General features: G+C 41.4%; 2 protein-coding genes across 2 annotated transcripts; both read right to left on the bottom strand.

Moving 5' to 3' along the window:
• Positions 1–24,137: 24,137 nt before the first annotated feature.
• PGGT1B (protein geranylgeranyltransferase type I subunit beta) lies at positions 24,138–86,314 on the bottom strand. The gene is made up of 9 exons (XM_042982515.1): positions 86,160–86,314; positions 77,333–77,451; positions 60,018–60,085; positions 55,555–55,706; positions 53,589–53,721; positions 47,253–47,298; positions 37,923–38,107; positions 31,229–31,337; positions 24,138–25,094 (listed from the first exon to the last, which is right to left on the bottom strand). The coding sequence occupies exons 1-9, from the start codon at positions 86,297–86,299 to the stop codon at positions 24,913–24,915; spliced, it is 1,134 nt and encodes a 377-aa protein (XP_042838449.1). The 5' UTR covers positions 86,300–86,314; the 3' UTR covers positions 24,138–24,912.
• A 3,882-nt stretch (positions 86,315–90,196) lies between these two features.
• On the bottom strand, positions 90,197–121,053 carry CCDC112 (coiled-coil domain containing 112). Its single transcript, XM_042982527.1, has 10 exons — positions 120,786–121,053; positions 109,634–109,755; positions 104,946–105,067; positions 101,543–101,632; positions 99,060–99,135; positions 98,260–98,650; positions 93,295–93,708; positions 92,481–92,576; positions 90,885–91,003; positions 90,197–90,672 (listed from the first exon to the last, which is right to left on the bottom strand). Exons 1-10 carry the CDS (start codon positions 120,900–120,902, stop codon positions 90,630–90,632), a joined length of 1,590 nt encoding a protein of 529 aa, XP_042838461.1. The 5' UTR covers positions 120,903–121,053; the 3' UTR covers positions 90,197–90,629.
• Positions 121,054–144,179: the final 23,126 nt, after the last annotated feature.

Genomic DNA, 144,179 nt, shown 5'->3' on the forward strand with positions numbered 1-144,179 from the left:
GTGAGACATAGAATCTGAAGCTGGTTCCAGGCTCTGAGCTGTCAGCACAGAGCCTGATGTGGGGCCCGAACCCACGAACGACAAGATCATGACTTGAGCCAAAGTCAGATGCCTAACCAACTGAGCCATCCAGAGGCCCCAAGAAACAAATTCTTAGCCATAAAGAACAAACTGATGGTTACCAGAGGGCAGGCGGGTGGGGAGATGGGTACAATAGGTGATGATGTCGTGATGAGGGTAACACAAGTGATAACAGCCATTCTTGTCTTATTTCTGACTTTAATGGAGACAGTCTTCTGTAGCTGAAGATTTGTTGGCTTAAGGACTTTGGTTTAATATGCTATATTTGGTTAGGAGGGTTTTTTTCTTTTCCTACTGTGCCAAAAAAGTCTTCTGTATGTTGAATTTTATCAAACGTTTTCTGGGACATCTTCTTACATGACTAAAGGGTTTCCATTTTTAATCTAGCAGTAGAGTTCATTGCATTAGTATAGTTTTTCAATATTGAACCTCTCCTGGTGTAGATTCTGCTTGGTTATCATATATAATCCTATTAACACATTACTGAATCTGATATGTTAACGTGTTCTTCAGCATTTTGCTCTAATGTTCACATCCGTCCCATCTGATCACTCTCTGGTGGCCTAAGGCTCTGCCTGTTCCCTGTCTCTGACCTTTCTGAGCCAGTAAAGCATTTGAAGTCATCTCGTTTTCAGGAAGCGGATTTTTTCTGTTAATAAGATTGCATCTGTTTTGCATATTTTAGGGATTCCTTCTAATAATTTCTGGCCTACCCAGTGTATCTGATTCTGTTTTCTAGTACTATAATGAATTAAAAAAAAAAAATCTGCCATTTCCAGGAATTTGGGATGGGAGGGACAGCAGCCTTTGAATAGGCTGTACTTTCCATCTTCTCCCAAATCTAAGATTGATGCTGTTTGTAGGTTCTTGTCGGAACCTGATTATCTCTAGTACTCTCTGGTTGATTTAAATATCACCAGAAAACTAGGCACACCTACTTAATATTTTCTTCTCTTTTAATAATGTGCTTTTTGATTTAATCCCATAAAATCTTGACTGTCAGGAAGAAAGGTAGTAAGTACCTTGACCAAAGTTACCTGTAATGGAGATATGTCACAATCTGCCTTTCTTACATGGCTTTTAATACCCACTTGGGACAAATTCTTAGATTGTCTTCTAATATTTTCTTTCTTTCTTTCTTTCTTTCTTTCTTTTTTTTCCGGAAGTTTACCACACCTCATCTTTGGCCCAAAGAGGGGAGGCAAATTGCCTTGGGATCGTTTAAGGACAAAGCATTGAGCCTTGCCTTAGAGTTGCCCAAATGACAAAGCTTGGAAATGTGTGCACATATCCTCAATTCAGCCTCAATGTGAGATGACAGTAAATAAGACCTTGCCCAAGAGGAAGCCTAGAATGTTCAACCCAGGCTACCTGGGGAGCCAGCGACTCCTTAAGACATGCTGCTGCACACACAGCCTTCATTGCCCAAATCCCAATATACCAACAACATCCACTCACTAACTACAACTGACCACCTACTGTGTGCCTGGAGGTGTTGTGGCCATGCAGATTCAGCATCAAACAAGATAAACATGGTTCTTAAAATATAAATGTCCTCTTAATACCATAATGTCTTCCAACAGCTTCAATTTTGTATTAGGCTTTTGGATACTGAGGTAATGCGATCCTGACAGAGAGGGCAGAACCTTTTTTTCCTGCAGGGTACACTGTGAAACAATATACCATTTCTTTCCTAGGAAATGAGATATGCAAACAGATCATGGGTTTGTTTGTCATTAGATATGGCGGAACCATATTGGATGACCAGCCTTCTCTTAACCAAGGTCCTGACCAGTAACCCACCCCTCACCACCACACTAGGCACATAATGGCATAATTCCTTTGGTAGTGGGGAAGAGGGGGGCAGGTGGGGGGGGGGCGGGTAAGGGGTGCAGGTGGCAGCTTCTGTAGGTAGAGGGAAGTTAAGGTTAAGAGAGAAAACTGCCTCTGATCAATACAGCTGCGGCATCATCATAAATAATTTAAACACATCCTCCATTTTTAGTTCTTTGATCTGCTTCTCTCATCATGTGGTGTTACTGCCACAAAAGTTTACTCTTTGTGAGGCTGAAGAAATGCTCCCGGCACCTCAGTCCTCTTCCGGGGGCAAAGGTCCGCTTTGTTTCCATCCATCTGCCTCATCACTAAGCATCCTGAAGGATCTCAAACGCATTGCTGCCTTTGAGATGTCACAAGCCAGAGATAAAGGAAGTCATTTACTAGTACTGGTAATAAGCTAAATGGAGTGGCTCCAAGAGCCGTCTTCTATTCCTTATTTATTTTATTTTATTTTTTTTAATGTTTATTTTTGAGACAGAGAGAGACAGAGCATGAACAGGGGAGGGTCAGAAAGAGACGGAGACACAGAATCGGAAGCAGGCTCCAGGCTCTGAGCTGTCAGCACAGAGCCCGACGCGGGGCTTGAGCTCACAGACCGTGAGATCATGACCTGAGCCGAAGTCAGACGCTCAACCGACTGAGCCACCCAGGCGCCCCACCTTATTTATTTTAGAAGTTTGTTTTGTGAGTGTTGAAAGAAGGGAGATAGGGGGAGGAAGATGGGGGGACAATTTACAGGATCTCAGATTCAGATCTAGTATTGTTTTTTGGTGGCGGTGAATGAGGAGATAGGGTATATTAAGAGGAATCCATTAGTATAGGATTGGCTGCTAATTATCTAAACAAGGAGCTGGTTGGCTCTGGCAAAAATGATAAACTGTGTCTCGTGTTCTATTTTGCCACCAAGGCATATCTTAAAAATCTCCTTGTTGTGCTGGGGTTCCTCAACAAAGTTCATATCTCCATTAATTTGAAGTTAAGAATATTAATAACACCAATATAGGATACTGATTTATTTATTGATGAAAGTACTTGCTAAGGCTTGAGCTCATTGTTCTCTTATAGGGGAGGAAAACACCCAGGAAGAAATTTGCAGAGTAGAAACAAATGCCAAGAAAGGGATTCTATAAGCATTCTACTATAAAAATAACATTGACTTTGAAAAGCAGGAAGGACAATCTCTTGGCCAGGAGGTAGGCATTTTCACCTGTCCCAGACTACAAGCCAAGGCAAGGAGAGGAGCTATGCTATATATTTAAAATAATAGATCACCTTTTTATGAATAAGACCGAGGGCACAATACGGAAAGCATGTTGAGAATTGTATTTATTAAATTATTCTCTGCCTTTTTGTATCTGCCATATTTGTTCGCTTTCTACAGAACATTCTCCTCCAGAGTCTTGCTATTCTAGCTGCCTCCTTTCTCATTGACTCTAATTTACTTCATCTGCTTCTTATCTGGATCCACAGTTGAGTGGAGGGGGTCTGTGTTTATTGTAATTTGAACTAATTATACTCCATTTCAAGGCCTCAAACCTCTTTTGTGGTGCCTTCCCCCAGGGCTCACACATGTATTAGACGGTCTCTCGCTGGTGTACCAAAGCTTCTAGGTGCTCTGAGGTTCCTCCCCGCAGCCCACTGCTGGCCGTGGGCTGCGTGTTGGCCAACAGAAGGTGAAGAATTTAATGGTTTGAATGGCTTGTCTAGTGTTGGGAGATAGAATTAGTAAGGAACTGAAGACAAACCACACACCCCAGCCATAGCCATAGGCTCTGCCTCTGAACTCATGTCTCTTAATTCACTGTGACATGCACAATTTTGAATTCTATCAGGGGGAACATTTTTATAAATCTTCTATTGTAGAGGAGTCTTCTCCTCTGATTTGCTTCCTAACGTTTCTGGAACACAGTAGTAATATTTATAAATATTTCCTTAGAAAAGCAATATGGATGGCCACATTAACACAAATAAGAAGAATTATTTTCTGCAAATACATGCATTTTAGAGTTACATCAGCTTGCTAGGGGGAAAGCATTGTATTTCCCAGAGGCACTTCACTGCGTGTTGTTTACGCTTAAAAGGGAAAATTATTAATATTTATCTTTCAGCATTCTTACATACAAAAATGCCTAACGTGTTTTGTTATGTGTAATGTGTACTTCGTCGAAATATTTGCACTTCATAATTCCAAAGAAGAGTTTTAAGTTTCTTTTTGCAATGTAGAAATTTGGTTTATCTGTATGAAAAGGCATACTTTTTATTTAACCGTAAAAGTATTCATTGAGTAACAAACTTTAAATAATCAGCTACACATGAGCCCATTATTTTGTTAACAACTAGGTGAAAATGACTATCATATATAGAGCATCCAACACCTATTAAGCCCACTGAAGTATTTATTGAAGGAACGTATGAATATATCTACTTTACAACTGGAGAAACTGAGGTCAGATGAAAGGTTTGGGCCATTATCAAGTATAATATATAACCCAGTTAAGAAATTGTCTAAACAGCTAATTCAAAATTCTTTTCCTTTCTTTCATTAAAAGACAAATGAAAGCTTTGGTATTGGACATTTACTGTTAGGAAGGGAACTCTGAGAGTAATGTCTTGGAAACAAACAAAAGCCTTCAAATTACAATTTGAGAATAAAAATATGGAAGGAAATTGTTTTACCTAAAAACTACTTCTGGGGCCCTCACTGGCTCAGTCAGTGGAGTGTGTGGCTCTTGATCTCAGGGTTGCAGTTTCGAGCCCCACGCTGGGTGTAGGGATTACTTAAAAATAAAATCTTTTGGGGCACCTGGATGGCTTAGTTGGTTCAAGTGTCCGACTCTTGATTTCCTCTCAGGTCATGATCTCACCGTTTGTGAGTTTGAGCCCTGCATCGGGCTCTGTGCTGGCATCACGGAGCCTGCTTGGGATTCTCTCTCTCTCTCTCTCTCTCTCTCTCTCCCTCTTTCTCTGTCCCTTCCCTGCTCTCACTCTCTCTCTCAAATAAATAAATATATAAGTTAACTAATTAATTAATTAAAAACCATAGGTAAACTATTGTAAGTACATCAAAACAAAAGGCTTTGGAACAACAACAACAAAAAAAAAATCAACAAAACAAAGACAACCTACTGAATGGGAGAAGATACTTGCAAATGATATCCAAAGCACTTATACAACTCAACACCAAAAAACAAACAAAAAAACAACCCACAAAAAAATCCAATTAAAAAATGGGCAGAAGACATGAACAGACATTTCTCCAAAGAAGACACCCAGATGCCCAACAGACTCATGAAAAGAATCAACATCGCTCATCATCAGGGAAATACAAATCAAAACCACAGTGAGATACCACCTCACACCTGTCAGCGTGGCTAAAACAAAAAACACATGAAACAAGTGTCAGCAGGGATGCAGAGAAAGGGGAACCCTCCTGTGCTGTCAGTGGGAATGTAAACTGGTGTGGCCGCTCTGAAAACCAGTGTGGAGGTTCCTCAAAAAGTTGACAGTAGAATTATCACATGATCCAGTAATTCCACTGCTGGGTATCTACCCAAAGAATATGAAAACACCAATTCGAAAGGATATCTGCAGCCCTATGTGGATTGCAGCACTATTTACAATAACCAAAATATGGAAGCAACTCAAGCGTCCATCAACAGAAGAATGGATCAAGATGTGGTTTATACCTACAATGGAATATCGCTCATCCATAAACAGAATGAAATCTTGCCATCTGCCGCAACATGGATGGATCTAGGGCGTATAATGCTAAGTGAAATAAGTCAGAGAAAGACACCATATGACTTCACTCACATGTGGGATTTAAGAAACAAAACAAACGAACAAAGCAAAAAAGAGACAAAAAGCAGACCCGTAAATGTAGAGAACAAACTCGTGGTTGCCAGAAGGGGAGGTGGATGGGGCGGCGGGGGGGCAGGGGTGCGGTGGGTGAAATTGGTGAAGGAGATTATGAGCACACTTCTCTCGCCATGAGCTCTGAGTAACATATAGAATTGTTGAATCACACTGCATCATACGCCTGAAATTGTAGAACACTGTGAATTAATCATGTTAACTAACTAATAATGTCAAGTACATTGGCGTTAAAAAAAACTAGAAAATTATATACCATAAATAAATACATGAATGGATAAACGAACAAACAAGCAAACAAATAAATGAATGAATAACTAAAACGCTCTTTACAGATTACACGAAGCACTTTGGGATACCTGAGTTCCTCTAGTCCTTCCCAGGGCTCTGAGACAAAGAGAAGGCTGCAGCTTGTTTGTACTGGCTGGTCATCAGCTTGCCGGCTCAGTGACTGATATCCAAGTTCACTGTTCTGATGAGGGCCAGCTGGCTTGGTTCCATTTCACGGCCCTAGACGGCGCGGCAGACGCAGCCCTGGTGAACTGCTCTCTGAACATAATTCCAAGTTTAAATCAAGTGGGAAAGGACATGAGGAAGTAGAACTTAGCCATGCTCTGGAGAAACCCTAACCCTCTGCCTTCTCCACCTGCCAGCAAGGGCAGGGAGATGGGTTGTAATAAGAGCTTTTTTTTTTTTTTTTTTTTTTTTTTTTTTTTTAGAAAGTAACGTCCTGAATTTTTATCCAGAAATCTGAAAAAAAAAATTTTTTCCCAGCTCATTCATTCAGAAGCCTTCTGGGTTTTGACTTTAGGATGGTTGTCAGATTATTTCCACGCCAATCTTAATTGAATAAGAATGCTCATAGTATGTTTTGAGCACTCACTATGGGTCAGGCACTGTTGTAAGGAATTACTGACAGAAGAAATGTAGCTAAAATGAAATTTCCTTTACAACTTGCAGCCCAGGAACAAGTCCTGGAGACAGGCAGAGTGACATTCCTCGAGAAGTTTCCAACTGCCTTACTGTTAATGCTTTGCTAGGAGGAAAAAAGCAGCCTTAGCTCAGCAAGAGCCAGAGAGAGAGAGAGAGAGAGGGAGAGAGAGAATCCTGAGTAGGCTCCTGACTCTCAGCACAGAACCAGACGCAGGGCTCGATTTCAAGAACCTTGAGATCACGACCTGAGCTAAAACCAAGAGTCGGACACTTAACTGACTGAGCCCCCCAGGGGACCCAGTGCAGCTCTTTCTACCCATAAGTTCTATCCCCGGGCTTTAACAAAAACCCCTTTTTGCACTGAAAATGTCTCAAGAACTCATTCCTTGACCATTTGCTCCCAGCCTCCATATCACATCAATTACACCGTCCCATTTGGTTTCCAAGAGATTCTATAAGGCGGGGGGGGGGGGTACTATTAGACCCACCTTTCAGAGACAGTCATCTTGAGTCACTCACAGTGGAATGACTTGGCTCAAAGGCACTGAGAGAGACAGCAGCAGAGCCAGGAGAGAGCCCAGGCTCTTAGTCACCACTGGGGATCTGTCACAGTCATAAAGCCTCCACTTCGAGCCTCCGGCACTCCCCAGGAGTGGGCATGTTTCTTGGACAAGGCGCCTCCAACCGTAGCCATATTCGTATCACTGGTTCTGCATTCCGGTCTTTCATTGCTCACAGAGGCTTATAAAATCCCTGAGGCAGTGTCCTCTGCCAGGCAGGTCAAACACCAGGTCTGTTTTCCACGCCAGAGGGGTGTTGCCTTTTCGGTCCTTCAGCTAAGCTGACTGTCAAAAGCCCACGAGGGCCTCTGGTCTGTGGCTCTGCGACCACACTGCTCCCCAAACTTTGTTGCTAAGGAGCCATTCCTGCTGGTGATATCCAACAGGATAAGAAGGACTTCCTCTAATACACGCTGGGATAAAGCCTCATTTCCTTGCTCCTGACAGGCACTATCCATCTAATAATAGCTTTTTTGTGTGGGGGGCAGGGCAGGTGGGAGAAAAGATGGCAGGGGCGGGGTGGGGGATTTTTAAAAAGGAAAAGGGCAGGGGCACCTGGGTGGCTCAGTCAGTTAAGCATTCGACTTTGGCTCAGGTCATGATCTCACAGTCCATGAGTTCGAGCCCCGTGTTGGGCTCTGTGCTGACAGCTCAGAGTCTGGAGCCTGCTTGGGATTCTGTGTCTCTCTGCCCCTCCCCTACTCACACTCTGCCTCTCTCAAAAATAGCTATTAAAAAATTTTTTTTAGGGGCGCCTGGGTGGCGCAGTCGGTTAAGCGTCCGACTTCAGCCAGGTCACGATCTCGCGGTCCGTGAGTTCGAGCCCCGCGTCGGGCTCTGGGCTCTGGGCTGATGGCTCGGAGCCTGGAGCCTGTTTCCGATTCTGTGTCTCCCTCTCTCTCTGACCCTCCCCCGTTCATGCTCTGTCTCTCTCTGTCCCAAAAATAAATAAAAAATGTTGAAAAAAAAATTTTTTTTAAAAATTAAAAAAAAATTTTTTTTAAATAAAATAAGAAGGAAAATGGTATAAAAATGCCTGTACTTTATTTCTGTGACCTTCCTCCCCCAAACCCATAATCCATGTAATATGGAGAAAAACATTAGACACATGCCAGTTGAGGGACATTCTACAAGATACCTAATCAGTGATCCTCTAAACTGTCAAAGTCTTCAAGAACAAGGAAAGTCTGGGGCACCTGGGTGGCTTGGTCTGTTAAGCGTCCGACTTCGGCTCAGGTCACGATCTCACGGTCCGTGAGTTCGAGCCCTGCGTCGGGCTCTGTGCTGACAGCTCAGAGCCTGGAGCCTGTTTCAGATTCTGTGTCTCCCTCTCTCTCTGTCCCTCCCCTGTTCACGCTCTGTCTCTCTCTGTCTCAAAAATAAATGTTAAAATAAATAAATTAATTAATTAAAAAAAAAAAAACAATGAAAGTCTGAGAAATTGTCACAGACAAAAGGAGCCATGACAACGAAGCGTAATATGATATCCTGCGTGGGATCCTGGAACAGAAAAAAGGACGCCAGGTAAAACTTAAGGAAATCAAATATAGTTAATAATAATGCATTAATATTGGCTAATTAAGGGGCTCCTGGGTAGCTCAGTCAGTTAAGCATTAGACTCTTGGTTTCAGCTCAGGTCGTGATTTCACAGTTCGTGAGTTTGAGCCCCAAATGAGGCCCTGCGCTGAAAGCGCGGATCCCATTGGGATTTCTCCTCCCTGTCTCTCTGCCCCTCCCTGGCTTGCTCTCTCTCTCTCTCAAAAAATAAATAAATGAGCATGTACCACAACAAAGGTACCACAACAAATGTCACATGTTAATAATAGGAAAAACTGGGGTGCCCGGCTTGCTCAGTCACAGGCCTGTGACTCTTGATCTCGGAGGTTGTAAGTTCAAGCCCCACGGTGGTGTAGAGATTACTTAAAAAATAAAAATCTTTAAAAACAATAGGGGAAACTGGATGGAGACTGTTTGGGAACTCAATACTATCTTTGCAATTTTTCTATAAGTCTAAAACTTCTAAAATAAAAAGTTTATTGAGAAAACAAAACAAATGTGGGCAAGCGTAAAGTTTGGTCCTATCTGGGATTTTACTGGCTAATGTGCTGTCCTCTTACCATAAAATCCCCGACCCAACACTGACTCAGCTGTCAAGAGCTCCCGGCACTCTACAGACAAGGGCACACCGGGTTTATTGCTCCTGTATAAGCAGGTGGTACCTTTTATGATTCCTGTGTTATCCAGTAATGAGATCTGACCTAGGGCAGGGTGTGCTAAAAGTTACCAGTATGAGGGCACCGCTGGGTGGGGAGCCCTGTTTGTTTACCTTTCCCAGTACCAGGGGCCAAAGGCTGTGCAGGGAAACTGCCTTGGATGAACTCATTTCTATTCCGTTCAACAAAAGATAACCAGCACTTACTCTGCATTGGAAGCACTGGAAATCTGAAACCGAGTTCAGATTCAGTTCCCTGCTCAAGGGCCATGTGGGACAGTGGGGGAGGAAACCATGGTATCAGACAGGAAGGCCCAGAGAAACACTTCAGCCAGGGGGCAGGTGAATCCCCGTTAGAGAAAAATGGGTTTATTGGTGGTTTGTTTATGGGTTTATTGAGAGGAGGGACTCTCCCGCATCTGATCTCTTACAGAGTTTCTCTTTGGTGACAGGAGGGCATGTTCTGATGGGGCATAAACCTTATGTTCAGTGGCCCAGTTCTTGTGAGAACGGGAAAGGGCTTTAGTATACAGGAAGAACAAAATCACAGCACACGTAACTTAGCCTACTCCTGTGTCTCTGAGGTCTGAAAGAAGGGAGATTTTCACAGAAGTTTCTGGACTGTAAAATATGGTGGCACTCTGGGAGAGAGGGGCAGGCTTGGATTTTCTGTTCATGCTTTTTAGTCACTGATTGGCTAGTCGGCACAAGGGAGATGAACACTATTTTCTCAGACCCTGTGATAGTTAACACACAGCCACGTCTCCTTCAGGCTGTGAACTGGATTTGGGAGGCACTCCCTGGGTCCCCTGCCTCCCGGAAGGAGCCATGTTTGCTCGCTGGGCCTCTGGGCCTCAGGTCAAAGCTCTGTTCAAGCCCATCTTGCAAACGTGAGAGATTTTTTTCCTTTTTAATAGTAAGTCTCTGCATTACAGAAGCAATTTCCTAAACCGGGGGTTCTAAATCAGTCATCTGTGCTAAGTTTTATTCTATATATTTTGAAATTATTTCCTCCACTTCCATGTTTTCTGAGGGTTGGGGGGCAGCCACCTGTTGGGTCTTCTCTCTGCCTGGAGTCTTCACTGTCACCACCATGTCCCCTTCTGTGTCCTGACATTCTCCCTCTCAAAGATGGATGCCCACATCATCTCCTGAGAGAGGTAACATCCTTCCCTTCCTACCCACTTTCCCAAACTCAGAAGAGGAAAGAAACTCTATCTGCTTGGCTTTCTTCAGCACACACTGTGGTCTCACAGGCTGTAATTCTTTGCTAAATTACACCAATAATTGTCCACCCATTAGGGGGAATTTGGTCTTTTGTAACATCTTCCTTTTATGTATCTTCCGAACAACAGAGGAATGTCCCTCGTATGCAGGGCAAGATTTATTTATTTTTTAATGTTTGTTTATCTTTGAGAGAGAGAGAGAGGGAGAGAGAGAGAGTGGGGGAGGGACACAGAGAGACAAGGAGACACAGCATTCGAAGCAGGCTCTAGGCTCTGAGCTGTCAGGACAGAACTTGACATGGAGCTTGAACCCATGAACCGTGAGATCATGACCTGAGCTGAAATCAGATGCTTAACTGACTGAGCCACTCAGGCACCCCCATATGAAAATTTAAAAACTACTGTGTGGAGAAGGTCAGCTGAGTATGTGTGTGGAGGTAAGTTTATAATTATTGAGGAAGAAAAAGGACATACTATGAGTACATGATTTTTTTTTTTTTGAGAATGTGACTTGTAAAATGGATACAGATCAGCTAGAATAAGGATGTCTTAGTACCTTGAAGAAAGGAGAAACAGTGATCAATATTTAGGCTTACATTTTTAAAAAATAAGCCCTGAACAGTGATTTAGAGTGTAGTCATGTCCAAAGATGTTTTTCTCCTATAATTTATTTACATGTGATTTCTCTCTGCAATAATTTAATTACAATCAAAATGTATTACATCTTGCAAAGATAGACCATAATTTTACATCCAGCTTGAGGGGTAAGAAATGAGTTGACATGTTATTTTGCACCTTATGATAAACTGGCTACAAACCAGAGGAATACACACAGAATTATTTTTAAATGATTTGTACATATCATACACACTATTGCTTTTAGAGGAAATAGGTTTGTGGAAGAAATGGCCCACAAGATTCTCTGATTGATGTATCTAATAAGCATGACTTTCATACCTACCGTGTGCTGCGTGGCCATTTAGGGATTCAAAGACGAGTGAATCCGAGCTGCTGACACCAAGAGCTCACAGTCGGCTTGACAAAATATATAGTAAACATTAGAGAGCACAGAGTGCATTCAGGAGTTATGGACACTTAGCTGTGGCTGGGCTGGGGAGGAGGAAGGACCAAAGATGAAGCCGGGAAGGCCGGTAGGGCCTAGCTCTCCCAGGGCCTTAAATAGCATGCAAGGGAGGCAGACATTCGACATTACCCTGTAGACCAACACTTCTCAAACTTCAATATCCACAAGACACCCTTGGGGAGCTCGCTTAAAATGACAGTCAAGGGGTCTGGGCATCTGGGTAGCTCAGTGGGTTGAGCGTCCGACTCTTGATTTCTGCTCGGGTCATGATCTCAGCCTTCTCTCCTCAAACAGTCAGCCTTTGGAGATTGAAATCTCAACACCAGTTCGCCTCTGCCGGGGGGACTGAGTTCATCCCAGCCCGTGGTGGCTTCTGTCGCAGCCCTGCTCTGGGTCTCAAAGTGACAAGACTCTGTTATGTGGTGGCAGCAAAGGAATGGTGGACTGGAAACACAGAACAAGTTGTGGGACCTCCCAGGTGTGTTTCATTACTATTTTTGTGGGTTTTTTTTAGTTATTTTAAGTCATTTCTTAGTCCATCCTTCAAAACTGAACCAAGGTGATTAAGCTGGCCGTTTCTCCTGCCAGTGATAAACATCCAGCATAGGAAAACGCCAGCCTACAGCAATGAACACCGATGTGAATTTCCGCTGAGGCCGTCGGTCTTTGGGTCACTGTTGTATGAAAGTGTATGAATATAAACATATTCAGGGGCGCCTGGGTGTCTCAGTCGGTTAAGCGTCTGACTCCGGCTCAGGTCATGATCTCTTGGTTTGTGAGTTTGAGCCCTGTGTTGGGCTCTCTGTTATCAGCACGGAGCCTGCTTTGGATTCTCTGTCCTCCTCTCTCTGCCCCTACTCCACTCATCTGTGCGCACATTCTCTCTCTCTCTCTCTGAAAAATAAACATTAAAAAATTATGGGTCGCCTGAGTGGCTCAGTTGAGCATCTGACTTCAGCTCGGGTCATGATCTCGCATTCATTAGTTCGAGCCCCACACCGGGCTCTGCACTGACAGCTTAGAGCCTGGAGCCTGCTTTAGACTCTGTGTCTCCCTCTCTCTCTCTCTCTGCCTCTCCCCCACTCCCACTCTGTCTCTCGATCTCTCTCTCTCTCTGAGAAATAAATAATCATTAAAAAAAAATTGAAAACACTTACGAGCAGTGCTTCCTGAAATTCCTTTGTCTATTTACATAGCAAATAGACTTTACATTTGGACGTTTTTCCTAGTTTTGCATGTTTCATCAATGAGGTATGTAGAAATAGAATACACATGTTTTCTGTCCACAAGTAACATCGAGCCAACACCCATGTTGAAATGTGTTCAATAAAAGCATCTTCCTTTCCCAGGGTTGGACATAACCTAGACCAGCAAGGCCTGAAGTGGAAAATCGAAAGCTGCTGGGCTTCTTTTTTTTTTTTTTTTTTTAATCTTTAGCCTTTTTACTACCGAGACCACTTCCAGGAAAGGGATACTTTTGCTAGAAACTTAGCCTCCTAGGGGCACTTGGGTGGCTCAGTGGGTTGAGCATCTGACTTGGTTTCAGCTCAGGTCATGATCTCACGGTTCATGAATTCAAGCCCTGTATCAGGCTCTGCACTGGCAGTGTGGAGCCTGCTTGGGATTCTCTCTCTCCTTCTCTCTCTCTCTGCCCCTCCCCTACTCATTCTGTCTCTGTCTCTCTCAAGTAAACGAAAGAAAGAAAAACTTAACATCTTCCTAAAGCCCCTGTTCCCAAACACTATGCAAGAGACGATGCATTTATCAGCTTGAAGTTACCTTAAGATAATATATTCTCCCTGTTAGAAGGGGCCTTTTGAATTATTTAATATAGTGATTCCTAAACCTGGCTTCTAATCAAAATGGCCCACACAACTTAAAAAAAAAAAAATTCTTGTCTTTACCATAGTCTTCTGAACTGAGTAAAAAGCTTTGGAAGTGAGTCCCACTATAGCCTTTTAACTTTTTTTAATTATTTTATTTTTAAGGAATTTCCTTACCCACTGGGGGGGCTTAAACTCACACAACCCAGAGATTGAGAGTGGCAGGCACCAGGGAACTGACCTGGGCTACCTGGTCCAGCTTCACACAGCCCTGATGTCCCAAAGTTCTCCAGGTGTCTCTCACAGCGATTCGTGTATTAGTGCCATCACTCAACCAGCGTTATTTGTCATGCGTGCATGCTTCAAGCTTACAGCAGCCAGTTACTGGTGGAGCCACAGTGTGGCTAACGAGGGGTATGCGGGTAAGCCGGACCTAAATCTTCACCTGCTCCCTCTACAGCTACCTGACACAAAGGCTCGGCAAACACAAAAAGTGCAAGCGATTCACAAAGCACCTTCCAGGCAAGTCCTCCAGGCCTCACCTGCTTACTGATGCCCCCCATCCCCCAGGAGAAATTCTGGAGTCGCCACTCAATCTACTCACCTCTTTCCACAGAACAGCCCTTTATAGATCCGAACATGACAACTAGCCATTTTTTCCCTTGCCTCCTTTCCCGCCCTTCCCACCTCTGACCTTCTGCATGTGTGGCACCTTGAATGCACTCTGGTGTCCTGACAGTACAGATCACACTCTGGTCACCACCTCCCCCTCGATCTAGCGACCTGGTCCTCAGCAGTGGGGGAACCGACTTTGGAAAATTTTAATGTGTTGGCCTTGGCGTTTCCTGCTCCTCCGGGGGCACTCATTTGCCTGGAAGGGTTTAGACTGTTTCAGCACGGAGAAAGGGAAAAAAAGAGGAAGGTTTTGAATGTGCAGCAAAACGAGAAGCAGAAAGTCAGCTTTTGTCACGTGGGACAGGGTTTTACAGATTTCTTAAAAGTGCAATGGAAATGTCAGGTCAGTGGTGGAGAGGACTTGGAAGTGAAGAAAGGAAAGGACCCGCCACCAATGAAGGGGGGGTAATTCTGTGGCCCCCAGCCCTGGGGGAGTATGGAAAGGATGAAAGGCACAGGCAGAGGAAGGGAGGTGTGTGGACGCCCAGTAGCACGGTCCAGACAGGCATGAACACAGGCTGACCACCTGCCAGTATTGCCCTTAGATCAAACCCCTGCACTTTAGGGGACCCCAGTCCAAGACACCCCATAAAATGAGGAATTGGTGGGGCCCCCTTCTAGACAATGCTCCTGGTACCAGAGATCCAGGCCCTGTGTGGGCTTCTTCCCTGGGTCCTTTTTGGACTGTGCTGTTTGGGTGTGAACCCCCCAGGTCCAAGGTGTGATGGAAGGAAGCTTCTCAAGGTGTGGGAAGGGCCCTAGAAGGGGGAGATGAGGGCTGGTCATGGCCCGGTAACCCGGAGGAGGCCAAGATTTCTGAATCTGAGCCTGGAAGGCCAGGCTCATGTTCCGCCGAGGCAGGTGAGAGGGTGAGGGGGGTGAGGTAGGAGGCTGGGGGCACGTTGTGAGCAAAGAATGCCTGACTCGGACCGTGTGCCATATCAGACGGAGAGGGTACAGGTGGGCAGAGAGCCGTCCCCACACTCCCTGTTAGAAGAGGAGAAAGCTGGGACACCTGGCTGGCTTAGTCTATAGAGATGCGACTCTTGAACTTGAGACTGTGAGTTCAAGCCTCATGTTAGTCATAAAACCCACTTATAATGAATGAATGGAGGGATGGATAAATAAGAGGAGAAAGTGATGCTTATTCTGTGAATCAATGATTCACAATCATTCCCAATGATTGTAGGAAGCCACGGCTGGCCAACCAGCACACCAGGGAGAAAGCTTTGGATTTCTGTTCTCAAGACCAGCACTGCCACTGCCCAATCATGGCCTAGGGGTGGAAAATGAAGTTAACTATTGATGTGTGTTATTCAGTTACTTGGTATGACCTGTTTTTCCAAATCTGGCATTATATATGTGTGTCAACCAGGAAGATCATATTTCTCTAGTTTGATTTGTAACTCTTTAATATTTAGACATGTGGTAATGGGGTGGCCTTGTGCCCTGCTTCTTTGGGCACAGCCTAGACTGAGAGGCTGTAGTCCTAGGAGTAACACACCTAGTTTACCTCCACATCTGGCACCAAAATGGGAGGGGAGGGAGTTGGATAATACAAAATGGAGGCAGAGATTTGGGCATAAAGATCTAGGACCAGCCTGACAGCCAAGAGGCCGCGTGGTGGGACTCTGCCATCAGAAAGGCCACACTAGACCGGCAGGCACCTCAGGAGATGCCAGCAGAGGGACCCGATCAGAGCAGCAACCTGCAAAAAAGGCCCCATCAACCACCAGGAGGCACATATATCCAAGATGACAAGGAGCCAGGAGCCAGGAGCCAGGAGCCAGGAGCCAGAGAGAACCACCTGAGCAAAGACTGAAGCTAGTTGTTGCCAAATTTAAATGGCCCCACCCCTGGGCCTGCCCTACCCAAAGCAATCGGCAAATGAAGAGCGGGTCCATTTGAGAAACTGAAGGTTTTCTTTGCATATCTGAGCATTAACATTGGCAACCCTGTTACCGCAGACAGAGACAGTATTACCTTTTTTGGGGTGGGCAGGAAGATCACATTGTTGAAACAGACTGCGCTTATTATGGACTAAAACCCCTACCTTTTTAATATTTAAATCTGCAAATACTTGTGGGGTTCTCATTTGCGTCTCCTGCCCAAGCTGCTTTTTCTACATCCGTGACTGGCTCTCAAATTTGACCTTGCATCACAGCCACTGAGAGGGCTTGTTGAAACACAGGTGGCTGGTCCTCCCCACACCCTCACCTCCATTTCTGACTCAGTAGGTAGGTCTCAAGTGGGGCCAGAGAATTTGCATTTCTAAAAGTTCCCAGATGATGTCAATGCTCCAGTCTGCAGACCACACATTTTGAAAACTACTGTCGTAAGCCTACGTTAATGGAGAGACATTATTCTGATTTCACCCTTTCAGACATGAACTGATTAGCATTGACTCATACAGCACCAATCAACAGCCCCACCCCACCCCTAAACCTAGCAAATCTTGTTTTCTACACGTGTTGTTTATCAACAAGGGAACACCAAAAATTTTTTTTTATTTTTTATTTTTTTTAACGTTTATTTATTTTTGAGACAGAGAGAGACAGAGCATGAACGGGGGAGGGTCAGAGACAGAGGGAGACACAGAATCTGAAACAGGCTCCGGGCTCTGAGCTGTCAGCACAGAGCTGGATGCGGGGCTCGAACTCACGGACCTCGAGATCGTGACCTGAGCTGAAGTCGGCTGCTTAACCGACTGAGCCACCCAGGCGCCCCACACCAAAATTTTTTTGTATGCAGAATGGAAAAACTTAAAGGTTGAAAATATCCAGTGCTGCAGAAGATAAGAGAAAGAGGTGCTCCAATACTCTGTTAGCAAGTTATGAATGGCTACCCTGTTTCTGGATGGCAATTTAACAGTAACTACCAATACTTTTTTTTTTCTTTCTTTCTTTCTTTCTTTCTTTCTTTTTTTTTTGGTGCTGATACCAATACTTTTTAAGTATACATCCTTTAATCCAGAAATATCCTGCTAGGAACCCCACAGACATACATATGATGTACAAAGAAGTGCTTGTAAGTTGGAAGTAACCAAATGTCCCTTAATGAGAAATAGTAAAATCAGTACCAAGAGTCATAAAAGCAAAAGGTATTACCTGAACGATTCTTCTTCTCTGCCTATTTCTAGAATTTAACCACTGAATGTTTTTCTACATCATGTTCTGTAGCAGAAAAGAAGGTACTCTGTAGCAGAATATCGCTTGTGGATATTCTAGTGTGGAAGTCAGTTGTTGAAATCCAAATGCAAGATAAAAACCCATTAGCATTTGAGTAAGCTACTTCCGTGCTTTATCAAATTGATTCTTTCAGCGATTATTTTCTTCCAGTCCTCAGGGACTTCACAAAGCTCTACCCAACTCCCTGACTTCCTCATCTAGGATTACATCAGAGGAAAAGTGGCTTGGACTTCCTCCAGTGAATTTTACATGCCTTTCATGTTCCCACAGACACTTTGTAAAAACTTTTTGAAATGTTTAGAGACTCCTAATAGGTTGTGGGCTAAGTATGATGAGGCCCTGTGCACCCATAATGCACGGTCTATGTCAATGACATAGACCTGTGGGGCATTATCAGTTAACTCAAGAAATCCCACATACACTTTTAGTGGCGACCCTTAATTTAGTCAAAGCCTTCAGAGCCTCAGTGAAAAATTATTAGAACTGAAGATCCAGGGGGGCGCTTGGGTGGCTCAATTGGTTAAGTGTCCAACTTCAGCTCAGATCATGATCTCATGGTTTGTGGGTTCGAGCCCCGTGTCGGGCTCTGTGCTAACAGCTTGGAGCCTGGAGCCTGCTTCAGATTCTGTGTCTCCCTCTCTCTCTCTCTCTCTCTCTCTGCCCCTCTCTGGCTCACTCTCTGTCTCCCTCGCTCTCAAAAATAAAATAAATGTTTAAAAAAAAATGCAAGAAAAAAAAAAAACAACAGAACTGAAGATCTAGAAAAAAGTGAAAAGGGGCAAAAAGACGAATATGTTAAAGAAGTGCCATGATCAAAGAAAAGCCCTATCCTGGGGACAGAAAGTGTGCACTGTATTCTGGATACAGAACGACCACAGACTTTTATATTAGAAAACACATTACATCTATCTCTGTCTTGCGTATCTGTATTAATATATACACATGCACGATGTGTTCTAGAGATATGTTCTTATCTAAGAATATAGTACGGGGAGGGGCACTGGGTGGCTCAGTCGGTTGGGCATCTGACTCTTGGTTTTGGCTTAAGTCACAATCTCACGGATCGTGAGTTTGAGCCTCGTTATCAGGCTCCGCGCGGATATCACGGAGCCTGCCTGGGATTCTCTCTCTCACTCTCTGCCCCTCCTCTGCACTCTCAAAAAAAATAAAACTTAAAAAATTAAAAAAAAAAAAGAATACGGCACATACATGACCTTGCGTGAGTTCCTCTGTCTTTGGGCCTCAGATTTATAATTTGTAAAATGAGGGTGAGGGACTAAGTCTCTATGATCTTTTCCAATGCCGCAATTCTGAGTTACAAGATGGTTATTTTATTGTCAGAAGATAATTTTCTGATACTTAAAATCTCAGCTTCAAGGTACGAGTGTGACAATATGGTCTTTGAAAACAATGTCTTTTTTGCAAAAGCCATCAGAATTTAAAATGTGCATAGTCTTTGCCCCAGCCATTCCACATCTTTAAGCTTACAGAGTCACCCCAGGAGAGGGCACCTGGGTGGTCAGTCAGTTAAGGGTCCCACTCTGGATTTTGGCTCAGGTGATGATCTTGTGGTTCGTGGGTTTGAGCCCCATGTCGGGCTCTGAGCCTAGAGCCTGCTTTGGATTCCACGTCGCCCTCTCTCCTGGCCCCTCTCCCACTCGCACTCTCTCTCTCAAAAATGAACATTAAAAAAAATTCAAAAATTAAAATTAAAATTAATCTTCTCTGGGGGGCATGTCTGGCTCAGTCTGTAGAGGGTGCAACCTCTTGACCCTGGGGTTGTGAGTTCAAGCCCCACATTAGGTGTAAAGATTAAAAATAAAATCTTTAAAAAATAAAAATAAAAAAAAATTAAAGTTCATCTTCTCACGGATTTCAGATGCTGCTTTTATTGTATTGCTACCATTGGGTCTATTCTTGGAATTTCTCTTCTGTCCCACTGGACCTCCAATTCCTGGGCTGATACCAAACTTTTAATAAGGGAGGATTTAAAAGTGTGTTTTAATGTCTGGTAGGGCTAGTTCCCTCTCGTTCTTCTTTGTAGTTTCCATAGCTTTTCTTGTATGCTCTCTCAAATAGAAGCAAACATAATTTTCCTTGGGAGAAAAGCATGTTTTCATGTTGAGTCTTCCTATCTAAGGATAGGATACATCTTTTCAACTGTTAAAGTCTAATTTTCTATCAAGTTTATTTTTAAAAAGTTTTCCTTAATGCAGCACCTGATTGGCTTGGTCGGGAGAGCATGCGATCTCAGGGTCGTGAGTTTGAGCCCCGTGTTGGGCTTAGAGAGTCCAAAAAAAAAAAAAAACACACATAATAATAATGAAGTTTACACGTTTTTCTTTTTGTAATTACAAAAGGGATCTTCAAGTACATCTCCTAACTAGTTCAGGTTTGTATATATATGAAATCTTTTATCCTTTTTAGTAAACATTTTTATTGAACTGTAATTATACATACAGAAAAGTGCACAAACCGTAAGTGTACGTATCATAAAGCGAATGCACTTATGTAACCAGCACCATAGAGGCGGCCTCATACTCTTCTAGGCCTCGTTGAGCTGAAGAAGCCAGGTGAAAAATAATGTATACGATTCCACTTCCATAAAGCTTAAAAACAGACAAAACTAATTGATGGTGATTTAAGTCATGATAGTGCTTACCTTTGCAGGGGGAGGTGGTGACTGAAAGGGGGTGCTGATTTTTGACACCCATAAGTTTTGCCTGTTTTGAACTTCATTTAAATGGATCCAGAGTTAGATACTCTTTTGAGTCTGGTGAGCACTTATATATATGCATGAGTTTTGAATGTGTATTTGTATGTAATTGCTACTTTACTAAGTTCTCTTAGAGCATTTCAACAAACTTCTTTCAGTTTTCCAGATATAAATGTGTATCTGCAATTCTTTTCCATGAAATTCACATGGCTTTTGTCAAACTGCACTGGCTAAAATCAACACAATGCTAAGTGGCAGAGAGAGATAGGGGCAGGCACGTCTTGTTCTCAACTTTAAGTGGAAAGCTCCTTTTGTTTTAAGGTTAAGGTGCTGTCTTTTGGGCAGAGGTACAATGTTAACGAATTACTCATCGATTTCTGTTTATTGAGTACATTCAGCATGAATTGAATGCTCAATTCTATCAAATGCCTTTCCTGAAAAATGGAGAAAAAATGATTTTCTTCTTAACTCTTTTAATAACAATGAATAGTAACAGTCTACTATTGAATTATCCTTGCATTCCTGTAATAAACCCAACTTTGTTATGATGTATTATTTCTTGAAAGTGCTTTGGGGTTGTTGGTAATACACTGTTAAAGTTTTTGCATTGATATTTGTTTGTGAGTGGTCTATAATTTTCTCTTTGGTATGGTCTTTGTCAAGTTTTGGAAACAATGCTATTACATTTGCTTTACAAAATGAATTTACAAGTCTTTAAATTTTTTTTTTTTTTTTTTTTTTTTTTTGGCACTTTGAGGCTCAAGATTCTTTTTCTAGCTTCTGGAATTGTATAAACGCCAGGATTATTTCATCTTAAGGTTTGGTAGAAATCCCTTGAAATAATCAAGACCCAACACTTTTTTTGGTAAGGAGTCCTCTATTAGTTTCTTCTATGATAATTGATTTAAATTTCTGTATCTACAAGGTAAACCCTGGCAATTTCAATTTGCATTTTTCTAAGAAAAGTTAGTCTTCTGATTGTATAAAATTATTTAGTCTTAGAATTTTGAAATTTGTTTTATGGTTATTTCTCCCATGTCATTTCAACCTTTTGTTCTTGAATAGGTTAGCTGGTGGTAATTTTCCTCTCTCCCTTTTACAAATTCCTTTCTTCTGTTTTCTTTTGGTTTGCTTTTCTGCTCCAAGTTTTTAAGATTTAATTTTCAGCTTCTTCCATTTTTAATGCTACAGTTCTAACTACTATAAATTTCCTGCCCTAACTGCTTTTTAAAAGAAGTATATTGAAGTGTTCATCAGCCCTGTGGTCATGTCTTTCTGGTGTGCTTGCCCTGTTTATTCTTATTTCGTCTTTGGAGGAGATTCGATTGTAATCCTTCTCACAGTTTTTGTTGTTTGAAGTTTTCCTGTACTTTTTAGGAGAGAGGAGTGCTCTAGGATTTTTCTTAGCTCCTGTCCTAAAGCTTCTTGTTCATTCTGAGAAAGTAATCGACAGGACATCACCAGTGACATTCCTTCTCAACGCTGACCTGGACTTTCTCTTTTCCTTGTCCTCTGATACCTGTCCTGTCCAGCTGAAATCCTACTTTCAGCAGTTTCTCCCTGTGCCAGGCTTTGTGTCATCAGTTCTGAGACATATACAGCCCCGGGGCCCAGCTCACTACGTTGCTGGCACACCCACCGGCGGAGGGAACCTGCAGGAGCCTGGCCAGTCTCTGCTTCTGGTGACAGGCCCCCTGCCAGGCTGCCAAGAAACCGTGCTGTCAGCAAATAGCTGCCTGCTTTTCCCCTTCCCCACAGGCAGACGCCGAAACTATCTGTCGGTCAGTGGTCTGTCCTTCCTTGCTTGCCTCACTCTTGAGGGTCATGGGGACAACTGTCATCTAGTTTTGTAGAACGGGGTCTGGGGCTATCCTGGTTACCCTGTATTCTTATGCTAAGGCTCAGAAAGTACACTATTGCTGTCATCTTCCTGGAGCTTAACCCCTGTGAAAGCTCTATTACAGAAGAGATTTCAGTAACAATCATTTTATGATGGTTGTGACAGAAATTATACTTAGAAATTTACTGGATTTCAGGTGCTATGCCAAATGCTTTATATGCATTATCTCATTTAATCCTTGAATAACCTCAGGAGTTAGTCCCCCCCACTCCCGGGTCCAAGATCATACTGCTGAACTGGCAGATCTGGGATTTAAACCCAACTCATCACACTCCAGAGCACCTCCTTAAACTGACTCTCAAATAGTATCAGGTGCGACCATTTCCAAACTATCTACCACTGTAATCAAAACCTCTATGTGAACTGAAATTAAAGAATAGCTATTTCAAGATCTGATAAATACACACACACACACACACACACACACACACACACACACACACACACACACACACAGTGTAGGTCAAATCTAAAGACACTGCAGATGATGAATAGGTTGAATGGTGTTGTGTGACCTGATGAATCTTGTTCTCCTGCAGATGCTCTAAACAAAGCTTCTACCAACATCTGAAAAATACCATACTCAGGGTAGGGGCAGAACACAGGGAACAGAGTTCTTGTGGACTTCCTCTTTCCCTGCTCATCGTAATAGCACTGCTAAGGAACAAAGCATATACGTGAAATATTAATTATCGCTTAGTTTATACTCTTCTTGTAAATAACTATTTAGAAACAGGAGTAGTTTCTCTGTAGGTTCACTGGGTTGTTTCGGTCGGCACGCCGCTATGGAAGGTAAACACCTCTGGGCCACAAGTTTTCATAAAAAGGCCCCATTCAGAATCATAATGTAATTTATAATCTTATGCTATTAAATTATACAAGGAGCTAGGAGATACTTCTTAATAGTTTTATGAAACACTTTTAAACTTGGACTTCCCTCGCATTTACAAATACAGTTACCATTATTACTAACTTTCTTACCTTCTAACCACTGATGGCAATTCAGAAAAAGCAATCAGGCTTTTTGTAACAGATCTAAAGCCGTATCATATATGCTATTTTAACTCCTAATGTTTAGGAAGTGACTTAATTTGAGATGGGGATGTTTTAATTTGCCAGGATTTAAATAGTAGCAACTGAAAGAACTCATCGAAAGATAACATCTCTTGTTAAGCTTATATTTTCCCCACAATCAGAAAATGGATTTTATTTCTAATTAAAAACATAATAAAGTTGACTTTGGCAAGGTGAGGTTTAAGACTAAACACGCCAACTACAAATGAATCATTTCTCCAAGCATATACCAGATTTCCCTTTGGAAGGACCATTATTTAAGAGTATTTCTCCCTCCAATTTAGGAAATAAATTAAAATTTAAATATTTTAATTCCTAAACAGTAATGCTAGTAATTTAGTTTTTGTACTGATAGTTGCAGAATAATTCAACATTTATAATCCCCACGACTTTAACTTAAACCCAGCTTCTTTAGTGAAGAGATCTTCTCCATTTCGGTACTCGTCTCACATCTTTGAACGTCATTCAACAACAGTGATGGAAGTGATTTATTGATAAACTGGTCACGAATGAAGATGAGTTATTATGCCATTTCCTTTACAATTAGGTAGTTCAAAGAATGAAGAAAACAAAACTGAAAGAACAAAAGCGAAATCCCAGTCCTTAACCCCTAAAGAGAACGTTTCCCTTCCACTTACCTGAAAATATAAAAATATAAATGACCATGTATGGAGCTGCACCATTAAATCTACTTTAGTGGTTCTGGTTTTTTACTGAGATTTTTACTTATTTGCTTTGAAAAAATTAGAAAATTGTCAGTGTGAAATCAGAACCACTAACACACTAGAGGCAACAAACTAAAAAAAAAAAATCTAAATGGCTAAAAATAACTCTGTTATAAAAGTACAAGTATAATTTACAATATCACATATTTCAGAAAAATAAACAAAACCACTAGATGTCTTTCCTTCTAGATGACTGTTTTCTCCCCAGAAAGGAAAAGCAACTAATAATGAACTTAAAATCAAACCTGTTATTCACTCCAGCAACATCTAAATAAGTGACCCACATAGCACAAAACCTTCTCATTCACAATCACATACAGTTAAATTATTTTTTCCTTAGTTACATAATAGTCTTCTTAAATCAATGTCCACTTAGAAAATTACTATATTAGTTAAGCCTATTCATCCTTGCTATGAAGTTAATTTCATTTATATAGGCCACGTACATTTACTGGCACACTTTACTTAATAAGACAAAATAAGTCATTCTTCTTTTTAAAAATTATGGAATCGTCTGTTTTCAAAGAAGAATCCTAAATACTTCATTCATTAAAGCAATTTTTTACCATCAGCTGGCAAGCTTTTCAAATGATCACTAAGTGTTCACCGGCAGATTATCAACGCTCTGTGAACTGTAAACTTGTTCTGAAGATTTGTGTCCATTTTACAGTATGATACAATTCGCACTGAAGAGTTTTTTTTAAAAAGATAACCTACATACATACAGTTAATTTGCCCAAAGAACTTCTTAGAAATACAGTATAAACATTTAAGAACCACAACAGAGTCCACTGTGGTTCAAACTTCAACAAAGATTTTCTTGAAACCCAGTCCAAAGGTTACTGGCTCAAGACCATATTCCAAAGTGACATCAGCACGCAATCTGACTGTGAGACTCTACCTCTTAAGAAAAGAGCACACTTGGTTATACATGGCTTTTAACCTTGAGCTACAGTTATGCTACAAACTCCCTGCCTCCCCCCCACCCCCCAAAGGAAGTCAGTCACGTGGAGATGTGCACATTCTCGGAACACTGTTTAGAGTCCTTGGTTTTCCAGCTCTGATGGAGATCTCGAAGGCGTTCAGAAGTCCGTGTGCTTACATTCAGGGCAGGATGAACTTTGCAAATTCCACTTTCCTCCATTAGTGACAGGCCACAGATCCCAAAGTATGCATGTAAAGCGTCTGAAAACAAAGCATTTTTTTTATTTTAATCACAACAGGCATTCTTATTTGTATATGTTGCAAAGTATTACAGCGACATACCTATGAGCCCATAACAATTAAATTTAGAAAAATGTTAAGTGTAGTTCTTGAAACATTTGCTTTCTCAATCTCTGAAAACACCAGTTAAAAAAAAGATGACCAAAATCAGATATTTTATTCAAGAAAATACCACTAACAAAGGTAAAGAGTTCTCAAATGAGGAGGTGACACTCCCAACATCCTCTGTGATGAAAACACCAAGGAGAGGAGCCGTGCTACAAGACTTCTCACTTAGTGGGTTTTCCCTTTCACTTACTACAGAAAACAGAATCAAGGGGCTTTAACTGTGTATCATAAAAGGAAAAAATTTCCTTAAAAATGAAAATAACCCTGTGACTGTAAGTAGCAATACTCCTCCCTACTACGTTGTACCTCTGACATTTCCTAAACCAGTAAGTACTATCTCAATACTGTGTTCAGTGAAAGAAGCCTAAACAAAATAATCCGTTCTGGAATGCTGTACCATATTTAGTTTTCCTATTTAGGGGAATGTCAGTCATTCAAAAAATGTCTGACCTGACAGTAAAAACAAACTCACATTCTATGTGGTTATAAATACCATAACCTTTCTTTTATACTGGCCTCACTACTGGTGCCCATCTTTCAGGGGGCACTGGCCCTCTTCCATTCACGTGGCCACTGAAATCACATGGCTGTTGCCTGCTGGACAGCCTTATATGGACCCTGAAGAGCCCAGAGCTCTGCAGTTATGGGAATACTACAAAAAACACTTTGTAGCTGTCAAGCCATCATTTATGGCCTCAAGAGCTATGGATGTCCAAAAACACCTTCCCGACTCAAACTTTTGTCAAAAGAATTAAAGAGAATGTTTTACTAACATATCATTTACTTTTCAAAACAGGAATGACAGCTGTGCTCAAAGTTATCAGTGAAAAAGTTATTCTACTAACAGAGGCCCATATCAATCCTCTTTAATGTCTTTTCACAGACTGCTGAGGTTTCTTCTGGCTCGCTTTTCTCTAATTTTCAGACCACAAAAAATAAATCTGATTTCCCCTGTTCTATTTAATTTTCCTTATAGTTACTCTAAAAACTTGTCTAGAAAGGAGGAAACTTTTATGGTCTAAAAATGAGGGAACTTTTCTAGGGAAAAATGCAACTGAAAGAGGAACAAAACCCATCCAGAGTAACATAAAATAGGATCTTCTACTTTCCACGTAATATAAAAATAAAACATTTTTTCTCAAAAAGATTTTTGTAAAAGCCAATGAATCAGCCCTTAATTGTTTCAAACCTCAAAGAGAAAAAATTTTTTAAACTTCCTGATCTGTATGTGTATTAAAGCATGTCAGATGCTGAAGTATATAGTTTCTTCATAATAAAAATTCATCCTTTTCTTCTGTAAATGTATATAAAATTGTTTCGTGTCAAATCTCCTACTAAATCTACTAGAACCAAGAATAAGCTAATTTTAAAGACTTGTTAAAAAGGATTTTCCTAAAGGCTCTGTGAATAGGTCTTCCAGATAAATTCAATTTATTATACAAAGACTTTCTATGCTTTGCAGTGTACAAGTTCTGGAGACATTTTACCACATCTGTACAAAGTATTAAATTTAAGTATTTACACAAATGTTAAAGTTAGCAACTGACTGCTAGAAAAAAGCTTCAAGAATTTTCTTTTAAAAATTTATTGTAAATGCTCAAAATGTATTTCAAATAGGTTTATGTGTGAAATGCTTTCCAGGGGCACCTGGGTGGCTCAGTCAGCTAAGCATCTGACTCTTGATTTCAACTCAGGTCATGATCTCAAGGTTCGTGGGATGGGGTCCCGCACTGGGCTCTGTGCTGACAGTGCAGAGTCTGCTTGGGATTCTCTCTCCCTCGCTCTCTGCCCCTCTCCTGCGTGCGCGTGCTCTCTCTCTCAAAATAAGCAAACATTTAATAGGAAAAAAAAAAAGAAATGCTTTCTAAGATACTGTCATTTCCCTATTCCTACTTGTTAAAATAGTACATTATTTGTCAAAATAGTTCAGGTCCTGATGAAAAATAATGGCATCAATTCTGTTTTCTTAAGGTAATACTGTAACATATTTATAGCTATGGTTAGATACTAAATTATTTAAAGCTTGTTTATTCTGAGAGAGTGAGCATGCACAAACAAGCAGGGGAGGGGCAGAGAGAGAGGGAGAGAGAGAATCCCAAGAAGGATCCACTCAGTGCAGAGCCCACAACCATGAGATCTTGACCTGAGCCAATATCAAGAGTTGGACACTTAACCAACTGAGCCACACAGATGCACCTACAGATACCAAATTTAAAAATATTATTTCCCTTTATAAAAACAAATCAAGAACTCATACAACCCAGCAGAAAAAAAAACCCAAGCAACTCAACTGAAAAATGGGCAAAGGATTTGAATAGTTATTTCTCCAAAGAAGAAACACAAAAGGCCAACCAATGCTCGACATCAGTGGACACAGTGACCGTTAGGGAAATACAAATTAAAACCACAGTGCCATGTGACTCCCGTTATAATAGCCATCATCAAAGAGAGAAAAGATAACAAATGCTGGTGTGCATGTGGAGACAGGGGAGCCCTCCTGCGCTGCTGGTGGGAGTGTAAATCAGTGCAGCCACGAAACAGTATGGAGGATGCTCAAAGGATTAAAAACAGAACTGCCACACCACCCAGTAAGTCCACTCATGAGGGTGTACACAAAGGAAATGAAAACAATAACTTAATGTTGACACCCCAATGTACATGGCTGAATTATTTATAGGAGCCAAGATATGGAAACAACCTAACACTCCATTGACAGATGGATGAAGAACTTGCAGTATATATACAACGAAACCTGATTCAGCCATAAAGAACCAGGGGGAATCCTGCGACAACATCAGTGGACCCTGCAGGTGTAATGCTAAGTGAAATAAGTCAGAAAAAGACAAATACTGTATGACCTCACTTCTATGTGGACTCTAAGGAAAAAAAAAGAAAGACACCAAACTCCTAGAAAAAAAAGACATCAGACCTGTGCTTACCAGAGGTGGGGGCTGGGGCAGGGCATTGGAGGAAGGTGGTCAAAAGGCACAAACATCCAGTAATAAGTAAGTACTGGGGATGTAATGTACAACATGAGGACTACAGCCAAGGCTGCTGTACGATGTACAGGAAATGTGTTAGGGTAGTTAATCCTAACAGTTCTCATCACAAAATAAACTGTTTGCCCTTTATTATTTTCTTCTTTTTTTCTGGCATCTACATGAGAAGCTGGGTGCTAGCTGAACCTATTCTGGTAATCATTTCACATAAATGTAAATCAAACCATAATGCTGTATGCCTTAAACTCACAAAGTGATGCATGTCAATTATTTCTCAATAAAACTGGAAAAAAATATTCTTTTGCTTTAGAAATCAAAAGCACTGTACATTTTTTAAAAAGAAAGCATATTTTGGGGGTGCCTGGGTGGCTCAGTCAGTTGAATGTCTGACTCTTGATTATGGCTCAGGTCATGATCGCAGAGTTCATGAGTTTGGGTCCTGCATCAGTGGTATTGCTTAGGATTTCTTTCTCTCTCTGCCCCTCCCCAGCTCTCTCTCACTCTCTCAAAAATAAACTTAAAAAAAAACAACAAACAAAACATATTTTGCATGAAAATACAGGTAAGTGAGAATGTGAGGAAATATTTCTGCTTGCTTCAGGTACAAAAGTCTGATTTCATGAGCCCCATATTTATTATTTTCATTCAAGTACATATTCTGACTATAGCAGTTTTATTAATGGAGATGAGCTGAAGAGATTCTAAACTAATAATAAAAACCATGGTTCTACTGCAATGCTATAAAAACAATCATTCCTTGTATCTAGTTTCATATATTTATAGCTAATATTTTATTAACTTACTCATCCATAATGCTCTGAATTATTTATAACAAACTTTCAAACTGACTTTTGGGAAGGCTGTCAATAGAGTAATTTTGCTACAGGTGAAAACATAATGGGGAGGGGCAGGCAGGCCTGGAGAATAACGCTAGAGGTGGGAGAGGAGCCAGATCTCAGGAGGGCCCTTGTGGGCCATGCGGAAGAACCCACTCAGGGAGCTAAGAGTCTCTGGATGATTTTAATGGATTTAAGAGTTCAGATTAGATGTTCTCAACCTTTTTTAAAAAAATATATATACTGATGTCTACATTTTTTTTATGTTTATTTTTGAGAGAGAGAGACAGAGCATGGGTGGGGGAGGGGCAGAGAGAGAGAGAGAGAGAGAGAGAGAGAGAGAGAGAAAGAGAGAAAGAAAGAAAGAGAGAGAGGGAGGGAGGGAGGGAGGGAGGGAGGGAGAGAGAGAAAGAGAGAAAGAGGGAGAGAGACACAGAATCCAAGCTGTCAGCACAGAGTCTGGTGCGGGGTGAGATCATGACCTGAGCCGGAAGTTGGACGCTTAACTGACTGAGCCACTGAGCCACCCAGGCGCCCTGTTCTTAACCTTTTTTGCATGAGAGATGCTTTGAGAGTCTGAGGAAAGCTGTGGCCTTTCCCCTGTCATTTAAGCACGTGCACACGCACGCACGCACGCACAGTGTCAACGTGAGGAGGACTAGACCAGAAGCAGGAAGACTATGATACTAAGACTGTTGCAGAACTGTAGGCCTGAACCTGGCCTGGGGCCACTCAAGCTTTGAGGTGGGGTGGGGCACAGAGACCAGGCTCAGTTGGCAGGCTGGGTCTGAGGGGCCTGTAGGTGGCATCTGAGGAGTAACTGAGCAGGCTGTTTTATATCAGAGTATGCAGCTTAGAATGAAATCTGTCTAGGTTTGGGAAATGGCAGAATTATCTACATTTTTTAAAAAAATGTCATTACTAATAAAGATTATTCGTTATTTCTAAAGAACCCATTTGAAAGTACAATCGACCCTTGAACAATGTAGCAGTTATGGCCACTGACACCCCGTGCGGTCAAAACTCTACATAGAAGTTAGACTCTCATAAAAGTTAGCTACGGACAGCCTACTGTTGACAGGAAAGCCTCATAGGTAACACAGTCAGTGAACACATACTCTGTATGTCCTACATATTATGTATTATATTCTTCTAATCAAGGAAGCTCAAGAAAAGGAAATGTTATTAAGAAAATAACAAAAAGGGGAGCACCTAGGTGGCTCAGTTGGTTAGGCGTCCAGCTCAGGTCAGGATCTTGCGGTCATGCAATTGAGCCCCGAGTCGGGCTTCTCACTGAGTGGAACCCACTTGAGATTCCCTCCCTCCCTCTCTCTCTCTGTCTCCCCCACCTCCCCTGCCTGCTCTCGCACATGCACGCTCTCTCAAAATAAACAAGAGTAATAATAAAAAGAAAATACATTTACAATACTGTGCAATATTTATTGAAAAATTCCATTTATAAGTGGACAGGTGCAGTTCAAACCCGTGTGGTTCAAGGATCAACTGTACTTACTAAATACAAGAATCTTTTTGTTCGTTACTTCGTCATTCCTGAGTTTGGAAAACGATAAATATCACATTGTCTGAATCTATGTGGCTCTTGAGTTTTAGACAATGAATGGCAAGAGTTTGAATAGCAAAATATTCTTCTAAAAACAATAACCTGAATCTGCTAAAATTCAGAAAACAGTTTGGACAGTGAGGGACACCTAACTTCAGGATTAGAGATTTTTGATTTAGTGCCTTCTGAACAGAAATAAGAACCGGTTCCCTTATGGATTTAGGCATTTATTCTACTTAGCTCTAGTGGCAGCTAGATTCTGGACGGACCAAATGATCCTCTATTACTGACAGGGCCAATTCAGACCATCTGCCTTACTGCCTCAAACGAAAGAAAAGTTCGGTAAATGAAATGGAAAAAAAGACAAACAATACCAACACATCTTGATAACCCAAACTTTCCTTTATGCCCCTCAACATGATACATTTTCACCCAAACTTAAACAATTTACCTTTTTAAAAACTATTATTTAAGTTTACAACTGTGGCTAAATTTTCTATCTTATGCCCTTTCTGACAATGATGCCTGAAGATCTATCTACTCAAGAAACAAACAAAAGTAAAATTGTTCTAGAGCCCTATACACAATTACCTGGATGACTATCTGGCCACTTGGCAAATCCTCCCACGAGCCGATCTTGAGTTGACAAGATGTAATTTCTATTTTTCTCAAAGTTAGTGTACTGAAAAATTTTCAGAAGCTGAAATGACAGGACAAACATACATTTACTGCATGCAACTTCCATATTGACCTTGGCTCAATTTTCAGATACACATCAATTAAATACACTTTTGTTTAGCTAAGGCTCTTAAAGCAGGCCTCTGGAGACTTGAGCACTTAGAATCAGTTAACCACATTATCATTTTTATCATCTGATCACTACTCTCCTTTCCTTGACCTACTCACAATTTACATTTTCTGAATCACACCCAATTCATCTCTTTGCATCACATTCAGCTAGGTTCAAGTCACAACTTTCCCAATCTGCTCAACTTAATCAGTCATAAAAAAATATTTTTTTCATGTTTATTTTTGAGAGAGGGAGGGAGGGAGGGAAAGGGAGAGAGAGGAAGGGGCAGAGAGACCGGCAGGGCGGGGGTGGGGGTGGGGGTGGGGTGAGGGTAGAGGATCCCAAGCAGGCTCCAGGCTGAGAGCAGCAAGCTAGATGCGGAGCTTGAACCTATGAACCACGAGATTAGGATCCCCACCAAATGTAGATGCTCAACTGACTGAGCCACCCAGGCGCCCCTTAATCAGTCATCTTAAAAAGTGCAATTTTATGTACCCATATTTTAATTCTTATGATAGGCTTTTACAATTCTTATGGTAGGCTCTTTGTTATATACTGGTAGTAACTTAAACCAAAAATATTTCAAAAAAGAGCAACAGAAATTATTAACCAGGTGCTATGGACAGTTTTGAGAGTAGTAAAAAATTAAAGCTCTGTAATCAGGAAGTGTAATTTTAGCATCAAAAAAACTATGTAGCTTGGGGCACCTGGGTGGCTCAGTAGGTTAAGTGTCCCACTTCGGCTCGGGTCATGATCTTGCGGTTCGCAGGTTCGAGTCCCATGACGGGCTCTGCTGACAGCTCAGAGCCTGGGGCCTGCTTCAGATTCTGTGTCTCCGTCTCTCTCTGCCCCTCGCTTCCTCACACTGTCTGTCTCTCTCTCAAAAATAAATAAACGTTAAAAAAAAAAAAACAAAAACAACTATGTAGCTTTAAGTTTTAGGACATGTATTTGTGATCTCTCTCAAGATCCCATTAAATAAAAAAAAAAGAATAAATCAAACCATGAATGGGGTGGGGGTGGAGTAGTAGCAAGGGAGTTCAAAAAACTTCTGTAAGACACAAAGCAGCTGAAAGTATGTTAATAAATCAGAGAGCCATACAAGATATTAGTGATTAAAGCAGCATTATTTCTCAACAAAAGAAAAACAAAGCCTAGAACAATTATGATACAAATAAGAAACATACTTATTCACTCTTTTAACTTAGTTAATACAATGTAAGGAAAGAGACTATACAATCCACCAACTAGGGCTGGGTTGTTCAGCTGGCTGAGTGTCACACTTCAATTCAGCTTATGATCTCATGGTTCTTGAGTTCAAGCTCCACATTGGGCTGGGCTCACTGCTGTCAGCACAGAGCCACTTCGGATCCTCTGTCCTCCCCCCACCCCCCCACCCCCCCGCCACGCTTTCCCCACTTGCGCTTGTATGCGCTCATGCACACGCTCTCTCTCAAAAGTAAACATTAAAAAAGAAATCCACCAGCTAGAAACATTTTCCATCAAGTGGCATATAGGTCATTACATAAAAAGAAGAAACTATATAATCTTAACATTGTACTTGGTTCAGCAATAAACAATATTTACATGGTCACAGTAAGTGCTGATTCTTGGTTTTCTAATTTTATTTTATTTTTTTAAGTTTATTTATTTATTTTGAGAGAGAGGAGAGGGAGAGAGGGAGAGAGAGAGAGAGAGAGAGAGAGAGAGAGAGTCAGTCAGTCAGTCAGAGAGAGAGAGAGAATCCCAAGCAGGCTCCATGCTGTCAAGTGCAAGAGCCCCACATGGGGGCTTGAACCCATGAACCATGAGATCATGAACTGAGCTGAAATCAAAAGTTGGGGACACTGAACAGACTGGGCCATCCCTTTAGTTTTCAAATTTTGTAATCAACCTACAGGCAAAACATAAAATATGTGATTATTGTTGCTGAATAAAATATGTTACTTGACATTATAAAAATAAAGGTACTATGACAGAATTAAAAGGTGCAAAGAGGAAAAGGTTCAGAACTAAAAAATAAATAACCAGTAACAATTTGTTTTAAAAAAGGAAGGCTAAATCTTCATTTTTCATGTGAGGAATCAAAGATAATGTCTAAAGACAAGTCAAGAAATCAGTTAAAGTTAAAGCTGGGGCACCTGGGTGACTCAGTCGGTTAAGCGTCCGACTTTGGCTCAGGTCATGATCTCTCAGTTTGGGGGTTCAAGCCCCACGTCGGGCTCTGTGCTGACAGCTCGGAGCCTGGAGCCTGCTTCAGATTCTGTGTCTCCCTCTCTCTGACCCTCCCCCATTCATGTTCTGTCTCTGTCTCAAAAATAAACAATAAAAAAATTTTTTTTTTAAAAATCAGTTAAAGCTATGGTGATATCCGTAAGAATTAAAAAATTTAAAGATGCTTAAAAATGGTTGCTTTCAGAAAGTTGTCAAAGACTGTACCAAGGTCATATCCAAAAGACTCAGCCAACATGAAGGAGCTTTCAACTGGCTAAAAATGGTACAATCTGAGTGTCAAGAAGAACAATGTATTAGATTAAAACATAAAATATGTTGGGGGGCGTGGGTGGCTCAGTTGGTTGAGCATCCTACTCTTGATTTCGGCTCAGGTCATCATCCCAGGGTTGTGGGATCGAGCACCACATCAGGAATTGTGCTGAGCATTGAGCCTACTTGGGATTCATATTCTCTCTCTTTTTCTGTCTCTCTCTCTCTCTCTCTCCCCCTCCATCTTTTCCTCTCTCTCCCCCTCCCTCCCTCCCTCTCTTTGCCCCTCTCCCCACTTGCGCTCTTGTTAAACATTAACAACATAAAATATGTTAACCCCAATGGCTGTTAAAATGATTCGGTAAAAAAAAAACCAAAAAACTAGGGGCGCCTGGGTGGCTCAGTTGGTTAAGTGTCCAACTTCAGTTCAGTCGTGATCTCACACCTCGTGGGTTCGAGCCCTACATCGGGCTCTGTGCTGACAGCTTAGAGCCTGGAGCCCGCTTCATGTTCTATGTCTCCCTGTCTCTCTGCCCCTCCCCTGCTCATGCTGTCTCTGTCTCTCAAAAATAAATAAACATTAAAAAAAGAAAATTAAAAAAAAATGGTGAGGTTTTTTTATACACCAGCAACAAACAATCCAAAAAGAAATTATGAAATCAATTCTATTTACAATGACATATAAAATAATTCAATATTTGGGACTAAACTGATCAAGGACTACAAAATACTGCTGAAAGAAATGAAAGATCTAAGTAAATGGATGCTCACTAAAGGAGGATTTAACACTGTTAAAAGTCAATACTACCAAAAATGATCTTCAGATTCAATGTAATATTTATCAAAATGTCAATAGCCTTTTTGGTAAGAAACGGAAAAGCCAGTTCTCAAATTCATTACGAGAATGCAAGGTGCCCTGTATTCAGGGCCCAAACAACACTGAAAAAGAATAAAGTTGAAGGACTCATACTTTCTGGCTCTGAATTTTACTACAAAGCTGCAATAATTAAAACAGGAGGAGGGGCGCCTGGGTGGCTCAGTCACGGTCCGTGAGTTCGAGCCCCGAGTCGGGCTCTGTGCTGACAGCTCAGAGCCTGGAGCCTGCTTCAGATTCTGTGTCTCCCTCTCTCTCTGACCCTCCCCTGTTCATGCTCTGTCTCTCTCTGTCTCAAAAATAAACATTAAAAAATTTTAAAAAATAAAAAAATTAAAAAAAAAAAAAACAGGAGGAGACTGGAGTAGGGACACACAGACCAAAGGAACAGAGAACCCACAAAAAAAACAAAAACAAAGCGAAACCAAAAAAACCACATGCATATGCTCAGCTGATTTTCAACAAGGGTCCTAAGGCCATTTAATGGGACAAAGAACAGTCTTTTCAACAAATAGTCCTGGAAAAGCTGGATATCCACCTGTAAAATAATGAAGTTGAGCTCTCATTTTTATACCATATACAAAAATTAACTCAAAATGCATCAGACCTAAAACTCAAGGCTGAAACTATAAAACTCTTGGAAGAAAATACTGGGGAAAATCTTTATGACATTGGCTTTGGCAGTGACTTCATAGATAGGACAACCAAAACCACAGGCAACACAAGAAAAAAACAGATAAACTGGACTTCATCAAAATTAGAAACTTTTATACATCAAAGAACATCAACAAAGTTACAAGCAACCACAGAAGAGGAAAAAAATAGGTGTATATCACAGAACTTGATAAGGCATTAATATCCAGAATACCTGAAGAACCCCTACAACCCATCAACAAAAAACCTAACAACATGATTAAAAAATGGACAAAGTCCCTGAATAAAAATTTTGCCAAAGACACACGAATGGCCCATAAGCACATCAAAAGAGGCTCAGTATCACTAATCATTAGGGAAATGCAAATCAAAACCACAATGAGATGCCACTTCACACCCACTGGTGTGGCCACTATAAAAACCAAAACCAAACAGAAAAATCAAGCGTTATTGATCATATAGAGAAACTGGAACCCTCATATACCGCTAGCAGGAATGTAACATGGTGCACACCCTCACTGTGGGAAACAGTATAGCAGTTCCTCAAAAAGTTAAACATAGAACTATCATAAGATCCAGCAATTCCATTCCTAATATCCAAAAGAAATGAAAGAAGAAAGTCAGTTATTTGTACACCAATGTCCAGAGCTGCCTTATTCACAAGAGCTAAAATGTGGAAATGAGCCATGTCCATCAACAGATGAATGGATAAACTATGGTATAAACATACAACAGCATATTAATCAGCCATACAAAGGATTAAATTTTGATATATGCTACAACATGGATGGATCCTGAGAGCATTATGCTAAGTGAAATAAGCCAGACACAGAAGGGCACATATTGTGTGATGCCACTTATACAATGTCCCAAGAATAGGCAAATTCATAGAAAGTAGAACAGAGGTCACCAGGGGCTAGGGGAAGGAGCGAGTACAGAGTTTATACTGAGGATAACCAAAGTTTTGGGTACAGACAGTGGTGAGGGTTCCATAACACTGTGAATGTATACCTAATACCACCAGATTGTATTCTTACAAATAGTTAAACTGATAAATATTATATTACGTATAGTACGCCACCATAAAAGAAAAAAAAAACGCTGATGGGGAACTTTATGGTGGATAAATCAGGTTTGACGATTCTGGAGCACTTTGATCACAAGGAGATAAACAGAAATTATGTGCCTCTTGACGTGATGATGCAATAGGAAATATACATAATCACTGACTAGTTAATGATTTCATGGAATTGTGGTTGATTTTTAAGATGTGATAATGACACCATAGTTCTGTTTCTTAGAAAGTTATTTCTAGTTAGGAATTACACTGAAAATTTTCCAGATAATATGAAAAATGGTATCTGGAATCTGCCCTAAAATAATACAGTGATGGGGAGGGAAGGGAGCTGGAATATGGATAAGACTGGCTGGCTTTGTGACAAAAGCTGATGAGTCTAGCTGTGGACACGCAGGGGTTCATTACACTGTTCTACTTTTGAATATGTTTGAAATTTTCCCTAATTAAAATCAAAGGAGTACACTTGAGGAATGGCAATAGAAGTGAGGAGAGAGAGGGAGATATACTTAGTTTTATATCATTCCGTTTTCAGGATTTCAGAATTTTAGAAAATAGGATATTACATAAAAGATGAATGGACTTTTGTTAGATTTCAGAGTATCAGAATTAAACTATATATTTTAAAAGTGAAAGGCAACTTCAAGATAGAGAAAACTTGTGGGTACTTAGGGGCTCATAACCTTATGGCATTAGGTACGACAAAAGGTAAGAGATGGAGAAAAATGTCAATCCGTTGGGGTTAGGCAAACAAACTGATAAAAAACTAAAAATCACAAATAGTTTTTAAAGAAATGACCCATGGTTTATCTTTTCAGATTAATAACTTCCCATAAAGCCTTTATTGGGATCACGTTCAGACACAGCCCTACTCTAGAGAGACCACTGGTCATTTATGGTAACCAGTTTCTTACGACCTTATACCTTGTACCTTACACTTCTTTACTACGTTCTAGGCCACTTAAGTTTTATAAGAATGGAAATTTTCAAGAAGCACAACAGGTAACTGAACTCTATGGAAAAACCATACATAGAGTAGCTTTGCCTGAGCAGCAGAAAAAATGAAGCGGCCTGACTGTAGCAGTATTTAAAAAATTTTTTTTTAACATTTATTTATTTTTGAGACAGAGAGAGAGCATGAACGGGGGAGGGTCACAGAGAGAGGGAGACACAGAATCTGGAACAGGCTCCAGGCTCTGAGCTGTCAGCACAGAGCCTTACACGACTCTCGAACTCACGGACCGCGAGATCATGACCTGAGTCAAAGTCGGACACTTAACCGACTGAGCCACCCAGGCGTCCCAGAATGTAGCAGTATTTAATGAACATGACAAAGACCAAACCTTCTAGAGCACAGTTTACATCAACACATAGCACAGGTTTCTCAATTTGACTTTTTTTCTCTTACCTTTAGAGTTGCTCCTACCCAAAAAGAGTAACAGGTGTCTACAGGCTTATTAGGTCTTCCATGATAACCATTTTGTTGCCTCATTATACACCACCTCTTTATCCGGTTCAATTCTTTTTCTGAAAAAACTTCTTCTAGTTTACCCATCAGACACAGTGATGCAATGCCACAAAAAGTCGATCCTCCTGTTAATTGAAACCACACAATACTTCAAACTTCAAACTAGATACCCAGGAAAATAGTATAAAATGGCCAGAGGAAAAAAAAAAATAGTGGTTACAGAATTCTAGAAGACAGTCAGATACGAGTAAATTTAGAAGACAATTAATTACACCTTTAAAATAACCACAAAGCACTGAAGTCTTCAATATTAATTTGAAGAAACAGAAAATAACTGAAAATAATATGTAGCTGTAAGAAATACTCTACTTATGAAAAACAAAAGACTTGGGAGGGTAAGGAACATGTTCAAAATTACACGGTTTAATGGAAGGGCTGAAACTCAAACCTAGGTCAACTCCTCCCTGTCCAGGTCTCTGTCACCCAAGTCTGATTTAATTCCTCTGAAGATGGCCCAATGCTCATGAACCGTGGTGCCACTTGCCTGAGACTACGGACTAATTATGACATGTAGCACAGACAAGCTAGAAGCGGATATGCAGAAAGACCTACTCAGCTTAAAACATTTAAGGAAGGAAAGTCTGAGCGAGGGTGCTGGGGGTGGGGCGAGGAGAAAAGCCTATCAGGAAAGACATGCACAGTGAGTCCCATTCACTGTGGTAGATTGAAGGACGCACCCCAAAGAGAGACACGTCCAGGCCCTGATGCCTGGACCACGTCAATGTTACCTCCTATGGCAAGAAGGACTTTGCAAATGTGATCACAGATCTCTCGTTGGAGGGATTGTCTTGGACTATCTAGGAGGGCCCTAAATGCAACCACAGTGTCCTTATGAAGCGGGGCAGAGGGAGATTAAACTACAGAGGAGGCACTGTGACTATGGACTGACTTGGCAACACATGTGGGGACACCGGCAGCCACCAGAAGCTGGCAGAAGCAAAGGAAGAGATTCTCCCTTGGTGTCTCCAGAAGGAACCAGCCCTGTCAACATCTTGATTTTAGCCCTGTAAAGTGCAGTTCAGACTTGTCTTCCAGAACTGCAAGAGAATACATTTGTGTTGTTTTATACCCCTAATTTTGAGGCAAAAATGTTACAGCAGCAACAGGAAACCAATACACTTGGAAAGGTGATTCCTTTCCTTTGGAATTGAAAGGTCAGTCTTTTTCCACAAAGGAAAAGAAAGAACTTTGCACTGGCACTATCTGCTGTCAAGTCCAAACAATATGAAAATACTTATATTTCCAATTTATCACGACTTCAGCTAGTGATGAATTTCAGCAATATAGATGGATGGTTTCTAAAATGCTTCATCCTTTCCTTTCCTTTCCTCCTTCAACTTTCCTTTTGCTGTTACAATGCTTGCATGCATTCTCTGGCAAAGGAAAGTGTGCATTCCCTCTAGAAAACTCAGGGCAGCCATCACATTAAAAAAAGTCACTGTCAGGGTGCCTGGGTGGCTCAGTCGTTAAGCATCTGACTTCAGCTCAGGTCATGATCTCACGGTTTGTGAGATCGAGCCCCGCTTTGGGTGAACTCGAGCCCTGCTTCGGGTGAGGCCCATTTCTCTCTCTCTCTCTCTCTCTCTCTCTCTCTCTCTCACTCTTTCTCTCTCAACACCCCCCCCCCCACCTCGGCCCCTCACTCACCTGTGCCCTCTCTCTCAATAAAACAATACTATTTAATCTTCAGAATTTTTTCCAGTGACTTGAGAGATCTATGTTAGTCATGAATAAATTAGAAAAATAAAACAAATTTATAATAACCTTTTAAAATAATTCCTATTAAGCAACTAATTTTATTGCCTCTTTAGTAACCCACCAATTTCAATTTCTCTTTCATGACAACCTGGCCACGACTTCAGGTATCATTACATCATTAAAAATAAAGTCTCCAAAAGGTAACAAATATTCATTAACTACAAAAAAGTAAGGGGGCCTGGCTGGCTCAGACAGAGGAGCATGTGACTCTTCATCTCAGGGTCCTGAGTTCAAGCCCCACGGTGGGTGGAGAGATTACTCAAATAAAATTTTAAAAACAAAGCCAAAAGAAAACAAAACAAAAAACTACCAAAAGTAAAAAGAGGCACTTAACTGTTACTCTCCAAATTACTTGTTAGGATTCTTTAAAAGCAAACTGGCACAACTCAAAGTAAAAATACTCTTTACTTTGCCCAATCACCAGTTTTGCACAATGATAGTTTCTTAAGTCTGAGCTCTGAGTAGCCAAAAAACACTTACTGCAAAGTCTATGCTTTAAGCTAAAATTCATTTACCAACATTTACCCCTGAGAGGTTCTTGTTTTACACAAAATTCTAAAAAAGTATTTCTAAAACCTGGATTAAAAGTATTACGTTAGAAGAGTATTAGAGGCAGATATAAACACAGCAAGAAAAGCCAGATAACATCTCAGTAAGTCAATTAAGAAACACCATAAAAAAGTAGGCACAGGAACTCCTATTTTTTTTAAGTTTATTTATTTATTTTGGGGGGGGGGCGACAGAGAGAGACAGAGACAGAGAATCCCACGCAGGCTCTGTGCTGATAGCACAGAGCCTGACACAGGGCTCGAACCCATAAATTGTGAGATCATGACCTGAGCGGAAACCAAGAGTCAGACACTTAACCAAATGAGCTATCCAGATGCCCCAGAAACTCTTTTTTCTCTCAGGATTCATGATATAAAAGTAATAGGCCAGAAAAGCTAATATGATTCCATGAGTCTTCCAAAATATTTCTACTCCTTAATCCAGAAGAGAAATAGTCAACTCTTTGACATAATTTCCTAAATTACTTATATAGTTATTTATATATTCTATATATTCATATATTTGTTTATATAATAATTATTATTTATTTAGCCCCCAAAGAGCTAAATAAGGTTATGTCAATGACCCTACAAGCTTCAAAAAATTTCAAGAATATTACATCGTTAAAGTATAACACAAAATTGCTTCTCATAATAATTATCTGAATTCAAGAAAAGGTTAAGTTGTGTTCATTATGCCTTGGTAAAATACCCTTCTTTACTGAAGGCTATTATGGCAAGAGATATTAACACACAAGCAAAGAGAAAGATCAAAACCGCTGAGTTTGCCACCTAAAGCGCGACTCTTCAGCCACATGGATAGTTACCATGTGGAGAATGCCGCAGTCACAAGACATCACAGATGGAAGGGACCACCGAGGTCGGGTCTCTCTAACAATCTACCTCAGTTCTCCCAGGGGCAGGGTGAAGGAGGTATTCCTGACTCTAGTCCTGGATGCTAGGACTTACCTACAGTTTAACAGTATAACAGGTGTAAGTTAACTAAATGCTCCCATAAGGTGTTAAAACCCAATTTTAAGCATTCTCTTAGTATTTATTTGCATGTACCAAATTATCTGAAGGAATCCATGTACTCTGAAATACATAATTTAAGATGGTTAACAATCACATAGCTAGGAATAAAATAAAAGGTACATAAATAACAGTAACTATACCATTTTATACTTAAACACCTGGAAAAGGTAAAGTGAGGAAAACTCAAGGGAACTGAATGCTTAGGTGAAATTAGGCCCAAAAGTTGAGTATTTCTCTTTTGGATTAGGAGTAGAGATGTTCTGGAAGACTCGTGGAATCACATTAACTTATCTGACCTATTACTTTTATATTATGAATCCTGAGAGAAAAAACAGCTTTAATCCTAGCAAAGCAGGAAAACCCAATTCTTCCAGACACAAGAGCACTTTACCCTACAACTGTACTAGCGCATAAGCCACTCACTCACTAGGATAAGAAGGGATCGTCATATCTGATGGTCACAGCCTAGAAGCATATCATGTGCCTGTGCTGTCTGCAGGACGAACGAGCTCTCGGCAGCAGCGGGAGAAAAGCAGATGAACCATGGCACAGGTACGCAGCCCAGACTCAGCCTCCCCAGCTTCAGGACGCAGAGAGGGACGGAGCACAACCAATTCAAATACTTACTGGACAACCACAATGTACAAGGGCAAGCGGAGTCAGACACGAATGAGACATCTGGCACAGAAGACAAGGCACATGCGAAAATGGTATGAGCCAGGTATTACAAGGAACACAGAAAAGGGAGCAGCTGCTCGGGGCTGGGCAATGAGATACCACGGACAATCTTACACAGGGAATGGAACAAGGCACAGGAAGACAGGCAAAACTCTGGAGGTTTCAGGGGAAGGGAAAAGAGGAGCAGCAGGTGAAGGAAAACACTTCAGGCAAACGACGGACAGTATTCGCCAAGCCCGGAGGTGAAAGGGCATGTGAGGACATTTGGGGAATATGTGTTCTCTGCAGCCTGGAATGCATGGCAGGGGTCACTCACGAGCGGTCTACAAAGCTAGGCTGGAAAGGGGCATGGAGAACTAAAATGAGGGCACAAAGTCACTGCTGAGAAGCACCTGGGTGACTCAGTCGGTTGGGCAGTGAACTCTTGGGACTCTTGATTTCGGCTCAGCTCATGGTCTCCAGATTGATGGGATCAAGCTCCATGTCAGGCTCCGCACTGACAGTGTGGAGCCTGCTTGAGATTCTCTCTCTCCCTGACCCTCCTGTTTGTGCTCTATCAAAATAAATAAAAAAACATTAAGAAAGAAAGAAAGAAAGAAAGAAAGAAAGAAAGAAAGAAAGAAAGAAAGAAAGATGAAAGAAAAGAAAAGAAAAAAGAAAAAAGGAAAGGAAAGAAAAAAGAAAAGAAAAGAAAAGAAAAAAGGAAAAAGAAAAGAAGAGAAAAAAAAGAAAGAAAGAAAGAAAAAGAAAAAGAAAGACAGATACTGCTGAGCAAGCACAGGGTTTCATCTGGGCTGACACATACCAGATACATGAGCCTACTAGGTTCAGTCACACTCAGTAAAATGACAATGGCTACTGTGGTGGTTTGGTACCGTGTCAACTTGGCTAAGCCAGGATTCTGCTTCCCAGAATCCCCTTCCCTATCCGGTCTGGAGTCTGAGAAATCTGGGTAAGATGTGTGAGAAGGAAGAGAAGCAGCAGCCACTATCCTGGCTGGGGGTTCAGGGAGGCAGGGGACAAAGGCAGAGGTGCTGGGAGGTTTCAACTCGGCCCCCCGCCCCCGCCCCCCCCCCCCATCCCCCAAATATTCAGAATGTGAGTCTGCTTTACTCCCTGCCCTGGGGACCCGAGGCCCATAGCCAGATGCCGGAGCAGCAGCCCCCACCGGAGTCCACTACCACAGTCCTGTTCGGGCAGCTCCATGTGGCTTTCCAGATTCTCCAGCCAGGTCTCATGGTCCACCTGGGCCAGGGCTTCACGAGGGCTTGTCAGTGACTTTTCTCCGACGAATCAACTTCCCCTTTTAGGCCTTACTTCTCCATCCTCTTCCAAAACTGTGTGTAACCTTATTCCTACAATAAATCCCTATTCTCCACTACTCATGGTGGTTTTGCTTCTCTGATCGCATACAAAGATTCCCACTCTCAGACGGCTGGTGTGAGGATTAAAGAGACTAAATGGTGGCTGGCACAGAGCAGCTGCTCAATAATAACTTCTCTGTAGATCAAGGATTATAAACTATGGGGGAAAACTGGTATAAATGCAAATAAAAAAACAGAACAGCAAAATAAAATAGAACATGAGACCATATGTCCCAAATTCTGGATATCTGGCTCATACGGACAGAAAAACCAGCAGATCTGGTAGTAGCTGTTCTGCATTCCTGAATAGCAAATACACGCTTGGGTGAAAGAAGAAAACGATGGTTTTAAAAGTGTGCAACTTGAGATGAAGTGCTCTGAAGGGAGACGTGCCTGGCAGGCAGGTGGAAGGGCGCTTGTACGTCTGAAGCAACAGTATAGATCTGGAGAGAGAGTGCTGGGAGCCATAGCACAGGGATGATTAATAAAGAACCAACCATTAGTTCATCCAAGTGTGTGCCACACTTATACGTGTGGGGGATAAGGAGTGACTAAAAGAGGCAAAGATCTCTGTTCTCAGGTGGGGACAGAGAGACAATGAACAAACCGATAAAATATAATTCACAGAAAAACAGACAAGGGGATAGGGAGCAGAGCATGTGTATGTGATGTGGGTGATTTGCAATCTCAAAAATGATCATTAAAAGCAAATCATCTGAGCCAAGACTTGAGGGATATGAAACAAAGCCAAATGTAAGCTCGAGGTGAGGGTGGAGAACACAGAACAGCAAGCACAAGAAAGAACAACCTGGAGATTCAGAAAGGTGAATGGCTCAAAGGGAAGAAGAAAGGTGGGTCGAGGTACGGGTGAGAGAGGAAGACACGAACACAGTGAAGGAGCCAGAGACAGCCTGTGAGGAAGCCAGGCACTTGGAGCGTATGCTTCCAGAAAGGAGGGGAGAGGCTGACAGCTCCCGGGGCTTCAACAAACAAGGTGAGGAGTGAGAGGGCGACAACGGTTTGAAATGTCAACCACTCAAGACTTTAAATGAGAAACTTCCAAAGTTGCTGAAGGCTTACACAGAAGGTTGAAGAACAAGCCACTCGTGTAGAAAGGTGAATAGTGTATTTGGACTGCTAGTCTAAAAAGATTAACAGAAAGAAGGGAGAAGATAAAGACGAGAAGGGCGGCCAAACTGTAGGCTGACTTCTGAGGAAGGGTTTTTGCAGCGCAGAGAAGGAACGGAAAGCAGGGAAGGAAAGCCACAGCCACCATCTAACCTCACAGCACACCAAGAACATGGTAATATCTGACCTGTGTAGGCGCGCTGTGTAGACTCACTATACAGGCTCATTGTATAGGATCACTGTGGTAGACACACTGTGTAGACACATGGTGGTAGACTATGTAGGCACACTGTGTAGGTTCACTGCATAGACGCACTGTGCAGACACACTGTAGACGCATTATGGCAGACTGCAGGTGCACTGCATAGACACGGTGTAGTCTCACTGTTTAGACACACTGTGTAGATGCACTGTGTAAACTCACTGTGGTAGACCGTGTGGGCACACTGTATAGACACATGGTGTAGGCGCACCGTGTAGACACACTGTGGTAGACTCACTGTGTAGGCACACTGTGTAGACACACCGTGTAGACACAATGTGGTAGGCTCACTGCGTAGACACACTGCGTGGGTGCACTATGTAGACACACTGTTGTAGGCTGACTGTGGTGCCCTAAGAGGGGCTCCTGGCCAAAGGCCATCTTGCTGGAGATTCCAGACACAGCTCTGCTCAGCTGTCCCAAAGGTGGAGGGAGCAGCATCCCGGCATACCTGGAGCCCACTCACAGGACACCAACACACTGTGGCACTCTGAGTGGGACACCCTCCTCCAGGGCTTTGGGTCTCCAACCCAAAACTTTAGAGAGAAAAGAAAGATGTAAGCTTTCTGGCTGGAACCACGGTCCATGACTGATGATCTTGATGGGTGTAATCCTATTCAAGTCACACAGACTTAAAATCACACCTAGCGTGACTCGGCAAGATTTTTTCCTGACAGGATCTGTCAAAGAGTATCATGTCTGAGCGGCCCTCGGTTTCCTGTCCCGGCGAATGCAATTCCAATTGCCCAGGAACAACAGCGTCTGTTCTACAGTCTACTGTTCTACAGTCTACAGTCTACGGGTAACGTTTCCCCTCAGCCAGAGTGCCCGTTAACACCCTCTACAACAGCGAGCATGAGACCCTCTCTTCTGGGAAATTCGCAGACACCAGACTTCCCCTTTGCACAAGTATGAGTACACATCCCTCCTCATCAAGTGGTGGTGACCAGTGACAGAAAGACTACGGCGGCTTGCCGCAGCCCCGATCTCACACAGACTGAGGCACACGTGGAATCATGGCGTCCCAACTACAGGATGGCTTCAGAGGAAACACTGACACGTCCGCTACATACCCCTTAGCGATACACACTTTACAAATACCTACATCGAAGGAGGGAGTGAAGATGCGTGACAGGGAGGAGAGACCTGAGAGGACAAGGGCCCCAGGGAAATACAAAGATACGGGGCCAGAGAGTGTATGTAAAAAGTGTCCTTTTGTAAAATGTGTTTATAGTTTACAAACCACTTTCCCCCTTATCTCTCAGAATCCTAACAATAATCTTAAAGTTAAAGAAAGATCCAATTATTTCCAGTCTGTCAGAGAGACTGAGGAGCCAGGTCCCATTGCGGGTACCAGGGCTGAAACCCATTCTCACTGCTCTGCCATGCTGCAGGCACAGACAGGTTGCTGTAATAAAGAGGAAACCTAAGGAGTTCACTCAGAGAGCCTCCTTGATCTAGGCTCTCTCTCTCTCTTTTTTTTTTCTTTCCATGTTTATTTATTTTTGAGAGAGACAGAGACAGAATGTGAGTGGGTTGGGGCAGAGAGAGAGGGAGGCACAAAATCCGAGGCAGGCTCCAGGCTCCGAGTTGTCAGCACAGAACCCGACACGGGCCCAAACCCACGAAGTGCGAGATCATGACCTGAGTCGAAGTTGGATGCTCAACCAACTGAGCCACCCAGGCGCCCCTAGGCTCTCTCTTTTTAAAAAAAAAAAGGAGCATGGCTGGGGCGCCTGGCTGCTCCGATAGTGGAGTGTGCGACTTTGATCTCGGGGTTGTGAGTTCGAGCCCCACACTTGGGGGTAGAGATTACCCAAAAATAAATCTTTAAAAAAAAAGAAATTTAAAGAGCATGGCAGTTTATTTACTCCTACATGCGAATAGTCAATTTGAAAGACATCAGGCTACTGATGTGCTGACAAATGAAGTGCATTATCTCCCTGTATTCTGGTTCCGCCCAAAGTGGGGAAAATGGGGAAAGGAGAAATTGTATCAATGCACATACTCTATGCAGCAAAACGTTTTCTGACTATGACTAAAGACTATTAGATTAAAAATGTTCTTTTCTTCACAAATTCATGCCTAACAATTCTGCATCGAGCCCTTTAGTGTTATGCCAAACAAGAAAACTTGGTGTTTTCTAGTGCTAGCTTGAGAAATCACCCCAGGATATTTTCATGCAGCTAACGCTCAAATAGGTAAATAGAAAACATTACTAGAAAAGTATGAATATCCCGTCTGAATAATCTCTGATTACTGACCAAGGAGCGGTTCAAACTGGCACAAGTTGTCAAAAGAAAGGAGTAGGAAAGAAGACAGCCAGGCCGTGCCACAGGCTGACACAAACTTCTGGGGGCCTCAATGTCGAAGACACCATGATGTTATTTAAAGAGACAAAAGAAACTACACGTTCATTTATGTTAAGATGTCTTACCATGAGATTCAAGTCCAGCTCCCTGTGCCAGCCCATTGTCATAGGACTGAAAAAGAAAAACATCGTTCAGTTTAATGGGGAAAGGATAAAAAATAAGTAAGTCCTCATGCTAATTTTTTGTTTCTTGAGCCACTTTTATTTCTCCCTTATATCTTCTAAAATACTCACTCTTTCCTACAAAGGGGTAGTTCGAGCATTTTCAAGTACCTGATCTTATCTTATCCACCAAGTGAAATCACTAAACGCATACAGTTTGCACATTCTGAGATAGATTGTTCAGATAGCATCTATAGATTTGACTTCTACCAATAAAAAGATCCAACCCTTACTCTTTTCCTATTGCAAGAATATACAAGTTTAAGGAAAATGGAGACTCTATACTCATAAAATATTATAAACATGAAACAAGCCTATTTTGAGACTTTTGGGCAGCCAAGGATCACAGTGCCTGCCTACCTTTGGATCTCCCCACATATCCTGCAAAATCAAAACAGAACAACAATGCAACTATATAAAACTGAAACCTTAGAGAAGCTGGAAGACACACAAAGCTATAAATTACCTGCCTGTAGAAAAAGAAACGTCAAATCCCAGCAAGCTGCCTCTCACATCCCGCCACCTTTCTGCAGAGAGTAAGGGAAGTGTACGGAAAATCGTGAGGAAGGGAGTGGCAGGGAGCCAATGGGAGGCCTGAGACTCATCTAAAATTACTGCCAAAAGGAGAAGGTCCACCCTAGGCTGGCGAAGGACAGGCAGTCTTTGCTTTGTGCAGATCGGATATTACGAAGTCTGGGTACCATAACTTAAACAACACGATACGGATTCAAATGTCAGTCCCCACGGTGTATTAACTGTGGGCAACTGCGTGGAGTACAAACTTGATGCTAGCACCTCAGTTCACAAATCGCTACGTGAATAACAGATGTGCATCACAATCAGTAACCAATCCAGTCTTCTTTTTCAAAGTCTGTTAGTCATGGGTCACTGCGCTTATTATTCAGTTCATGCACGGACAGCAAAGCGTAGGGGTGCGTTGTCTCTTTGTCTTAGTAATAAACCCACATGACGTTTTCCAAAAACAGAACCAGAAGAATAGACTGGCCACCAAAGATAAAAGTGCAGTAAAGAAACGAAAAGCAGTACCACTAGAAGTGAAAATGAGATCAAACACGGAGTTTAGAAATAGCTGATCATAAGAATATGGACAGCACCACTGTCTGAGACCAGATACGACGTCAGAAGAGTAAGTGAAGGCACAGCATCTAAGTGGGGACAATGGCCATGATGACAAGGATGGAGACATTCTAGAGAAGGGATGCTGGCAAAAAACTTCACAGGAAAGGAATCCTTCAAGTTATTTCACAACAATGACACCACAAAGGATAAAAGGTTGGATGCTGCTACAAACCTAGGAAGGAGTCTAATCATTTACCATGACAGAAAAGATGTTTACCCCGTACGTAAGTTACACAACAAAACCAAGGCAAACACCGTTCAAACTACTCCCTCTCCCTCCTCTCTCTCCCTCCATACATATACTTTTTTTTCCCCAAACACTTTAACTCTCACTATTTCTAATGTTTTAAATTACAATGTACTAAAACTGGTTTCACCACTTAAAAAAATTCTCTGTACATCTGTAACTGCTAGAGAGTTTGACATTGTGGCAACAAGTTGGTATGGGTCACAGAGCAGTGCTGATTCCTTCCTGACCCCCATGACTCAGATCACTGTCCTCACTTCAGCTGAAGTGACAGTGACAGTCTCTGTCACAGTCTGGCTCCACCATGCAAAGTGAGCGCTGCCTGGACGGCCTAAGTTCTGGCAGAGCAGAGGCCTGACTGCCGGAAAGGAGTCTACAGCACTCACAGGGCATGACTTTGGTAAATCAAGTTAACAAGGAAGGGAGACAGGCCCTCTGCAGATCAGGAATAAAGGATGCTCAAAGGAGCAACATTAAGAGACCCTGAGAAGCAAGAGAAACAACCTCTCTCCTACCAGAAAATCATGAACACACAACACTTTCCCCAGCATGAAAAACACAAACACAAAACAACCACCAAATCAAACTCCACAAAAACTCATGAAAGAAGTCACACTTGGTTGACTGAAAAGAGTGCACTCTGGGTTTTTAAAAAAATATTTATTTTTTGAGAGAGAGAGAGAGAGAGAGAGAGCGAGCGAGCCAGCAAGGGGCAGAGAGAGAGGGAGAAAGAAATTCCAAGCAGGCTCGGCACTGTCAGCACAGAGCCCGGTGTGGGGCTCAATCTCACCCAACTCTGAGTTCATGACCTGAGCCCAAACCGAGTTGGAAACTTTACCAACTGAACCACTTAGGCACCCCAAGAGTACACTCAAATAGGGGCTTGTGTAAGAAAAAAGAATATCCATGAAATGACTAAACAGACAAATCTTTACGAAGTAACTCTGGAAAGAAAACACAGCAAATGAATGAAAACATCTCGGTGTATGCAAATCTGCCCCCATTTCCCCCAAATGGCCATAAAACAGAAGAAAATTGTAATACAGCACCCCAAACTCAGGTGCTTACTATCAAGCAAGCAGCTGGGGGTATGAAAATGAAACTGAAAATTAAGAACAGAAAGGACAAACAGTAGGAAGAAATGAAGTTCAATGACTGCAGGGAAGAAACAGAAGAAAATAAGGAATAATAAGACCAAGGAATAGTAGTCTCGAAAGAAAAGACAATAAGGGACACTGAAGAAAAGGCAGAAAACAGCCAAGAGACTAAAACTGGGATACAGAAATCAAAAAGGTCAGAGAGAAAATGACTGAAATGAAAGACAAGCAAAGAAGAAAGAACATACACAAAATTGGAGTACCTAGAGAACAAAGCAAAAAACGGACTGGAACTTGGGGTTAGCTAACTATGGGCTACAGGCTAAATGTGGCCTGTGGCCTGGCTCTGTAGAGTCCTGGGAGTGCAGAAAATGGTCAAGCTCACTTGAAATGCAAATTAAAAATACATTGAGAGAGCATTTCTCACCCACACAAGACGGATAAAAATTAAAGAGGATGACAACTCATTCCACTGAGAGGCAGTGTGGAAAAGGCACTCTCCTACAGTGCTGGGAATATAAACTGGTCCACCCCTTTTTTGGAGAGAAAATGGCAACATCTGATAAAACTAAATATGCATTTTCCTTTAGATCAAAAAACCGCACTATTAGGAATTCATTCTGAAAATCTGTCTCCAACACATAAAAGCAAATGAAGATGGTTATTAGTTTCAACACTGTTTACATTTGGAAAATATGTACTTCACCTATGGAAGAGTTCAAAAAAGTCATTTATGGAATGGAATAGTACAAAACTAAGTATCTTAGTTTTTTTTTATAAGAATGAACAATAAAAACGTACACATCTGGGGGTGCCTGCGTGGCTTAGTCAGTTAAGCATTCGACTCTTGATTTTGGCTCAGGTCGTGCTCTCACGGTCCCTGAGTTCGAGCCCCATACTGGACTCTGTGCTGACAGTATGGAGCCTGCTTGGGATTCTCTCTCTCTCCTCTCTTTCTCTCCCCCTCCCCCCCATGGTCTCCCTCGCTCTCAAAATAAATAAATAGACTTTTAAAAAAATGTACATATCTGCTCATCAAGAAGAAATACAGGAAGGCCAAACCAAACACTAATGAGATTGGTTCCCTACAGAGTGGTGGTAACAACAAATGTTAGGAAAGGGGGAGTTAGGAAGGGAGCAAAGACAAAAGGGACAGGAGACAGGGAGTTACACATCTTGGAATATCTCTTTTTGTACAGCTCTCACTTTCAGAACCAAGTCAGTATTTAAAATATTAAGTAAGTTTAAAAAAAATTTTTTTAATATTTATTTATTTTAGAGACAGAGCACAAGCAAGGGAGGGGCAGAGAGAGCCAGAGACAGAATCTGAAGCAGGCTGCAGGCTCTGAGCACTCAGCACAGAGCCCGACATGGGGCTTGAACCCACGAACCATGAGATCATGACCTGAGCCAAAGTCGGATACTTAACTGACTGAGCCACCCAGGCGTCCCCAAATATTAAGTTTTTTAAAAAATCAACAAAATTGGGGCAAACTCTAAAATGGAACCCAAACAGAAACAAACTCAACTATATTTAAAAAAAATAACATAACCATAGTAAAGGGGGGAAATAAAAGAAGTAACTCAAGTATTTCTTAAATATGGTATTTTGATTTATATACCCTCAGGTTCAAAACAAAGAGACCATGTATTCTGGATAACGGTAACCAGGTTGGTCACCATCAGAGAAAGGAGTTACAAAAAAACAAAAAAAGGAAGATGATTAAAAAGGAACTCTGTGGAGGGTGCTTGGGTGGCTCAGTAGGTTAAGTATCCAACTCTTGGTTTTGGCTCAGGTCATGATCTCATGGTTCAGGACATCGAGCCCTGCATTGAGCTCTAACTGACAGCACAGAGCCTGCTTGGGATTCTCTCTCTCCCTCCCTTCCTCCCCACCCTCTCAAAAATAAATAAATATTAAACAGAAAGGAACTCTGTGGTGTTGGACTAAAATCCGAGGCATCAACAGGACTCACGGTTTTTAATACATATGTAAAGTAACAGAGAGGTATGTGTAAGGGAGGGTGTGTTTGCGTATAGACGCATGCATGTACACATTTCCTAGCTTGGCTTGCTGAGAGAGGGGCTAGAAGCAATGCTACCCAGGACCATGATCATAGCCAGGGCCCAAATCCTCATTTCTACACACCATCCTCCAATAAGAACCAGGGCTCCTTGAAAAAATGATCAATTCCTGGGCTATGGCTAGGAAAGTAAAAGATGAACCTGGAATATCTTGTGGCAGAAAGCAAAGGGCTGCTCAAAGCATACAGGGGGAAAGACCAAAAAAGGCACAAGCATCTGCTTGAAGGGGTTCTCACCGGCTGAATCTGGGACAATCTGACCATTAAAATAAATAATGATAGTAACAGGTAATAGCCCACTGGATCAAATAAGAATCTGGAGTTCAAAGTGATATGGATAGACAGAGGTAAAGAGAAAGCTTTTTCTAAAAGCAGAATTTCAACTGAAAATTACAGAAGAAATGACACAGCTGGAAAATCAATTGCATACCAACACTAGCAGACAAAGAACCTGTTAGCCCAGACAATCTTATTATAGTTGGATAAAGTCTGATGAAGGATAGATTATTTGACAGTCTCCAAAACATCTCGCCACAAGATACTGAATCCTTCTAGGTGGAAAAATTCTAACTCTACAGAGAAAAATACGGCATACACCACCTTAATCGAGTGATCAAAAGTTACTATCACTGGTAACAGGGCAAGTCAGTATGCTACACTCCCAAAGACAACACGCTGAGGAGTGACACAGGGTCACTTCCTTAGTGTTCATGCCAAACCACATCATCACCTATCCTTCTACAGCACATAAATCTGTTTCTTTTAAAACTCCTTTCAGGCTCTGTTCTTTTGGACTCCACAGGCTTTTAAAAATGCCTGATCCACATTCTATAAAATCTGATCCACATTCACACATTCAATTAAAAACAATTTCATTCCTCTAAGAAATTAATTTTCACTTTGAAATACTAAGTGAAAGTTGAATTAACAGCCGAAAATAGTCTAATCTTTAAAACTAAAAACTCAGTATTTGGGAAGTAATAAACTTGGGAAGCAACACTTCTACGTCTCCAGTTTCATATAAGAGACGAAAAAGTAAAGCAAAAGATAATTCTGGCTGAGACTGAGCTTTCCTTACTACTGCCAATGAGAAGATTAAATTGTACTGTGAAAGAATAACATTTCCATTTGATATTCTCCTTAAAAATAAACCTTAGATTGAAAAAAAAAAGCACACGTCAAAGTATTAACAAAAATGATCCAAAAATCTATTGCTAGCCCAGTCAATCTTGTTATATTTGGTCTCTGCTAGTCAAATGACTTATGGAACTCCCACCTCACACCAAATATAGAAACAGTCTCCTTAAAGACACCATAAATCTCTACTATGCTTGGCCAGGGCTCTCCACTGACCCCTGTGAGGACAGTTTATCAAGCATGTGCCTTTGAGATTTTGCTTCTTTTTTCTTCTAGGGCTGACCAATCTCTTTCTAGTAAAGACATTTGTTTCTTCAGACATAAATTACATTTAAATTTTAATGGCCAATGAATCAATCTGCCCTTCACAATTATTTCTATATGGCTGTTCTGATTATACAAAGTATCTAAAAAGCAATGCTACTAACCTGATTTCCAGATTCTTGGTGGAAGAAAGAGGAGACGTGCATTTTACTGCAGCTCCCATATAGCAGCAATAATGATCTAAAATAGTCGATTTATCAACGTAACTCACCATACTTCTTCTAATGTAATTGATGGCTTTTTTCATATCCATGCCAGACCAGTTGTTGAGCATATAGCAAATGCAGGAAGCACAGTATACAAATCGCATGTCATTTTCACTGCCTTCAGGGACTGCGCAGAAACTGGAAGTAATAACAGTATGACACACGATTACATGGCAGCAGAATTTATTTTTTTTATTTTCTTGCAGGGTGGGTGAGAAACACGCGCTTCATGTCTTTTGTCACAGAAAAACCTATTATTAAATACAGATTTAAAAACCATATACTACTTGTATTAAGTCAACAAATAGAACTAGTACTCGAAAAATATAAAATGATCTCTAAGTCACCCTCTGCTCCCAAGTTCTGATTTCTGGGTAGCTTTCCACACTACCAGTTACTCCTTACCAGATGCTACCACTCAGAGTAAGTTTATTTGCTCCCTACCACAGTTGTGGCACACTAGCGTGAGAATGGGGGGAAAGGAGCAGGTAAAACATAGGACCTACTGAATAGTAAGAAATTCCCAAACCCAAGTTTTGATGTGTGAAATTTCTTCCAAATGTATATGTAGATAACCACTAACTGATCATATTGTGCTGTAATTCAATTTTTACCTATTCCATTAGTTTTAAGAGAAGTAGCAGTCTGTGCCTGGTATCTATTTCTTTATTTATAAACAGGGATACAGTGGCAATAATCAAAGACTACACCGAAACTTGGAGGTATCAGTCACATATGCTGGCTGAGGTCAAGATTCAGTTTTGCAGTATTTCCAGTTAATGATAAAATATCTTATGTGTCTACATTAGTCTTCCCCTCACCGAGAGGGGTGGTTTTTTTTTCTTTAATTGTATTTATCATCATTTGCTTTGACAATAACCTTTATCTTTCAGTTAATTACACCAGTGTTTCAAGATTTTAAGTAAACTCTACACCAAATGTGGGGCCTGAACTCACAACTCAAGAGTCACATGCTCCACTGACTGAGCCAGCCACATGCCTGAGGGAAGGTTTTTTGTCTTTTTTTTAAGTCTATTGAGAGAGTGAGAGAGAGAGAGAGAGAGAGAGAGAGAGAGAGAGAGAGAGAGAGCGCGCGCGAGTGAGCACAGGCAGGGGAAGGGCAGAAAGAGGGAGAGAGAGAATCCCTAGCAAGCTCCTCTGTGCTGCCAGTGCAGAGCCTGATGTGGGGCTCAGCCTCACGAACGTGAGATCACGACCTGAGCTGAAACTAAGAGTCAGACGCTTAACCGACTGAGCCACCCAGGTGCTCCCCGAGAGCAGTGTTTTTAAACCTTGACAGGAAAATAGAGCTATTAATAGATGGAGCACTGACTTAACAACATAGCAGAATTTGTTTACAAAATCTCTTCGCTAAACAGGATCACTACTGCTTTGTCATTTCCTAGATTTGAAAACAATTTACCCCTTAAAACTCTAGATATACCATACAAACCACCAAATATTAATAAATATGCTAAGTTCTTTTTCTATCTTTTATAAATGTCATTGAAACCACTTACACTAGCATCTAATATTCAGTGTTCATCCCTTTCTCCCCCCAATCACTATGTCTTAAGTAATAAAAGTTCAGACTAAATGTATGCTTTCTTCAAAATATCCATTTTTTTCACCAAGAAGGTAAATTAAAATCCATCTTACAAATGAAACCATTCAACCACTTATTTATGAATCTATTTACTGTGTCACTTAAAAAGAGAGAGGAAGAAAGGAGTTCTGCTAGTGTGATTTCTCTTTACTCACATAAAAAATCTTGGATCTTTTTTTTTTTTGATTAGGCATTTAACTTTATGTATGTACAGTGAACTTCAGGTGGTTCTAATAAGGGTTTATGATAAACCCTAAAGTTCTAGTACAGTACTGTACCCATTTTTTACTTGTATAAAATTTTTCCAAGAAAGAAAGAGAGACAGAAAGGGAAAAAAAAAAAAAAAATCAAAGAGTGACCCATACCTCCCATCTTCCAGCTGAAGAGCTCTCAAGCCCGCTAAGCAAGCTTCCTTATTTACTCGGCTTAGGTCATCTCCAAGAATAACTAAGCACGAAAGGCCAGTGTAGGTCATTGCTATGTGGCCACTATCATAAGGATGAGCTGTTCCAGGATTCTAAATTCAAAATAAACATAATGTTAATGAACTAGTAAACTGAAAACTTACTTCATTAAGCAATCTAATGCAAGGTTTCAGGAACTAGGAAAATGCAATGTTTATACTGATTTCTACTGACACCTGATTGAAAAAGCAAACCTCCATTTTACATGACTCAATGTAAGTATAATCACATACTTTGCAGGCTACACAATTCTTAAACTTATCCTGCAAACCTAAAGCTTCAGGGAAGTAGTGCTTTTACACAAATAAACCAAATTATTTGAACTTCAAATGTCATCAACCATATCACTTATAACTTAAGTCTTAAGACGTTAGAAAAGCATAGAGCTTTTCAAACAGAAACAATTTATGAAAGAAATAAAAATCCTTTTACTGTACAAATCCAAATTAAAAACCATAGTGACCACCATATAAAAATATTACAAAACAACACAGTTGAAAAACCTCATTCTGCTCCCATATACAATTTAATGAGTCTTTAAAACATATTAGCACTTAGAATAACAAAAAGCAAAGAGCTCTGTTACCAAAACTGAAAAAAATCTCTAGAAATAAAACAGTGTAACTTTTAAAATTTAGAGCCCAACGCATCCTGCTGGCAAAAAGTGTTCTGGAAGACCATCAGACCAGCAAATTGCAGAGGTGGAGCAGAGAAGTCTTACCAGGAAGCATTACCACGTGTCAGATTTGTTTTACCACTCTGACTGTTTCAACAAAAGATAACCACAGTTATCAAAGAACTCTTAAGCTACAAAATATGTGACTCATATAGGAAATCCTGTAAAGACCCTAGGCACTGGCACTGATAAAATCTGGATTTAAAAAAAGTGTTTACTACGCCAAGTAACTTGATGTCCCACAATATACAAAGCATTCAGAGTTTTAGGGGGACCTGGGTGGCACACATGATTAAGTGTCCAACTCTTGAGCTCGGCTCAGGTCACAATCTCACAGTTTGTGAGTTTGAACCCCACATCGGGCTCTGCACTGATGGTGCAGAAGCTGCTTGGGATTCTGTCTCTCCCTCTCTCTGCCTCCCTCCAGCTTGTGCTCTCTGTCAAAATAAATAAATAAACTTAAAAAAAAACAAAAAAAAGCATTCAGAGTTTTACAATTAATTTCAAATAATCAGCTGATCCTATGAATCAGTCACTAAAAAAAAAAATTTCACCTGAAAAATGTAAGATTTCACAATGTACTAATTTATGTAAGTTTAAGAATGTCTTAAGAGGTTTTTTTTTTTTTTTAATTGAAGTGTAGTTGACACACAACGAAGAACATTTTAATTTTGAAAGAGTAAGAGTGTATTTTAAAATTCATCTCTTTCACTGGTTTCCCTTCTATCTCAGTTTAGGTTCATCAACAATTGCTCCAAATTCTAGAGTAACTGCTCAGCATACTGGAAAGCGAAAGTGAAGCTTGTACCAAGGTTCTGGTTCAAGCAGACTCCTCGCCTACTATAATAAACATTAACTTCGGGGCACCTGGGTGGCTCAGTCAGTTAAACCTCTGACTTTGCTCAGGTCATGATCTCATGGTTCATGAGTTCAAGCCCTGAGTCGGGCTCTGTGCTGACAGCTCGGAGCCTGGAGCCTGCTTCAGATTCTGTGTCTACCTCTCTCTCTGTCCCTCCCTGACTGATGCTCGCTCTCTCTCTCTCTCAGAAATAAAAACATTAAAAACAAAATTTTAAAAAATTATAATAAATGTTAACTTCTACAACCAGTGAAATGCATCAAATCTTGGCTATACTACTCACTGGCCTGCTTCATTCCTCCTACTAGAATGTGGATATTAGTACCTCCCTCATGGGGTTATTGTGAGGGTTAAATAAAGTTACTGTGATAAAGATGCTGGTTATCTTGGTGACGATGCAAGCACAAGGCAGATACCCAAAGGGCCAGTACTTCTTGGGAGTCATGAACTAGGGTCCCGGAACCACCAGGCAGGAAATCACATTATTTTTCTGCTCACTGACCTTCTGTGGTTCCTCACAGAACAAGTTTGCACAGTGTTCAAGACCTTCTATAATCTGACACCACCCTACCCATCCGGCCTTACGTCTACAATTCCTTATATGGTCTCACAAACAAATTTTCATCTTGCTAACACTTAGAATTCATTCTGAGTTCCTCCCTACAACTGAAACTCTGGTACTCCCAGCTATTCTATTCCACATTTGTAACAGCCTTCTTACAACTCCCACAGCCCACTTCATTTCTTGGTACTTAAAGTAAACATCTACTAGGTTAAAAGTACCAGGGGGAATCCAAACACAAATCAAATGTGGAGCTTAACCTTAAGGGCAGATCAAGTAATTACAATACGAAGTAGGACATAAAAGCGTCATGAGGGAGACAAAGTAACACAAAGCTTTAAATAAAGGATTCTTGTCTGTGCCAGAAGAGGAACTTGGAGGGAGGAGAGGCGAGGAGAGGCGAGGAGAGGCGAGGAGAGGCGAGGAGAGGCGAGGAGAGGCGAGGAGAGGCGAGGAGAGGCGAGGAGAGGCGAGGAGAGGCGAGGAGAGGCGAGGAGAGGCGAGGAGAGGCGAGGAGAGGCGAGGAGAGGCGAGGAGAGGCGAGGAGAGGCGAGGAGAGGCGAGGAGAGGCGGCTTCATAGGTAGAAGAAAAAGTAAAAGCAATGCAGAGAAAGAAAATTCTGGGTATTTAGCATGTACTGGGGACAACACATAATTTAACAGACAATACAGAATTTGTGAAGGAAAACAGTGAGAAGAGTAGGCGGAGAGGCTCCATCAGTGTTTCCCGAAAAGTTCTCTATGGCCCTGGAAGGTCCTGGGGCATTTACCAGACAGGGTGGTTTGGTGAATTCGGAAGAAAGATTGCTGACACTACTGTATTTGTGTACTGTGTCGGGAAATCCCATGTGCCTCTTCAGATTCTCGCCGACTCTGAGCCAACTGCTCCTGGGGGGCCTACATGAGTCCACTGGAGTCTCCTGCTCCTTCCACCACTCAAATTCAGACTAACACAACGTGGCATGGAGTGGGACCCAACCTCCCCCAGAAGATGCCAGGGGTCTAGGTGAATTAGGGCCAAAAAGAGGTTTCGGGAGACTCTGTAAACCAAAGCAAAAATGTTTTTGTTTTTAAATTTTATTCTTGTTATTTAAAAAGACGTGTTGGGGGTGGCGCCTGGGTGGCTTAGTTGGTTGAGCATCAGACTTCACCTCAGGTCAAGATCTCGCAGTCTGTGAGTTCTAGCCCTGCACTGGGCTCTCTGCTGTCAGCGCGGAGCCCAACTCAGATCCTCCTCCCTTCCCCCTCTGCCCCTCCCCCACTCGCTTTCTCTTTCTCTCTCAAAAATAAATAAGCATTTAAAAATAAATAAAATTGTCTTCAGAAAGGGGTACAGAAGGGGATTGTCTTTTACAAGTAATGTTATCAAAGCCCAGCTTTATTTCAACGAGGGCAGGTAAAAGTCTGTATAAGGTACGGCACTATAAAGCAGTTGTCATGGCCACATGGCATGGCACCCAGAGAGCCTGTCCAATACGAGTAACGGGACAGCCATCTTCCTGAGGACCAGCATCAGCGGGAAAATATTACATGTACAGCAAAAAGGGAACAGATTTTGTGAATTCTTTGTTTTCAGATTCCTTGCTAAAAGCAGCGGGCACACATGATTATAGACACATCTTGGCAAATTCACGTGACCCTGACATAAGCAAGGTGATCTACAGCCTAAGGCAGAGGAAGAAACTTGAACCAGTGCCTCTATGAAAACATGCTGCCTTCTCCCAAATTACTGCTATTTATTCTAAAATTAGGAAGAGAGTATGAAAAAACAGGCAAAAGACAACCTGCCTGTTGCCTCAAATTCGTTGCTCTTCATGTGTCTTCAATCACTGCCTTGGCAAGAGCTTTTTGTTTTATTCTTTAGAAACATGAGCCAAATGTAAAGTCCTTCACTAACACAGAAGTTCACTGGCTTCCTCAAGAGCAAGCACCAAGCACAGGAGAGCTGTATTTCCAATTCTCCAGGAATTCACCAGTAATTTCCAATTCTCCAGGAATTCACCAGTAATTTTGACACACAAACAATAGGATGAGAGACATCATACTTGTGACGGTAGCAAATTCTGCATGCACACATACTGTGCATAGTTCCAGGAAGTAGGGTGGGTATCACTTTCCTTTAAGTAAAGGTCATAATACACATTAGTAGACAATATTTAGCTATAATGAAACACAGAAGCCTGGCTTCTGTGTCATTTCTTAGTTTTCTTTCTCACTAAAATCCATCCATCTCCCTCCTCCCTCCTCCCCACCCAGAAAGAACTCACCTTTGATGGGTTGAATGGAATACCCAGGTATGAAGAGCCTCGGAAACCACAGCGATTTAGATTGGATCCTAGAAAATAAAACCATGTACTTATTTAAAGTATATTTTATTTTTGAAAAGACTCTAAAGCAGATCAATTATATATTCTTTCAGAAACTGAGTATTTTAGTACCAAAGCTTTGTCACTGTCTCCATTTTCATTCTAGCATGTGCCAGGTGTGTTCTCACTTTATGGGAATCTCACTTAATTTTCCAACCAGTCAGAGACAAAATAATGATTTCCTACCACATATCTTTAGTTTATACCCTACCTCACTGCAGGCAAAATGCTTTCAAACCTTTTCTATACGATTATTTTTCATGTGATCAACATAATCAACCCCGTGTTAAAGAGCAGAAAACAGAAGCCCAGAGGTTAAGTGACATGTTCAAAGTAACAATCAGTTAATTACACATCTGGATCTGGAATCCTAACTTCCCTTCCACTGCCTTTTTATTTTAACTTACTGCTTCTTTATATGTGAGCAAACTAAACATCTAAGATGCCCTAGTCACAAAAAAATGTATGTACTTTGTATTTTAAATTTAAAAAACTTTTTTTTTTATTAATTTTTGAGAGAGACAGAGAGAGCGAGCAGGGGAGGGGCAGAGAGAAAGGGAGAGAGAAAATCCCAAGCAGGCTCCGCACCGTCATCACGGAGCCTGATGTAGGATTCAAAGTTACAAACCACGAGATCATGACCTGCGCAGAAACCAAGAGTCGGGTGCTTAACCAAATGAGCCACCCAGGCACCCCCCGCCCCATACTTTGTATTTTAGTACGGACAAACCTTTGTTCTGAGTCCAATGATCCACTCTACTTTGTTTTTATTTTTTATTTTAGAGAGAGAGCACGCACACATGCAAGCAGGTAAAGGGCGGGGTGGGGGGTAGGGAGAGAGAATGTGAAGCAGGCTCCATGCTCAGCTCAGAGCCCAACATGGGGCTTGATCCCTGGGATTATGACCTGAGCTGAAATCGGGTCAACTGAACCACCAAGGCACCCCATCCACTCTGCTTTGAAGTACTAGGAACTTGAGAAAGAAAATAAGCTGGAAACGAAGTCACATCCATGAAAAGGGAGCCCTGTGCATTGGTGGTGGGAATATAAATTGGTACAGCCATTATGGAATACAGTATGGAGGTTCTTCAAAAAATTATACACAGAACTACTATATGATTCGGCAATGCCACCACTGGGTAGATAGCCAAAGGAAACAAAATCACCATTTCAAAGAGATATGTGCACCCCCATGATCACTGCAACATAATTTATAACAGCCAAGACATGGAAACAACCTAAGTGTCTATCAACAGAGGAGTGAAAAAATCTCTCTCTTTCTCTCTCACACACACATACACACACACCCACTGGATGAGTGGATAAAGAAAATTTCACACACACACACACACACACACACACACACACACACACACACACACACACGATATCCAGAATGTTAATCAGCCATGAAAGAGCAAATTCTGCCTTTTGTGATATTATGGATGCCACATGCAATAAGTCAGAGAGAAACAAATATTGTATGTTCTCACTTACATGTGGAATTTAAAAAGGCTGAAACATGGAAACAGAGCAGAATGGTAGTTGACAGGAGCTGGGAGAAATGGTGAGATGTTAGTCAAAAGTACAAACGTCTACCTATAAGATGAGTAAGTTCTGGGGATCTAATGCACAGGATGATGACTATAATTAATAGGACTGTGTTATACACTTGAAAGTTATTAGGAGAGATCTTAAATGTTGTCACCACACACTCACATAGGGTAATCATGTAAGGGGACTGTGGTAATCATTCTGCAATATATTCATGTCTCAAACATCATGTTGTATACTTTACATTTACATGTGTTATATGTCAACAATACCTTTATGAAGCTGCAAAAAAAACCTATAAATGAATAATTAGTTATACCCACAACAAGAAAATGGTTATGGGTTTGATTGCTGTTAGAAAATCAGCATGATAGACACGGAAGATAGAAATGTAGTATCAGCAGACTGTACTGTATCATTAATAAAAAAAAAAACAAAACGTAGATTTATAAGTATGTTCTGATGTGAGAAACCAGTTTCATATCTCTTAGGACTGGAACATGACTAAATCATAGTAAATGTTTTTCACTCTATTTTTTCAAGACAGGTACTCTATTCAGCTTTCTATCTCTCATAAACTTACGACAGTAACTTAAACATTAATTTCTTATACAATTTAGGGAACTTTATCCACTAAATTTAAAATTCTCCACTAACCACCTTACACCATTAACAAAAAAATCTGAAAAAGGGTATTACCTAATGGTGATGATATTAATGAACATAGTTCTCTTATCTCTGCTAAAGACTTTTAAATGACTAAGACACTTAAGACTCGCCATTATATAATAAGAGGCATAAAAAGGCTCAGACTCTGAATGGATAATGCTACATCTGAGAATTGACTCCAGGAACTTCCCATATGAGAAAGGTCGTATGCACAGAAACACCCAGGGCAATATTACACTGGTGAAAATTTAGAAGCAACACAGAAGTCCAAGAGGTTAAATATAATACTGTATCTCGTCAAAGGAACATGATACTGCTAATAATTAGGGAAAACTATGTAGCAACATGGAGAAATGATCAAGTTAAGAGAAAAGGTAGGATGCGAACATTTATGTGATTATGTTTACAATTAACCAAAGGATGCTTATCAACAAAGCCCAGAAAGGAATAAAGTAATATTGTGTGGAATGACAGGAGAGTGATTCTATTCTTTGTATCAGTCAGTGTTGCCATAACAAATTATCACAGAACTTATTAACTTGAAACCACACCCATTTGTTATCCGGCAGTTCTGTAAGTTCCAAAGTCCAAGATCAGCCTCACCAGGCTGGAATGGAGAGCCGCCAGGGGCTGCGCTCCCTACTGGAGGCTCTGGGGGACAGGTGGCCCCACGTTCCTTCCGCTCGTCCAGTGTGTGGGACTGAGTCTCCACATCCTTGATCACCGCCAGCTGGGGCCCTTGCCACTGCTCACACCTGGGCCCCTGGACCCAAGCGTCTGCAACGGGTCTGAAATCTTTCTCCTGTCCTAGGGCCTCCCCTGTACATGGAACACCTACAGATCATCTCCCTATTTTGAGGTCAGCTGACCAGTAACCTTAACTTCATCTTCAAAGTCCATGGTGCTTAGTGTTTGAATAAGTACGGTACAGGAATTTAGGGGAGAGAGAGGGCGAGGGGGAACATCTTAATTCTAACACAGCTTCCAAACTCCAAACTGGGTGTAATGTTATACTTTTCTAAAAATAAATTGTCTTCACCAAGTCACAGATGTCTTTATCCCTTTATCACCACTTGTTTTAATCCTCCAAATTGGGGGAGCGGCATGTCAAAGGTGTATTTTCCCTAGGCTTAATATTTCATCGGATGCTGAAATTATCTTCCTTAATTCCTGACATATTTTTTTAATGTTTTTTTTTTTCTCTCTTATTTCCCCTTAGGAATGCCCTTTTAAAGATTATCCTTTTTTTTTTTTTTTTTTTAAATGTTTATTTATTGGGGCGCCTGGGTGGCTCAGTCAGTTAAACATCTCTTAGTTTCAGCTCAGGTCACGATTGCATGGCTCCTGAGTTCGAGCCCCACATGGGGGTCCATGCTGTCAGTGCAGAGCCTGTTTGGGATTTTCTCTCTGTCTCCTCTCCTCTTCCTCTCTCCCTGCTCCTCCCCCGCTTGTGCCTGTGCATGCGCACTCTCTCTCTCAAAATAAAAACTTAAAAAATGTTTTTAAATGTTTATTTATTGGGGGTGGGGCAGAGAGAGAGGGAGAGAATCTCAAGCAGGCTCAGCAGAGTCAGTGCAGAGCTGGATGCGGGGCTCAATCTCACAAAAAATAAGCCTTAAAAAAAATGGGGGTTGGGGGAGAAAGTTGTGCATCCCTGTTTCAGGTTTGAGTATATACTTCACTTAAGAAGCCTACCTTGAGTCCCCTCCTAAAAGGGTCCTGCCTCAATGCTGATGGCTGCTGAATGCTGCTGAATGAAGGCTGGGGTGGCTGTGTCAATTTCTTAAAATAAAACAATGTCTCCTGAATGCCTGACTCTTCCTATCAGGCTCTGCAGCATTTTACCCATAGAACTGCTTTCAAAATTCAATCTTCTCTAAGAGACTAGAAATCAATTATATATAAATCTTCAGGTACCTCTGAATTATAAGGCAAAGGTTTACATTCAAACTTAACAAAAATTTTTTTAAATGTTTATTTATTTTTGAGAGAGAGAAAAAGAGCACACACGTATGGGAAGGGGTGGAGAGAGAGGGGGACAGAGGATCCAAAGCAGCGTGGACGCTGATAGCAGCGAGCCCAATGTGGGGCTTGAACTCACCAACCGTGACATCATCCATGACCTGAGCCCAAGTCAGAGGCTTAATCAACTGAGGCAACCAGGTGCTCCTACATTCAAACTTGTTAAAAGTTCTGCAGTGAAGTCATAATCAAAAACCAAAAAAACAAAACAAAAAGACAAAAAAACAAAAAAAATTCAATCCTCTCAATTCCTGCCACCACTTTATCACCTAGGTTTACGTAATATTCTAAATCCTGTGTTTTTGAGGTGCCTGGCTGGCTCAGTCAGTACAGCATGTGACTCTTGATCTTGGGGTTGTGAGTTCAAGCCCCATGTTGGGTGTAGAGACTACTTAAAAATAAAATCTTTAAAAAACAGTAATAGATCCTGTGCTGCCATTTCAACAATCTTCATAGCACTTTCACCAGGGGTAGGTTCCATCTCAAGAAACCACTTTTTTTGCTCATCCATAAGGAGCAACTCCTCATCCGTTCAAGTTTTACCATGAGATTGCAGGAATTCGGTCACATCTTCAGGCTCCACTTCTAGCTCTCCTGATGTTTCCTCTACATCTGCAGGGAATTCCTCCACTGAAGTCTAGGACCCCTCCAGGTCATCCATGAGAGCTGGAATTAACTTCTTCCAAACTCCTGTGAATGTATTTTGACCTCTTCCCATGAAACACAGATGTTCTTTGTGGCATCTAGACTGGGGAATCATTTCCAGAAGGTTTTTATTTTATTTTGCCTAGATCCATCAGGGAAATCCCTACTTATGGCAGCTACAGCCTTACAATGCATTTCAATAAGACCTGAAAGTCAAAATGACTCCTTGACCCCTGAGCTGCAGAATGGATGCTGTGTTAGCAGGCATGAAAACAACATTAATCTCATTATACATCTTCATCTGAGCTCTTGGGTGACCAAGTACACTGTCAATGAGCAATAATATTTTGAAGGAAATCTTTTCTGAGCAGTTCTCAACAGCGGGCCTAACATATTCAGTAAACCATGTTGTAAACAGATGTGCTGTCATCCAGTCTTTGTTGTTCCATTTATAGAGCACAGGCAGAGTAGAGTTAGCAGAATTGAGGGCCCTAGGATTTTCAGAAATGGTAAATGAGGGGCACCTGGATGGCTCAGGGGGGCTAAGTGTCCAACTTGTGCTTTTGGCTCAAGTCATGATCTCACAGTGAGTTCAAGCTTCACACTGGGCTTTGAGTTGACAGCAGAGATTCTGCTCGGGATTCTCGGTCTCCCTCTCTCTCTCAAACATAAATAAATAAACATTTAAAAAAGAGAGAGAGAAATGGTAAACGAGCACTGGCTTCTACTGAAAGTCACCAACTGCCTTAGCTCCTAGAAAGCTAGGCACTGACTTTTCTCTAGCTGGGAAAGTCATAGATGGTATTTTCTTCTAGAAGAAGGCTGTTTTGTCTACACTGAACATTTTTTTAGTGTAGCCACCTTCATGAATTATCTTAGATCTTCTGGATAACTTGCTGCAGTATCTGTATCAGCACCTGCTGTTGCACCTGGTACTTTTATGTTACAAAAATGGCTTCTTTCCTTAAACCTCACGAACCAACGTCTGCTGGCTTCAAACTTCTCTTCCGCAGCTTCCTCACCTCCCAGACTTCATGGAAATGAAGGGAGTCTTGCTCTGGATTAGGTTTTGACTTAAGGAAATGTTGTGGCTGAGAACTTTCACCACCAGCAATAAGGCCGTTGTGCTCTCCATTTATGTGTTCAGTGGAGTAGCACTTTTTAAGTTTTATTTTTACTTAATTAATCTCTAGACCCAACATGAAGCTCAAACTCACGACCCTGATACCAAGAGTGGCATGCTCTTCCGACTGAGCCAGCCAGGTACCCCCGGAGTAGCACTTTTAATTTCCTTCAAGAACTCTTCCTCTGCACTCACAACTTGACTGACTGGCACAAGAGATCTAGCTTTTGGCCCGCTAGGCTTTTGACATGCCTTCCTCACCAAGCTTAATCATTTCTAGCTTATGATTTAAAGTGACAGATGTGCAAGCTGTTTCCTTTCATTTGAAGGCTGAGAGGCCACTGTAGGGTTCCTAACTGGCCTAATTTCAATATTGTTGTGTCTCAGGGACTCAGGAGGCCTGAGGAGAGGGATGAGGAGGAACGGCCGGTCAGTGGAGCAGTCACAACACACACATTTAGCAGTTAAGTGCGCCATCTTATATGGGCACAGGTTGTCACGCCCCAAAACAATCTGAATAGTAACGTCAAAGATCACTGATCACACATCACCATAATGCATGTAACAAAAAAGTCTGAAACACCGCGAAAATTACCCAAATGTGGAACAGAGACACAAAATAAGCAAACGCTGTTGGAAAAATGGCACCAATAGACTTGCATGACACAGGGATGCCACAAACTTTCAATCCGTAAAAAATGCAGTATCTGCAAAACACAGTAAACTGAAGTGCAATAAAATGAAGGAACGCCTGTTAGGGTTTAAAAAAATGTTTCTGAATGAAATAACATTTCCTTACTGGTAAATAACTAAACGGCATTTTTATTTCCTCATTTCTATGTTGTTAGCTTATTTACATCAATAACTTTTCTGAAAAGGCAGCAAAAATACTGATGTTCAAAAATATCACCTAAGGTTAGGAGATGATGGCATGGACACGTGGAATCAAACTCAAGACCCTATTCCTACTAGCCCTGTGTTCCACAGGCAAGTAACAATCTCTCTGAGGTAGTTCTCTTTCTGAGAGAGGAACAGTAATGTACTGCTAGCAGTATTTTGCAGGGTTCTTATGAGGGTTAAAGGACACATTCTGATTATGCGTACCACAGTGACCAAGGCACAATAAACAGTAACCACTTCAAGTCAATTCATTAGATTTAAACAAAAGTGAAGAGGAAAGTAACAGAAGCTTTCCTCTGAAACTGATTTTCTCTAAAATAAAAACACCTGCCTCCCCTCCGTTTTCAAAAGAGTGCACACTGAAAAGAAGGCATTGGGCAATCCTTTCTGGTTCTTGTCAAGATGTGCTTGCTATTGTGCTTTCGTTTATAATTCTAGTAAGCTTACCTATTCATGATAATTATTAAGTATAAACACGCAATTAATTCCAAATTTACAACTGGATGCATATTTAGGATAGTTCAAGCTTCCTTGGAGGTTATTAGACAGCGCCATCTAGTGCTCCTATTCAGTAGTAGCAGAATAAACTGGAAGTGTGGTTCAGGTCCCAGAAGAATCAAATGCATAATTTGAAAAAACACAGTACATGCCTCTTGGGTCCTAACTCAGGTCCACATCAGAACCATCTGAGTGGGGCATGGACACTCATGTATATAAAAAGAAAAACAATCCCTGTTTGATATACAATTAGAATTGAGAACCACTGATGGGGTGAATGTATCCTCCACTATCACAGAGCCACGAAGTCAAACTAGTTTACTTTGTTACGTGGAAGCTGGTTTAGACAGCAATACATCATAAAAATCCAGGTTACTGAAGAAAAATGCAATTGGGTACATGGGAAGAAAAAGAGAATCAGCAAAAATGGGAGTATGTACAGGGATATAATATGCATGCGTGTTTATATGGGAGCATGTAGAGGGATGTGCTTATTAGAGAATGTGTTTAGCTGTCTATGGCAAGGGAAAACAATCCTTTTGTCTTTATTTTTTGTGTCTGCACGTGAAAGACAATCATTAAACTACAAAGCTGACTTCTTGATGACTGGAGCATCTCTCAGTTTAAAACTTAGGGTTTTAGGGGTGCCTGGATAGCTCAGGTGGTTAAATGTCCGACTCTTGATTTCAGCCCAGGTCATGATCTCACGTAGAGCCTGCTTAAGATCTTAAGATTCTCTCCCTCTGTCCCCCCTCCACTGGCACGCACTCTCTCTTAAAAGAAAATAAAAAAACTTTTTTCACGTTTGTTTATTTTTGAGAGAGATAAAGTGCAAGGAGGGGGAGGGGCAGAGAGAGAAGAGACAGATCTGAAGCAGGCTCCAGGCTCTGAGCTGTCAGCACAGAGGCCAACGTGGGACTCAAACTCACGAACGGTGAGATCATGACCTGAGCCAACATCGAAAGCTTAACCAACTGAGCTACCCAGGTGCCCCCCCCAAATATTTTAATTACTTTTTTAATGTTTATTTGGGGGGGGGGCGGGTAGAGAGAGAGAGGGAGACACAGAATCTGAAGCAGGCTCCAGGCTCTGGGCTGTCAGCACAGAGCCTGACGTGGGGCTGGAACCCACAAGCCTTGAGGTCATGATCTGAGCTGAAATCAGAAGCTTAACCAACTAAGCCACCCAGGCGCCCCCCAAAATAAAATCTTTAAATCTTAGGGTTTTACTATTAAGCTCGTAATAAACACCAACTATATGTCAAACATTATAAAGGCAATATGTCTGGGTATTCTTTAAACAAAACAGTTATAAATCTATAAAATGTAAAACCTCAATGGCAGTTTAAAAAGATTTTAGTCACTGAAGCTACTTTTCATAAGAAAGCAGTATATTACCCACTCTTCTAAGAGAAAATTTTATTGTGACATAAAAATACATGAAAAATTATATTTAGGTACTTCTAACAAAGAACAACTCTTGGGTTACAATATCTCCATGCTATTAATAGTGGCCATGCTAGTTAAATATAATTTACAACCTGATTTGGTCATGTTCTCAATTTTCTTGTCCCCATTTTTTAAAAATATATTTTTAAAGTTTATTCATTTATTTTTAGAGACAGAGCGAGCGGGGGAGGGACAGAGAGAGGGAGACAGAGAAACCCATGCAAGCTCTGCACCCTCAACAAAGAGCCTGATGTTGGGCTCGAACTCAGGAACCATGAGATCATGATCTGGGCCAAGGGTGGATGCTTAACCAAGCCACCCAGGCACCCCTCTAATTCCCATTTTAACCACTAGGTTTTTGCACTAAGCAAACAACTCAAGTGAGGAACGTGGCAATTTTTTTATGTACAAATGGAGGTGTACATTTTATTAGCCCAGAAATAATTCCTCAGAGATCTCAAGAAACACGTGCAAGGTGAACAAAATATTCTAGAGCCTACAAAATGGGTTTGTAGATCTATTCTCTAAATTTCACAGATAAGTTTCAGAGTCAGACCTAGGCCAACTACAGAAAAGGCATCCAATAAATGGATGTTTCATCCAACCAACCAGTAAATGGAGAATTCAGACTTGCAGCTGGATTGTGAACAGATGTGTAGTGTGGCCTACCAGACACACAGTGAGGGACACTGGACATTTGGGCACATCACCACTGCAGGGCTATCTTTGCAAAAAATATACTTTTTTTAAGGTTTATGTATTTTGATAGAGACAGAGAGATAAACAGACAGAGACAGAGACAGACAGAGACAGAACACCAGCAGGGAAGTGGCAGAGAGAGAAGGAGACAGATAATCCGAAGCAGGCTCTGCACTGGCAGCGTGGAGCCTGATGCAGGGCTCCAACTCGCAAACCACGAGATCATGAGATGAGTTAAAACCAGGTAGACACTTAACTTATTGAGCCGCCCAGGTGTCCCAATCTTTGCAAAAAATTCTTGACCTCCAATGCTTCCAAAACAGACATTCTATATAATTTTTTCAATGTACAATATGCTCATTTGAGCCACATGAGAACTATACTTACACTTGTGAGCATGTTATCAAAGGCAGCAATGGATTGAAAAATCTAAACGAAATTCTCAACAGAAAAACACACACACAATACACAGAGCATCTATTGTACGGAATCAGTACTGGAAATATACAGCAATGGGAATATCAAAGGACTGCAAAACAGAAAACTGTGCTCTAAATTTTCCTCTAGCATTAACTAGTTATACATTGTTGTGGACAAATTATTAATCCCTTTGGATCTTAACATCCTCATTTGTAAAATGACGGACTATAATATTCTTTGCTTTGTTCTAGCTGTGCCCTTAATGAGAAAAGGGAATACACAACAGCCAGACTAATCCTTTTTTAAATTAAAAAAATAATTTACTTATTTTGGGGAGAGCACAAGTTGGGGAGGGGCAGACAGAGGGGGACAGAGGATCCGAAGTAGGCTTTGCGTTGACAGGCTGACACCAGTGTGCCCAATGTGGGGCTCAAACTCACAAACCACGAGATCATGACCTGAGCTGAAGTCAGATGCTCAAGCAACTGAGCTACCCAGGTGCCCCTGTAATTTTTTTTTTTTTAACTGTTTATTTTAGAGAGAGAATGAGAGAGAGAGAGAGAGAGAGAGAAATAGACAGAATCCGAAGCAGGCTACAGGCTCTGAGCTGTCCGTACAGAGCCCGACACGGAGCTCAAATTCAGCAATTGTGAGATCATGACCTGAGACCAAGTTGGATGCTTAACTGACTGAGCCAGCGAGACACCCCTCCCTTGTGTTTCTTAAACACTTCTGGAGGTTGATGAGAAGGGCTCCAAATCTCCAATGGTGTGACCACACGCTTAGACTGACATATCATTAGGGTCTTTACAACCCCAGAGTTAAGTGGAAAGCCAGGGTTAATTCTAATTAAATATTCACAATGCACTTAAGGGCCACACATGATGGTCTCCACTAGGGACCTACATACTTCACTAGCAGAGCACCATGGGGACTTGGGAGTCAGAAGCCTGGGATTTCAGTCTGACTCTATCACTTAATATCTCTGTGTGGCCTCGGGCAGGTCTCCTCATCACTCTGCTTCTCATTTTCCATTATAAAATTTTAATTAACATATATTTATTTCTATTATAGCATATATTATATATATATATAGCATATGCTATTATTTCTGCAATAGCAAAATATCAATATCCGTACATAACCATACAACCTTAAGTTTAGTTTTTTATTTTTGTTGTGTTTTGAAGAGGTTAAAGCTTTTCCTAACTTGAATTTTTAAATATAGAAACATGATAAACACTTAAACAGTGCAGATATATAGAATAAAATGAAAGTACTACCTAATCCTGGCATCCTCCCATGTCTGTTTCCATCTACCTCCCCCTCTACAAAGATTTTCTATATACCCTTACAGAGTTGTTCCTATACATTTTTAATCAAAGACTTTTTATTAAAACATCTGAGTACATGTTGGCATATATAATTTAACCACAGAAGAACATTTTCAAATCAGTATGTATATACCTAGATCTACCTCAATCACTTGGTTACTGTGTACTATTCTTGGTAGACCATAGTTGACTTAACTGTTCCACTTTTTTTTTTTTTAATGTTTTTGTATTTAGTTTGAAGATCGAGCATGAGTGGGGGAAGGGCAGAGAGAAAGGGAGACACAGAATGCTAAGCAGGCTTCAGGCTCTGAGCTGTCAGCACAGAGCCCGACTCGGGGCTTGAGCTCATGAACTGCCACCATCAGTGACCTGAGCCAAAGTCGAACACTTAACCAACTTAGCCACCCAGGCACCCCTTAACTGATTCACTTTTGTGAACACTGATTCCCCCTCTAATTTGTCAGTGAGATGAACAATGCCGAAAAATATTCCACAGAGGTTTTTATGCACACATATTAGTTTTCTGAGGTTAGTAACAACAAATCGCCACGAATCTAGAGGCTTTCAACAACAAAAAGTATTTTCTCACAGCTCTGGAACCCAGAAGTCCAAAATCAAGGTGTTGGTAGGGCTGGTTCCTTCTGGAGGCTCTGAGGGAAAGTCCATTCTGGCTTCTCTCTTAGCTTCTGGCAGCTCTGGGCAATCCCAGCAGTCCCATGTACTAACCAGCACTCTAATCTGCGCCTCCGCCCTGGTGCCACCTTCCCCCTGCGTCTTCAATCTCCCTCTTCCCTTCTCCTATAAGGACACCACTCACCAATCTGGAGATCTTTACCTTAATTACACCTGTGAAGGCCCCTATTCCAACTAAGGTCATATTCTGAGGTTCTGATCGGACATAACTTTTGGGGCCATTAATCAACCCACGACCACACACACAAGAATATGTCAGTTGTATAAAAAATTATACTGCTAAAATACCTCTCAAAAGGTTACAATGATTTTCATTTCCACCAAAATGATACTAAAGTGCTCTTTCCCCTGATTCTTGCCAACTTTTAAAACTTCGGGCTAAATCTATGTGTTAGATAAAAAAATAATACAATACTGTTTCTACTGCATCTCCCTGACTTTTCTAGTAAGGTTAATCCTGTATTTACTGTCTTCTTTTGAGAACCTCCTATTCTTAAATTTTGTCATTTTCTACGTGCTGATGTGTCATTTTCTTCTCAATCTTTTAAGAATTCTTCACAGCCTGGATATTAATATTTTATAATATATGTTGCCACAATTTCCAAGCCTGTCACTTATTCAACCTTATCTTTTACTGCATAACATTTAGAAGTATTTATTTAATCAAATTTACCAAGTTATTCTTTTACGGTCCTGGGCTTTTAACATTTTTAGATTTTTAAGCAGGACAAATATAGACCGATGAGTAACGGACAGCACATTCTACTCTGTCTGCAAATAAATGCCTTATGAATGAGAAAATATTTGAGGAGCCAGAGGAGGCTTAAATTAGGTGTTCTAAGACGCAATTTCCAACAAGCAATTCTCAGAACGCCAGCCATTCACTCAACGCAACTGAATATAGCTCAATATAATCAACTCTGACACTACTCAGACACAGCATCAGATTCCACAGGCTGAGGGCTCAGTCCTACTGGACTGCAAACCGCCCCGAACCCACCCCCAACTTCGGACATCGTCAGCCCAGTTAGCTGTGCTTCTGACCCACTGGCTATGCACTGGAGGTTCCCACGAGCCCCTCTCCTTAGGTACAATTATTGTGCCAGCTCACAGAACTCAAACGAAACACGTTATTAACAGTAAAAGGATGTAACTCACAAACAGCCAAATGGAAGAGGTGCAGAGGGCAAGATATGGGGATGGGCGGCAGAGTTTCCCTGCCCTCGGCCCTCTCCAGGAGCGCCACCCTCCCAGCATCTCCACATGTTCAACAACCAGGAAGCTCTCTGAACCCCGTCCTTTTCAGTTTTTATGTAGGCTACGTTTTTTGGACAAGAACTATTAAATTGAAGCTGGCAATTGCTTCAACTTCCCTGGAGGTCAGGGGGTGGGACTGAAAGTGACAACCCTCTAATCACTGCTTAGAGGCCAGCAGCCCCCATCTTTAGGTGCTTTCCAGAACCTCATTAACATAACAAAAGACAACTTTATCCCCCTCCAAAGGCTTAAGAAATGCTAAGGGTTTTGGAAGCGGTGAGAGAGGGGCTGTGGATGAAGACAAAACATACACATCTCATAAATCACAATATCACAATGCTGTAGACCCAACGTGAAAATAGAAAGAGGAGCAGTAAAGCTGGAGGAGGTATGGGTGATTTAATTAATCGTCCAACAACTCCTGAAGCACAACAATGCCTTAGGCACTGAAAGAGAAGAAATGTAAGACAGACACATTCTCTGCCCTCCAGAAGTTTACAATTTGGACACAAGCAAAAACATTTTAAGCAGTGGTTAAGCAACTACAAATGAAAAAAAAAAATTAGCAAACCAATGAAATCCGTGTAGTTGACAATACGAAGGGAAGTAAGAATTCTGATGGGTCTCAGATGGTGAGTACCAATCAGGATTCAAAAAAATTTTTTTAAACCTTTACCAAACTAAAATAAACATAAGAAAAGTGCACTATCATAATCAAACAACTCAATCAACTGTGCCAAGTAAAGTCATCCACATAACCAGCACTCATAAGTCCGCGATGGCACCCTAGAAGCCCCTCCTACTTCACTCCTACTTTCCCTTCACATGTCCTTCCTTCACTCCCCAAAAGGTCAGACTGGTTTTGTCTAATTTTGTACTTTGTGTAAAGAGAATAAGACACTAGGTACTTTTTTTTCCCCCCCAAAAAAACTTGTCTGTGACATTCATCATAAGTTTTGCATATAGTTAGAGACTGTTCTTTTCCGCTACCATACAGCATTCCATTGTGTGAATATTTTAATACACCACTTATCGATTATACCAGTGATGGGTAGTTTCTGTGGTGCCTACATCTGGACTCTTGTGAAACACTGCTATGAACATTCTCATGTGCATCCTGTGGTGAACACGTTTTCACTTCTGTGGGCTGTGTACTAGGGAACACAAGCCCCGTGTCAGGGACCACACAGATGTGCAGCGCTATTAAGTACCACCCAACAGTTTCCAAAGGATGGGCACAACCCCTCCAGCACTGTGTGGGAGCTCCAGGTGCGCTGCACTTTCCCGACAACTGCTATTCGCCGCCTCTTCCACATTAGCCATTCTAGTGAATCTGCAGCAAATGCAATTATTACGAATGATATGAGAGTTCAGATAATAGCAAATCCCTCACAAGAGAGCAGACTTTAGAAAGAATACAAGTTTTAATTAAACTAACTGCACACAAAAAAAGAGTTCACTGACTTGCTTAGTCACATACCCAAGGGATAACAAAATGATACATGTAAAGTCCACGCTTAAGAGTGTAAAAGTGGGGCACCTGGGTGGCTCAGTCGGTTAAGTGTCTGACTTTGGCTGAGTTCATGATCTTGCAGTTTGTGAATTCAAGCCCCATGTCGGGCTCTGTGCCGAGCCTGCTTCGGATTCTGTGTCTGCCTCCCTTCTCTACCCCTCCTTGGCTCACGCTCTTTCTCAAAATAAACAAACATTTAAAAAAAAAAAAAAAAAAGAACATAAAAGCAGCAGTCAATTATTCTATGGCCACTGCTCTTCCACTGGGAGAAGAATTAACCAGTTATTTTAACCATTCTCTAAACTGCATTAAAAAAAGAAAAGAATATGGGTATTAATGGGTATTAGGCTGTTGTAAAAAAACTTACAATAAAATGGTAGAAGAAAGTAGACGCATTTTAAGAGAAGACAATCACGGAGCCAGCAAACAGTGCTCAAGAGTGGGGAGAAATACGAAGACAAGACAGAAAGTAGAAGACAAGGTGAATAAACGTTCTGGTGACTAAAACCTGTACAAAAGAGTTCTCTCACTGAAATCTTAAGATCCATACTTTTCTATAGTATAGAAACAATGGCTATTTTATTTCAGGAAAATGAGTATCAGTAAATGTTTTCTAAAAATAATATAAAATGTTCAGCAAAAATGTACAGAACAGCTTTTCTGTGACTCACTCTGTACAATTTCACATGTGCACTATGTGAGATACATCCCCTTAAGAAACTACAGCATAAAATTTAATCAGGACAGGTATTTTCAGTAAACAATAAAACATCAGAATCTATAATAATACTACATCTAATATTTATTTTTATTAAAACAATTTTTTTAAGTTTATTTATTTTGAGAGAGACTGAACATGAGCAGGGGTGAGGCAGAGGGAGAGAGAGGTGAGAGAGAATCCCAAGAGGGCTCTGTGCTGTCAGTGTGGAGTCTGAAATGGAGCTCGATCCCACAAACCAGATCATGACCCAAGCCGAAATCGAGTCAGATGCTGAACTGAGCCACCCAGACGTCCCTAATACTTAACTTTAAAGGTTTTTTTAAAAAATCCCAGACTCAAACTAGTAAAAAAACCAAAACAAATTACTTCAATTTTTCAGGTGTCTAGCACCGTGACCTCACGTCAGTCCCCAAGCTCCTAGAGGGTGAGCAGCACATCCTGTAATTTATCACAGCCTCTGTCCACAGGCTCAGCAGGACATTCAATAAATCCTACTCAACTCACCAACATGCTTGAATGTGTAACCACTGACCAGTATAGCATATATGCTGCTTCATGCAGCTGGTGAAAAGTGATTGGGTGTTTCCGTAAGACAAACCTAGTTCAAAACGCTTAATCATTTTTAAACAACAATCTGTAAACAGGCACAGATTTTAGAAATTATAAACACAAGCACTACAAAATTCAAGAACAATAAAGTAGAAAGACATAAACTATGCCTAAGAGCATCTGCTAACAGAGCAAACCTCTTTCTAAAACAAACTTTCAGTTTATTATTTCCTTAGAGTTTATCTAGGTTGGGACCTTCGTACACATTTACTCCAACCAATGAAACACATGGTTAATTCATAAATGTTGACTCTTAAGAGCCAACTGAGTGATGATCATGCTAAAAAAAAACAACTGTGTCATTTCCTGGGAGTTTATCTGCTTCTCTTTTCAAGGTTCGAATCTCTAACATTTATAACTTATATCAATGTTAGGTATGAACAGAGTGAACAATAGGGTATATAAAACTTGTGTGCATTTAGTTGATCGGGTAATATATAAATTTTGAAAATTAATGTAACTGGTCAGAATTGATCAAGCTTAAGAAGCATCATAAAAAGGACTGGAGTGCTAGTAAGAGGTCTAAGAAACCCTTAAGGAAAGGCTCATGAAACATGAAACGTTAAGAGGGAAAACCACAGGGAGACTGAAATGAAACTTTGTGACGGAAGAGAGTTCACTGAGAAGAAAAAAAGAAATGGCTGGGAATGAAAAATAGAGCAAACGCTACCAAACTAACCAAACATAAACACCACATACAAAGCATCCACAGGCAGTCATCAACGTGGAGGCGCAGAACACAATATGCGGCTATAACTGCCAATCTCTAATCCCAGACAGCCGCCAACTGTTCTCTCGAGAGATTAATGATCAGGCTACTTTTTATTTCATTTTTTTAAGTAATCTCTACCCCCACCATGGGGCTCAAACTCATGACCCCAAGGATCCAGAGTTGCACGATCCACCTACTGCCAGCCAGGTGCCCCCATGACTAGACCTCTCAAGTTCTGTGCTGGAACAGAATAGGAGGTCAGCATTGCAAGCCAAAACATGGCTAACAAAACGTGGTAAGAGTTTACAAATAAATACTGCGATTTGCTAGTCCAACACACGTTACGCCGAGTACAACTAGCTAGTCATACTAAAAATAAAATGCTAAAAACTCACTCACTGTCTTCTGTGGGAAGGACCTGCAGGGAGTAAATCCACTCTATTATATCATCTTTGTTCACCACATCTAAGGAGTCCAACATATCCAGCCCGGAGAGAGCAAAAAATGCAATTGTCAACCTAAAAGAAAAAAAAAAAACAAAGAAACAAACGTAAAATTCCATTATAACTGTCTAAACACTGAAGTTTTTCTTGTTCAGAAAAATAAAGTCTTTCTAATTTTAAAATTAATTCAAACAGTACTCTCATTTTGCAAAAGCCAAAAAGTCATATTTATTCTTATAATTTAATAATACCAATCAAATCTTTGTTTCATTTGTAAAAAGGAGCGTTCGGGGGTAAAAAAAAAAAAAAAAACAGTCATACACATTTGAAACTCATCAGCAACCTGAAGGCTAATGTAGGTTAAAAAAGGAATTCCCTGCACCCAATTAGTACAAGTAAGTCCAAAAGGCTGGAAAACATAGAGAATACCAATTTCCACTTACTTGCCAAGAACAGCTACACTTATAGTGGGTGCTTAATTCTTAAGGAAGGTTAGAATAAACCCATCTGTATTCAAATTTGTTTACAAATAATGTAACTGGACAAAACTTAAACTGAATTTTGGGAAATAAGGAACACTTTAAAAAATACATATGCATTTCAACTTCATTTTCCCAGAGAGGATTCTTCAATGGAATGAAAAACTGTAAGGCAACACATTCCCTTCCAAGATTGCATACTAAATGAGAAATGTCAACTCTGTGTTTTCATTTAAAACTAGTACTTAAGTGATTTTTACATAAAGAGTTTGTTATATATAATTCTTTTCAGGCTGAGATACATTCTATACTGTTTTCTGAACATGGTTATCTTTTTTTTTTTAATTTAAGTAATCTCTACACCCCACATGGGGCTTGAACTCACAGCCCTGGGATCAAGAGTTGCATGCTCTATATTGACTGAGCCAGCCAGGCACCCCTGAACATGGTTATCACATTTCTATATTCTAACAGTTCCTATGACTAATACTAAACAATTAATACTTTAAATCTTCTGGTCCAAAATCTTACAGCAAAGCCACTTGACACATTCTGCAACCTGTTTTCAAAAGAGATTCCAAAAGAGAAATAAGCCCTAATGCCCTCATTGTGTATAATAAATTAACTTCTTTCTCATGCATCTAGAAAAATATTACCAACTTAAGGAAAAATGAGAAAACAGTTACTCTTTAAATTTTTTTTTAACCATGTAATTCTCTCTCTGACCCCTGGTTGAAAAAGGCTAGCATACATTAGATAACAGGAGGAAACACACCAAAGAGTAATTCCAACCAAAGCTTAAGGGCAAAACCTAAAACTGATAAGATATTGTTATACTTAAGAACAAAGATTTTGGGAAAGTTACATTATTGAGAGACTATTACTGTCTATTAGACAGGGAGCTAGAAAATTTCTCATATGCTATATCTCAATTTAATTCTAACAAACCACTGAGAGCCACCAGAATTACGCAGGTGATTTATCTGAGCAAGATCAGGATTAAATTAAGGGCAGTGGAACTCCTTTATGTGGGAGGCTACAGTTCAGAGTTCAGATTCTGCTGTCAAATGAGCTAGGTTCAAATCATATGTTCGCTGATTTACAGCCATTCATAACCTGGGCAGGATCTTTTCTGCTTTTTCTAAGTCTGCTTATCTATAAATCCTCATCACACCTCACACAGGTATTCACTACCTGCCCACACGCAAGCACTCACCCAAGGAGGCTATCATTACTGGTATTTTCCCTGATCTGACATGAGTTAGTGACCTCAGAATCTAATCACACAGTTATACTATAGGCCTTATCTCCAGGTCCCTGGTTGGCAACCTTCCTCCCCACAGAGAACCCTGCCCTTCCCCAAAACAAAATGATACTTTAGATATGGGAAAGACCTCAAGCTAACAGCAGCCAAGTTTGAGAATCACTGTTCATGATAATTATGTCTCATGAGATAAGGTCTGCCTTGTGCAGGATATGTACTCACTTATTGAATTAACTAACAAATGAAAGACCTGTAATATTTCATCTAACCAACCTGGAGCACTCTCCCAGGGGTTTTCAGTGTTGGTGTAAATGATCACAGTCAGATACAATGAAATTATCTAATAATCTAGTTTATTAAGGTATTATAGAAAAAAAAAGGAGGACAGAGGTGGAAATGGGGGACAACATGAGGTTGTTGATAACACAGCCTACTAAGGCTGGATAAATCAAAAATATTCCTATTAATGAAAAGTATGTAATAAGAAAACATCTAGGGGCGCCTGCGTGGCTCAATCGGTTAAGCGTCCAACTCTTGATCTCGACTCAGGTCTTGATCTCAGGGTCATGAGTTCAAGTCCCAAGATGGGCTCCACACTAGGCATGAAGGTTGCTTAAAAAAAATAAAAGAAAGAGGAAAACAACTAAAAGTCTATAAAAATAAACTGGTATTCTTTTCTAAGTTAAGTACTCTCTTAAATTTTTTAGCTCAAGATCATGAAGTCCAAAGAAGTCAAGTAATCTGCTTCAGATTTCACTGCTAGATAACCAATTAAACTATTTAGGAACACTGAGTCACACGGTGGTATTCTCCTCAGGGGTGTTTCTCAAACCTGCCTGCACATTCAAATCAGCTCAAAAAACAAAACTAGGGGCACCTGGGTGGCTCAGTTAAGCGTCTGGCTCTAGGTTTCAGCTCAGGTCATGATCCATGGCTTTGTGGGTTTGACCCTGCATAGGGCTCTGCGCTGGCAGTGTGGAGCCTGCTTAGGATATTCTCTATCTGCTCCTCCCCTACTCACGCTATCTCCCTCAAGATAAATAAACTTAAAAACAAAACAAAAAACTAAAACACTGATATAACACAGAGAGGTCTAGGCCTTATTCCACGACAATGAAACTGAAATTCCGGGTGGAAAGTGGGGTCTGGGTATCTGGAATTTGGGGGCCAGGGGCACAGGTGTGGGGAACTTCCCAGGTGAGTGATCCCAGCCAGGATCAGGAGCCCAGCTCTAGAGCAGTAATCCCCACTGGGGCAATAATGCCCCCAGGGGACACTGTAAAGATATTTTGGGTTCTCATGGGAGGAGGGTACCACTGGCATCTAGCTGGTAAAAGCCAGGAATGCCGCAAAACATCCCTTCTACCACGCGCAGGACAGTGCCATTCAACAAAATGTCAACAGTGCTGAGGTTAAGTAACCCTGCTCCAAAGTCACACTGTTCCTGTGTTATCTGATCTGCTTTTCATTTTACTTGCTTCTGAAGATGGATGCGAACACCGAAAATTAGTCAGCTGCTGGTAAACTACTTTAAAATCTTGCATACTTAATTATTAAGGCTTTAGAGAGTCCAGTATTTTCAACTCCCAGCAGTTGAGACTAAGGTTTATAGGATTAACACAGCCACAGTGGAAAGCTTATGTTGATAAAGAGAGGCACCCAGCAGCGGCTGGCAGAACCAAGAAGTCCACTGGGAGCAATGTCTGGCCTCCCTCTGAGACAGGCTAGGAAGACACTCCCTTCTGACCACACCTGAGTTCTCAAGCAGTCCTACAACTGTGAGATGGAGAGAATTAAATAAGCAGCCATAATAAAAAACGATTTGGGGATGTGGGCCTCTGAGAGAACTAAGGCGGGGGGGGGGGGTCTTAAGGTGCCCCAGTGAGTCCTACTTGGGGTATGTACGGACTGTTGGGCAACCTACCTTGGGCACGTGGCTGGGGCGGGGGGCGGGGGGGAATCATGCCAAGACGTGTGCCTAAAATCAGGCCAGTGTAGGTATTAGAACGTTGTTACTTGGGAGAACATTTGTGTTCTTTCTTCTTTCCCTAGAATTGAACTCTGAAACTATATGCTGAAAAAGCAAAGTAGGCCAGCTGCACGTTCCTGCCCTTTGTTCCCTCTGAACAATACTTGTGCAAAGGGGATCTTGCATGGATGAAGAAGTAACATTTGTCCCCTCTAAATCAAGCTGCTGCACCAGGGAATCGATTCACAGATGGGAGGCATCAACTGAATGAGATCTCCAAAAGATGCCAAATTTTTCAGGCTTAACAACAAAATTTTCAGGTCTTAAAAAAACAGCCCAAAAAAAGCCCCATGGATTAAACAGGAAAAAATAAATAAAAACAATCTGAGTGTGGGGGAAAAAAAAAACAACCACAGTAATACGATTTTCTTGTGCTACTAAATGAGAATGAGGAGTGTACTGTTAGGCTGGAGCAGATTACGTGACCATTTGGGAATATACTGGAAACACTGATTTATGGGCATTGACTAGATTCCTAAACTTTGGATCACCTACTCTGCCCCCTTTCTAATACAGTCTCTTTCCTGGCATCTCCAAGTGTCTTTAACAAGTGACTGCATTCCTGCCTAGATCTCAGGTGGGGCTATAACTAAATCATACTGCAAAGAGTTCTAAAATTATAAACAAGCAGCTATATTTAGAAATAGGAACACAGTTGCTTGATAAAATTGCTAACGGTGGAAATGACAGCCTTAGAGAACACTTGAAAATTAATCATAAAGTTAAATACACAGCACACAGAGGTCCCAATCAATACTCTGGAATGACCTACTGCAACACTACAGAAATGCCACAATTTTAAGCCTTACTCTTGATCTGTAATATTCTTAAATAGCTGGCCCGACTGGTAAATATTTTTAAGTATAACCGCTCATCTCTGGAATTATTTTACATGCAAAATAATTTTTCAAGAAGAAATGTTTACTAAACATCTACTACATGCTGGATTTCATGACAAAAACAAATAAAACAAGCCTCCTAACCTGAAGCAGGTTAAATTATGAGGGGAAACAACTCAGTACCTATAGGAAAAGTGCTGTCACAGAAATCATCTTCTTCCTCTCTCTAAACCTGCTCCTTTGGCCTCATGGTCCCGAGACCAGATGGCAGTTCCAGTCCCAGAATCCTGGAACTCCTTTTTCCTCCACCCCTCCTTTCTATCCCTCCTTCCACTGCCCCAGCATCTGGCCTCCAGACTACTGCGACAGCTAACTGGTCTTTCTGGCTCTGATCTTGTCCCACTGACTACAACAACCAATTTCAAATTCAACGACCACTCTAAAACGCATATCTAATCAGGAAGATGCACTGCTTGCGACTTCACATCAGTTATGTGACATCAAATTCAGCTTTCCTGACCTGGCACACAAAGCCCTCTGTGATCTGGCCCCTGTCTACCCCCCAGGCTAAATTTCTACCACACCTGCCTTATACTATTAGACAAATGATTGAAGTTTCTCTCCTCAACACTCACTTATCCGCCTTTATTGTCCACTTGCCTATAACCGATCCCAGACTTCCCCCAAACTGAATATTTATTTAGCTCCAGGGTTACTTCTTCCAAGAAGCCATCTCTGAGATGTGTGTCTCTTCAGGTTGGGCTAAGGGGCTTCCGTAACACCCTGCAAATACCACAATCACTGGCAACCAAACTCAAGCGCGGTGAGGCGATTAGCAAGATCAGCATCATCTGGGATCTTGTCAGAACACAGTAACTTAGACCCCTCCCACACCTCCGCAATCAGAATCTGCATTTTAACAAGATCCCCAGGTGATCTATATGCACAAAAGGGTTGGGAGGCACTGTTACAAGAATCCATTTGTAGATCTGTTTCTCCTATCAAGTGAACAGTCTCCAACTTTAGCGTGTAGGAGTACCCCCTGGGATGCTTGTCGTAATGCACACTCTCGGGCCCACACAGAGTTCCATACAGAACTGGGGGGGGGCCCAGGTATGTGTATTTTTATAAGCATTTTATTTTATTTTTTTATTTTTATTTAAAAAAAAATTTTTTTTATAATGTTTTTATTTTTGCGAGAGAGAGAGACAGAGCATGAGCAGGGGAGGGGCAGAGAGAGAGAGGGAGACACAGAATCGGAAGCAGGCTCCAGGCTCTGAGCTGTCAGCACAGAGCCCGATGCGGGGCTCGAACCCACAGACTGTGAGATCATGACCTGAGCTGAAGTGGGACGCTTAACCGACTGAGCCACCCAGGCGCCCCTATAAGCATTTTATGATGTCACTAATGCAGAGCCTCCTGCCACGGTCATCACACTGAGAGACACACTGCTGGACTGTGATTTATTTCAGATAAGGGAGGGAAGGAGAGGGCAGAGTGGTTGCTACATGGTAGTCAGCTACATCACAGGCTACATAGGGGAATATGGAAGGACCCGTGAACAGAAAGACTAGGTTGATTGTGGTGTCTTCTAAAATAAAAACCAAATGACTAAACCCTTCCTGGAGAGCAGCTGGGTCCATAAAAACAACATACACAAAAAATGGTCAGTATTTAGTCCTTTGATTAAAAAAACAAAACAAAATAAAACAAACCTACCCTACCCTAACTTCCGTTACCCAAATACAATTGGCAACAGCAACTCCCAACCAAACAACTTTCTAAATCACTTACAAAAAAGAAACCTGTTAATGCACAAAGCTCACAATCCAAGGTTAAATATTCAGCTGAGTTAACTAATAACTACCACCTTTCAGAAATTCGTATGAGAAAAAGCCACAGGTAAAACTACAAATACTTTATTTTCATAAAGGCACAGCTATTAGAAAAATTAAAATGTAGTCCTATTTCTAAGACTAAAAGAAACAGGGAAATGAAGGAATTTTGCCAAAATGGTGGGTCAGAAAATAAGTGTCTAAATGTCTAGCCTGTTCGGAGCCTTCCAAAGAGTCCCGTTTCATACCTATCAGTAAGAAGGAACACAGGACAACCACAAGCACTGGTTTCGGACTGTATGCCTGTACCCAGACACACAGCAGGCACTCAATAATTGTTTGTACAATAGCAATACTGAGTAAGAATTGTGACCTAGCCAACACATTGTTTTACCTGAAAACTCTGGTATCAGTAGAAATTTTGTGACCAGTCACCTTTGCTTAAGAGGTCAAAGACCCTTCACAAGCATCTTCAAGTCAATCATGAATCACACACACCTACCACAGAAGAACTTAATGCTAAACCAGGAGTGTGAATCAGCAGAGAAAAACTGAAAAACTGTTAAAAAATCAATACAAAAACTTCTATGTACAGATGATCTTCAATGTGGCTACTAAGTGTGCTGTAACAAAACAAGAAATGATACTCTACTCAAATGATAAACATTAGACATATTAACTAATGCACCAGGACGTTATACATGATTATCTAATATATGATGCCTGGTGTAGATTCTAAGATTGTATTAAAGTTGTTAAATCAGTTCAGTTTTTGCAGTTTTACTTATTCTATGAGCACCATTACACAGTTTACCAACATGCACTAGTATATATATATGGTTTTGTCCATGCTGGAATTTTAAATAGAGCAATCAAACACTGGCATTTAGAAAATGCAACCACAGACCTAAAATGATAGCTACAACTTTAACAATCACAATAGAGGTTTTTTATCCAAATGCTTCAAATTCACATAAATTTTTTACTTTTTTAATGTTTATTTATTTTTGAGAGACAGAGCGGTATTGGGGGAGGGGCAGAGAGAGGAGACACAGAATCAGAAGCAGGCTCGAGGCTCTCGACTGTCAGCATAGAGCCCAACGTGGTGTTTGAACCCATGAATCGTGAGATTATGACCTGAACCAAAGTCGGACACTTAACGGACTGAGCCAGGCAGGCGACCCCCAATTTCACGTAAAATTAATCCCCCTAAAATGTGATTTATTAATATCATTTGTTTCATCCCATATCATTCAGTCAATGGAGTCAGTTTTGAAAACCTTAATTTAGGTCTAGGGATGTGCTCTGCTAGCCAATCAACACCTATGTATGGATAAAAGAATATACGTAACGCTTCGCTCTTTCTTTAGCAAGAATGTGTTCGTCCTTCAGGGCTCATCTCACACAACTCAACAAATATTTACTTAGTGCCTCTTATACGAAACTGTATGTCTTGTTCAGCTGTACTCCAGTACCTATCATAATAAATTTGTAGACCACGTAGGCAGAAGGAATCTGTAAACCTTCCAAAACTGACCCAGTCATGCAGAGTTCAAAATACACCAGGGAATCAGAATTCAGAACATATGGAGAGATGAGAGCAGAACCAATCTGCTCTCGTCTTAGCCCGTCCCAGGCAGCTTTGGAGGCTCGCTTCAAAACCCAGCAGTGCAGAGCAAAACCGCCTCCTTCTCCTCGTCCCCAGACTTTTACTCTGAATGACTAATTCACAGCTTCTTAGCCGCAGCCAAATCACACTCCTCAGCCAACTCCAACTCACAAGGCTACAGCAGATACACTTTTCACAGCCTGCTTTACGGAACACTGCACCTCTTCCGCCAACCTTCTCCTATCTTTCTATTTACAATTCCTGGAAAGTTCATTTCTCCTCAAACCTTTATAGGCTTTACGCCGCTCCTACACCTCAAACATCATACAGATGTTCAGTGCAGAGTTAATAACGTTTTGCAGGAAAGGGGAGCACAGGACAGGCTATCTAAAATACGGAGACAAAATGGTTTGTCTTTTCCCTTTTACACTCGGAAGTAATGAGGCCAAGCGATTCAGAGCCTACGAGAGGAAGTAAAAAAGGAAGCTCAGAGTTGACCGGAAAAATGGTTGGGAAGAGAAAAAAGGCGGAAAATGGAGATCCCACAAGGCCTGGCCTTACGGCTCCCCCAGTCCCCCCGCCGTAGCTCGGGGGAGGAGAGCCACGGCAGACCCGCCCGAGAGGAGAGGCACCGGGCAGTGCCGGGTGGGCGGCGGCGCAGGCTCCGCGGCGCCTTTCCGCTGCGGCCGGGCTCCGTCCCCACCCCGATGACCACGGCCACCAATCACCTGCTGGTCTCGAGCGAAGAATAACGCTCAGGCAAGACCTGGAGGCAGCGCTGGAAGAACCGCACGTGCCGGTCTCGCAGGAAATCCAGCCGCTCTCCCTCACCGCTCCCCGCCGGACGCTCGTCCTCCGTGGCCGCCATGCTGCTGCGGAAGCGACGTCCGCCGCGACCCGGAAGCAGTTGGCGAGCGTCGTGAAGGAAGCCCGAGGGGCGACTCGTGGCTGGAGCGTGGGGATGGGGCGAGCGCCGGGGGGGGGGGGGGGGGGGGGGGGGGGGGGGGGGGGGGGAGCTGACCCGGTCTGTGGTTGAGCTTCCTCGCTGTTGGCGGTCTTTCGCAGCACTTTAATCCCTCAGATTTCTCTCCAGACTCAACCTTTTCTCTTCCGAGCCCTACAGGATTGGGGACCCCTCTTAAGCCTTGTAAAATTCAGCCCACAAATCCTTCCAGAACTTGTATCCTCGATAATTGGGAGGAAGTCCAAAGCTCCTAGTTTGCTTTGAGAAAATCACGGCCCTAAAGGGTGGTATATATGAAAACGGATGGATCAGAATAAATTTGCCAACACACCTTTTTGGAAGGTCACAGTTTTAAGCTGAATGGGTAGGGAAACTAAACCTTCAAATCCATCTGTGGAGATAAATGTGTTTTAAATAATTATAGACGCTTCAAAGGTTCAGAGACATTCCTAGTCTCTCTAGAATACCATGAATCACTTTAAAAAAATATATATATATATATACACACACACACACAAATGCAATATACACAGAAGATACATATTCCTAAGTGTGTGCTTCAAGTCTTTTTTTTTTTTTTTTTTTTAAGTTTATTTTTGAGAAAGAAAAGGAGAGCACAAGGAAGGTAGGAGCAGAGAGAGAGAGGGAGACACAGAATCTGAAGCAGGCTCCAGGCTCTGAGCTGTCAGCACTGAGCCCCCAAGCAGGGCTCAAACTCACAAACGGTGAGATCATGACTTGAACCAAAGTCTGAGGCTTAACGGACTGAGCCATCCAGGTGCCTCTCTTTTGCAAGTCTTAAAAAGATTTTACTCTTCATGCTTGAGTCAGTGTGTCATCTAGTAGCAATGTTGCGTCCATTTGCCATATCACAAAATGTTCAACTACCCGTATGTTACAAAATGAAATAAGATGCTATTTTTTTTTAAAAAGAGGATCTTAATTTGCTTCTATCATATATTATTCCCTTTAAAAGTTCATGAGGCAAGGGGCGCCTGGGTGGCTCAGTCGGTTGAGCTTCCGACTTCGGCTCAGGTCATGAATCTCATGATCTGTGAGTTCTAGACCGGCGTCTCGCGGTCTGTGAGTTCCAGCGAGTTCCAGCCCGGTCTCAGGCTCTGTGCTGACAGCTCGGAGCCTGGAGCCTGCTTCAGATTCTGTGTCTCCTTCTCTCTGACCCTCCCCCATTCATGCTCTGTCTCTCTGTCTCAAAAATAAATATTAAAAAAAAATTTTTTTTTAAAAGTTCATGAGGCAGTCTTTGGGGGAAAAAAATCCACCCAAAGGACAGGCCTGAACCCAGGTTCTTCATAGTCAACTAAGCAAGAGAAGTTTGAATATAATTTTGATTGTTCACTTTCTTAGAAAATCTACTACTTAAAATAAGTACTGCGTGGGCAGGAATTGTCTTCTACTTATTCAATAACCCAAAGCACCTAATTTTAGGCCCTAGTAATTACTTATTCACTGACAAACTGCATTAACAAAGGGCTGGGTATGGGCAGAGGGCTGTTCTGGGTGCCTCCTTACAAATAGGCCACATTGCTTGGTTTCCAGGTATGCCCAGCAAAGAGGAGTTTTCATTTGGTGATTACAGTTGAGATCTTTTTCTCACACTTACAAACATGTCTGAAGATGTTCAAAATGGAGTCATATCACACACATTTAACTAGAAAGAACAATGCAGTCTATAAATGCTCTGAAAGATGATCCTACTCAACTGGGCCCTTAATGGGAACCCAAATATTTCATTTGATTCTCAGCTCAAGAACCAGCAATCTCATCCAATTCAGAGAGCGCAGACTCACTGAGAATAATATCATATGCCTACTAGGTACAGAAAGGGCTTTTGAGGGGTGATTTTGACCACACAAGTTGCTGACGCATGCATGACAGAATCTAACCTCCATGTAAAATGCCACTCTACATGATTAGGTAAGAAGTATAATTAGCTCAAGTTTTCAAAGTATAGGAATGATACAACATCTATATAATGGAACATTGTTCAGCCATTAAATAATGTTGGAAATATATAGAAACAGAAAAGTATGTGTAACATAATGTTAAGTAATTTAGTATAGTAAATAAAATGTACTCTACATAGTTATTTTATTTTAGGGTTTATTTTGAGAGAGAGAGAAAGAGTGCACACAGCAGAAAGGCAGAGAGAGAGGGAGAGAGAGAATCCCAAGCAGGCTCCATGCTGCCAGCGCAGACCCTGATGCAGGGCTCAACCTCAGAAAGCATGAGATCACGACCTGAGCCCAAATCAAGAGTCGGACACTTAACTGACTGAACCACCCAGGTGCCCCTCTTTGTAGCTACTTTAAGATATGCAGGTATATTTTTGGAAAAAGTTACCCTGGAGCGGTAGAATTATGGGTGCTTTATTAATATTTTCCCTTTAGGGTTTTTTCTAAATTTCTTATTCCTATCTTTTTTAAACCAGTATAAGAAATGCTTATTTTGCCCTTCTATGAGCCTGTAACTGAGATATTATGTTTATTCTACATCCTTTATATAAAGGAACCATATAATAAATCCCTCACTTATTTTAGACTCAGAAGGACTGGTATTGTCAAAGAAAATCCCATATTTTTATTAAGAAACAAACCAAAAAACAGACAAAAAGCCATAAGAATCACAGGACCTGGTATGCTTCCCTTAGATGCAGGAAATGGAGAGCTGCCTTTGTGTGCAACAAAAAGCAACATGTTCAAAAACCATACATAAGAAACCTTCCTTTTGGGTATCTTGTAGTAGTTTCATTCAGTTTTTAAAATCCGTTGTCCACTTCTATATTTTATTTCTAAACTGCCTCCAATCATTTAATAAAAAGAGTTCTAGAGAACAAAGACTACAAATAAAACAGGCATTCCTCATTAAGGATATTTTATGTTATTTCTCTCATTTTGCAGCAATAATTGTGTAATCAGAATTCAGTCTCCAAAATTTGGATGTCATCTACTTTGACTATTAACTGTGAGATAAGACAAGGTTTTGGCCACTACTAATAGTAAATTTCTAGGTCAAATGACCTAGATATGTCAAATTACAATTAAAGATATTCTAAGAGGAGCGCCTGGGTGGCTCAGTCGGTTGAGTGGCTGACTCTTGATTTCAGCTCAGGTCATGATCTCTCGGTTTCATGGGTTCGAGCCCAGCATTGGGCTCTGTGCACAGTACAGCGCAGAGCCTACTTGAGATTCTCTATCCCCCTCTCTCTGCCCCTCCCCTACTCACGCTCTGTCTCCCTCAAAATAAATAAACTTGAAAAAAAAAGATATTCAAAGAGAAAAATTAAAAGCAATGAGTTTCCTACATTTACCATGGACATGGTACCATTCCTATACGATAGGAACTGATTAAAAGTAGGAACTAAGATTTTATAATATGAAAAGTTGAGTCAAACTAAGTTGTGTTTTCATGCACATAAATTTGGAAATGTTAAAATTCAATCTTTTCACCAAATATTTTGAGCCAAACAGAAGCAGTAAAAAAAACTGCACCAGCCAGGAAGATGTGAAAGACACAAAGGTTTTATAAATGTGTGAAGTCCAGAAAGGCTTTTTTCCCCTTTAGGCAAATTTGGAATAGCTAAAGGAAACCAAAAAGATATTAAGAATACAAATAACAGGTTATATATGAGGGGAGGCATATTTTTTTAAATAAATATTCTCTATAAAACAAAGCATGCTTCAAACAAATACAAAATGTTTATTACACAAAAATGTAGTAACTGAACAAACGGCCAATTTGTTAAACTTAGAAAAGTATCAACTTATTTCCAAAAAAAAAAAAAAAAAAAAAAAAAAGGAAAACCTTTACATTTTTCTTACTTAAGCTGATTCATCTCCAAGTTATAAATGTTACAAAATTTTTGTTTAAAAAAAAATGTTCCCCTATGATTGTTCCAGTTTATTTTGCTATGCCATGACGAAAACAAAGAATCTTTGAAATGTTCCGAGTATTAAAATGAAGCAATGTTTGTAACATCAACTTATTTGGGGAAACTTTTACATCAGTAACAGGCCAGCATACCCATGAAATACCCTCTTAGTATAAACAGGAAATACGACAACGCCGCATGAAACTCAATACCTATCGGTTCACATACAACACAATTATCACTCTGACTGGGTTTAGGGCTATTGAAAGAACATGGTTAGTGACTCTCTCCTGGTATGACTGAGTATGTTGACATTCTCATCAACTGAGTATCAACTTCATTATCTCATATTCTTTTCTCAACTCCTTGTCTCCAGGTTGGGATGGCCCTAAAAAGAAGAAGGGCAATTATAAATACAAAGGAAATTAAAAAAAAAAAAAAAATCCTAACTAATTAAATACTAACTTAAAAAAAGTATAAGGATTTACTTGATCAACTTTTTGCTGTAAAATGTAGCATACATACAGAAATTTCATAAAATATAAACATGCAGTTATTAAATTATTATAAAGGGGACAGCCACTCTCACTCCTTTTTTACCTGTGTGGAATCTGCAGAAGTGGCCCAGAGCCTGTGGGTCCTGTCTTTTTGGTCCTTTCCTCCCAACCTTTGGTAGGTCTGTAAAGCCTAGAGGGATCTCTACTAACGTTGTTTTCAACCTATAATCAGAAATAAAATGAATGCCAGTTGATTTATATAAACTATTTATACAAACTAGTTTGGACTAGTGGGTGAGATCCCTAGTAACAGCAAGCAGTTTTAAGAAGCATCCTCAATATTAGCCAAACAGAAATAAAACTGTTAGTAACCTTTTCACCATAAACTTGTTTTTAAAATTTTATTTACTTATTTTTTTTAAAGTTTATTTATTTGTGAGACAGAAACAGGATGGGGGGTGCAGAGTGAGAGAGAGAGACAGAGAGAGAGAAAGAGAGAGAAAGAGAATCATAAGCAGGCTCTGAGCTGTCAGCACAAGCCCGATGCGGGGCTTGAATTCATGAAACCATGAGATCATGACCCTGAGCCGAAATCAAGAGTCGGAAGCTTAACAAACCGAGCCACCCAGGCACCCCCTTTTCAGTAAACTTCTCATTGTGCTTCTAGAGCTAACACAAAATCTGGACTACATCAATCTATTAATAAACTGTTAATTTAGTTTATTTTTTTCTAATTCAATGATTTTATTCTGTTTCCATTGTTGTTCTAGTTTTTCTGTTTGTAACCTGAGGGAAATGTAAGGTAGCCAAGTGTGATAGTGGGATAGGCAGACAATAACTTTAGGACAAATAACCACCAGAAGTTCTTGATTTTACCCATGAGAGTCACCAACATCTGTGGTTCTGAGTCCTACCAGGGAGATTAAGCCATGCGCCTAGCTCACTTGGTCTAAAATAGAGGCATATACAGAAAATAAGAAAAACAGAATGAAGAGTAGGAAGAGAGAACTAATTCAGGGTAAAGAAAATAACGTGCTTCTGGGGTGCCTGGGTGGCTCAGTCAGTTGAGCATCCAACTTCAGCTCAGGTCATGATCTCATGGTTCGTGAGTTCGAGCGCGGTGTTGGGCTCTGTGCTGACAGCTCAGAGCCTGGAGCCTGCTTTGGATTCTGTGCCCTCTCTCTCTGCTCCTCCCCTGCTCACACTTTGTCTCCCTCTCTCTAAAACATAAATAAAAAATTTTTTTTAATTAAAAAAAAAATAAAAGAAGGTGCTTATAATGTGAAATGGCAGAATTCAAACAACAGTTGCCTAAGTTGTGCTAAGCTGTGCTTTGTAACATGTAAATACATAAGTATGAAATTTAGAGGAAATGATACAGAAATGGAGCACTGAATAGAAAGAAAATGGATTTTAGGGTCACTGGGTGGCTCAGTCGGTTGAGCATCTGACTCTCGATTCGGCTCAGGTCAGAATGTTACAGTTCGAGGGATCGAGCCCCATGTCAGGCTCTGCACTGACAGCGCAGAACCTGCTTGGGATTCTCTCTCCCTCTGCCCCTCCCCCACTCACACTCTATCTCTTTTTCTCTCAAAATAAATAATTGTTTTTAAAGAAAATAGATTTTATGCTTGTATCCTTACCAATCAAGGAATCAGGACAGTAACAATAAAAATAAAGAAATCTCAGCAGGCAGTACCTTTTCTTTTAATTTTGCCAGTCTTCTTTGTTTTTCTGCCTTTTCCTCTTCCTTTGACTGTCTGTCTAGAATTTTCAGTTCAAGTTTATGTAAATCCTAAAAAATACACACCAACAAAAGAAGGATAAGATTAAGAAAACAAAGTTGATCAGAATTTGTTTCAAAGCAGCATTGATGCTGTTCCCTCTGCCAGGAAGGATCCCCCCCTTTCTTCTCTTTCAAGACTCCACTGCAGCATCACCTTTGGTCTGACACAGCTACTAATGCTTCCCTTGCTGCCTATCTAACGCCTCAAGTGCCCAGGCCACACCTCCAGCACCGCACTCTGCTCTCTCCTAATAAAACCCACGTATTGGAATTAACCCCCTTCCGCTGCAGCCTCCCACTTGAACGTCTCCCTTTCCCATGAGACTATAATTGCTACAAATTAGGGAGCACAGCTTTCTCACTTGGCTTATGTGAATGCTGGGTACGGACCTGGCACATGAGAAGCACTCAATATTCGCTGACCTCAATCTGGAAGTAACACCTCTATGTGCAGCATCAAAGATCCAGGGGGCCACCTGGGTGGCTCAGTCGGTTGATCGTCCGACTCTTGATTTCGGCTCAGGTCGTGATCCCACGGTTCATGGGATCGAGCCCTGTGTAGAGCTCTGTGCAGGGCATGGAGCCTGCTTAGGATTCTCTCTCCTCCTCTCTCTGCCACTCCCTTGCTCTCACGCATGTGTTCTCTCTCCCTCTCCCCCTCAAAATAAATAAATACACTTAAAAAAAAAAAAAAAAGAAACCAAATTCAGGAACCCTATTTACTCACTCTCTCTTGAAACCTGGAAATCTCCTCAGCAGCCATTTTCTTTTTTTCTGCCTTTTCTGTCTTTTCCCTAATCTCCTTTTCCAGTCTCAGAAATTCTTCCTGTTCCTTCTTCTGCTGGGTGTAACTTTCCAGTAGTAATTTTAGTTTAAACTGGCGCTGGTGCTCTTTCTGTCGCTTCTTCTCTTTCTCTTCCTCTTCTTCTTTCACCTGGGAGGCACGTCTCACTGACATTTCTATACTTTTCTGCTTTTTCCAAGCTTCGACTGCCAATTTCTGCTTCTTTCTTTGTTCCTCTTTTCGCTTTTGATTATCTTTTTTATTGTGAAAGAGCATAGATATGTTCTCTGCCTTTTCCTTTAACTTAAAAATTTCCTCCTTCTTTTGCTGCTTTTTGGTTTTCCAGTTCTGAATAGACTAAGTGATTTAAAAAAGATAGCAAGAGAAAAACTTTTTTAATAACCAAGAGCACTCTTTAAAAAGATTTTTTTTAACACTTATTTATTTTTGAGAGAGCAGGAGCAAAGAGAGAGAGAAAGAGAGAGAGAGAGAGAGAGAGAGAGAGAGAGAGAGAGAGAGAGAGAGAGAGGCAGATTCCGGAGCAGGCTCCAGGATTCGAGCTGTTAGCACAGAGCCTGATGTGGGTCTCAAGCTCACCAACTGCGAGATCATGACCTGAGCCGAAGTCGGATGCTTAACCGACTGAGCCACCCAGGCACCTCTAACCAAGAGCACTTTAAAATGCAACCTCAGGGAGCCTGGGTGGCTCAGTCGGTTAAGCGTCCAACTCTTGATCTGAACTCAGGTCATGATCTCACGGTTGTGAGATTGAGCCCCACATCGGGCTCTGTGCTGACACAGCGGAGCCTGCTTGGCATTCTCTCTCTCCCTCTCTCTCTGCCCCTTCCCTGCTCATGCTGGCATGCTCTCTCACTCAAAATAAATAAATAAACTTAAAAAAAATGCAACGCCAAATCCATCTTTCTAGAAAGAATATTGATTGCAGAATGCCGTTTCCTTAGGTTTTAAAGCTTTTTTTTCCCCTGTGCAAATGCAATTTTCTACTTCTGTTTTATAAAAAATGAATGTATCTTTTGAACAGTGAATAGTGGTTTATCCTTTTGGCCTTCCTCCTCCTGTCTGAATCCCAAGGTTCACATGGACTGTACCTCATCAGGTATCCTTCTCTCCTTTACCTCCTTTGCTTGTGTGTTCATGGGGAACATCTGTTTCCTCCAATTATCTCGCTCTGTTTCCAAATCCTCTTTCTAGGCTTGGAATACTTTCTGAGTGACCTTTCTCTGGTCAAATATCAGAAGAGGAATTAAAAAAGGGCTGGTTGAGGGCACCTGGTGGCTCAGTTGGTTGAACATCTGACTTCAGCTCAGGTCATGATCTCATGGTTCATGGGTTCGAACCCTGCATCAGGCTCTGCGCTGACACCTCAGAGCCTGGAGCCTGCTTTGGATTCTGTGTCTCCCTGTCTCTGTCTCTCACAAGTAATAAATTAATAAACTTTATAAAAAAATAAAAATAAAAATGGGCTGGTTGAGAGCATGAGGTCTGAAGCCAGGCTATTTGGGACCAAACCCTGGTTCTGCCATTTAGTAGGTGTGAACTTGGATGAGTCACTAAACTTCTCTGTCCTCGCGTTGCTCCTGTTGTAAATAGGGTTGTCATGAAGATGAAGTGAGTCAGTGCCTGGCACATAATGATTCAGAGGTGTGAAGAAAAAAAGTAAAATCGCTTCACTGCATTACATATGGGTACATAAATATTATTGAAAATTCTAGCGGCCTTCTGGCAGCCATAAAAGATACATCTACTGAATTTTTTGCCCTCAAGTCAGGAGACCATTTCTTCATCTTTTCTCATGGTGTATCACTCAGTCATTAAATAAATCCCTGTGGTATATGTACTATACGCGAGGCAAAGTGATCGGAGCCATGGACGATTAAAACAATAGCAAATGCCACTTTGTACATAGTTACTCAAAGTGCAGGCCCACAAACGTATCGGGAATTCATGCCAGAATGTAGATCAATGCATTGCTTTCTTCAACAAGAAAGTTTTCTTTGGAAGAAAAGGGAACTGAACCAAACAGTATACTTACTGAGTAGACGGTTCTAGTGCAATCGCTTTATCCTACTGGAAACCAGTTAACACTTTACAAACCCAGCCAGTCCCTGGATCAAGCACTGCTCTAGATGAGGTAGGTGCAAACACACCAGAACACAGAACGTGCCCTCACACATCATAAAAGAGGTATACACGAGGTGTCTGTGGATCCTGAGGGGGCCTCCTGTGTGTGAGTGGGCAAGCGGGAAGTAACACCTGATCTGGGCGGGTTTTGAGAGGCTGGCGGTGGAGGGGAAAACAAAGAAGGGAGGGTCTAGAAAGAGAGAATAGGACAAACAAGGGTACTCAGGCCAGAAGGTTCAGGGCACGTCTGAAAGTAAGTATCTTCATTGGGGCAAAACACGGGACATGTGAAGGGACGTGGGAGAAACAAATGGAAAATTTCCCACGTGTCATCTTAAACTCAGTAGAGTTTAAACTACATTCCTGACGCTTTCCCCCAAGCTTCTCTCTTTTCCTCCACCATGTCCTACTTCAGTAAATGGCCCCTCAACTTGCATACTCCACCCGCCTCACTCCTACATTCAGGCTGTCACCAAACACCAGGATACAGAGCGGCTGGGAAGAAGAGCCAGCTAGAATCCAGGTGGTTTACCTTTATGACATGAAGCACTGTGTCTGCTCCCTTCCCTGGAGAGATGGCTCTCAAACATTAGCTCCTTAACAGCACAGCCAAGTGGCCTTGTGACAACACAGACTGCTGGTCCCACACCCCGAGTTCAGATTAGGTCTGGGGTTGGGGCCCTATGAGTTCTAACAAGTCCCCAGGTAACGCTGACTTTGCTGGTCCATGGACCATTTTGTTGGTCCAGGGACCCCATGTTTTCAGTATCCTGGGAAAAAGGCCCAAATAATTTTTAATAGCTTGGTATTTTGAGGTTTTTAAAATGACTTGTTTCAGGGGCGCCTGGGTGGCTCAGTCAGTTTAGAGTCTCCTGATCTCGGTTTAGGTCAGGATCTCAGTTTGTGAGATTGAGCCCTTCATTGGGCTCTGTGCTGACAGCACAGAGCCTGCTTGGGGATTCTCTCTCTCCCTCTTTGCTCCTCTCCCATGTTTGCACATGTGCTCTCTCTCTTAAAACAAATTTTTAAAAAAGACTTGTTTCAAAAAAATTTTCTTAAAGTCCCAAATATCAATTTTCCTACATTCAACTTATTTTGAAGGAAAAAAACACAACAATGAACCCCAGTTATTTTCCCTAAGGTTTTATTTTTAAAAGCTATTTTTTATGTTTATCTATTTTTGAGAGAGAGAGAAAGACAGGAAGAATGGGAGGAGCAGAGAAAGGGGGACAGAGGATCTGAAGAGAGCTCCATGCTGACAGCAGAGAGCTCAATGCAGGGCTCGAACTCATAAACCGTGAGATCATGATCTGAGCCGAAGTCAGATGCTGAACCGAATGAGCCACCCAACCCCCTTTTAAGATTTTAAATTAAAAGCATGTAGGGGCACCTGGGTGGCTAAGTCCATTAAGCGCATCTGACTTAGGCTCAGGTCAGGATCTCCCAGTTCCTGGGTTTGACCCCAAAGGCCCCACGTCGGGCTCTGTGCTGACAGCTGGGAGCCTGGAACCTGCATCAGATTCTGTGTTTCCCTCTCTCTCTCTGCCCCTCCCCTGCTCTCACTCTCTCTCTCTCTCTTTCTCTCAAGAATAAACATTAAAAAAAACAACAACTTTAAACATGGAATCAACATTTCTTTAATGCTCCTTAGGTATGTCATCTGTTGAACAGTCATACCTTTGCTGTCCAACCAACCTAGATGACGTTTATTATAACTGAAGTCCACAAAAAAGTGACTCAGACCTCGACCATCAACCGAGGGCAATTTTTGCCCTCCAGTGGGCATTTGGCAATGTCTGGAAACATTTTTGATGATCACAACTAAGGGAGTGTTAATGGCACCTTGAGGGTGGAGGCCACGGATTCTGCCAACCATCTACAACGCACAGGACAACAAAGAATTCTCCAGCCCAAATAGTAACAGTGCCAAGATTGAGAAGTCCTGATTTAAACCAAAGCCAAAATAATATTATTGTGAAAATGCAACTTGTCAGGTATTTGCTACCATTAAGAGTTACCCTTTCCTCTGGGTAGCCAAACTTTTGAGTCTTTTAAAATAAGCAATGAGGGGGCGCCTGGGTGGCTCGTCCAACTCTTGATTTCAGCTCAGGTCATGATTTCATGGTTTACGAGATTGAGCCCCACGTTGGGCCCTGCACTGAGCGTGGAAGGCAGCTTAGGATTCTCTCTCTCTCTTTCCCTCTCTCTGTCCCTCTCCCCTGCTCACATTCTCTATCTAAAACAATAAAATAAAATAAAGTAAAATAAAATAAAATAAAATAAAGTAAAGTAAAATAAAATAAAATAAAATAGGCAATGAGGCTTAAGCTCCAAAACTCAAAGAAACTTTTAAGAATCAAAGACACTTTTTTTTCCTACTGCCTCTTTATTTTCTATTGACAACAATCTGGCCTTGGTGGTAAGATGACTTCTACCAAAAGCCTAAAACAGCTCTGGATTTCCCACATTTCAGGTGCACACAGAGGGTTCTGCCCACAGTCCGAAGTTTTCTGGACCGCTGTTTTATTTCTTGGGGTAGAAGTGTCTGGCCTTGAGGAAATACAACTGTACTTCACTGGCTGGGTAAAATGTTTACCTTCTCACGGCCTCTGTTTCTCTTTGAAAAGAGTGGGGGGAGGGGACTCTAAACACACTTCCCGGAAAGGCTGTAACATTAACGACTAGACAGTGTCAAAGAGTTTACGTAGCACAGTGCCTAGAAGACAGAAACATACAACAGATGACAGCTCTTGTAATGATTCTTACCTCTTTTTTTCTTTCTTCCAGGGCCAGAAAGGTTTGATACCATTTCTCATGCTGCTGAACTTCATCCTGTGTTCTTGCAGGAAGGTTTTCGAGAACCTCTCCCATAAACGCCGGCTTCCCTTTATGTTTGTTTCTCACCTTTACAAAGTTCTGGTGGTCATAGTCGTCCCAGCCCCCCTGTCGCCCTCCTGTCTGCTGAAGGAAGTTTTCAAAATCTACCACTTCTTCCGGAAGGGTGCTTGGCGTCATTTTGTCTACAGGAACCTTGCCTGATGCTGCTCTGCAAGCACGTTCTGCTCCTGAATGACCCAAAGCCCAGGTGTCGATTTTTCTTGATATGGCAATCAGCTCATTATTGGTTGTTTTCTCTTCTTTAATAAGCTCTTCATACCTACAATTTTAAAGGTAAATTGTCAATAATAAGATACAAACCAATCCATATGAACCTTTCCTTTTCCGCCCTCAAATTTCATTATTCCTGACTCTTTCCATGTCATCATCTCCACTTAGAATTATTAACATTATAAGCCTCAAAAGAGTTTCCTCAGAGTAAAAAAAAAAAAAAAAAAACATCATTCAAATTCTTATTTGGGACATTATCTTGTCTGAATATAAATGAAAATTCAGTTTAAACATAAAAAGCAGTCTGAAACCTGAAACAAAAGAAGAGAGGTGTTATATTGCTTTTGTGTAAGACCAATATTAAATACAGAACAATAAAATGATTTGTGAACAACCTACTGAGAGGCAGTGAAACATAAATGTCAATCATTTTATATTAAAATGAGTTTGAAACATACATCAATCTCTGCTCTTCCTTGAAAGTATTAATTGCATTTTCAATTTCTTCCATCATTTCTCTGAGCTTTTCAACAACTGTAAAAAAAAAAAAAATATGAAGAAACTGTTATGTCATATCTTTAAAAAAAATTTTTTTTAATGTTTATTTATTTTGAAGGAGACAGAGACAGAGCTCAAGCAGGGGAGGGGCAGAGAGACAGGGAGACACAGAATCCGAAGCAGGCTCCAGGCTCCAAGCTGTCAGCACAGAGCCTGACGCGGGGCTCGAACCCACAAGCCGTGAGAACATGACCTGAGCCAAAGTCAGATGCTTAACCGACTGAGCCACCCAGGCACTCCTGTTATGTCATATTTTAATATGACTAAGAATTAAATGTTGGGAGAAAAGGGAATGTCACACCTTAACTTAAAAATGCTTTGTAACCTAAAGGATAAGACAATTGCGCTTTTATGAAGCTAATATTTATGACTGCAATTTTTTTCCGACTATAAATTTATTCCTATACACACATATTATTAAACCTTAATATCATTATTTTTCCCATAGAAATGTTTTACACTACACATGCTGTCTTGTGACAACGGTTTTTATTTAACAAAATGTGCTTAAACACATGTGGCTAACTTTCCATATCAGTATATATGTATGTCCCCCTCATTCTTTTCATGGCTACATAGTCTTTCATTGTCTACATCTACCCTAATTCATTTAATTAATTCTCCAAGCGATGAACCTTTCGATAGATGCAATGCCATGCTAAATATTTTTGTGTACTGATTCTGCATGCTTGGATGTTTTCAGATGATAACAGAGAAATCTGAAATGCCAAATAAAATAGCATACACACCTCATGGTGTGGAGGACGCTGGCGCACTGTCCTCCTGGGAGGCTCTACCGACTTACTGTTCCTGAGCATCCCCTCCTGCACACCTCGAACCGTTTCCAAAACGGGAGGCCAAACCGATCGTGACTGATTTCAGTGACGTTGTTGTGATTATTAATGAGCCTGAGCAGTATTTTCACATGTGTTTTGTATTTCTCTTGTTATAAACGAGCACCTGATAATCTTTACCCCCTACTCTATTAGGTTATTTACCTTTGTTGCTCCAATTTGTGGGCACTCTTTTTTTTTTCTTTGAAAGAGAGAGAGAGCTCAAGGAGGGGAGAGGGGCAGAGGGAGAAGGAGAGAGAACCTTCAGTAGTCTCCATGCTCAACGTGGAGCCAGACACGAGGCTCGATATCACAACTGTGAGATCATGACCTGAGCCAAAATCAAGAGTTGGATACTTAACCAATTGAGCCACCAAGGTGCCCCTGTCGGCACTCTTTATATGTTACGGATATTAGTTTTTTATAAGTTACATATGTATTGCTGATACTTTCCTAATTTGTTTTTCAACTTTATGGTTTGGGGCTTTTTTGTAAAGTAGTCAGGTATGTCCACTCTTGTCTTTATGGCTTCTCATGGTCATTCTTATAAACTAGAATACAATGATAAAAATATTAACTCATAATTTCTTCTAGGATTTTTATGGCTTCATGTATGAATTTAATAAATAATAATTAGGAGAGTCACAGTTACTTTTTTTTTTTTTATTAGTGCTTCCTAGATTATAAACACTGAACAAATGTTTTACATGCACTGTCAGTCTATCTCCCAAAGACTCCTGAGTCAGGTATGACTATCTCCGCTTTACAGCTAAGGAAATAAAAGCTCAGAGAGATCAAGATATCTGCCCAAAATCACATAATGAATAAGGGATATGATCCTTCAGGAATGAATGTCGGTGTATGCAGGGAGGTAAAGACGCTGTTTCATTTTTTCCAAATGGCTGACATTTGCCCCAATACTACTTAACCTCTTCCTTATGTATTCTAAATGCAATTATTTGAAAGGTAATTATTTCAAAAAGTAAATGATGGGAAAAGCACTGGGTTTAGGAATCAGGAAATTAGTCTTTTTCCTCTTTGTCAGCTGAATCTGAACTCCTCCAAACCAAAAGTTTCATCCTGTAGGTGACAACATTACCTGTTCTATCTGCTTCATAATTTTTAAGGATATGATAGCATTTTTAAAATGTTTATTTATTTTGAGACACACAGACAGAAAGCAGGAGGGGGCAGAGAGAGAGGGAGAGAGAATTTCAAGTAGGCTCCACACTGTCAGCGCAGAGCCCGATGTGGGGTTCGATCCCGCAAGTATGAGATCATAACCTGAGCCGAAATCAAGAGTCCAGCGCTTAACCAAGTGAGCCACCCAGGCGCCCCAGGGTGTGATAGCATTTTAAAGCAATTACATCAACACCAGATATTAGAAGTAATTACCTAATACATCTTTATTAATCCCTAACCAATAAAGTAGGGCTGAGTTCCATTAAGGCCAAACAAAAAACCTGCTTATTAGGAAAGTATAAACAATTCTAACAAGCATCAGGCAATACTAATACAAAAGACAGAACATAAAATCTAAATTTACTTACAGTCAGGTGTAGGCTTCACATCTTTTAACTGATGCTGAAGTTTCTTTACATTATTATGTATTTTGGCCAATTGTTGCTGGATTTTTGCTCCTATAAGGAAAAAGTATGTACTTTACCGACAGAGGTGGTTGTAAGACTGATCACCATCACTTAGTAAAAGACAGCCAAGAGCAATTACATAATGGACAAAAGAAGGTTATTTGTGTCAAAGCAGCCTGAACATTTTAAGTACTCTAAACAAATAAATAAACAAACAAATAAATAAAGCATCTCCCAATTTCCTCCAGTATTTAAAAGCACCATGGGTTAAATCTTACCATAAAAGGAAATGTTCCTTCTCTCTCTTTTTTTAACTCTTTGGGGATTGAGTGATTGGACACTGCTCTGAACACATGAACACAGAGAACGGTAGCTTAGATGTGGTCGTGTTTTGTTTTTAAAAAGTTTTTTCTTTCTTTTTGAATTTGTTATAATTTACGGAAATAGAATTTGATCTCAACTCTATCGTTGGCATATTAAAACTGCCTAACCAGTATTAATTCTATGAACACTGACAAACTTCCTAATGGGAATTAATTTCATCTAATCACATCCTCCAGGACAGGGGCTGATAAGACATGTGATGTAACACCAGCCATGACCTTGAGGAGGTGCCAGCAGCCATGGAGTGGTATTTACGCTACCGTTTGCCCACCTCAACCACGGGACTAGCCTGGAGTCACTCACTAGGCCCACAAAAAAAGCCTGGAAAGCAGATGAAGGTCTCACAGACATTTTTAGATGTTCTGTAGCAGCAGCAGAAAGACTGGATTCATCTTTTGTATTTTCGCTCTGAAGTAATAACCTTACTTTAATGTTTATTTAAATTATTAGGCTAATATATATTCACAGACATATGTTCATATAATTAATATTATTATTTATTGTTTATCATCTTTGGGTATTTTATGTGCTTCCCCTTTACTTTCTTGCAACTTTCCCACAAATGAGCATGAACCATCAAACAGCTCTGTCCAAAAGTCCTCAGAACCAATTAGGTTTTATGTATTTATTTATAATTTATTTATTTTGAGAGAAAGCACAAGTTGGGGAGGGGCAGAGAGAGAGGGAGAGAGAGAATCACAAGCAGGCTCCACTCAGTCAGCACAGAGCCCAACGCGGGGCTTGAACTCACAAACCGTGAGACATGACCTGAGCTGAAAGCGGCTGCTTAACCGACTGAGCCATGCAGGTGCCCCCCAATTAGTTTTTTAAAAGTTTACCCATAGGCCCAGAGCCAGTGCTAACGTTCAAAACAAACCATGTGTATATGTGACTTTGGTTTCTTCTACTTTTTACTAAAATCTAAGAGTTCCATAAAATCAGAAGCTTATCCAGTGTATTTTATAGGGTCTCATTCATTCATGGTTGCAGCTCTAGGTCGGGTAACTTTTCCATCAAAGTGTAGGTACTAGGAAACTGTTCAGTTGTTTTGTTTTTGCCATAGTCAGATCAACTACAATGACACTGCCACAGGGCAAATGATGTTTTAATCATTCACTATGGAATTGACATTATGTATGGGCAAACCATTAATTACAATAGTACATAAATGCAGGCCAAAATTGTAGTGTGATATTTCAGGCAAGGAAAAGGTATTTACTACTTCTAAGTTGTACTATTGGAAGAAGAAACTTCTACATGCTTATACTGAAGTAATGCATTCCTTCCTCTCTTAGATAAGCCCAAAGTGCAACTAAAGAAGGGAGAAATGGTATAACAATGGGAAATGAAAACATACAAATAAAGTTGCCTTAAAAAAATCGGAATGCACATAGGGGTGCCTGGGTGGCTTAGTCAGTTAAGCGTCTGACTCTTGATATCAGGTCAGATCTTAATCTCAGGGCTGTGAGTTCAAGCCCCACATTGGGCTCCACGTGTGAAACCTACCCAAAAAAAAAAAAAAAGGAAACACACAGTATGGAGACACTCTAGTAATGGTATGATTAAGAGACAGAAATATCAGGGGCGCCTGGGTGGCTCAGTCAGTTGAGCGTCCGACTTCAGCTCAAGTCATGATCTCCCAGTTCATGAGTTTGAGCTCCCGCATCAGGCTCTGTGCTGACAGCTCAGAGCCTGGAGCCTGCTCCAGATTCTGTGTCTCCCTCTCTCTCTGCCCCTAACCCACTCGCATTCTGTCTCTGTCTCTCTCAAAAATAAATAAACATTAAAAAATTTTGAAAAAAAAAAGACACAAAAATATCAGTCTCTCAGTCTATAAAAGAACTGAGAAAGTAAGAAATATTAAATTAAGGATGCTTAGATTTCTCCATGAATCAAAGAGGAGAACTGAACATTTGGTAATTATCTTAGGTCCTGCCATCATTCCGACAGAGGAGGAAGAATGATTTTTGCTACTACCTGATAGAAGATGACTTTTTACAACACTGCAATCTTATATTCTGCAAGAAAAAATTTATTAAGAATTTCTTTTAATTGACTGTAATGGAATACCATAAGCAGTCTACTCTTCATATAAGTGTTAATATTTTATAAAGCTTAGTTGATAACCATTTTTTCCTTTATGCAATGCTAAGCATTTTTTTTATTACAACGTAAGGATTTTGCAACATATAAAGTCTAAAACAAAAGATATTTTTGTAGAATTCCTTTTTTTTTTAATGTTTTATTTATTTTTGGGAGAGACAGAGACAGAGTGAGAGCAGGGGAGGGGCAGAGAAGGAGGGAGACACAGAATGCGAAGCAGGCTGTAGGCTCTGAGCTGTCAGCACAGAGCCCGACGTGGGGCTCAAACTCACAAACCGTGAGATCATGACCTGAGCCGAAGTCGGACACTTAACCAACTGAAGCACCCAGGCGCCCCTGTAAAATCCTTTTTTAAGGGGGACACTTAGTACACAGTTAACAATGATTAATATTCATAACAAACAGCAGAATATGTTTACCGTGCACTTTCTCATATATTGTCTTATTGGACGCACAGGCAGCTCCCTGAGGCCGAAATGGTAGGTTTTCTGCCACAGACAAGTAAACTCAGGTTTAAGCAACTGTATAACTTGCCCACTGCACACCGCTGCTACGAACAGCTTCTGCACGCAAAGATCAGAGCTGAGGAACCCATTTCCCTTCATTTAAGATATTTTAATGGCGTTTAACTGGTTTGGCCACCCAAAACCAAAACCCTCTTTTTCCTATTACATAGAAAGAAACGCACACAGAAAACAATCTAGTTCGAATGACCAAATAGTGACCTGAGAAAATAAATACACATCCCTAAAAGACAGACATTACCAACTAGAAAGTACTTTCATAGAGAATGTAACACAGTCAATGCACAAAGGCAAAGTAAAACAACTACAGCTTGATGTTACTCAACAGGTTGTAGTTCATGAGCTCAACTTACTTTCTGTTTTTCTGCTGTTGATCAGTTTATTTTCCAATTCTTCCAGCATATTCTGCTCGCTTCTGAAGTCACATTTTTGGTTGTAGAAATGACTGCGTTTATCTTTTTCTATGTTAATAACTCTTTAAGAAAAGAAACAAATGGCATAAATATGATTGAAATATCTTTTAAATTGTTTAAAATATGAAGACACTCATAATCAGTACTCACAGACAGATTAATTCGTCTACAGAGTCAAAATATGATTACTAGAATTAATAAGGCTAAGGAGTCAAAATAATAGTTAGAAAAGAGTCAAGTTCAATCATAATCATAAGTAATCTGAATTGTTATTTAAATTATAAAATGTGAGTTTAAGAAAAGGCAGTCATGGACTTGTTTTAAAGATACAATAGGGGGCGCCTGGGTGGCGCAGTCGGTTAAGCGTCCGACTTCAGCCAGGTCACGATCTCGCGGTCCGTGAGTTTGAGCCCCGCGTCGGGCTCTGGGCTGATGGCTCGGAGCCTGGAGCCTGTTTCCGATTCTGTGTCTCCCTCTCTCTCTGCCCCTCCCCTGTTCATGCTCTGTCTCTCTCTGTCCCAAAAATAAATAAAAAATGTTGAAAAAAAAAAAAAATTAAAGATACAATAGCAGGGCATCGCTTTTCGGCCTTTTGGCTAAGATCAAGTATAAAAACGCAGTAGCAGGGCACCTGGGTGGCTCAGTTGGTTGAGCGTCCCACTGTGGCTCAGGTCATGATCTCACGGTTCGTGAGCTCGAGCCAAATGTTGGGCTCTGTGCTGACAGATCAGAGCCTGGAGCCTGCCTCAGATTCTGTGTCCCTCTTTCTCTCTCTTTCCCTCCCCCACTCGCTCTCTTAAAAATGAATAAACATTTTAAAAAATAAGTAAATAAATAAATTAAATAAATAAATAAAAATATAATAGCTATTTGGCTCTTGATTCCAACTCAATCTCATTGTAACCTGAAAATGACCACCACCATTGCTGATGGCTGCTTTCAATAGGGAGATACAGTTAGCTTTTGTAAACTGAATCAATACCTTTAACCTCACCTGAGGTGACTCTCCTTATCACTAAAATGTGAATCATGACAGCTCTCTACTACCTAAATAGGGCTGTGATTATATTACACGAGGGCAGGCAGTAGAAATATAACATGGAAATGGAAGACATTAATGTAATTAATAAAAATAAAATTTCAGGAGGCAAACCATCTACATAGATAGGAATTTTAGTATATTTAGGGATATTGTCTACATTGACTTCAAAGGTTCTTCTGTGTCATCTTTGGTCCTTGGATTTAGCCCATCTACCAGTAAGTAAGCAATTCTAGTATTAGTTTGAACCCCGGAGTGAGACAAAACAAATACTAGCAAGAAGATTTTCTGGTTAGACAGACATTTATTTTCTCAACACCTGTTTTCTTTCTCCCAGAAATTAACACAAGCTCTTCTTCAGTAATCCTGTATCGAATGAATGGTGGAAGGTCTCTGGCCATTGACTTAATTTCATACAATGTGAGGGGCAACTATTTAAGGGAGAGCTTCCCAAGATTCTCCATTTTGCCATCCATTAAAAAAAAGTTAAATATTTATAAGGTGCAGTGGGGTAAACAGATGAGACTGCCCTGGGCCCTACCCAGCTGCCCCCATGGCTAAGAAGATCACACCGTAGTATGTGGGTATGGGAGAGGAAGTAACAGGTAGAAGAGAGATGTCAGATGGATCTCGGTCTACACATGAACTCTAAAGGACTGACGGTGGTTACTGGAGTCTTGTGCTGAGAAGCCCACCTCGGCTCTGGTTGCAGGTGGGGGAAATTATACCATCATCTAGAAATGTCTGCATGGACACAGGATACGCTATGATAGTAAGTTATGTTTTGCCATTCCTGGATTAGAAATATTCACCTACAAAGACATTCAAAATGTACTAATGGAGACAAATAGCTACACACATGAAAAGATGCTCAACCTCACTCACAGTAGGAGAAACACAAACTTAAACTATAACACGGTAACAGCGTACACCTATCAGATTGGCAAAAAATCATGGGTGTAAGTAATATACTGTTGCTAAAACTGTGGGGAAATAGGTCCTCTCACACATTATTGGTGGAATTGCAAATTGCTATGGAGGGCAATTTAGCAGTATTTATTACATCTGCAAACCCATGTGCCTTTGACTCAGCATTTCTACCTCTAGGAGTTTTTCCTAAAGATACATTCACTCATATGCAAAACAGCGTGGACCCATGCAGCTACGGTGAATGGTTATGATGAAGGAAGACTGAATATAACCTAAATGTCCACTGCTATGGGGCAAATTAAATCAATTATGGTGGGGGGGGGGGCGGACCTTGTGCCCAGGAATACCACGAAGCAGTACTGTGTTCTGTATGCTGATAGGGAAAGAACTCCAAGATCCACTCTTCTTCCATCAAAGGTTTTTACAGCCAAATGTTAGACATGTCCCAAAGTAGAGAGGCTGGAATGTCTCCCTTCGCATTCCCTCACATCACTCTGATTGGACGATGTTACCTTTCTTGGTTCACCTGGCTCTTTTTCCTTGTAATCTCTCTCTCTCTCCCTCCCCGCTCCTCTCTCTTTTTTTTTACTTAAGCCTTCTGAAGTAAATCCACTACATTATGTAATCTCACCCAGCATACTTCAGTGTGCCTCTCGGGAGATTATGAATATTAGACTTAACTATAACGCCATTATCATCTCTGATAAAAATCAACAATTCCTAGGTATCTTAGATGCAGTCTTAAAAAAAAAAAAAGCAAAACAAGATGCAGACTAGTGTGTGCATCATGCTACCATTTACCTAAAAAAGGAAACATCTGAATATGTATTTTTATTTCCTTCTAGCATATAAAACTTCTGTGGAAGGATACACAAGAAACTAAAACTAGCGGCTGTCTGAAGGAAGAAGTAGGTGGCTGGGGTCCAGGGTGAAACAGAGACTTTCCACTGTGTACCCTTTGATATACGTTCATTTGTGAACCATGTGAATGCATTACCTGTGCCAAAAACAGAACAGATTTGTATTATGATAAACTGTCTTTGGTTTTTTTGTATTCAGTGAAAATTGTTGGCTAGAGACAGACACTCTACCAATGGATTTCCCTAATACCCTTTCCGTGACTTTTTCCAAAACCTTACAACAAAATGAAGAAAGCCGAAGTGGAGCTGTAAAACCAACACATACTCATAAACGAGGTATCTACACTGGCATTTATCTACACTGGTTTGCTATAGATAGGGCCCTTAACCACTTGATGGTTTATCCTGTATCTAGAGGGAAACATAAGCCAGACTCCTATCCTAGAGTCCGGTTATATCTAAATCCATGCATTTTAGGGGTACCTGGGTGGTTTAGTCGGTTAAGCATCCAACTCTTGGTTTCAGCTCAGGTCATGATCTTACGGTTCGTGAGATCGAACCCACATCGGGCTCTGCACTGTCAGCTTGGAGCCTGCTTGGGATCCCCACCCCCTTCTCAAAATAAAGTAAAAAAATAAAATAAAATAAAGTCATGCATTTTAGAAATAAAATAAAAAATAAAATGAAATTGTATTTTCTCAAATTCTGAGTATTAAAAATAGAAGTACTACATAAACGCAGGGTGAATTCAAACTTCCAAAGCTACATATGGTATAACGTTTCAAAATTCAAACAGTATACTTTTTTGTTGGCAGAATTTCTAAACAGAGAACTGCCACTAATTTTGGTCCAAAGACCATTCTGTACAACAGGCTCTATATCTCCTGATTCCTTACCAAATAGATACTATACAAATTCAAAGCAGGGTTTATATAAAGCTCTCAACTACAGGGTAGGGCTGGGCATTATGAGTTCTAATTCTTTTGATCATTCTTCGCAATATTTATCATATCATGGAGCTGCTGACAATGTTGACCATTCAATATATGTCACTGGCCATTTAAAGAAATACTACACATACACTAAAAATTAAAATAAATGGCAACTTGTCAAGGACCCTACTCATGATGTGCAGGACGGATCTGAAAGGGGAGACTGAGGGAGGGAGACCAATTAAAAGGCCATTTCCAGAAAAGTAACTCCAGGGTATAGACTCTTCATTAAAATTATTGATTCCCTACAAGTTATTTAACAAGTGCTTACATTGGTAAATGAAAATGCATTGATATATGCAATCTAAAATTTTTGTTAATGTTTATTTTTGAGAGAGAGAGAGAGAGAGAGAGAGTGAGCAGGCAAGGGGTAGAGAGAGGTGGAGACACAGAATCTGAAGCAGGCTCCAGGCTCCAAGCTGTCAGCACAGAGCCTGACACGGGGCTCGAACTCATGAACTGCGAGATCATGACCTGAGCAGAAGTCAGATGCTTAACCGACTGAGCCACCCAGGTGCCCCCGATATGTGCAATCTAAAGAAATAAATGTTTTGTTTCCCTTGAAATACACATATTCAAAATAGTAGATGAAATTGAAATAGCTCTACTTAAACTTTATATTAAACAGTCTGTAACAATTTGTGTACTTCATACCTCCTGCCTTTTTCTTGTTCATCTTTGAAAAAGCTGGTGCCTCGAATTTTGTAATTTAATGTGGGACGGGATTGGGTGGAGTAGAATTAACTTTAGACTGTCCACAATAAAATGGCTTGTTATGTTAACTGAAGATAACATTCTTATACTTACTGATTTTTTAGTTTTTCTGCTGTGCGTATAAACTCCGCTTTTTTTGTCCGATTAACTTTCTGCTTCCAGTTTTGAAGCTGAAAAGGACGAATCCCACCTGAAGTACCAAGACAGCTATCGTTCTACGTGGAGAACAAAACCAAATTTAGGGTAAGAGGTGAAGGCAGAGTTTCTTTCAGAGACATAACGTCAATAATGAAGTTTCTCTCAGGGGATAACTTGGGGGCTGATCTTATTTAATTTTTAGAAATATATTTTGTGGAAGAAGGAATATCTTACCTTAAAATGCTGAATTACTGAGTAGGAAATGTTAAGTCTCCAGGGATTCCTACAGAAAGATCTAATTCTTCCATTCAGCCATTTAGCAATATATATTGAACACTTAACGATGTGACCTGTGGTGCACGAGACACCAGGGAAACAATGATGACCCACATGAATATGGCCCCAGACTTAAAGTCTAGTGAGGGAAACAAATTTAAAAAGAAAAGAGTAAACAAGCAATAAAAAAAAAAAAAAAAAAAAAAATCACCAATTGCAATAAGTGCTACTAAGGAAATAAAAAGTACTGAGATAGAGATAATGGGTCAAAAGGTTGTTTTTTCAGTTAGAATTAGAATGGCCACAGAAGTTCTATTTGGGGGGATGACATTGAAGACTGGAACCAGCCAGTAGCGAAAGAGGTCCCAGGGCAAGGCCCAGAATGTGAAAAAGCCCCAGGGCAAGAAAAGACCTCGGCTGGTTTCAGCAGAGAAAGGGCAACATGATATCAGAAAAGATGGAGAGCTTGGTACAAGATGAAGGTAGACGGGCAGGTATATCACATTGGCATTTTAAGTGACTTGGTGGGGGTGGGGGGGGATTCTGGAGTTTACTGGAGGGTTTTGAGCAGAATACCATGATACATTTAATTTTTTAAGAAACTCTTTCTGGCCATTTTTGGAGAATAAACTGGTGGGAGGTGGGGGTGGAGGTAAAGCAAGACTGGAAGCAGAAGAATCGAGGTGGTAGCTGGTGCAGCAATACAGATGAGGAACCGCAGTGTCTAGGACCACTGGGGTGGCGGATATAAAAGGAAGAAAACTAAATACATTTTGGGTCTATAAACAAGAGGAATTGCTGACAGATTGATGTAGGAGATGAGAGAGAAAGGAAACAAGCCTTTACATTTCTAGCAGCAGACAAAACAAAAGTAAAGAATTTAGGAAATATTTTTTTCGTGGAGATATAGTTCAAATTACCATACAGTGTACCGATCTAAAGTGTACAATTCAGGGTCTTTAGTATGTTCACAAATGTGTGCAAACATCACTACTAAGTGCAGAAAATTTCCATCATACCAAAAAGAAACCCCATACCCGTTAGGAGTCACTGCCCACCTGTCTTCCACAAGCCCCTGGCCACCATTCAATCTATTTTTGACTCCATGGATTTGTCTGTTCTGGACAATTAATATAAATGGGATCATACAATGTGCAACCTCTTGTGTCTGGCTTCTTTCACAAAGCATCTTTTCAATATTTACCCACACTGTACCATATATCTATACTGTATTCCTTTTTATGGCTGAATAATATTCTATTATATGGATCTACCATATTTTGTTTATCTACTCATCAGTTGATGGGTAACAGGCTACTTCCACTATTTGGCCAACATGAATAATGCTACTATGAACATTTGTATACAAGTTTTAGTATGAATATGTTTTCTACCTCTCCTGGGCATACACCTTGCAAGGGAATTTTTGGATCATATGATAACTCTATGTTTTACTTTCTCATTTTAAAAATTGGATTGTCTTTTCATTGTTGAGTTGGAAACATTCTTTATATATTCTGGATATATCCTTATCAGATAAAAGACTTGCATATTTTCCCCCCATTTTCTTGATAACATCCTTCAAAGCACAAATGCTGTCAGTTTTGATAATGTATTTGCTTGTGTATTCAATATCATATAGAAGAAACAGAGGTCATGAAGACTCACACCTACACCTTTTTAAAGAGTTGTATAGTTTTATCTCTTAACATTTCAGTCTCCATCTATTTTGAGTTAATTTTTGCATATGGTGTATGTGGATATCCAGTTATCCCAACACCACTTGCTGAAAAACACCTTCTTTCCTTATTGAATTATCTTGACACCCTTGTTGAAAATCAATTGCCCATGAACATAGAGTTTACCTCTTAACTCTTTTTGATCTGTATGTCTTCTCTTTAATGCCAGTACCATTACATTCAGTTGATTACTGAAGCTTCATAATAAGTTTTGAAATCAAAAGTAGGGAGTCCTCCAAATTTGTTCTTCAAGACTGTCTTGGCTATTTTGCATCCCTTGCATTTCCCATATGAATTTTAGGATCAGTTTATCAACTTATGCATAAAAAGCAACAGAGATTTTCATAGGAATTGCACTGACTGTGTAAATCAATCTGGGGAGTATTGCCATTTTAACAATATTGAGTCTTCATATTCATGAACCTGAAATGGCCAATGATGTAGGTCTTCCTTACTTTCTTTCAACGATGTTTTTCAGTTTTCAGAGTATAAGTTTTGCACTTCTTTTGTTAAATTCATTCCTATGTATTTTCTTCTTGTGATACTACTGTAAATGGAATTATTTTCTTACTTGCATTTTTGAACTGTCCATTGCTAGCATATAGAATTACAACTGATTTTTGTTGACTGCTTTTTAATCCTTCAATCTTGCTGAATTTGTTTATTTGCTCTAGTAGTCTTTACATGAATTCTTTAAAAATTTTTATATACAAAATCATGTCACCTGCAAATACGAATAGTTTCACATCTTCCTTTCCAGTTTGTTTTTCTTGCCTAATTGCCCTTGCTAGAATCTCCAGTGAATTAGTGGTGAGAATGTACATTCTTGTCTTGTTCCTGATCTTATGGGGGAAGCTTTTAATCCTTTGTCATTAAGTATTATGTGAGCTGTGGGCATTTTATAGATGCCTTACCAGATTGAGGAGTTCCCTTTTATTGCTAGTTTGTTGAATATTTTTTATCATGAAAAAGTGTCAGATCTTGTCAATTGCTCTTTCTAAATCTACTGAAATGATCATGTGGTTTGTTCTTTATTCTATTACTATACTCTATCACACTGATTGATTTTCATATGTTGAACCAACCTTGCATGTCTGGAACAAATCTCATTTGACCATGGTGTATAATCCTTTTCGTATGTTGTTAGATTTAGGTCGATAATATTTTGTTGGGGAATTCACATCTGTATTAAGAAATACTAGTCTGTTATTTTCTTTCTTGTAATGTCTTTGCCTGATTGTGTATCAGGGTAATCATAATGGTCCCACACAATGAGTTGAAAAATGCTCTCTCCTGTATTTTCTGAAAAAAGTTTGTTACAAACAAAAAAATGTTTATATTGACTTCTATATTTACCTCTCCACTTACTTCACCAGTACTCTTTATTCATAATCTTCCTCAAGTAGATTTGAATTTCTATGTAGTCTTTTTATTTCAGTCTGAAAGACTTCCTTTAATATTTCTTGTAAGGCATATATGCTGGAAATGAAGTCTGTTAGTTTGTTTATCTGGGAATGTCTCAATTTCTCCATTTTAGAGAATACTTTTGGTGGACATAGAATTCTTGACTGATAGTCCTTTTCTTTCAGCACTTTGCATCATGCTACTGCCTTCTGGAATCCAAGGTTTCTGATGAGAAGTCAGCTGTTAATCTCATTGAAGATTCCTTGTATGTGTTCAGTTGCTTCTCCTTTGGTGCTTTCCAGATTTTTTTCTTTTTGTGTTTTTCAACAGTTTGATTATGGTGTGTCTAGGTATGATCTCTTTGATTATTTCATTATGTACTCAGAGTTCATCAAGCTCTAAAATACGTAGAATATTTTTCATCAAATTTGGGGAGTTTTCAGCCATTATTTCTTCAAATATTCTGCCCCTCCCCATTTCTCTCTTCTCCTTCTGAGACTCTCAGTCCAACCTTCATGGTGTTTCATGGGGCTCTGAAGCTCTTTCACTTTTCTTCTTTTTTCCTTCTGTTCCTTAGTCTGGATAATCTGAATTGACCTATCTTCACATTTCCTCTTTCTTCTGCCAGTTCAAATCTGATGTTCAGCCCCGTCGGTGTATACTTTTTAACTCCAGAATTTCTATTTAATTTTTTTAAACAATTTAAATCTCTTTATAGGTATTTTTAATTTGGTGAGATATCATCGTCATACTTTCTTTTAGTTCTATAGCCATGGTTTCCTTTAGTTTTTTGAACAATTTAAAACTGCTTATTTAATTAACAGAAAACCATGGGGAAAGGGAAGAGGGAAAAAAGTTACAAACAGAGAGGGAGGGAGGCAAACCATAAGAAACTCTTATGAGAAAAAAACTAAGGGTTGATGGGGGGGTGGGGGAGAGGGGAAAGTGGGTGATGGGCATTGAGGAGGGCACTTGTTGGGATGAGCACTAGGTGCTGTATGGAAGTCAATTTAACAATAAATTATACTTAAAAATAAAAAAGAAATAAATGAAACTGCTTATTTAAAAGTCTTTGTCGGGGCGCCTGGGTGGCTTGGTTGGTTGAGCGTCCAACTTCGGCTCAGGTCATGATCTCATACTCCGTGGGTTCGAGCCCCGCGTCAGGCTCTGTGCTGACAGCTCAGAGCCTGGAGCCTGTTTCAGATTCTGTGTTTCCCTCTCTCTCTGCCCCTCCCCTGTTCATGCTCTGTCTCTCTCTGTCTCAAAGATAAATAAACGTTAAAAAATTTAAAAAAAAATAAAATAAAAAAAAATAAAAGTCTTTGTCTATTATTTTATCTAGTTTTCCTTTGCATGTCTCATAATTTTTTTTGTTAAAAACTTCACGTTTAGGGGTACCTGGGTGGCTCAGTCAGCTGAGCATCCCAACTCTTGATATGGGCTCGGGTGGTGATCTCACAGTCAAGAGATCAAGTCCTGCCATGGGCTCCTCACTGAACTGGATCCTGCTTGGGATTCTCTCTCTCCCTCTCTCATTGCCCCTCCCCAACTTGCATACATTCTCTCTCTCTCTCAAAATAAATAAACATTAAAAAAAAAACCTTGACTTTCCATTTGCAACTATGTGGATGGAACCAGAGGGTATCATGCTAGGTGAAATTAGTCAGAGAAAGACAAATATCATATGACTTCACTCATATGAGGACTTTATAACACAGAACAGATGAATACAGGGAAAGGGAAGCAAAAAATATATAAAAACAGGGAGAGGGACAAAAACATAAGAGATTCTTAAATATGGAGAACAAACAGAGGGTTAATGGAGGGGTTGTGGGAGAGGGATGGGCTAAATGGGTAAGAGGCATTAAGGAATCTGCTCCTGAAATCAGTGTTGCACCATATGCTAACTAACTTGGATGTAATTTTTTTAAGAAAGAAAGAAAGAAAGAAAGAAAGAAAGAAAGAAAGAAAAAAAAGAAAAGAGTAACTTTGGAGAGAATGGGATATAAATATCCTATTAACAGCAAGAAAAAACCATTGGGAATTAACTTAATAAAAATATATAAAATCTATATGAAGAAAACTATAAAAGGATGTTAAAATATACTTAAAATTAAAAGTAGATTTTTTTTTTTAGGAAATGAAAAAAAAGCTACCATATTTATGAATGAGAAGCCTAAATATTTTTAAACGTGTTTTCTTCATGAAATATTTGTCAATTTCTTCTCATTCCAAATATTTGTCAATTTCTTTTCATTCCAAATACTTATCAATTTCTTTTCATTCCACTAGAAATGTCATTTTGGTAAAACAAAACAAAACAAAACACAAAACCCCTTGACTTTTAAAAAATGTATTATTTGGTAGCTCTGAATATGAGATTTTCTTCCATGCCTAACATGTGTTGTTGTTGCCCTTTGTTTAGTCACCTTCCTGAAGTAATCCTGTGAAGTCTGTACTCTGTGAGGCAGTTAGCTCAGCTGTCACCTGACAGTTGACTGGTCAGAATGTTTCCTAGATGCCATGAACCAGTTTGCCTCCCAGCCTTTGCTGAGGCGGTCTGTGTGCGTGGCAGGACATACTGTCACCCCTCAGACGGAGAGTTTACAAGTCAACCTTAGTCTTCACTGTCACCTGCATGGAGCTTCAAGGTTGGCCAACAATGAAAGCGTAGGGCCTTCTCACGCCCTTCCCTGGTGTATTAGTTTCCTACTGCTACTGTAACAGCTCACCACGAATCACTTTCACACAACCTCCCTGGCTTAACACAAATTTATTCTCTTCCAGTTCTGGAGGCCAAGTGTATAATTAAGGTGTGGACAAGTTTGTGTTCCTCCTGGAAGGCTTCAGAGGAAAGTCTACTTCCATACTTCCTTTAGGTTCTTAAAAGCTACCTTCAGCCTTGGCTCATGCCACTTTCTCACGTCACATCTCCTACTGCTGGCTCTGGTCCTTCTACATTCCTGTTATAAGGACCCTGGTGAACACATTAGGCTCAACCATTTAATCCGGGATAATCTCCCCATTTTAAGATCAGTAATTCAATCACATCTGCCAAGTCCCTTTTACCATGTAAGGCCACATAGTCACAAGTACTGGGGATTAGAATGTGAATGTCCTTGGAGAGCCAAGATTCAGCCTACCACACCTGAACATGGACATAACCCTATGCATGTGTGTGATTTTCTCTTCTTTCTTTTTTTTTTTAAGATTTTTTTTAATGTTTATTTATTTTTGAGAGAAAGAGAAAAAGACAGAGGGCGAGCAAGGGGAGGGGTAAAGAGAGAGGGAGACACAGAATCCTAAGCAGGCTCCAGGCTCTGAGCTGTCAGCACAGAGCCCGATGTGGGGCTCAAACTCATAAACCACAAGATCATGACCTAAGCTGAAGTCAGACGCTTAACCAACTGAGCCACTCAGGTGCTCCTTTTTAAGGTTTTTTTTTTTTTTTAAGTTTATTTATTTAGGGCACCTGGGTGGCTCAGTCGGTTAAGCATTTGACTTCAGCTCAGGTCATGATCTCGTGTTCCGTGAGTTAGAGCCCCATGTTGGGCTCTGTGCTGACAGCTCAGAGCCTGGAGCCTGCTTTGGATTCTGTGTCTCCCTCTCTCCCTCCCTGACTCATCTCTGTCTCTGTCTCTGTCTCTGTCTCTCTCAAAAGTAAATAAACATTAAAAAATTTTTTAAAAAAAGTTTATTTATTTATTTTGAGAAACAGAGTGTGCAAATGCGAACAGGGGAGGGGCAGAAACAGAATGAGAATCTCAAGCAGGCTTGGCACTGCCAGCACAGAACCCAATGGAGTTGGGGGAGGGGGGGCGGGCTTCATTCCACAAACAGTGAGATCACGACCTGAGCCGAGATCAAGAGTCAGAAGCTCAACAGACTGAGCTACCCAGGTGCCCAGCATGTGTGTGATTATCTAGAGGAAATCCCTTTTGAGTAATCATTTAAAGTCAGAGAAGGAATGTGCTTCTTACCAAAGGACTACTCCAAGCAGCCAAAGGCCATAATGTTTAGGCCATCAGAGGGAAGGTCACTGAAGAAACAAAACAAAACAAAACAGAAGACACAGCCCTTTCCTGGTAAAAGCAGAGACATATGCTAGTGTGATACTGTTACAGATACCTTTAAAAACTCATCATTCGACTATTAAACTGATTAAGAGGGAAACGGCATTTGAGAGGAGGGTAGACAGATGCTGAAAGGCATCGGTGAGGATTATCAAGAAATAATATACAGATATGGGGCGCCTGGGTGGCGCAGTCGGTTAAGCGTCCGACTTCAGCCAGGTCACGATCTCGCGGTCTGTGAGTTCGAGCCCCGCGTCAGGCTCTGGGCTGATGGCTCAGAGCCTGGAGCCTGTTTCCGATTCTGTGTCTCCCTCTCTCTCTGTCCCTCCCCCGTTCATGCTCTGTCTCTCTCTGTCCCAAAAATAAATAAACGTTGAAAAAAAAAAAAATTTAAAAGAAAGGATAGACAGGTGACATTATTACTTTTTGTTACGGGTAAGAAATTTATAGGGTTCCACACCCTAAGGAGGTTGTAGAATAAAGTACGATACAAACCGTTTCTAAAACTTCAAAGAGAATTTCTCCAAAATAACGTAAAGGAACCATTATGGACTGACTTATGTCCCTCCTAAATTCATATAGTGGAGCCCTAACCCCCTTTGTGACTGTATTTGGAGATAAGGTCTTTGAGGAGGTAATTAAAGTTAAATGAGATCATAAGGTTGGGGTCCTATTCCAAAAGGACTAGTGTCCTTATAAGAAGAGGAAGAGACCGGGCACCTGGGTGTCTTGGTTGAGTGTCTGACTTCAGCTCAGGTCATGATCTCGCGGTTCGTGGGTTCGAGCATCGCATCGGGCTCTATGCTGACAGTTCAGAGCCTGGAGCCTGCTTCAGATTCCGTGTCTCTCTCAACTCACTCTCTGCCCCTACCCCCGCTCATGCTCTGTGTCTCAAAAATAAACATTTAAAAATACTTAAAAAAAAAAAAAAAAGAAAGAGGAAGAGACATTGGTGATCTCTCTCTGTCACTGCATGTGCACAGAGGAAAGGCCATGTAAGGACACATGAGAAGGCAGCTGTCTACAAGCCAAGAAAAGAGCTCACACCAGAAACCAATACTGGTGGTACCTTGATCTTGGACTTCTGGCCTCCACAATTGTGAGGAAAGTAATTTCTGTTGTTGAAACCACGCAGTCTGTGGTATTTTGCCACGGCAGCCCTAACGGACCCAGAGAGGAATTTTAGATATTTAAGTGAACCTCTCCTACATCATGAGGTTGTTATTGGGAAAATTATGTCTCTTCAAGAAAGCATTAGTTGGTTTTACTATTAGAGTCACTAGAAATATTCACTTAATCATATGACAAATATTCAAGTTCAGTGTTAGGCTGAGAATCTGCGTGCATAGGTACGTGTGTGTTACACTGAGGGAAGTACAAAGATGGATAACACATAATTAAAATCCTCCAAAACCTCACAATTTGGTACGGCAGTGACCGTAATTCCTTTTTAAAAGTCCAAACACCCTTGGATTCTACTCTATCAGTGCTGTCATCATCAATTGTGAGGCTCTACCCTTCCCCCAAGTGATGAGAGCATATAAAGCAGGGTGTCTCAACTTCAACACTGACATTTTGGACTAGACAATTTTTCGTTTGGGCGGGGGTGGGGGGCTGTCCTTTGGCCTCTACCCACTAGTAGTACACACAACACCCACCCCGGTGTGACAACCAAAAATGTCTTAAGACGTTGCTAAATGTCGGGAACAAATAAAACACCTGAAACAGCTCCACAGGTGACTCTGATCCAACCCCTGGAAAGGCAAATCTCTGGGGATCATCATGGTAGCGTGATAAAAAGGTTCATCAATTAACAATATTAGGCAACTTGTGAAAAATGCAAATCAGGAGGCAAAACATGGTTATAAGAATTTAGAGAACAAATCACTTTGAACTAGAATGAGCCAGAAAGATTTCATGGAAAAAGCCAGCAAGATGGCTACACTACTAGGATCACACATGAAACAAATTTTTAAAAATTATTCAATAAATATTTTCTGTGTTATGTATTTTTATAAATTTTACATCCTCCCCCCCCCCCCGAGATCTCTGGGCCAGAGTTAGAATAATAAACAGAATTGCTGTGTGAAAACATTTGCCTGAGGTGGAATTTCCTGAGCTTATACAAGTAAAGACAGATAATCGCTGTATTTCCTTAGAGGAAGAAAATGATGGTACCTGTCCTCAGCTCACAACAGCCTTCCCTCAGTTTTGGATCGATCCTCAAATATTTAGGGAGTGCCTACTATGTTCCAGGACTACACACGATAGTGGACCTGGGAACACAATAGTGAATAAAACTTCCAAAAGTTTCTGCCCTCATACAGCTTACATTCCCACAGTGGGGGCGGACGTGTGGAGAAAAATGAAAATATGTAAGGTAGCATACGGTAATAAGGGCTATGGAGCAAAATAAAACCAGGAAAGGGAACAGGGCATATGCTAACTAAAGAGATTCGGTTTCGGGAGGTTATGAAAAGAATCACTGAGCTGATGGCATCTGAACAGAGTTACCTGGAAGGAACACAGTTAGCCATAGAACAGACCGGGAACAGCATTCCAAACAGAGGGAATAGCAATTACAAAGGTTATAAAGTAGGAGAGTGCTAGGAATGTCTGAGGGACAACCAGGAGGCCAGGATGGCTGCAGCCAACTCACAGCAGGGGACTGGAGAAGAAGTCCAGAGAAGAAGAGAAGAAGGGAGATGGTGGGGGTAACTCATGGGCCCTGTAGACAATGATAAGGACCTTGGATTTTACTATGAGGGTTCTGAGCAGAAGAATGTCATTATTGGACTGAATCGCCCTGGCTGTTGAAAATACTTTAGGAAGGCAAGGCTGTTAGAACACAAAACAATTAGGAAAGTATTTCAGCCAGGGAGAAATGATGATGGGGACAAGGGCAGTGGCACTGGAGGTGTTAAGAGTGGGATTCTGGATTTATTCCGCAGCTAGAATATGGAGGAACTGCCCATGCTTTTGGGTGTGGGCTGTGAGAGAACGAGCGCAGTTAAGGGCTTTGGCTTAAGCAATTGGATCCAATAATTCCCGAGGACCCTCTGGTCCTCACTGCAGAGAAAGGGGTCCTATATGCAGATCTCTGGAAACACATCTGCCTCGGACCACCCCATATTTATTCCTCCTTGTATTCCCGGCGCAGGTACAATAACAAAGCAGCCACCAATTACTTGGCACCGAATCTCTCTCCAACCAAACACTGTGCGAGGGCCTTCCCACACATAAGGACTACTGCTCGGTAAGATGCAATGACCAGAACGTTTTTCGAGAAGGCACTGAGTCGCGGAGAGAATATGTTTCCCTCACAGGGCTAAGAAGAGGCAGAGCCAGGGCTTCCACCCAGATCTTCCCTCGACTCCGAAACCACATGGAGGTAGCTCTGTAAAAGCAGATAAACGCACACGCCAAAAGCGCACAACGCCCGGCGTGGGCCAGACCGCGAGCAAAGGGAGGCTAACACCGCGCCTCCCGCCTCGGGGACCGTGCCGCCTAGGACACCTGTTCGGCGAGGGCCGGGTCCCCGTCCCGCCCCCGGCACCCACATCCCCTCGGGCCCACGCTCGCCGCCAGAGAGGCTTCCGGCCCTCCTCGATTTACCTGTTGCGGCACCGCCGCTGCTCCCATGCCGCTCCCGGTGGCCGCGCCCGCCCCCGCCACAGCCCCGGCTACCGCGGTGGCCGCCGCGGCCACCACGACCGTCGTCAGGGCGGCCATCTTTCCTCGCCAAGCTGTTCGGGCCGCAGCGGCCACCCGGGCCAGAGGGTTCGGGCCACGGGAGCTCCTGGTCCTGCAGACCGTTCCCCGTGCAACGGAGCTCTTCTCCAAGCAGAGCAAGACCTAGCCGGGACGCAGGGAGGGGCCGAGATGTGGGGCGGGGCCGGGGATCAGGGCGGAGCCGGAGCACGGGGTTGGCAGGGGGTGGGTACTGAGGGCAGGGCGGGACCGAGGGCAGGGCGGGGCTGGGGCATGGGGCGGGGCCGAGGTGCGGGCGGTGCCGAGGAGCAGGGTGGGGAAGGGGAGCATGGGGCGGGGCCAAGGGCTGGGCAGGGCCGAGATGTGGGGCAGGGCCTGGACTGGGCTGGGCCGGGATGCAAGGAAGGGCCGAGCTGGGCGGGGCTGGATCACAGGGTGGGGTAGGAGCTCTGGCCTGGCGGGAGCGCAGACGGGGTTGAGAGATGGGGTAGGGCCAGTGCGCAGGGTTGGTCAGGCAGGGGCCGGGTCAAGGTGTGGGGCGGGGCCAGAACGCGGGACCGAGGCGCCCCAGTAGCCGTGTGGGGCAGGGTGGAGGTGGAGACTGGGTGGGATGCGGGGCGGGGCCGGAATGCGGACTGAGCTGGGCCAGAGTGCAGGCAGGGAGGGACTTGGGTATCTTCAGGGCGCGGCCAGATCACAGGTGTGGGCGGAGCAAGGGGCGGGGTGGAGTAAAGGGGCGGTGCCTGAGTGCGGGGCGGGGCTACAGGCCAGAGCCTCACTATGCCACTGCGGGTTTGTGTAAACTTTGACCCGGCACTTGTCCACACTCCTTCAACAAAATCTTGCTAATCCCCTTATTCACCTCCGATTCCGGACCCCCCTTTTACTGTCAAATCTATTCGTGTCATATATAGATACAGCTCCACCTATAGATGTACAGAGATATTTTACATAATAGAACTTCCTTCTAGGTTTCTACAAAGCACTGGTAAAACTGAGTGAAAATGAAAAAGCACTTATTTATGGGCTTGAACAAAAAACTCTATTTCACACTTTAAAAGAAACGAAACAGGGCATTCTGCACACTGTCAGATACCAAAGGCAAAAATGCCACACTTGATCAATAAGAAAAGAGATTCCAAAGATACTGTGTCAGGGAGGTGGAAAAAGGCCACAGATGATCCCTCCAGTCAAAGCATAGTGGAATGCACCGCTGTTTGAAGAAATGGATTCATTCATTCATCCGTTCACTTAATCAACATCCAGCTCCTTTCTAGATGCCAAGGGCTGTTCTAGGCCTTTGGAATTCATCGTAGACTTAGTGTAGACTTAGACACACACACACACACACAAGGTTCCTTCTAACTTTTAGTCGGTAATTTAAACAAGTAAACAAATAGGGTATTTTTTGAGTACTTACTTTGTGTCCGCACTGTTCTAAGTAACCCAGTTAAGTATTATCATCTCCATTTCACAGATAAGGATACAAACCTAGGCATCCTGACCAGAGACGATCCTGATAGAGAAATTACACGGGTAGGTGGATAAATGCTTCTGGACCCCAGGAGACAGACTGGAGCTAAAGATGTGACTTTGGCCTTCATCTGCATGTAGAAAATATTTTAAATAACTCTGAATGAGCTCACACAGGGAGTGTATAGATTGAAGTCTGACAACTGAGTCCTAGGGCCCTCCAACATAGGTGACCATGGACAGGAGGAGAAGGGAGCCTCAGAAGGAGAGAAGGGAGAAAAACCACAAGTCTTTGGAAGAAAAACATGTTTTGAGAAGGAGAGAATGATCAACTGTGCGGTTTGCTCCCCGGGAGGTGAGTGAGATGAAAACAGGGAATGATGGTTGGATTTGGCAACAGGGAGGCCATGGCCACTGGACAAGAGCACCACCAGCGGGATGGTGAGGACCAAAGCCTCGCTGAGAGGGATGAGGAGATATTGAAGGCGAGGAATAGAAACAACAGGTATTTCACAGATTGTGTGATGCAGGTGACCAGATAAATGAGGTGCTAGCTGGAAAACGTGTGACCAGAGAAGATGTGTGATCTTTGCTGTGTTGTGTTCCCAGGGTGAGGACTCGTAGAGGGTGTTTGTACCCTGGAGCCCAGGGCACAAGTGAAAAGGCCGGTGTTTGACCTTTTTTTATTTAAAAACAAAACAAAACAAAACATTTTTTTAATGTTTATTTAAAAACAAAACAAAACATTTTTTTAATGTTTATTTATTTTTGAGAGAGAGAGAGACAGAGTGTGAGCAGGGGAGGGGCAGAGAGACAAGGAGACACAGAATCTGAAGCAGGCTCCAGGCCCTGAGCTGTCAGCACAGAGCCCGACCCAGGGCTCAAACCCACGGACCATGAGATCATGACTTAGGCCAAAGTCACACACTTAACCAACTGAGCCACCCAGGTGCCCTGGGGTGTGGACTCTTCCTGACTGGAGTGTTTCAGCACAAGGTGGTTGGTAGATGTGGGGAGACAAGAGGATTTTCTCTCCTTTCCCTGTTAAGTATATAAATTATGTGTCATTTATATACTTACATTTTGTCCCAAATGAGGTCTGTTGCTATAGCACCGCCTGAGCTCTTGTTGCTGTTAGTCTAGAAAAATCTGGCAGCCTCAGGGGAAAAACAGTCAATCAACAATTTCAACTCAGTGGTCTCTGCAAGGGGCAACACAGGAATGGGTGGACACTCTAAGGGAATATACGTGCAACAATTAAGATGCCGGCTATGTTGAAGGCTTTCAGTGGTTTATCAGGACGGAGAATTCCAAGAAATGATTAAGAATCTCATAAACAGAAAACCAGAGCAGGCTGTTGCAGTGAGATTAGGCAGCTGCCTGGGTCCTCACTTCCAGGCCCCTTTCAGTGATCAGAGCTACAAAATATATTGTTATTACACGGTGTCATTATCTTGCATTTTGCACTAATTCTAATTTAACATCAGAGGGTTGTCTTTCCTTAACCTCTTTTGGATTTGCCTTTCTCGCATACTGAAAATCTTGGTTCCTTAGGCCACGAACATATTACTTAATTGCTTTTTCTCACAAAAATTGCATACTCTCAAATTACAGTTCCACTATCTCCACTAATAGTCAACCCACTGGGTGAATTTTTTGCAGTCCTTTTGTCCTTAGACTATGTCCTGCACTGGCTATCCCATCAGAGTATTTTTTTTTTAATGTTTATTTATTTTTAAGAGACCAGACAGAGCACAAGTGGGGAAGGAACAGAGAGAGGGAGAGACGCAGAATTGGAAGCAGGCTCCAGGCTCTGAGCTGTCCACACAGAGCCCGATGTGGGGCTCAAACCTGCGAACCAGGAGATCATGACCTGAGCGAAGTCCGACACTTAACCGACTGAGCCACTGGGCACCACCACCTCCCACCCGCCATCAGAGTATTTATTGTGTTGGATGGTTTACTGAAATCTGTCTTTTCTCTCTATGGTTATGGCATCAATTTGTTTATAGCTGGGTTCTTTCGATTGTATTTGTGTTCAGTTTCAGTGCTTCCTCTTTTTTATTTTCTTTCCGGTTTACTTTTTTAAAGAGATGTAAAACATATGTGACATATGTAAAGCCAAAATGATCTGACAAGGTCTATTTAAAGAAGTCTTGCTAACACATCCTCTCCGTGCCATTTCAAATGATCCTTGACATGTAAACATTTTTATTAATTTCTGGCTTGCCTTTTACATTTCTTTCTGCAAAAATGAGTGTATACACACACACACACACACACACACTTATACCTATGCCTACATATATAACATATATATTATGTGCTATATATCTTTCATGTGTCATATGTGTGTCATATATAACATATATGTGTTACTTATGTAGGCATATGTATAATCTTATATATATATTTATTTCCTTTCTCTTACAAAAACATGTAGCATATTGTATTGTCTTAGAGCTGCCGTGACAAAGTATCGCAAACTCAGTGGTTTATAACAATACAAACTTATTCTCTCACAGTTCAAGAAGCTAGAAGCCCCTTCTTGGGGCTCAGAGGGGATATCTGTCCAATGGCGCTCTCCAACTTCTGATGGTCACTGGCAAGCCGCGGTGCTCCCTGGCTTGTGGAAGCATTACTCCAGTGTCTGCTCCCATCTTTCCATGGGCTCTCCCAGGATGATGGCTCTCTGTGTCCAAATTTTCCTCTTCTTATAAGGGCACCAGTCATTGGATTAGGGTCCATCCTAATCCAGTATAACCTTATCTTAACTTGACTACAGCTGCAAAGATCCCATCTCCAACTAAGTTCACAGGTACTGGGCGTTCGGACTTCAGCATCTCTTGGGAAGACACAATTCAACTCATAACACATACTGTATATAATCCTCTACATGTTACATTTTTCACCTAATAATATCTCTGGGAACTCACTTGGTATCACTTCACAGAAATCTTCCTCTTTTTTTTTTTTTAAGTTTGTTTGTTTATTTTGAGAGAGAGAGAAAGAGTACAGGAGGGGTGAGAGAAGGAGGGAGAGAGAGAGAATCCCAAGCAAGCCCCACCCTATCAGCACAGAGCCCCATGTGGGGCTCAAACTCATGAACTGTGAGATCATGACCTGAGCTGAAACCAAGAGTCAGATGCTCAACCGAGCCACCCAGGCGCCCCTACATTTGCATCTTTGAAGAGTGAAGATTTTCCTTTAAATTTATTCCGAAGCTTTTTAAAGAAAAATTTATTTATTTTTGAGAGACAGAGAGAGAGCACAAGCAGGGGAAGGGCAGAGAGAAAAGGAGACACAGAATCCAATGCAGTCTCCAGGCTCTGTGCTGTCAGCTCAGCTGACATGAGGCTTAAACCCACAATCTGTGAGATCATGACCTGAGCTGAAGTCAAATGCTTAACCTACTGAGCCACCCAGGAGCCCCTATTCCTGTGTTTTTTATTGCAACTATAAGTGTGATTTTCCTTTCTTTCATATCATCTCACTAGTTATTCTTTGAATTTGAATATGTGAAGATAATAGATAATAAATTTTTATATTGCTGCTTTAATCAATTCTCTTAACTTTGGTCTTATTTTTAGAGTGATTCTTTTAGGGTTTCCATTTATGCTATGATATTATCTGCAAACAGAGATCATGTCAGAGCTTCCCTTCCAATTCTCATACTTATATTCCAACTAGAAAGAAGGAAGAGGACTGCAAGTTTGAGTTTCCCTGAAATCAGATCATGAGTCAAGGACGTGAGCAAAGGGAGGGACCTTATTTGGGCAGTGGTCCCAGGAAGCCAAGTGAAGGAAGGGAGAAAACCCTAAAAAGAGGCTTTAGTAGTTATTGCTGTGGACAGTTGGACTCACTCTACCTAGATCTCCTAAGGAAGGTCACAGGACAATCCTTAGAATAGCTCCACCAAGGGATGGAGAAGCTGAGGTATCCAATTAAGATATGCCTGTTAAGGGGCACCTGGATGGCTCAGTCGGTTGAGCGTCTGACTTTGGCTCAGGATATTATCTCGCTGTCTTGTGAGTTCGAGCCCCACGTTGGGCTCTGTGCTGATAGCTCAGAGCCTGGAGCCTGCTTCCGATTCTGTGTCTCCCTCTCTCTCTGCCCCTCCCCTGTTCTCTCTCTCTCTCTCTCTCTCTCTCTCAAAAATAATAAACATTAAAAAAAAAGATATAGCTGTTAAGGAAGAGTGAGGGCAGGTCTGGATAAAAGAAAAAAGTGTGAGCATGTATTAGAAAATAATAATCCTTACATTTGATTGCCTGTTGTGTACCAAACACTCTCATTAATCTCATAACTACCCCTTGGTGTAAATAAAGTTGGAGTGGGTGGCTCAGCCAAGCATCCGACTTCAGCTCAAGTCATGATCTCAGTTTGTGAGTTCAAGCCCTGTGTAGGGCTCTGTGCTGACAGCTCAGAGACTGGAGCGTGCTTTGGATTCTGTGTCTCCCTCTCTCTCTGCCTCTCCCCTGCTTGTGCTCTATCTCTCTCATAAATAATAAATGAATAAACTTTAAAAAATACATTTATTTCTTTGTTTTGAGAGTGAGAGAGAGCACAAGTGGGGAGGGGCAGAGAGAGAGGCAGGGAGAGAATCCCAAGCAGGCTTCACACTGTCAGTGCAAACTCATGAACTGTGAGATCATGACCTGAGCCGGAATCAAAAAATCAGACGCTTAACTGACTGAGCCACCCAAGGCGCCCCTAACAAACTTTTATAGATAATATGGCTCGAATATGACAGAGCCAACTACAGAGCCTGGATCTGACTTAATAATTAATACTTACTTTCCTAAACCACAATAACCTCCAGGTCTGTTTTGCAGACTATTTTTTTCTAAAGGCCAGTGACAAATAAAGAAGATAATCAATGGTGTTTGAATGGGTGTTTTTTTTTTTTTAATTTTTAATGCTTATGTATTTTTGAGAGAGAGGGGGATACAGAGTGTGAGTGGGAGAGAGGCAGAGAGAGAGAGAGGGAGACCCAGAATCCGAAGCAGGCTCTAGGCTCTGGGCTGTCAGCTCAGGGCCTGATGCGGGGCTTGAACCCACAAACCGCGAGATCATGCTCTGAGCTGAAGCCAGACGTTTAGCCAACTGAACAACCCAGGCACCCCTGAATGGGTGTTTTTTATTCTTTTGCAGGCAGTCCTAGGTTGGCAACCCTCACATCAACCTCAGGGAAATGAAAAATCTCCATTTGGTAGTTTTATGACTATACCACTTAGTCCCCAAAGAACACTTTTCCCTGAGAATTTCAACCTATGTGATGAGCATAAATCCATCATTTCAGAAAAAATGAATTTCAGAAAAAGTTATTGTAGGGTCATTCTTTTGCAGGTCGATAGAAAATTAAACTCATATGTCATCTCTGTATTTCCTTGGGTTTCTAGGAAAGTTTTCAGAAACTTCTAGCTCATAGGAATGAAATAACTTTTCGATAAGTATTTACTCTTGCTTGAGAATTTTCAACAAAAAGCATAGCCCTAGACGTAAGTGTGGAAGTTAAACAATTGTACATCAAGAAAATAAAAAAGAAAATACCAGGTAATGTTTGGGACTTCCATAATGTTGGAAATTTTTAATAATTATCATGTATTAATTTGAACAGGTATACTGGCTCTCTCTGTGCTTCTTTGTATTTATTTATTTATTTATTTATTTATTTATTTATTTATTTATTTTTAATATAGAATTTATTGTCAAATTCGTTTCCATACAACACCCAGTGCTTATCCCAACATGTGCCCTCCTGCGCTTCTTTTTATGTGAGAAAAATAATTGTCTATTTTTAAAACCACTCCTTTTTTTGGATTTTTATTACACATAGGCAGAGATAATCCTGATAATGCCAGTTTAACATTTACTGGTGCCTGTAAAACATAACACAAAATAAATGTCTAGTGACGTGCACAGAAACATTTTACGACTTGCTCACACTGGAAGGAAAATCTATAAATGTTAGGGCTATTGTGAAGGAAAACTGTAGATACCAAGCCAAGGTGCCAAGGATGGGGATATACACAGAAGTGGATGTCCCACCCCAATCTGGGCATGAAAGTAGGTGGTATGGAGAGAATGCTCCCAGGCTGTTATAGATCACTATGCGCGAAGTACCTGGTGGCAATCTTGGTAGAATCAAGGATAAAATAAGGGAAAACAGAAAGGTTTTGGTTTTGTACAAATATGTATGTCCAAGTGTGTGCTTGACCTGGCTGCTGGTCAGTATAAGTGAATGCTTGTGTAGGTTTGTTTCCTCCGCCTATCAATATTTTTGTAAGGACTGGTTTTTAGCTTAGGAGGCAGGGATGTTCACTCTCTCAGGATCATAGCTGTCAGACTCCTATAGCAAAACCACTCTTTTCATTTAAGGCTGCCAAGCCATGGGGAGACAACCTGGAGCCTGGAGCCTTCAGTACAGAGTAGACTAAATGATCTATTTTATAAGCTAGATCTGACATATATTGAACTCTGTTCACTGAAAAGAAATAATACTTCTTTTTTTAACACTCATGGAACATTCACAAAAATTGACCATATATGTAGGCCACAAAAACCTCAATAAATACCAGAAAGCAGAAATAACACAGACCTGGGATGCCGGGGTGGCTCAGTTGGTTAAGCATCCAGCTCTTGATTTCAGCTCAGATCATGATCTCATGGTTCAAGCCCCACGTTGGGCTCTGCCCTGACAGTGGAGAACCTGTTTAGAATTCCTTTTCCTCTCCCTGCCCCTCCCCCTGCTTGCATGCACTCTCTCTCTCTCAAATAAATAAACATTGAAAAAAAAAAGAAATAACACAAACATAATTCTCTGATCAGAAAGCAAATCAACTGAGAAGACAAAAAGACCCTGTGACCTGAAACTTTAAAACTCTAAAAGAAGTCCAGGGGTGCCTGGCTGGCTCAGTCAGTAGAGCATGCTGGCTCAGTCAGGGTCATGAGCTCAAGCCCCACGTTGGGCATGGAACCTACTTTAAAAAAAAATTAAAAAATAATTTTAAAAACTCTCAGAAAAGTCTAGAGTCAACGAAGATATCAAAACTAAATTTGCCATTTAATTGCAAAAAACACTGGTAATGCTACATATTAGTACCCAGGGATTATAGCTAAAGCAATCCTCAGAAGCAAATTTGTGGAGCTAAACATTATATTAGTAAATAAGAAAGAATAAAAGTAAATTAATTAACCACCTGACTCAGGAAGGCAGAGGCAAGATCAACAACCAAAAGGAAAGAAGGAAAAATAAACTGAGAAATGTGAAAGCAGAAAACAATAAAATTAAAATCAGAGAAATGATTTCAATGAATAAATTTATCAATTAAGAAGGGTAGGGGCACCCGGTGGCTCAGTCAGTTAAGTGTCCAACTCTTGATGGTTCGTGAGATCAAGCCCTGAGTTGGGCTCTGTGCTGGCAACGCAGAATGAAAGAAGGAATGAATGAATGAACGAATGAACTTTTTAAAAAAAGGGTAAACTAAACTACTAGCTAACCTGATTAAAAAAGCACAAATATACATACTATAAAATGCAAAGGAAAATTAAAAAAAATCATAGATGACTATTTTGCTTAATTGTCTGCAAATAAATTTGAAAATCCAGATGAAATGAATAATTTTTCTAAGAAAATACAATTGATAGGGGCACCTGGGTGGCTTAGTTGGTTAAGCGTCTGACTTCAGCTCAGGTCATGATCTCATAGTTCATGAGTTCAAGCCCCGTGTTGGGCTCTGTGCTGACAGCTCAGAAGTCTAGAGCCTGCTTCGGATTCTGTGTCTCCCTCTCTCTCTGCCCCTCCCCCGCTCATGCTCTGTCTCTCTCCCTCTCTCAAAAATAAACATTTAAAAAATTAAGAAAATACAATTTAATAAAATTGGTAAAATAAAAATCTAAAAATTACCTATTAAAAACCTAAGAAAAAGGATAAAAATTGTTACAATGGTAGACTCCCAAAGAACACCAGGCCCAGAGGACTTCACAGGCTGATCTTAACCAAATCTTAGGAACTAAATAGGCTCTAATGCTTTTCAAATTATTCCAGAACAGAGACAAAAGAGAAAAGCTTCACAATTCTGGTAGTAAAAGTGACATATACTTACCAAAAACTGACAGGTAGCATAAAGAAAATTACTGACAAAAATCAATTATGAACATGGAACGCAAAAAATGTTCAGCAGTTTCAGAAACTGAATCCAGGGGCACCTTAGAAGAATTAAAGGGAAAATAGCTTCCCCCCCCACCCCACCCAGGGATTACAAGAATGATTCAGGATCACTCACTATGTTAGGAAGCAGTTGGGTTTATTTGGTTGGCTCACTCAACATCTATTTTAGTCTCTTTTTGGCGTGCCATCCCATACTGCGGAGACTGGTAAGCTCGGGAATCCTCATTTCCCAGAGTCCCCTGCAGCTAGGGTCCTCAATGTATGTTATGTTCGCCCATCAGAGGCACTTGTGTGAAACTCGATTTCAGAACTCAATTAAATAGGGAAAGAGGTGGTGCCTGAGGCACCCGTTTTGCTGGAGTTGATTGTAGCAGACGTGGTGAAACAGTGGAGCTAATGGTCCAGCATCATTTCATCAGTTTTGAGATCCAGAGGCGACAGATAATTCTGGCGGCAACGCCTCATTCCCAGATTACATTAAGACAGTGTGGTCCTGGGGGCGCCTGGATGGCTCAGTTGGTTAAGTGTCCAACTTCAGCTCAGGTCATGATCTCACAGTTTGTGAGTTTGAGCCCCGCGTCGGGCTCTGTGCTGACAGCTCAGAGCCTGGAGCCTGCTTTGGAATCTGTCTCCTCTCTCTGCCCCTCCCCACTTGTGCTCTCTGTCTCTCAAATAAATAAATAAATAAATAAATATATAAATAAATAAATGAAAAAAAAATTTTTTTAATTATATTAAAAAAAAGATGGTGTGCTCCTGGAGCTAATGGATGGGAGCATGGCTTCCTGACCACGGTGGAGGGAGCCCATCTCTTGGCATGGCTTTGGGAATTATTCTTAGAACCTGCTCCCCCTGCCCTCCCGATTTGTGAGCACTTGATTCCCTGTATTAAATCCCTTTCTATTTCCTGAAACTGAACTCAGGCTGATAAAATAGATTAAAAGAGAAAAAAGAATTGTATGATTTTCTGCAAAGATGATGCAGTTGATAAATTTCAACATCCACATTTGATTTTTAAAAATCTTCCCGGGCACCCGGGTGGCTCAGTTAGCATACAACTCTTGATTTTGGCTCCGTTCATGATCTCACGGTTTGTGAGTTCAAAGCACACATTGGGCTCTGTGCTGGCAGTGTGGAGCCTGCTTGGAATTCTCTTGCTCTCCCTCTCTCCCTTCCCCTCCCACACACACGCGTTTTCTCTCTCTCTCAAAATAATTAAATAAACTTAAAAAAAACTTCTTAAAATAGGAAAGATGAATTTTTTTAAAAGCCAGCAATATGTCTAATGAGGAAACACTGAAGCATTCCTGTGAAAATCAACAGCAAGGGGCATCTTGCTGGCTCAGTTGGTAGAACATGTAACTCTTGTTCCTGGGGTCGTGAGTTCAAGCCCCACGTGGGGCATGGAGCCCACTTAGAAAAACAAAATAAAGTAGAAAAGATGGTTAATGTTAAAAAAGAAAACAGCAAGACAATTATGTCTACAGTCTCCATTATTATTTAGCATAGTTCTGGACATTTAACCAACACAATCAGACAAGACAAAGGCACAGGGGGTATAACCATTGGAAGAGAGATACATTTATTACTATTTAGAGATAACTGTATACCTAGAAAACTCAAGAAACTCAATTATAAATCTATTATAAACCATATGAGAACTTATGACCTGCAAGGATATAAAATTCATGTATGAAAATCAACTGATTTCACCTATACAAACAGTAACAACCGGTTAGCAAACATAATGGATATATATCAGTTATACCTCAGTGAAGAAAGAAGAAAAAAAGAATGAAAGAAAGGAAGGAGATAAAGACCAAATAAAGACCCAGTGGAAATAAAGATCCAAATTACAATAGCAAAAAATAAAATCCCTAAAAACAAACTGATAAAGACGGTATTTTAAATGCTTTTGTTTTGCTCACATCTGAAGGAGAGTCGGCTTAGCTGAGAACTCTAGATAAAAGTAAAGTTCCCTCAGAATGCTGAAGATACTATTCTGTTGTCTCTTCTATCCAGTACTGCCACTGAGGAGCCCAATATTAATCTGATTCTTGTCTGCCTGCAGCTGATCTGCTCCTTCAGTTTGGAAGTGGTTTTGTGTTGTTGTTGTTGTTGTTGTTGTTGCTGTTGTTTGGGGTTTTTTTTTTTTGTTTTTTTGTTTTTTTTTTCCCCCAGGATTTTATTTTTAAGTAATCTCTGTACCCAGCATGGGGCTGGAACTCACAACCCCCAAATCAAGAGTCATTTGCTCCACCCACTGAGCCAACCAGGCACCCCAGGAAGCTCTTCTGAAAAGCAAACACAAAAGCAAATCTTCTAGCTATTAATTGCCAGAGGGTTGAGCAGGGCTGAAAGCCTGCCACATCCAGTAGAACATTACCGTTCTCTCCACCACATCTCCTACCACAACGCCTACTTGCTGTGGATCACACAATGCCAAAAATCTAAGCAAAATCAGTCTTCAACCAATTCAGCTCAAATTCTTTAATGATTTCCTACTCAAAGAATTTGACCACCTCACCTTTCCAACTACATAAAACTGCATTTCAGTTTTTAACCACCAGATGTCACCTGAGAAACAGTAAGCAAGAGTCTATATTTGAATCTTCGCAGAAGAAAAATATCGTTATCTTTTATGCATGAAAATTAGAATGTTCTTGGTAGGATATATCAGCAAGAGGGGTAGGAAGGTGCATACTAGTTGAAATGTGGCAGATAAATAAAAATATTTACGTGTATTTAGATTCTCAAATAGAGTCAACTGACGATATCAGTTTTCCAAATGTTATACTAACACTAAGAGCTCTTTTTAGCGGACATCATTGGAATAGTTTTTAATGCTACCAATTTCTAATATCTATTGGTATGAAAAAAAAAAACCCAAAACTTACTTACTTACACCAGAAGGTAAACCAAAATAATAGAGATGAGTAACTTTGAAGTTCATGAACTAATTTTTATCAACAACCCCATTCCCTCTTCTGTAATCTATTATTTTCTTATGTGTGTGACCAGACTCCTTCAATGACCTATAAAACCCTGCATGATCTGGCCCCGACCACCTTTCCTGCTTCCCTCTCCTTCCTTCCTGGCTCTCCTCAGCTGCCCTGGGCTTCTTACAAATCCAGGAATGTGGCAGTGTCCCTTTGCATATGTTAGGGGTTCTGTCTGGAATGAGCCTCCAACCCTCTTTTATCTTATGAGTCATGAGCCTCCAGGACATAGTTTGAATGCCAGCTCCCAAGGAAGCCTTTCTTGGCCACGTTCAGTGCTGTCTAGATTTGGATTCCTTCCAATCTGCTTTTCCTTCATAATAGTTGACACCATCTGTTATTATCTACTTGTGTGGTGATTTGATCTAGATGAGAACCACCTCCATGGGGCACCCTTGTATCTCTGCCATCTAGGCCACAGTAGAGTTTCAATTTTTTTTCTAGTTTATTTATTTTGAGAGAGAGCATGCAAGCCTGAGTGGGGGAAGGGGAGAGAAAGAGGGAGAGAGAGAAAATCCCAAGTAGGTCCTGTGCTGTCAGTGCAGAGTCCGACTCAGGGCTCGACCTCACAAACCTCCAGATCATGACCTGAGAGGAAACCAGGAGTTGGACGCTTGACCAACTGAGCCACTGAGACACCTCAATTTTTCTTGTAAAGTGTGTTTTTTTTAGTTTATCTAGGCCACAGTAGAGTTCACTCAATAGCACTTAATAAATATTTGTTGAAAGAATTATTGAATACAGGTTACAATGTTTGTGCACATCTCCCATTAGAATGCAATCTTCATGGAGGATGATCTTTGTTCTGTCCACTCTTGCAACCCTATGTATGCCTAGAAGAGGCCCACTGTAGGCATTAATGTTGTTAAATGGATCCTTGAACAAATGAATGGGTATACATGGTTGACAAACAGTCTGGCCAGCTATGAGGCAAATTTGTTTTTAATTATTTTTTAGAGAGAGAGAGAGAGAGAGAGAGTAAGAGTGCGTGCATGAGTGGGCAAAGGGCAGGGAGAGAGAGAGGAAAGAGAGAGAGAATCCCAAGCAGGGCCAGCTGCCAGCACAGAGCCTGACTTGGCGCTTGACTTGATCTCACAAACTGCAAGATCATGACCTGAACCAAAGTCAAAGAATCGGCTGCTTAACCGACTGAGCCACCCAGGTGCCCCATCTATGAGGCAAATCTTAAGTGAAATAACATTTTTTTTTAAGTAGAAATTTAGTTTCTTATCACCTTCATTTGCTGACTCAAAAACCAACCAAACATGGACGCTAAACCCTTTCCTAGGGTTTTCTTCCTTCCTAGGGAGATCACGGGGATTCTTCACTAGGACCATGCAGTGCAGTTATGACTGATTCACAGCTGGGCGGAAGGCTGGAGAAGCTCTTCCACGTGATGAAGGGCTTGCAAAGGGGATTCTTCTGGGTGCTGCCACAAGCTAGCTCAGAGACTCTGATTGGAAATACTCAATTATTCCACAAATATTATTCATTCATTCAGTAGCGTTTTACAGAATAACCATTATGTGTCTGTGACACTGCTTGAAGCTAGGGCTATAAAGCCAAATGAGACATGGTCCTGGCCCTCAAGAAGCTTGTCATCTTTTAGGGAAGACAGACCAATAGACTCATCGCTGAAGTCCAGTGTGGCCCACATAAATATTCTGCACGGTGTATTAGTAGAATACACAGCTCAAATTAATTTGAATTGTGGTCAGGGGTCTTCGGGAGAGCTTCCTTAAGGAGGAGACACCCAAGCTTAGTTTTCAAGGATAAGAAGCCTTCAGTTACAGAAAGAAGAGCAGCGCCCCCAGATGGCTCAGTTGGTTAAGCATCTCACTTCACGTCAGGTCATGATCTTGCAGTTCATGAGTTTGAGCCCTGTATCAGGCTCTCTGCTATCAGCATGGAGCCTGCTTCAGATCCTCTGTTCCCCTTTGTCTCTGCCCCTCCCTTGCTTTTGCACTCTCTTTCTCTCAAAAATAAATGTGAAAGAAAGAAAGAAAGAAAGAAAGAAAGAAAGAAAGAAAGAAAGAAAGAAAGAAAGAAAGAAAAGAAAAGAAAGAAGCACCACTTTCTAGAAAACAACTTGCAGAAGGGCACAGAGCAATGGGGCACAATGGCTGGTTTAGAGGACCTAAAAAAAGTCAGCATGGCTCTAACAAAGCATGGGGCTGTTTCAACCAGAAGCTAGGAGACTTTCAGTGACCCTGAAAGAGTTGGCAAGCTGATTCCTCCACCCCCACTCTCCCAGCCCAATCTCCCAATGAATAATAATTCTCTTTTTGTACATAAGGCAACGATAAATCAGAGACAGAAGTCTTCAGCATGAGTGACAGCTGAAGCAAATACGGGTTGATAAATCAGCATGAGTATCTATTACTGGTTTTCTAGGGAAAATCACTGAAGCTGGTTATGGGAACCCGGCAAAGACGAGTGAGAAGACAGACGTTGCACCTGCAGTAAGCTGTGCTTACAGCATGGGTTCCCTGAGAAACCAGAGCCTAAGGGAAAAGCTTGTGCACTGCCCCCCTTGTAGGGAGGTGCAATCCCAGGGAAGCAAGGGTGAGGGAGAAGGGGGAATGAATCAGGGGCGAATGTGAGAGAGGCTGGAGTCAGCCTGTTATTGGTTGCAAGTAGTTACTACTCCATCTCATGGGACGTGTTCAGTAAGACCAAACAAACTGCGGCATCTCAAGGCAGCCCCGCAGGAGAGAGGAAGGAAATCGATCTACTGGCTCGTTCCCATTCTCCACGTCCTGCTAGTAGAAAGCCTACCCTGTGGGTCATTAACTTCCCTGGAAAGACGTGCTTCAGCCTCTCCAGGCGCCTAGGGGAAGCCAAAGTGGGCATCCATCATGGTTTTTGGCCACCTGTTACTTTTGAGCCCTTTTTATATATGGAGGATGCCCCAGTTTCGGAGAGTTTGCTCTCCAAAGAAGTCAGAACGTCTCTTGACGTCTTAGATTTGAGGATGGGGGTGCTCCAGGTTCTGCCAGTTAGATCCACACCAGGAGACCTCCATGCAGAAGGAAGTGAGGCACCTCACAGATGCCATCCTGACAGGTGAGGGGAGAGGAGGCCGCGTCCAGGGACCACTGCCGGAGATTCTAGTGGTGGCCTCTAGAGTCCACCCCTGGGGGTGAGTGCTGGGCTGTCCAGTCCCCGGGAAAGTGGGGTACTTCGGGGAGCCATCCTGCTGTGTAACTTGCATGTGGCTCCCGGGCTCAGAGCATCCATGGTTGATTCAATGGCCCCCACCAAGAGTCTGACAACTACTTTAAACTTTTAATAAAATTCTTTTTCTGCTTAAACGAGTCAGAGTGGGTTTTGTTTCTGAAATCAAGAACCTTAAAAGATTCATGTAACCTAAAAATAAACTTGAGGTTGTCTTCAAGTCATGACATATTTTAGTTTAATGTTTATTCCATTTTTGAGAGACAGAGAGAGAAAGGGAATCAGTCAGGGAGGGACATAGAGAGGGGGACAAAGTCTGAAGCAGGCTCATGTGTGGACAGCAGCCAGCCTGATGCAAGGTTCGAACTCACAAACCGTGAGAATGTGACCTGAGCTGAAGTCAAACGCTCAACCAACTGAGCCACCCAGGCACCCCAGGTTGTGACATACTTCTACTCCTAGATCTGCTTGTTTGTGTGGAGCAGATATCATTAATTTCCATTCTATACCCTATAATCATAGAATTCTGTGGTCCTAGAGACCATTGTATTTGATCACTCACCTTTGGCTTTGAGCAGATTTTCTTACCACACCCACTGAGAGAACCGAATTTCTCCTGGAACAAACAAGATAATTTATTCTAGCTGAAATGACTGTGCCCGTCATCCAATGCGTAGGGCTGAAAGGGCATTCTCGGGAAATTTTATTTATATGAGAGACAGGTGACAGGGCTGCAGGCCATAATCTAATTGAGTAAGACACTGCTGGTAGGAAAAAAACCACAAAAACAAAAAAACAGTGACCTATAAATCTGTAATTTTCCTGCTATATCTAGCGAAACCAGGTCACTGTTTCCAGCCCTAACTTTGTTCCCTGGTCTCTTAAGCATTGAGCTGTGTCACAAATTTCCTTTGGATAAGGTTGATGAGTAAACTGTGGGGAAAAAGAAAAATGTAAGGCAAAACCCACAGGGATCTTTGGAAAGCCTAACTCCTTAAAGTAACCACTTGTGTCCCAGCAGTATAGTACGAGGATCACAAATTATTAAAAGGGTTATGGTAATTTTCTTCCTTCCAGCTCATTAAGAATATGGTGACATTTTCTTTTGATTTGGTTTAACTTCCCTCTTGAGAGGAAAGATTATCGTGGCCAGTGGGCACCAGCGTGATCTTATATTTAGAGCTATTTATTCCCCAAGGATGACTGAGTGAGTATGGGTGTTAAGTTGGGATGCGTATCAGAATCACCAAAGGACGCTATCACCACTCTCCTTCCCCATGATTGTCCCATGCTAGGCTTTAGCTTAGAATGGCAAAGAAACAGAATGTTCTACTGGGTATAGGTCACACTACTCAGAAATATTTTATTTTATTTTTTTTAATGTTTTATTTATTTTTGAGAGAGTGCAAGTGGGGGTAGGGGCACAGAGAAAAGGGGACAGAGGATCCAAAGCAGGCTCCATGCTGACAGCAGCGAGCCTGATGTGGGGTTCAAACCCACGAACTGTGCGATCATGACCTGAGCCAAAGTTGGACACACAACTGACTGAACCATCCAAAGCACCCTCTCAGAAACACTTAAATACATTAGCTGCCAAAATGGCCCTGTGCAGTCCAGAGAATTCTGCCCCAAACAGAACACACAGACATATTTTTTCAATGTTTGTTTGTTTGTTTGTTTGTTTTAAGAGAGAGAGTGAGCAGAGGAGGGGCAGGGAGAGACAGAGAGAGAACCCCAAGCAGGCTCCACGCTGTCAGTGCAGAGCCCGACTCAGGGCTCAAACTAACAAACCGTGAGATCATGACCTGAGCAAAAATCAAGAGTCAGATGCTTAACTGAGCTACCCAGGTGCCCCAACGCACAGACATATTTAAAACAAATAAACTAACCTGGTCGCATCAGGGGATTCAAACCAATTATTCTTACAGAAGTATGTTTAATAGTTTGATAAGGAGGTACTTCTCTAAAGGAAACCATTCTGTGATCACATTTCTGGGAATATTTCAGAATACTCTGGGTGGGCAAGCAAGGGAGCAAGGGTCAACCCTCAGCACGAGTAGTTCCCGTTCCCAAACCTGCCAGTGAGGACACATCCTCCACCTCCACTGAGCCAGAGTAACTGAGGCATCAGCAGGAGACCAGGAGTGTACCAGTAACTCAGCATCCTTCACAGACAAGGAAATCTTCGGAGTGGATAAGAATGCACCCCATCCACGGGGCGCCTGGGTGGCTCAGTCGGTTAAGTGTCCAACTTTGGCTCTGGTCATGATCCCGCAGATTGTGAGTTCGAGCCCTGCGTTGGGCTCTGTGCTGACAGCTCAGAGCCTGAAGCCTGCTTCGGATTCTGTGTCTCCTTCTCTCTGCTCCTCCCCAACTTGTGCTCTGTTTCTCTTTCTCTCAAAATTAAATAAACATTCAAAATATAATAATAAAACAGAGAAACAGCCAAATGAACCATAACACTCTCCTGATTCAGATTCAAGTTTATTGGACATTTCTCAACTGAGAGAGAGGCCCCAGGAAAGTGGTTGAGTGCTCGTGGACCCCAGAGTCAGGCCTGAACTTGCTGACCCACTAGCCACGGCAACCTTGGGCAAATGGTTTAACTCTGTATCCCTAACTGTCTGGTCAGGTTGTTTGAAAGGTGTATTGTATTTATTTATTAAAAGATTTCTTACTGAAGTGTAACTGACACACAATAGCGTGTTAATTGCAGGCATGCATCATAATGATTCAGTAATTTCATACATTATAAAATGATCCCCGTGACAAGCGTGGTCACCATCTGTCACAGTACAAAGTTATTACATTATTGACTATATTCCTGAGGCTGTACTTTTTATCCCCGTGATTTATTTATTTTATAACTGGAAGTTTGAACCTCTTAATCCCCTTCACTTACTTTGCCTGCTCCCCAAGCCCTCTCCATCTGGTAACCACTCGTTTGTTTACTGTATCTATGGTTTAAGGGAGGTCACAGCTGTAAAGCCCATAGAGGGCCCGGCACCCAGCAGAGACCTAACAATCTGCAAACAAGGCCTCTGAGTTTTCCTATACAGGTTGGGGCCCCTCTTCAGAGACCCATCAGGATGTGCTCTCTGTGGAGAAGAGCAAAATGCACCACTCGATGAAAGACTAATCTTTCTAATCCACCAAATACATAGAAAGCTATTTTATTTGATAAACTCCATTTAGACGATACTTTTTGTTACGTGACGAGAACAAATGTCCCATATTTAATTTGCTCCAGTAAAATCTGAGTCCAATCCTCGTTCAGTGCAATAAAAATGTAATCCTCCTGGAAGACACGCTTCTCGTCTGCCCCACTTTGAAATTCTCATTCAAATCTGCCATTTATGTGAAATTAAGAATTCTCACTAGAATGAATATCCCCTAGGTCTGTCCAGATAGATGTTAAATAATTTATGTGAAGAGTTTAAAATTTCTTTTTAGTGTTTATTTCTTTTTGAGAGATAGAGACAGAGAGCGATGGGGGGGGGGGGGCAGAGAGAGAGAGGGAGACACAGAAACCAAAACAGGCTCCAGGCTCTGAGCTGTCAGCACAGAGCCCGACATGGGGCTCAGAACTCACAAACTGAGATCACGACCTGAGCCAAAACCGAGAGTCGGATACTTAACCGACTGAGCCACCCAGGGGCCCCGATTTTCTTTCTTTCTTTTTTTTTTTTTTTTTATGTTTATTTACTTTTGAGAGAGAACGTGAGCAGGGGAGGGGCAAAGAGAGGGAGACAAAGGATTCCAAGCAGGCTCTGAGCAGAGAGCCCAATATGGGGTTCAAACTCACAAACTGTGAGATCATAACCTGAGCTAGAATTGGATGCTTAACCAACCAAATAACTCAGGTGCCCTAAATCCATTTTCAATAAGACATCCATGTGCTGTTATCCAATGACCTGGACATGCTTGGTCCTCGGAGTGGATTCTGAAGGACCCGATGCCTGCTTTCATGGCATCCCTAGTTCACCCGTGTAGGTAATTAAAGGGGCTGCTTAGATCTTTCTTTCTGTGTGGAATGGCTGTCTAATTTTAGTACTAGGAAAAAGAACTCTGGGGGTGCCTGGCTGGCTCAGTCAGAACAGCGTGCAATTCCTGATCTCAGGGTCGTGAGTTTGAGCTGCATGGCGGGTATAGAGATTACTTAAATAAATAAAACTTAAAAAAAAAAAAGACTCTAATAGAGGGATAATGACATCATGTCTTTCCTATGCCAAGCCTAGTTTTACTTTTTGGGAAAATATTGAAGATCTAGTCTCAGGTACACAGTTATTTTCATTAATGGGCTTTTATATGTTAATAACTTTTCATACATATATATATGTTTTGTTTGTTTGTTTGTTTATGGAGCCATAAACAAAAAGTGATTTGTGTTCTCTTCTGAAAACAGAACTAGACTTTTGACCATGATTCCAGAGACACTGAAGGGAAAGATTACCTTGCAGGCATTGAAGGGGACTCAGTGTTCAGGGGAGTTGCATCTGTCTGCTGGTTTTACAGGCAGCTTGATGAAGATTAACAAGGTGGAGTGTAATTGCTGGTTAAAACACATTTCCACAGGCTTTCCAAGTCCGTTGCCTAAATGGCAGAAGAGAGGATTCGTGTATCAGAGGAACGCATTTTGAAAGCACATTACAAATAGTTCTGTTCCACACAGTCTTTCTGTCCCCCTATGCCCTCCAACTACATACTGCTCCTGACCTAGATGAATGTTGCCTGAAGAGTTATTGTCTATGTCAGCCTTTTTTTTTTTTAAGTTGTGGGGCTAAAAACCTTGCCAGTTCATTCATTCATTCATTCATTGAACAACTTTTTTTTTTCTTTTTTCTTTTTTTTTTCTTTCAGTAGGCACCATACCCAGCTTGGAGCCTCACACAGGGCTTGAACTCACGACCCTGAGATCAAGACCTGAGCTGAGATCTAGAGTACAATGCTTAACTGACTGAGCCACCCAGACACTCCCCCTACCAAAGGAAACAATTTCTTAAGTGCCTAAGAAAACTGGCCATGGTAAAGAACTTCATCAAAGAAATTATTTGTGCATCAGTGCTTAAAATGTCTCTTTCTCCACAGGAGCAGGAACCAGGGAGAAGACAGAGCAAAGCGAGGCAGGAGCAGGCTGGACAAGCCCTTGCAACCACAGAAGGACTTTGTGGTCAGCCCAAGTGAGCAAGGGGGAGAGAGAGGGCAGACTGAGGTCAGAGGAGTAGACGGAACAGGATCATGGAACCTGGACCGGGTGCTAAGATGGTAAGTCGAGGGACGATGTTGGTCAAGGGAGGGACATAACCTGACAGGTGTTTTCACAGATCACTCCGCGTGCCGTGTGACGAGTGGATCTTGTGACTGGGGCTGATACAAACTAATCCAGGAGTTCTACCTGGGCCAGTGGCAGGATTATTATTTTCGTCTTCCACTTGTTGCAAATCCAGATTAGTGTATGATCCCTCCCCTTGGTTCTACCTCAGCTGTTTCCTCCAGAAACAGCAGGCCCTTTTGGGTAATGACACTTCCCCTCCCCAGAGAACATGACGATAATGACCTAGCATGGGAGGGGACGGGGGCGAAGCAGCCCATCCTCTTATGATGTCTTAGCAAACGCATGGGTTGGCATGACCCGGAAAAGTCATGCGGCAACTATGCTCCAAACCAAGATTTTTTGACCAAAAAAACAAACAAACAAAAAACCCCCAAAAAACCCAACCCAAAGATTAAAGTGACTATAGTTTTTTCTCTGTAAGGAGAAGCCTGTTTTACCAGGTTACTGCCTTCATAACACAGGCCTAAGTTACGGCCAACTGTATGGGTTTTCTAGGTGAATTATGATTGGGGCACCTTGGTAGCTCAGTCGGTTGAGTGTCCGACTTCAGCTCAGGTCATGATCTCACGGTTTGTGGGTTTGAGCCCCGTGTCAGGCTCTGTGCTGACAGCTCAGAGCCTGGAACCTGCTTCGGATTCTGTGTCTCCCTCTCTCTCTGCCCCTCCCCTGCTCGTGCTCTGTCTCTCTCTCTCAAAAATAAACATTAGGGGCGCCTGGGTGGCTCAGTCAGTTAAGCGTCCGACTTCGGCTCAGGTCGTGATCTCACGGTTTGTGGGTTTGAGCCCCGCGTCAGGCTCTGTGCTGACAGCTCAGAGCCTGGAGCCTGCTTCAGATTCTGTGTCTCCCTCTCTCTCTGCCCCTCCGCTGCTTGGGCTCTCTCTCTTTCTCTCAAAAATAAATAAGTAAATTATGATTGAAGCACACGTGACTTGAAGTATGAACTGTGCCAGGCCCTCCATGGAGGGGGCAGCCTGTTCTCCAAGCCTTCAGTGTGAACTTTAACAGCAGCAGGGATGACAGGAGCCAACACTTCCTGAACACTTAGCTTTTGCCACGTATTCAACTAGATCAGGTGTCGGCAAACTTCTTCTGGAAAGGACCAGATAGCAAATGTTTTGGGACACTCTGGGCCCTGATCTCTGTCACAACTACTCAATTTTGCCGTCGTAGTGAGAAAGCAGCCACAGATAACACGGGAGGGGCGAACGTGGTTCTGTTCCAATAAAACTTAATTTTCCAAAACAGGCAGCAGGCTGCGCGGGGGCCCACGGGACATAGCTTGAGGGCTCCCGACTGAATGATTTACAGATTTCCATGTATCAAGTTATTTGATCCTCAAAACACCCTGGTTGTTATTACTGCCACTAATTTACAGATAAGGAATCTGAGGCACAGAGAGGTCACGTAACCAGCCTGGCACAGCACAGCTCACACATGGGAGAGCTGAGATTCACACCCATGCAGCGCAGCTCCAGAAGGTGAAAGCCAAGTCACCGTGAGTGTGGCTGGGCCAGGACGAGCCCCAGGCTCGGTCATGTATACGTTTCTTCTGCAAATTGATGAGTTATGTGGTTTCTTTACCTATAAGAGGCCTAACTCACACAGTAATAAGGAGAATAAAATGTCGGAAAATGGAATGAACCGAACATTGTTTCCATCGGCACAGTGCTTTGGAAGAGTGGTCAAGTCACTCCACATGTTTGGGTACTTTTGGTAGAATAGGTGAGGGTGGTGGTGGTGGGGTGTCTCTGGGTTACTGGGGACACCTGCGTCTGCCTATGTGTGATCATCTTGGCAGTTTATACAAGAATGGTTGCGTTAGCAGCCTATGATTTTTCCGCTGCTGTTCTTTCCTCTACATACTTCCTGCGATTATTGTGAGAATCAAAGGGAAGGGAAAGAAATAGAGCCACTTGTGGAGAATAAGGAATGTTAACAGAAATTCTGTAGTATGCATACAGGGAGAAACTTTATGCTTCATGTTCTTTCTCCAAAAATATAGATAAGTATGCGTGTTCTTTAACAGCTATGCTGGAGCTTTCTTGGATTTTTTTTTTTTAATAATGTTTATTTTTGAGACAGAGAGAGAGACAGAGTGCAAGCTGGGGAGGAGCAGAGGGGAAGAGAGAGAGAGAGAGAGG

Source organism: Panthera tigris, chromosome A1, assembly GCF_018350195.1.
Source record: "Panthera tigris isolate Pti1 chromosome A1, P.tigris_Pti1_mat1.1, whole genome shotgun sequence".
Taxonomy (NCBI): Eukaryota; Metazoa; Chordata; class Mammalia; order Carnivora; family Felidae; genus Panthera; species Panthera tigris.

What these genes read in the sequence shown, in the direction of transcription:
- CCDC112 (XM_042982527.1), bottom strand. Translation starts at nt 120,902, where the DNA reads ATGGCCGCCCTGACGACGGTCGTGGTGGCCGCGGCGGCCACCGCGGTA. An exon ending in GCAGAAAAACTAAAAAATCA is followed by an intron (nt 105,068 to 109,633) that starts GTAAGTATAAGA and finishes CTTTTCTTAAAG; the next exon opens with AGTTATTAACATAGAAAAAG. An exon ending in TTTCCAGGTTTCAAGAGAGA is followed by an intron (nt 92,577 to 93,294) that starts GTGAGTAAATAG and finishes TGTATTTTTTAG; the next exon opens with GATTTACATAAACTTGAACT.
- PGGT1B (XM_042982515.1), bottom strand. Translation starts at nt 86,299, where the DNA reads ATGGCGGCCACGGAGGACGAGCGTCCGGCGGGGAGCGGTGAGGGAGAG. An exon ending in TCTTCGCTCGAGACCAGCAG is followed by an intron (nt 77,452 to 86,159) that starts GTGATTGGTGGC and finishes TTTTTCTTTTAG; the next exon opens with GTTGACAATTGCATTTTTTG. An exon ending in GGTCCTTCCCACAGAAGACA is followed by an intron (nt 60,086 to 77,332) that starts GTGAGTGAGTTT and finishes TTTATTTTCTAG; the next exon opens with GATCCAATCTAAATCGCTGT.